At 49.9% G+C, this 136807-nt stretch overlaps 8 protein-coding genes and 1 pseudogene across 22 annotated transcripts in view; 4 read left to right on the top strand and 5 right to left on the bottom strand.

Moving 5' to 3' along the window:
• The window catches only part of LOC309648622 (stabilizer of axonemal microtubules 3-like), a 9369-nt gene extending 4550 nt beyond the window's left edge, over positions 1–4819 (bottom strand). For 2 of the 4 annotated variants that reach the window (XR_014256737.1, XM_082437446.1), the window contains exons 1-3: positions 4559–4819; positions 3435–3558; positions 2530–2778 (exon numbers count right to left, since the gene is read on the bottom strand). Coding sequence is in view for 3 of the 4 variants with exons in the window: in XM_082437446.1 (XP_082293572.1) it covers positions 2530–2766 (237 nt within the window). In the remaining variant the exon portion in view is untranslated. Of the gene's footprint in view, positions 1–4; positions 2134–2529; positions 2779–3434; positions 3559–4558 lie in introns of those variants that run through there. The other 2 variants (XM_082437448.1, XM_082437447.1) reach the window with 2 other exon arrangements.
• A 1763-nt stretch (positions 4820–6582) lies between these two features.
• KCNA7 (potassium voltage-gated channel subfamily A member 7) lies at positions 6583–11007 on the bottom strand. Its single transcript, XM_082437397.1, has 2 exons — positions 10377–11007; positions 6583–9376 (listed from the first exon to the last, which is right to left on the bottom strand). The coding sequence occupies exons 1-2, from the start codon at positions 10929–10931 to the stop codon at positions 8558–8560; spliced, it is 1374 nt and encodes a 457-aa protein (XP_082293523.1). The 5' UTR covers positions 10932–11007; the 3' UTR covers positions 6583–8557.
• Positions 11008–25816: 14809 nt separating this feature from the next.
• On the top strand, positions 25817–41750 carry SNRNP70 (small nuclear ribonucleoprotein U1 subunit 70). 2 transcript variants are annotated; one of them, XM_082437437.1, is made up of 10 exons: positions 25817–26046; positions 26801–26957; positions 28313–28375; positions 28489–28543; positions 33818–33882; positions 34027–34089; positions 34775–34856; positions 38074–38175; positions 40759–40846; positions 40955–41750. In XM_082437437.1, exons 2-10 carry the CDS (start codon positions 26811–26813, stop codon positions 41580–41582), a joined length of 1293 nt encoding a protein of 430 aa, XP_082293563.1. In that variant the 5' UTR covers positions 25817–26046; positions 26801–26810; the 3' UTR covers positions 41583–41750. The 2 variants fall into 2 exon arrangements, with proteins under 2 accessions (XP_082293563.1, XP_082293562.1); XM_082437436.1 differs by having other exon boundaries at positions 25820–26046; positions 40928–41750.
• A 7503-nt stretch (positions 41751–49253) lies between these two features.
• Positions 49254–52990, top strand: LIN7B (lin-7 homolog B, crumbs cell polarity complex component). The gene is made up of 6 exons (XM_082437479.1): positions 49254–49592; positions 50012–50130; positions 50406–50477; positions 51127–51336; positions 52379–52542; positions 52887–52990. The coding sequence occupies exons 1-6, from the start codon at positions 49556–49558 to the stop codon at positions 52906–52908; spliced, it is 624 nt and encodes a 207-aa protein (XP_082293605.1). The 5' UTR covers positions 49254–49555; the 3' UTR covers positions 52909–52990.
• A 90-nt stretch (positions 52991–53080) lies between these two features.
• On the bottom strand, positions 53081–58733 carry LOC309649642 (uncharacterized protein C19orf73 homolog; the record flags this gene model as incomplete). Its single annotated transcript, XM_082439796.1, is given in 6 exon segments — positions 53081–53227; positions 53231–53301; positions 53304–53445; positions 53447–53516; positions 54635–54840; positions 58677–58733. Coding segments are annotated over 6 exon segments (693 nt in total).
• On the top strand, positions 54060–74511 carry PPFIA3 (PTPRF interacting protein alpha 3). 4 transcript variants are annotated; one of them, XM_082435887.1, is made up of 30 exons: positions 54060–54233; positions 58890–59144; positions 59402–59503; positions 59877–60041; positions 60402–60476; positions 60950–61024; positions 61340–61561; positions 62583–62729; positions 62818–62952; positions 63365–63448; positions 63572–63703; positions 64151–64213; positions 64371–64450; positions 64741–64885; positions 65429–65616; positions 66633–66855; positions 67665–67828; positions 67950–68077; positions 68779–68872; positions 69217–69298; positions 69988–70188; positions 70834–70896; positions 71065–71091; positions 72165–72340; positions 72759–72856; positions 73078–73253; positions 73342–73410; positions 73635–73806; positions 74223–74294; positions 74379–74511. In XM_082435887.1, the coding sequence occupies exons 2-29, from the start codon at positions 58905–58907 to the stop codon at positions 74279–74281; spliced, it is 3585 nt and encodes a 1194-aa protein (XP_082292013.1). In that variant the 5' UTR covers positions 54060–54233; positions 58890–58904; the 3' UTR covers positions 74282–74294; positions 74379–74511. The 4 variants fall into 4 exon arrangements, 3 of the variants coding, with proteins under 3 accessions (XP_082292013.1, XP_082292012.1, XP_082292014.1); XM_082435886.1 differs by having other exon boundaries at positions 74223–74485; XM_082435888.1 differs by lacking the exon at positions 71065–71091 and having other exon boundaries at positions 74223–74485.
• A 790-nt stretch (positions 74512–75301) lies between these two features.
• HRC (histidine rich calcium binding protein) lies at positions 75302–79055 on the bottom strand. 2 transcript variants are annotated; one of them, XM_082435917.1, is made up of 6 exons: positions 77216–79054; positions 77067–77137; positions 76463–76531; positions 76147–76201; positions 75625–75661; positions 75302–75440 (listed from the first exon to the last, which is right to left on the bottom strand). In XM_082435917.1, exons 1-6 carry the CDS (start codon positions 78849–78851, stop codon positions 75404–75406), a joined length of 1905 nt encoding a protein of 634 aa, XP_082292043.1. In that variant the 5' UTR covers positions 78852–79054; the 3' UTR covers positions 75302–75403. The 2 variants fall into 2 exon arrangements, with proteins under 2 accessions (XP_082292043.1, XP_082292042.1); XM_082435916.1 differs by lacking the exon at positions 75625–75661 and having other exon boundaries at positions 77216–79055.
• Positions 79056–80152: 1097 nt separating this feature from the next.
• TRPM4 (transient receptor potential cation channel subfamily M member 4) lies at positions 80153–116392 on the top strand. Of its 6 annotated transcripts, none has more exons than XM_082435881.1 (25): positions 80153–80300; positions 80611–80678; positions 84531–84705; positions 85043–85223; positions 85423–85586; positions 85791–85974; positions 90313–90374; positions 90529–90711; positions 91052–91151; positions 93667–93779; positions 94150–94482; positions 94661–94795; positions 99643–99772; positions 99951–100096; positions 101200–101312; positions 101674–101751; positions 105010–105441; positions 110244–110376; positions 110556–110730; positions 110944–111121; positions 114691–114884; positions 115177–115309; positions 115520–115592; positions 115685–115790; positions 116030–116392. In XM_082435881.1, exons 1-25 carry the CDS (start codon positions 80277–80279, stop codon positions 116032–116034), a joined length of 3618 nt encoding a protein of 1205 aa, XP_082292007.1. In that variant the 5' UTR covers positions 80153–80276; the 3' UTR covers positions 116035–116392. The 6 variants fall into 6 exon arrangements, with proteins under 6 accessions (XP_082292007.1, XP_082292006.1, XP_082292009.1 ...); XM_082435880.1 differs by having other exon boundaries at positions 90526–90711; XM_082435882.1 differs by having other exon boundaries at positions 80159–80279; positions 90526–90711.
• A 7006-nt stretch (positions 116393–123398) lies between these two features.
• On the bottom strand, positions 123399–130183 carry LOC309649592 (sodium-dependent neutral amino acid transporter B(0)AT2-like; annotated as a pseudogene). Its single transcript has 4 exons — positions 127053–130183; positions 126770–126873; positions 126483–126702; positions 123399–126333 (listed from the first exon to the last, which is right to left on the bottom strand). The product of its transcript is annotated as a sodium-dependent neutral amino acid transporter B(0)AT2-like (transcript).
• Positions 130184–136807: the final 6624 nt, after the last annotated feature.

The raw sequence follows: 136807 nt of genomic DNA, 5'->3' as shown, positions 1-136807 counted from the left end.
TCACCTGCACAGTGGGCGGGGGAAAGGGCACGGGCGGGATACAGTGGTGGGCGACGCCACTGCTGGTGAGATGCCAGCTGGGCTGGGATCCAGGCACCTGTGTCCCAGAGATGGGGGACCGTGGGGGACCGGAGCGCCGAGCTAGGGTCCGACCCGCCATGGTCCCACCCCCGCCCCGTAGCCTAGCAGGAGCCGGCTTGTTGTTGCTGTTGCCCCGGGTGACAGAACCCGCCCACCCTAAACCCAGCCAATGGAGGGCCTGCAGGCGTGCAGATGGATGGAGTGAGAAAGACACCCAGGCAGGAGGGAGGAGGATTTTGAGAGAGGAGTACAGAGACCCCAAGAGGGGCACAAAAACTCAGAGAAATGCGGGGGTGGGGACGGAGACCCAGAGGGAGAGGAGGGCAGAAAGAGAGGGGGAGAGCAATGGAAGTCCAGAGTTCAGAGAGTTTGAGATCCAGAGACCCAGAGAGGGGGCAGCAGAGAGAGGGGGACAGAGACCTGGGGCGGGGGGTGGTCAGAGACCCAAAAATAGAGGAACAGAGGGAGAGGAGGGCAGAGCTACCCAGCGCATCAGGGCATCCATGAGAAACATCCCCCTTTCCTGTAGGGTCCCGGCCCTCTTGGCCACCTCCTCCCTCTGCCAGGACAGCCCACCTCGGCAGCAGAGGGCAGGGGTGAGGGACTGGGTAACGATTTCCAGACTTCCCCAGGGCTCTCCCTCCCTCCCCGTGTGTGCTGAAGGACTCAGCATCAGCTTCGGCTTCTTCTGTCCTGCCTGCCTTTGATTTGGTTGAAAACTTCCACCTGGGTATGGGGGTGGGTGAAGAGGGAGGGACCCACGGGGAAATACTTAGCAATAAAGAGGTGGGTGTGGAAAGAGCTTTGCTGAATGAGAAAGAAACACACACAGGAATGGGTGAGACAGTGAGTGAGAAACAGGGACAGAAAGAGAGCTAATGACCCAGAGATGATGGGACAGGAATTTAGACAGAGAGACAGCAAAGGAGGCGGCAGAAAAGAGAGCGGGAACCACAGACCCAGAACACAGAGATGTATAAACAAGGGCAAAAGTGTGGTCTGTGTCTGCATGCGGCTATGGAATGGTAATATATGAAGGGGTGTCCTGAGGGTGTGGGGTCTACCCCTGACTTCTCTTGTCACTTCCTCACTTTAAAGCCCTTTTGGTTGAAGCCTCTGCCTCCTCAGTCCCCATTATCTCATCCCACCAACCCATTCTTCAGACAGGGAAAACTGAGGCTGCCTTCTGCAGCCTGGCCCAGGGTCCCACTGACCGCCTCATTCAGGCTTCTGGGGCCACTTCTCCTGTTGGATTTTCCTGGCTCACTCTAGGCTGATCAGGGTCCAAATCACCCCTGATCCCAGCCAGGGGGCAGGCCAGTTGGTCAAAACCTCATGCTCTACTCAAGCTGGACAATGGTAAGGTCTATTTCTTCACTAGTATAGGGTAAAGGTTGGGACAGGGAAGAGGGGTAGAAACCTGATTCCAACTCCCCACCAAGGCCAAACTCTTAAGCATCCTGACATCCTGTCATTCAACCTTGCTTCTGCTCCTGCTGTGATAGGTAGCTCACTACCTCAAAACAGAATATCTAAGTCAACACTTGCCCTATCTGACTAAGTAAGATTTCTCATTCGAACCCCAGCTCCCAACTAGTTGCCTACATGTTCCAGTTTTTATGCTCCCACACACACTTCTTGACATATCCCCTCCTTGTCACTCTCTCCAGGGTGGGCAAGGTGATGTCCTCTGAGATTGCATGGTCAGCAGCTTAGAAGCTGAGGGCCTCCAATGGTCAAATCCACCAGAGCTGATCTGACAAGTTGTGTATTAGAGCTCATAAACAGTAGGCACTCAGAAAATATTGGCTATCATCATCATCATCATTATTACCCTCAAGTTCATCCAAGAGAACTCCTATTCATCCTTCAAAACCCCATTTGGTTTCACCATCTGTCTTTCTTGCCCAGATTGAACTCTCAAAATCAGAGAGCTGTTATTTTTGTGACGATTTGACGAGTTCCCAAACTGAGGCCTAGAGCAGCCAGGCCACCCCTGAGGTCTTTCAGCATCCAGCTCTCTTCTTCCTCTACCTGCCCAGTTCCTGGGCATGGGCCTCAGGCCCGGCCAGTCCGGCTGAGGAGTGTGCAGACACAGGCAGTGTCAATTCGAATCCATCGCCAGCCCACACGGCCCTGGGCATCAGTGGTCAATGCCCGCACGTAGGACTGCTTGGCCTTACACTCAGACACCCAGTGCCTCCGGTCCACACCCCGGCAGCCTCCTCCACCCCCACCGGGGCCACCTTCCCCAGCGCTGTCAGCCTTGCAGCGGGTTTCAAAGAAGTACTGGCGAAGGGGACTGCCGCCAGCCGCAGGCACCTCGCCCAGCACCTCCACCTCGCGCCCACGCAGGTCCACAGCAGTCCGGCGGTCTGTCACCCAGCCGCTGACTGCGTCACACACAGCCAGCTCTCCCCGGCGACTCGCTGGTGCTGTCTCACTCACCCCCCGCCGACTGCGGTTGGCCGGGCTGCCAGCTGGCTCCCCAAAGGCTCCAGCCTCCAGCAGGAAGAGCAGAGGGGGCCCAGCGGGGGTACCCCTGGACAGGGCTACTCGGGGGGACAAGAGGTCCCACTCGGGGACTGGAAATGGGGGCAGGGGTGAGGCGTGGGGCTCCATTGGGACACTGGGTAGGAGGAAAAGTAAGAGGATGGGGAGGGAGCCTGAGGGGTGGGGGAGCATCTCGCTGAGCACCTGAGGATAGAGAGAGGGAAGCTGGAATTAGAGAGAAGGATAATAACTTAGTGGTGGGGGCCGATGGGAACTCCAGGGGGCCCTGTGTGCCAGAACCACAGGGAGGCGGTTCTGGCACTTGTTCTAGAACTTCGGGGGACCCTATATTCTAGGACTTCGATAATGCCCAACTTCTAGATTAATCATAATTAGTCTACTATTATTACTATTAATAGCCAACAAATGGGGAAATACAGGCAAATGGGGAAATACAGGCTCAGAGAGGTTAATGACTTGCACCAGGTCACACAGCCAGCAAATGCCGGAAGTGGAACTTGAACCCTGTCCCAGCAACTCCACTCTGCCATCCTGTCTCTACAACCCCAAGGAACCCTAAGCCCTGCAGCCTGGAGGAGGTTTGAGTTTCCAAAATTCTGAGAAAGGTCATGTTCTGGAATCCTAGGGAGACCCACGTTCAGCTTAAAACTGCCACTGTGAAGACAAGACACTTCCTCTCAGGTGGGGCTTCAGTTTCCCTGTCCATGAAATTGGCCCAGGGCTGGAAGACACTGGCAGGGGTGTGGATATTGCAGTTTCTCTACAACATTCTGGAAGCCTGTGGATTCTGGGAAAGGATGGCCTGGAGAGGACTGAGAAGAAGTGGGTGGTTACCAGACCTGTCAGCACCTCCTCCGCCTCCGAGCTCCGGGGTTGGGGGCCCCCAGGCTCCGGGGGGCCCCTGTGGGGGACGCAGGTGGCCCCCTCCTTCCTGACATCTCAGGAGAGGGAGGAGGCAACCACCTGGCGGAGGAAGGGAACAGGTAGGTTATAGAGGCAGGTGGAGGAGGGGGCCTGAACACTCCCCTTCTCAGTGTTCCTCTCAAAGTGTAGGGGACCAAGAGCCAAGGCTGCATCCCCCTGCTAGAGGCCCCTGCCCTGCCCAGGTGATAGCTCCTGGATGGAAAGCAGATGGGGGGAGGAGAGGGGAGGGGAGACGCTGAGGATGGAGGCTGGAAAAGATTACATCCTCCTCAGCCCATTCATCTCTCAGACAGGGCAGGGGCGGGGCTGGCCTGGACACCCGGGTCCCTGAGGGCCCACACTTAAGAAGCCCCGGGTCCCCGAGGCTGCTTCCTGGAATGTTCTCTCCTCACAGGACAGGCCAGGGCCCGTCCAAGACTTCTACTGCACATACCTGGCGTGGCCGCCTGCCCTGGCTGGGAGATGGGGAAATGGGAAGGGGGAATTGTGAAGAGGGGCACATGCTGACCCAACCAGAACCCGGAGTGTAGGTTCCCAGCTGCCTCCTGCCTCAGATCTGGAGTCCTGGGCCCTAGCTGCCCCCTCCCTTAGGAGAACAGGCTCTCGCCCCCTCCTCACTCAGACCCAAGAGCCCCGGCCCCAGCTGCCTCCTCTTTCAGGAACTCAGGTCACCAGCTCCTTCCCTCAGATGCGGGAGTCCAGGCCCCCAAATCCCTCTTCCTTCAAACCCAGGAGTCCGGACCCCCAGTGCCCTCCTCCTTCAGACCCTGGAGTTCTGGAGTTCAAGCTCCTTCCCAGGTACTCAGATATACGGACTCCCCGGCCCCCCCTCCCCCAGAAGGTTTAGCCAGGGGGGTCCGGACTCCTGAGACCCCGCTGGGGGTCACGGGCTGTCCCTCTGGGACACTGCCCTCCTGCCTCAGTTTCCTCCGCCAAGCCCCGCCCCCGCCGGCCCCGCCCCCGCCCCCGCCCCTCCCTACCCGGGGGCAGGGCGACCCGGACGCCGGAATCCCGGGGGAGGAGGCGCGGAGGCTCTCACCTGGGGCGCACTCCTCGGCTCCCCCGGCTGCCCCTGGCGCGGCGGCGGCTCCTCCTCCTGCTCGCTGGCTGCAGGGACGCCCGCTCGCCCGCCGGCTCCTCGCGGCACAGGCTCCCGAGGGCCCGGGTCGGGGGCGGGGGCGGGGCGGCGCCCGACGGCGGAGGAGGGGCCGGGGGATCCCGCCTTCCACACGCGTGCCGAGACCTCGGAAGCCTGGCCTGGCTAGCTCAGCCCTCCGCCCGCCTCAGTCCCAGGAGGCCAGGCGCCAGCACCCCACTCCCTCCCTCAGGCCCCGGAGTCCGGGTCCCCAGCCCCCTCCTCCCCCGGATCCAGGAGTCCAGGTCCCCCAGACCCCTCCTCCCGCAGACTCCGGAGTCTGGGCCCGCGCAGCTCCCGCCTCCTTCAGACTCAGGAGTCTGGACCCCCAGCCCCTTTCTTCCTCAGCTCCAGCGCCCTCCTCCCTCAGACCCAGGAGTCTGGGCCTGAGATTCCTTTGCGTTCTTTTGCCAGTGAAGTGTCAATCCCCGGGCAGATTCCCACCCTCCGCTCTCATCCCCAACTCTCCCGGGAGCTCCAGGCCAGACATTAACCAGCTGGGCTCGGGGAGTGATAAGGCCCGAGGCCCCGGGGAGACGCTGCGTGAGGGGGGTCTCTCCCACATAAGTCCTCTCTGCTGGAATTTCCTGCGTGGGGACTGGGGAGAGGGTCTTGTCTTGAGTTCAGATAAGAGCAACTCAAGGTATTCTAGGACCCGGAGATAGACAAAGATATGATTTGGCAACTGAATGACCCGCTTAGAGAAAGAAAGTGAATAGTGACAGATGAAGGGAGGTGGGGGAAAAGCACAAAAATGGAGAGGAAAAGGGGACAGACTTCCAGAGAAAGAGGGAGACAGAAACCCAGAGAGAGAGAGAGAAGACACAGATGCAGAGAGAGGGGAGAGACATGCTGAGAAAAGGGGACAGAACCCCACAAGGGGGACAGAGACCCAGAGAAAGAGAGACCTTAAGACAGACGGAGATCGGACAGGAGTTGGAGTCCCGGGACAGACTTAACGCTTCACCCTTCCCCTGGAGCTATTTTCAGGAGGAAAGCCGACACCCGCCTTCGTGGAGGGGGGGGGGGTCATCCCGTACCCCTCACTCAGCCTAAATATAGCATGGCAAGGTGGCGGGAAGGGTGTCCCCGGATTAGGGTGTTCCCCTCACCTCTCCCCATCCGAGCCAAGGCCACATAGAAGGCTGCTGCGGTTGTTTATTGGGGTGGAGGAGGGGCGCTTCCCAGTCTTCGAGTGTCCACTCAGGTCACTTCCCTGACCTCGCCATGCTTCCCATACCCCTAAGCACCGAACATGCCCCACCCTCTACCAGAGGAACTTTATGCAACTTTCAGTCTCTGATGGGGTAGTAGGGGTGGGTTTTCAAAGAGTAATGGGAAACAGTTTCCGTCTCCCCCTCTCTCCTTGGGTCTCTGTCCCCCTCTCTCTGTATCCCTCTCCCCTCTGTCTGGGTCCCTGTCCCTCTCTCTTCTCTGGATCTCTGGCCCCTCCCAGACCGCTGCCCTCTTCTCTCCTGCTCTCCCTCCTCCCCTTGGGTATCTCTGTCCTCTCTGCACGTGTCTCTTCCTCTTTGGGTCCCTGTGCTGGGCTCTGTGCCTGCCTCCCAGACTCTGCCCTGTGTCTGTCACTGTGAGGGGGTCTGTCTCCATTTCTTTTCCAAATGTGCCTTTCTCTCCATTTCGGAGAGAAGTGTTATATTATTTAAAGGTTACATTTTTTTCGACCTTTATCAAACACTTCTCACAGTCTGTACCTTCTTCTATCTCTCTGTGTAAAAAGGTGGTTGGATTAAATCAGGGGTTTCCAAACGGAATTTGTTAGCCACATTCTGAGTTGTCAAGAGAGACTCCTCAAACCAGTTCACACCGTCTGATGCATCACACTGATGCTCCTAAGTAAGATTTCATTTGACCAAAAAAGAAAGGGGGGTGGTTTCCTAGCTAAAAATAACAACAACAACTCTCTGTAAACCACTGGATGGATTTTAATAAATTAATACAAGTACTTTGAAAGTTACGTGGCACATAGGCAGCCCTATATATGTGAGTGACGTAACCATCCTCCTCTTCTTCCTCCTCCAAATGCCCTTTTAGTACTGAAAGACCTCTGACCTTGGGTAACCCCCTCCCCTCTGAGCCTTAGTTTCCCCATTTGTGAGAAATGAGGCTGTTAGACTCGGGAAGTCCTGTGCAGACCAGCAGGCTGATGGGGACATGTAGGGTCAAGCAGCAGGCCACAAGTCCAGCCCCCCCATCCCTCCCCGGGGACAAGCCACGCGACCTTGGGAAGCCACGCCCATGCTCTGAGACACTGCTTTCTCCCCAGGAAGATAGAGTGGGCCCTGCAGTTTGTCTGACACACTTCTTGAGCTGCGGGAGGTTAGGGTGGTGCGTCCTGATTTGGGATCCCTTTGTGATTCCATGGCATACACTGTGCATCTCTCTCAGGTTCAGGGGCACTGACTTTTTCTGCCTTTTTCTTTTTTGGTTCTCTTTCTCTGGGGTGCTCTGGTCTCTTTCCAACTCTGGGTCTCTGTCCCTCTCTCTCTGGGTGCCTGATACCTGCCCCCTCTGGGTCTCTGTCTCCCCCTCTCTTTGGGTCTTTTTCCCCTCTTGGGGTTTCTTTCTCTTTCTTTCTCTGGGTCTCTATCCCTCCCCAGCTCTCTGTCCCCCTCCCTTGGGTTTCTATCCCCCCATCATGTCTGAACAGAGTACAGTTTCTCCCCCTTCCCCCTTCCCTTGTGGCTCTGATCTCCATGTCTGGAAGGAAAACTCCAAGGGAAGACAGATAGAGGAGGGGTTTGAATGGCAAAACAAAGCAGGTGTGGGGTAAATGTAAGGGGCATCTACATCTTCCAAGTTCACCCAGAAGCTTTCTGTGTGACCAACTGAATCTACAGATACAGAACCTAGCCCTGCCCCTTATAGGGATGACACGGGGCAAGCCAGTTCAGTTGGTCTCCTAGAGTCCACATAGCACATTCACTCCTTGACACATGATTCCTTCCCAGTGCTGTTATCCTTGGGTCCTGGCGCTACCATTAAATGCAAAACAAACCAGCATGGCCCTGTGGTGCTCATACATACAGTCCAACTCAACCCAACGTTCCTACAGGACTCAGGGACGCAACTTGACGTAACCCAAACCAAACAGTGGTATGACCCAACTGAACTGGTCCTACGAGGTTCACATGATTATACAACTCATTACGACTCAACTCATTGTAGCCCCGACAAACTTCTAGCCACATAACTCTACACAATTCAACACAACAGAACCCTGAAAGACTCCTATGCTCATACATTCCAACCCAACTTAACCTCATATAACCTAGAAAGCTCACATTCTATCACATGACTCTTCGTATTTCTACATGACTCACAAGTTCACAGAACTTAAAATAACATGGCCCTAGAAGAATCACAAAGCCATGCAGTTTCCAGTGTCTCAACCCAACTCTCCAGCACCATACATGAACACACAATCAGTCCCAACAGTGCCGTGGGTGACCACCTTACTTGATCCAACATGGCCCTAGGGGACTCATAAAACCACAGAATCCTGCATAATGCAGTTGGACAAGACTCACCTACACTCGTAACCCAACCCGATCCAACACAGAACTAAGAAACTCACAAAATTATGTGACAAAACCTATCTCAATACTACCCCAAGCTTTGCACAACCCAATGCAATACAAACCGATGGAGCCTCCCCCTCAAATCAGCATAACCCATTGCCATTCACTGTCACCTAAGGAGGTACCCACAGGGGCTACCAATCCACAACTCAAGACCCAATAAGACTTAGTGTTCCCCAACCCATTACCACTTAACTTAGTTCTTCCTAAACCCGACACCCTCCCCCCCAACTTTCCTTCCTCCCTTCCCTCCCTCCCTCCCTCCAAGGAAATGTGAGGTTCTGCAGACCTCAACTGTCCCTCACACTTCGGTGACCATGTGTTTCCCAGGGGGAGGCCAGAGGAGTGTAGGTGGGAGCTCAGGAACCTCTCGATCCACAAACCCCCCATTGACCTTGCCCTCCAGTGGGCAACAGGGCTGCGTGTCCACATGGCTGTACATCCCGGCCTCTTCGTCATCTGTCTCCCGGTGGTAAAAGTAGCTGAAGTTGGAGACAATGACTGGCACAGGTAGGGAAATGGTCAGCACGCCGGCAATGGCGCACAGAGAGCCCACTATCTTGCCGCCCACAGTGACGGGCGCCATGTCTCCATAGCCAACTGTGGTCATAGTGACCACCGCCCACCAGAAGGACTCAGGGATGCTGGTGAAATGGGACTCTGCCCGGTCGGCCTCGGCAAAGTAGACTGCGCTGGAGAAGAGGACCACACCAATGAAAAGGAAGAAGATGAGGAGGCCCAGCTCTCGCATGGAGGCTCTTAAGGTCTGGCCCAAGATCTGCAGGCCCTTTGAGTGCCGGGACAGCTTGAAGATGCGGAAGACGCGTACCAGTCGGATGACTCGCAGGATGGCCAGTGACATGGCTGGCTGGCCCACCCCCCGCTGCCGGGCCAGCTCGGTACCCAGTGCCACAAAGTAAGGCAGGATGGCCACGAAATCGATGAGGTTCATCACGTTCTTGAAGAAGGCTGTCTTGCTTGGGCAGGACGCCAGGCGCACCAGCAGCTCGAAGGAGAACCAACAGATGCACAGCGTCTCCACCACAAAGAACGGGTCATCGAAGGGCAAGCGAGGTGGGAGTCCAGGCACTGGGCTGGAGCCGTTCAGCCGAGCCGGAAACTGCAGAGAGGAAGGGGTTCAGGGAGGACCATGCCAGGGCTGGGACGCACTGGAATGGCCATATTTGCTGTTTAAATATTCAGCTACTTCTTTACAAATTGGTCAATTGCTGCTGCCCCCAGAACCCCGGTGACCTAGCTGTAGTACACTCCTTCTCGGGACCCGCAGGGAAGGCTGACTTTAGGGTCCCTGATCCTTCATTGGCAGGGCCTCCTGAAATAATGCTTGAGTAGGGCTCAATCTCTTCCCTCCCAAAATCCCGCCCCCGGAGTTGAATTTCCAGTTGGGGAGGGTCCCCATCCTAGCCCCACTCCCTTGTGCCCTGCCCTCCCCAAACCCAGCCTGGACCATAATGGTTAAAGACCTTATCTTTATGCCAAAACCCGGGCCCCTCCCCTCACGGCCCTCAGCTCAACTTTCTTTATGATGGATTCCTTTTGCCCCAATCCTCAGGCCCCACCCCTCGATCTGCAGCTCCCTCGGCGGCTTTCTTGAGGTCCCAGATCTCACTACCTCCAGCCCATCCTTCCCATTGGTTACTGCCAGCCGTATAGACCCCCGATTTTTCAGTCTCGCCTTATCCCTCAGTTTTGATTTCTTAATACACCTGTCCTCCTGTGCTCCTGCCCTCCAAAAGCCGGGTTTCTCACCTACCTCAGCGCACGCCTTCTGATAAGGCAGGTCCTCCTACTCAGATCCTCAGGCCCCGCCCCATTAAGCTATACCTTTCCCGCCCCCAGCCCAGTATTTAATGTAGAGTCCCCTGGTCTGGTGCCGTCCCTGGCTTGCCCACCTCTCACAGGCCTTTGCCCACCTTTGATTGGTCAGGTCTTCCAACCAGGCCCCCAATGCCTTGCCCATCCACAGCCAGGCCCCACCTTCCTGAGAGGCCCCACCTCCCATTGCCCCTTACCCCACCTTATGATTGGCCAGGACCCCGTGGACCTCGTCCAGCTCCTCCCAAACCCCGCCTCTCCACACGCAGGCCCCGCCCCCTCACCGGGCCAGCTGCAGCCACCGCGGCTAGCCCTGAGTTGTCGCGGTCGTCGCGGAAGTCGGGCAGCGTCTCGAGGCAGAAGACGACGATAGAGACGAGGATAACGAGCACTGAGACAACGGCGAGCACGCGCGCGGCCTGCGAGCTCTCGGGGAACTCGAAGAGCAGCCAGAGCTGGCGCGCGAAGGCGCGGCGGGGCAGGGGGCGCTCCGATGGCAAGGGGCAGCCCTCATCCTCGCGCAGGCGCGCTAGCGCCGCGGCGCCCAGCCCATAGAAGGCCACCTCCTCCAGGAAGACGTCGAGCGGCACGTGCGCCGGCCGCCGCAGGCGCCCGCCGGACTGGTAGTAATAGAGCACCGCGTCGAAGCTGGGCCGGTGCCGGTCGAAGAAGTACTCGCGGCGCGCGCCGTCGTAGAAACGGCTGCGGCGCACCGGGTCCCCGAGCAGCGTGTCCGGGAAGCGGCCCAGCGTGCGCGCCCGGGTCTCGAAGCGCAGCCCAGCTACGTTGAGCACCACTCGCTCGCAGCAGCCGCACGGCGGCGGGCACCCGGGTTCCATGGCGCGCGCAGCCCCGGCGACCCGCGGACGGACGTGTGGCCCCCGACGCCCGACCCGGCCCGGCCCCGCCTCGGCCGCCGCCGCCCCAGCCGCCCCAGCCGCCCCAGCCTGGTGTCCGGTGTCCACGCGTAAAAATAGCCCGGCCGTGCGGCCAGGGCGCGGGGGAGGGGTCGCCATGACCCCGGCGGGGCAGAGGGCGTTCGGGCGCCCTCTGCCGGGGCGCCCGCCCTTTACCCCCAGGCGACGCGGCGCTGCGCTTTCTCGGGGTCCACCTGGCCTTCCGGGTTCCTTTCCCTCTGTCTCTCCATCGCCTGAGATCTCTGTCCTCCGTCTCTCCGGGTTTCCGTGTATGTCTCTCGTCTATGTTTTTATGAGTATCTGAGCCGCTCTGTTGGAGTCACAAATTTCCATCTCTTTGTCTCTCTCTCTCGTTCTTTTGTATGTCTCTGTGTCTGGCTGTCTTCACTTTGGGTCTCTGTATCTCTGATCTCGGGGTTGTATCTCTGAGTGTCTCTATGGGTCATTTATCTCTGAGCTTTGCCGTTCTAGGGTCATCTGTGTCTGGGGATTCCCGTCAGTCTCTGTGTCTTGGTCTCTCCGAGTCTCCGTCTTCCTTTTGATTCTTGTATCTCTATCTCTGTTTATTTCTTGTCTCTCTTGGTCTCTGTCTTTCCCCTCTGTCTGGGTCTCTCTACTTCTTGTCTCTCTGGGTCTCTTCTCTCTCATTACCTCTCAGCCCGCTGTGTCTCTGTCCCTGGGATTCTCTGGGTCTCCCCTTTGGGTATCTTTCTTTCCCTGTTTCTCTGAATTACTGCAAGTCTCTGTCTCAGGGCCTCTGGAGGACCGAGCCTCTCCCGAGTCATATCTCTGAATCTCTCTCTGACATTCACCCTAGGTTGTCTCTGCCGTTGTCCTGGTGGTTTCCCCATCCTGGGGATGCTCCAGCAGCTGTAAACCCTGAGCATGTGTCCCCCACACGGGGTCCCCTCGCTCGGGTTGCCCCTACCCCCACCCCCCGGGTCTCCACCTGGATTCTCTGCCAGACTTTCTTAGACCCAGCAAGGCCTGAGCTGCAGCCCTGAATAGTGCAAAAGGAAGCCAGGCCTGCCAAGAACAGGTCAGGGGTGGGCTAGGGAAATGCCGCAGGGTCACTCGAAGGGACCAAAGGACAGACAGACGATGGCCTTCCAGCCACCGGTGTCCTATGACACGGGGTAAAAATAGCCCCATCCGATGTGCTTGGCGGGAAGTCGTGGGGATTGGACACCCGGACTCCAGGGAATGAGGCCCCGGGCGCCCTCTGCTGGGGGAGTAGAGAGAGACACTAAAGGTTTTAACCCCCTAGGAATTCTGGCACTCTTTCTCTTCCTGTCTACAATTTCTTTCTGGGATGCTATGTCACCATCCATCTGGATTTCTGTTTCCCTCTCTCTGTGTCTATGTCCCTTTTTTTCATGGTCTTTGGCCCTACCCGTGTCTGGGTCTCTGTCTCCCCATCTCTCTGGCCTTTTCCCTTCTTTCTGGTCTCCTTTCTTCTCTTTTTTTTCTCATTCTCAGAGCCCACAGAGATCCCTCTTTGTGGGTTTCTGAATGCTCTGTGTGCACCCATCTCGCCTCCTCCCTGCAGCCCTATCTCTTAACACCCTCCTACCACTGAGCCTGGAGGTGGGCACTCCTTCTTGCCACTTCCAGACAATTCTCCCTCCCTCAGCTCCTTTGAAGCTCAAGTTATCCATGGACACCTCTTCCCAGCCTTCCCTAAAGAACTCATCCCTTTCCCTTCTGCCCACTCCCACTCTTTCATGGAAGATTTTCAATCCTGGCTCTATATCCATCACTCTAAAACGACTGTCATAATTCTTAATAATTTCAATATCCGCATATAGATGATTCTGCTAAAACCTGGCCTGTACCCGGTTGTCTTTTCCAAAAAGGACCATATTTTTTGTCCGAGCCATGTCACACCCTATCTTGTGGAGTCCATTCTCCAGCTTTTGGTGAGACTCTCAACTAACAGACCACCTTGGAAGGGACGCAGTGTGATTTCCGAGGTTGGATCATAACAGGCAAACTTCCACCCCACTCTTTTCCTTGGGACACTTGTGCAGGCTAGATGACAAGGCCCATGTGGAGAGGACCCTAGGCTACTAAACTCACAGCTGATCCCCAGCACCAGCCTGCAGCCACGTGAGTGAGTCATCTTAGAAGTCCTCCTGCCCCAGCCAGGCTACCCCCTGGAGGAGAGATAAGCCTTCTCCCTGAGGCCCTGCCCAGCTTGCAGACTTGTGAGTGAGATAAATGATCTTTATTGTTTTCAGTCATACAGTCTTTGGGTGGTTCGTTAACACACACCATGATACTAGATAATCCACACGTGGCCTCTTGGTACTCTGAACCCATCATTTCCATCCATTTTGCCCTCTGATCTACCCCAGCCCCCTTCCTTCCTTTTTTACAGTTTTATTGAGCTACAATTCACATACCATACAATTCACTCGTTTAAAGTATACGACATGGGACTTCCCTGGTGGCGCAGTGGTTAAGAATCCACCTGCCGATGCAGGGGACACGGGTTCGATCCCTGGTCTGGGAAGATCTCACATGCCTCAGAGCGACTGAGCCCTCGAGCCACAACTACTGAGCCTGCGTGCCACAACTACTGAGCCTGCATGCTGCAACTACTGAAGCCCATGCGCTTAGACACCACTACAATGAGAAGCCCGTGCACCACAGGGAAGAGCAGCCCCCACTTGCCACAACTAGAGAAAGCCCACACGCAGCAATGAAGACCCAATGCAGCCCAAAATTTTTAAAAATAAATAAATGTAAAATAAAAATAATTTTAAAAAATAAAGTATATAGCCCAATGGTTCTTCCTATATTCATAAGAGTTTTGCATGCATCACTGCAATCAATTTTAGGCAATTTTTGTTTTCCCCCCAAAGAAACTCTACACCTGTATCTATCTGTCCCCCTTGATTGTGCCACCCATTTTATCGGTCATACCCTTGTCCTTGTCATTATCAGTAACTACACCCCCTTAAAACTTTTTTTTTTTTTTTTTTGTGGCCACACGGCGCAGCTTGCGGGATCTTAGTTCCCTGACTAAGGACTGAACCTGGGCCACAGCAGTGAAAGTGCCAAGTCCTAACCACTGGACCGCCAGGGAACTCCCCAAACTATTTTTTTCTTCCTCTTTTTTGTTTGTTTTTGTTTTTTATGGGAGTTTAGTTGATTTCCTCTTCTTTTTTAAAAAATTATTTTATTCAAGTATAGTTGATTTACAACGTCAATTTCTGCTGCACGGCACAGTGATTCAGTTATGCATAAATATACTTTTTCCTCTTCTTTTCCGTTATGGTTCAGCACAGGATCCTGAATATAGTTCCCTGTGCTACACAGTAGGCAAACTCTATTTCTATCACCCCGTTCTCTGTTCATGCGTTCCCTTTTCCCACCAACCAAATTAAAAAAAAAACTTTCAAGGGAGTTCCCTGGTGGCTTAGTGGTTAGGATTCTTGGCTTTCACTGCCATGGCCTAGGGTTCAATCCCTGGTCGGGGAACTGAGATTCTGCAAGCTGCGGGGGGTGCAGCAAAAAAATAAATAAATAAAAATAAAGCCAACTTTCAAGCCCACCAGCATGTACAATGCACGGACCCCATTAGATTCTCATTACCTTTGACTCCCCCCATCTTGTCCTCCCTTCCCTCTTCCCCCTGCTTCCACCGTTCCACGGTCCCCCATAAAGTCATTCTCCTTCGGATGTCTTTCCCTTCTTTGCCTATGATCCCCTCCAGGGCACTATTGGGGTGAAACCCTAACCTTAGTAAATCCTCTCACCCACTCTGTGCCTTCCCAGGGGGTTCTGAGGGGGGCTGGACCCCAAATCCCAGCCCTCCTGTGACCCTGCTCTGTGTCCTTCATCAAGGTACACTCAGCACCCCCCTACACGCACAAGATGGCGATTCCCCATCTTCATTCTCCTCAAATCCCCAGCGCACCCTGGTCCTCCTCACCAGGAGGAATCGCCTCCTGGAGGAATCTTCATTCTCCTCCTTCAGTCAGCTGATTCCCTCTCTCCTCATTCTTCTGAAAGCATAGAGGCTACCAGACACTTCATCTTCCCACAGCCCATTCTATCAGTTGCCCAGATGCTCTGCTTTTCATCTGTCCCTCCTGATCCAAGACCAACATCTTGCCTTGTGTCCTGGGTCCCATCTCTCTGTCCCACCTGCAGACTCAGCTCCTGTCATCACTCCTAATTCTCTTGTATCATTAATATGTGAGGCAGAATGATGTCCCCCCCACCCCCGGAAGATGTCCACATCCTAATTCCCAGAACCTTTGAATATGTTGGGTTAGCCAAAAAGTGCCTTTGGTTTTTAAAGACACATTTTTCATTTTCACCAAGAACTTTATTGAACAACGTATTCACCTTTTTGTTCCACGACCTTCTGCCATTTTTCAGGCAACTTCATAATTCCATATTCCCAAAATTTTTAACTTTTTTGAGCAAAGAACTGTTCCAGGTGCCTTTTACAGTCTTCCAGGGAACTGAAATTTTTTCCATTAAGAGAATTTTGTAAAGACCGAAATAAATGGAAATTCGAAGTTGCAATGACTGGTGAATATGAATATGGTGGATGAATCAGAACTTCCCAGCCAAGCTGTAACAGTTTTTGCCTGGTCATCAAAGAAACATTCAGTCTTGCGTTACCCTGATGGACGATTATGCGTTTTCTGTTGACTAATTCTGGAAGCTTTTCATCGAGTGCTGCTGCTTTCATTTGGTCTAATTGGGAGCAGTACTTGTTGGAATTAATCATTTGGTTTTCCAGAAGGAGGTCATAATAGAGGACTCCCTTCCAATCCCACCATATACACAACATCACCTTCTTTGGATGAAGACCAGCCCCTGGTGTGGTTGGCGGTGGTTCATTTCACTTGCTCCATGATCTCTTCCGTTCCCCATGATTGTACAGTATCCACTTTTCATTGCCCATCACAATTTGTTTTAAAAACGGAACGTTTTCATTACGTTTAAGTAGAGAATCACATGCAGAAATACAGTCAAGAAAGTTTTTTTCGCTTAACTTATGTGGAACCCAAACATCAAAGGGATGAACATAACCAAGCTGGTGCAAATGATTTTCAACGCTTGATTTGGATATTTTGAGTGTCAGCTATCTCCCGCGTGGTATAATGTTTTGTTTTGTTTTTTAAATTTTATTTATTTATTTGTTTGTTTGTTTTGGCGGCGTTGGGTCTTCGTTACTGTGCACAGGCTTTCTCTAGTTGTGGCGAGTGGGAGCTACTCTTCGTTGCGGTGCGTGGGCTTTTCACTGCGGTGGCTTCTCTTGTTGCAGAGCAGGGGCTCTAGGCACATGGGCTTCAGTAGTTGTGGCGCACGGGCTTAGTTGCTCCGCAGCATGTGGGATCTTCCTGAACCAGGGCTCAAACCCGTGTCCCCTGCATTGGCAGGTGGATTCTTAACCACTGTGCCACCAGGGAAGCCCTGCGTGGTATAATGTTGATTGTTCTCAATGAATTTCTCGATTTGATCGCTATCAACTTCTTCTGGTCTAACGGACCGTGGAGCATCGTCCAGCGAGAAATCTCCAGGACAAAACTTAACAAACCACTTTTGACATGTTCAGTCAGTCACAGCACCTTCTCCATACACTGTACAAATCTTTTTTTGCGTTTCAGTTGCGCTTTTACCTTTCTTGAAATAATAAAGCATAAAATGTCGAAAATGTTGCTTTTTTTCTTCCATCTTCAATATTAAAATTGCTATACAAAAATTCACCAGTTTTGATACGTCTTTTTTTAAATGCACGCTGATATGACAGCTGTCACATACAATCTAACAAAATTGTTTCAAATGAAGTTAAAGACAACTAAGTGCTACTAGAGCCATCTTACGGAAAAAAACGAATGACCCTTTTGGCCAACCCAATATTATATGGCAAAAGGAACTTTGTGGGTGTGATTAAATTAAGGCTCTTGAGTTGGGGAGATTATCCCAGATGACCTCGGTGGCACCAAGGTAATCACAAGGGTCTTTACAAGAAGGAGGTAGGAAGGTCAGATTCCTAGATGATGTGAGGCTAGACGTACAGGTAAGAAATTAAAATAAAATAGAAAATACTTAAAAATGGGGACTTCCCTGGTGGCCAGGTGGTTAAGACTCCACGCTTCCACTGCAGGGGGCACGAGTCTGATCCCTGGTCAGGGAACTAAGATCCTGCATGCTGTGCATGGTGCCACGGCGAAAAGAAGATAAAAGACAAAAAAAAAATAATAATTAAAAATGAAAAAACAAAAAAAGAAAAAATGAAAAATGAAAAAAAAAAAAGTAGAGGTCAGAGAGGAGAGAGATGTTACTTTGCTGACTGTGAAGATGGAGGGAAGGGCCATGAGCCAGGGAATATAGGTGGCCTGTAGAAGCTGGAGAAAGCAAACAAGGAAATGACTTCTGTCCTAGAGCCTCCAGAAGGAACACAGCCCTGTGGACCCATACTAGAATTCCAACCTCCAGAACTGTAGGGTAATAAATGTGTATTGTTTTAAGCCACTAAGTCTGTCGTAATTTTTTACAGCAGCCAACAGGAAACTAACACAGACGTGTTATGTCAATTTCAATGTCAGTTTCTCCTATTCCTCGGTATCATGTTGTCATTCCTGTGTTATAATACGATCTTTTTTGTTTGCTTTACTTTTAATTTTGAAATATTTTCAGACTTACAAAAGTGTGGCAAAGATAGCACAGAGAATTCGTGATATCTTTCACCCAGTTTCCCCTAATGTTAGCGTCTTACATTGCCAAGGTTCATTTGTTAAAACGGAGAAATTGACACTGGTACAATGCTGTTGACTAAATGACGTTCCAATTGCCTTCATTTCCCCACTAATTTCCTTTCTCTCGTCTAGGATCCAACCCAGGGTACCACGTTGCATTTAGCTGTCATGTCCCCTTAGTCTCCTGCAATTCTGCGAACGTTTCTTACTTTTTCCTTGTCTTTAATGACCTCAACACTTTTGAAGAATACTGGTCAGTTACTTTGCAGACTGTCCCTCAATTTGCATTTATCTGGTGTCTTGTCTTGATAAGATTGAGATTATAGTTTTTTGTGGGGAGGGAGGATGCCACACAGTTGAAGTTCCCTTCTCATCACATCATATTGGGGGCACATGATGTTGCTATATCTTGTCACCGGTGACATTAATTCTGATCACTTGGTTAGGCTAGTGTCTCCTGGGTTTCTCCATTATAAAGTTATTATTTTTTTCCCTTTGTCATTAATGAATTAATTTGGGGAAGCCAGTTTTTTTGTTTGGTCGAGTTTATTGAGATTTAATTCTCATACAATAAAAATGACCCTTTATAGTGTACACTTCTATGAATTTTGGCAAACGGATAGTTACGTAACTGCCACTCTAGTAAAAATATAGAACCTTCCATCCCTCCCCCCAAGTTCCCTCCTTCCCTTTGTAGTCAGCTGCCTCCCCCACTTCCAGCTCTTGGAAACAACTGCTCTGTTTTCTCTCCCTCTGCTCTTGTAGTTTTGCCTTTTCCAGAATGTCAAATATAGTTGACCCTTGAGCAATGCTCCAGGTCGGATACGGGTGTTGACGGTCCACGCAATTGAAAAATCTGAGTACTGTGGTTCCTCCATATCCACGGTTCTGCATCCAGGAATTCAACCAACCGGATCGTTTAGTGCTGCAGTATTGACTACTGAAAAAAATCCACGTATAAGTGGACCTGCGCAGTTCAAACCCGTGCTGTTCAAGGGTCAAGTGTAAATGAAATCACAGGGTATGTAGCTTTTTCAATACGGCTTCTTGCACTTAGCATAATGCATGGAAGATTCATTCCTGTTGTGTGTATCAGTAGCTCTATCCTTTACGGTTTTTTAAAAATTAATTAATTAATTAATTTTTTGGCTGCGTTGGGTCTTCGTTGCTGCGCGCGGGCTTTCTCTAGTTGTGGAGAGCGGGGTCTACTCTTCGTTGTGGTGCGCAGGCTTCTCATTGCAGTGGCTTCTCTTGTTGCAGAGCACGGGCTCTAGGTGTGCAGGCTCAGTAGTTGTGGCTCACGGGCTTAGTTGCTCCGCGGCATGTGGAATCTTCCCGGACCAGGGCTTGAACCCGTGTCCCCTGCACTGGCAGGCGGATTCTTAACCACTGTGCCACCAGGGAAGTCCCTACGTTTTATTTTTTATTGAAGTAGAGTCGACTCTTTTTCCTACTTAACATTCAGTACTATTCCAAGGCATGTGTGCCCATGTCTTTATCCATTCCCTATATGAAGGACGTTTGAGTTTCATTTAGTTTTTGGCAATTATGGAGAAAGCTGCTATAAAAATCATGTACATGTTTTTTTGTGAACGTAAGTTTTCAGGTCTCCTGAATAAGTAGCTAAGAGTGAGCTTGCTGGGTTATACAATAAGTATATGCTTAATTTTTTTTTTTTTTTGCCATCAGCAGACAATTCTGCTATAAGACCTTCTATCTTAACATCTTTTCTATCCTAAAGAAAAAAAAAAAAAAAAGGAATTCCCTGGAGGTCCAGTGGTTAGGACTCCGCGCTTCCAATGCAGGGGGCATGGGTTCGATCCCTGGTCAGGGAACCAAGATCCCACAAGCTGTGTGGCATGGCCAAAAAAACCCCAAAACCCAAAACCCAACTTTCCTTGACTCCACTTCCCTCTCCTGCTATTATCACCTCTCTTTGCTCCCTTTGTAGCAAAACTTCTCTAAAGATTTTTCCCTACCTGAGGTCTCTTCTTCATCTCCCATTGTTTAGTCAAGGTCATCTATGGTAGCCAAACCTCAGTCCTTATGTTTCTGCATTTCTCAGCAGCATTAGACACTCTGAACACTGCCTCTTCTTCCTCCTTTTTTTTTTCCTGTGTTCTTTTTTTAAAAAATTTTATTGGAGTATAGTTGATTTACAATGTGTTAGTTTCAGATATACGGCTTAGTGATTCAGTTATACATACACATATATTCATTCTTTTTCAGATTCTTTCCCCATATAGTTTATTACAGAATACTGAGTAGAGTTCCCTGTGCTATACAGTAGGTCCTTGTTGGTTATCTATTTTATATATAGTAGTGTGTGTATGTTAATCCCAAGCTCCTAATTTATCCCTCCCCTCCGTGTTTCCCCTTTGGTAACCATAAATTTGTTTTCGAAATCTGTGAGTCTGTTTCTGTTTTGTAAGTAAGTTCATTTGTATAATTTTTTAAAAATTCGATTCCGCATATGAGTGGTATCATATGATATTTGTCTTTCTCTGTCTGACTTGCTTCACTTAGTATTGATAATCTCTAGGTCCATCCTCCTCCTTCTTTCTTTTTTTTATTGAATGAAAGATTCTTTAAATTCTATAGTGCTTTACAATTTTCAAAAGTTTCACACAAGTGATTTCATATAGTCCCATAATAACCCTTTTTTCCCCCTACCCCTATCATGCCCCTGCCCCCTTCCCTCTCCCCACTGGTAGCCACTAGTTTGTTCTCTATATCTGTGAATCTGCTTCTTTTTTATTATATTCGCTAGTTTGTTGTATTTTTCAGACTCCACATATAAGTGATATCATACAATATTTGTCTTTGTCTGACTTATTTCACTTAGCATAATGCCCTCCAAGTCCATCCAGGTTGCAGCAAATGGCAAAATTTCATTCCTTTTTATGGCTGAGTAGTATTCTGTTGTATATATACACCACGTCTTCTTTATCCATTCATCTGTTGATGGACACATAGATTGCTTCCATATCTTGACACTGCCTCCTTCTTTCTTTTACTTTTTTTTTTTTATTTAATGATTTTTTTTTGGCTGCGTTGGGTCTTCGTTGCAGTGCGTGGGCTTCTTATTGCTGTGGCTTCTCTTGTTGCGGAGCACTGGCTCTAGGCGCGTGTGCTTCAGTAGTTGCAGCACGCGGGCTCAGTAGTTGTGGCTCACGGGCCCTAGAGCACAGGCTCAGTATCTGTGGCTCACGGGCTTAGTTGCTCCACGGCATGTGGGATCTTCCAGGACCAAGGATTGAACCCGTGTCCCCTGCATTGGCAGGGGGATTCTTAACCACTGCACCACCAGGGAAGCCCAACACTGCCTCCTTCTTGAAGCACTTTCCTTCTTGGCTTCCTGGACACCCAACTCTCCTGGTTTTTCTCCTATATTTGTGATCACTCCTACTCAGTCTCCTTTGCTGGGTCTTCTTGCTTTATCTGGATTCTGATGGAGGGCCTTGGGACTTGGTCCTCAGATGTCTTCCCTTCTCCATCTTCTCTCCTCTCCTAACTGAGTTCATTCAGTCACATGGCTTCAAATACTATGTCTATTCCAGTGACTCCCAAATCTAGGTTTCCAGGCCCAAACTCTTCCATGATTGCCATATCTTCCAACTTTCAACTCCACAGCTCCACTTGAGTGTCAAACAGACATCTTTGACGTGTCCAAACCCAGAAGTCCTCCTCAACAATCCCACTCTTCCCCACGTCTTCCCTCTGTAAATCAGTGGCACCACCAATTACCCAGTTGCTTAGTCTACAAATCTAGGAGTGAGGATTATTATTATTTTTTATTTAGGTATAGTTGACTTACAATCTTGTGTTAGTTTCAGTGTACAGCAAAGTGATTCAGTTATACATGTATACATATATAGAGAGATTCTTTTTCAGATTCTTTTTCCTTACAGGTTATTACAAAATATTGAGTATACTTCCCTATGCTATACAGTAGGTCCTTGCTGGTTATCTATTATATATAGTAGTGTGTATATGTTAATCCCAACTCCTAATTTAACCCTCCCCCCTTTCCCCTTCGGTAACTGTACATTTGTTTTCTATACCTGTGGGTCTATTCCTGTTTTGTAAATAGGTTCATTTGTATCATTTTTTTTAGATTCCACATATAAGTGATATCATATGATATTTGTCTTTCTCTGTCTGGCTTACTTCGCTTAGTATGAAAATCTAACCCCTTATTATTATTAAGGGAAGATTAGCTTCATTAAAATTTTTTCTTTAAACTTGTAATTTTAAAATCATTTCAGACTTACAGAAAAGGTGCAAAGAATAGTACAGAGTTCCCATATATCCTTCACCCAGTTTCACCAATGTCAACTTACATAACCATAGTACAATTATTTGTCAGGAAATTAACAAGGGTATAATACCATTAACCAATGGTACAGACCTCATTTGAATCTCAACAATTTTCCACTAATGTTCTTTTTCCAGTTTAGAATCTAATCCAGGATCCCACATTGCATTTAGCTGTCTCCTTAATTTCCTCTAGGAATTATTTTTAATGTCCCTCTTTCCCATACACTCTAATTCCACTTCTATAGTAACTGAGTGAGATCTACCTTCACAATAGATCCTGAATCTTACCACTCCTTTCCACCTCACTGTTACTGTAACGGGGCAGGACCCTATGGGTTCTTCCCAGAACAGACCCCCTCTCCATGTCCTCCGCCTGCCTCCTGTCTGTAAAAAACTTTAGCCAAAGAATAAATTTCATCAGAAAAATGAAAAAAAAATGCAGAAGCAAAGAAAAGCAGTCAAACAGGGCAAAATAATAATTGTTTAGTCATTAAACAAAGTTAAGGACCTTTAGTTCCTCCTCAAGGGCTCTTGATAATATTCTGAGTCATCTCCTTTGAGATGTTTTGCAGATACCAAAACCCCCACCAGGTGGAAGAAGTTAACTACATGATAGCCAGACTGTAGCCATGACGTAAGCTGCTTCATCCTCCACAGTTCTGAGAACTGGCCTCAAAGAAATGGGAACAAACTGATTCTGGAACTGAAGATTAACTGTACTTAAAACAATCAAGATGATGCTGGTCAGACCATTGCATGACCAATTTCAAGATAATTGTCAAAGCTGACTGTGGTGTTCTGCATGTAACCCCCTCCCTCTGCCTATACATCCCTGAAACTCCCCTTTAAAAGCTCTTGTGGGGCTTCCCTGGTGGCGCAGTGGTTAAGAATCTGCCTGCCAATGCAGGGGACACGGGTTCGAGCTCTGGTCCAGGAAGATCCCACATGCCGCGGAGCAACTAAGCCCATGCGCCACAACTGCTGAGCTTGCGCGCCTAGAGCCCGTGCTCCGCAACAAGAGAAGACACCGCAATGAGAAGCCTGCGCACCGCAATGAAGAGTAGCCCCCACTCTCCACAATTAAAGAAAGCCCGTACACAGCAATGAAGACCCAACACAGCCAAAAATAAATAAATTAATTTAAAAAAAAAAAAGCTCTTGTGGGACTACCCTTGTGGTCCAGTGGTTAAGGCTCTGCTCTTCCACTGCAGGGGGCATGGGTTCGATCCTTGGTCGGGAAACTAAGATCCTGCATGCCATGCAGTGCAGCTAAAATAAATAAAATAAAATAAAATAATAAAATAAAATAAAATAGAATAAAGTAAAATCTCTTGTGCCCTGATAGGCAGTGGTGAGTTGGTTCTTTGGGACATGAGTCCACCTTCTCCTCAGGTTGTTGGCCTCCCGAATAAAGCAACCTTTCCTTTCCTACCAACACTTGTCCCTGGGGTATTGACTTTCCAGCAGCAAGTAGCTGAACCTGAGTTTGGTAACACTACCATCTTAGTCCAAGCCATCATCTCTTCCCTGGGAATTGTAGCCTCCTAAACATCTGCCTGTTCCCCTTCAGCCTCTTCCCTTCAATTTTTCTGTCCCCAGCCATTGACGTGATCTTTTAAGAATGCAAATTATGTTCTATCCATCTCCTGATCAAAACCCTTTAGTGACTTCCTATTTCTTTTCAAAAAAAATCTGCCCTCTCCCCCATGTAACACTTTATTCAGTCAAAGATCAGCAATGGCTGCTACAACCATGAGGTGAGAGATGAGGTGGTTGGGGAACAGTGGCAAAGTCTCTCTGCTTAGATTACCAAGGAGAAAATGTACTTTTACAAGGAGAGATCTATCAGTTAGCCCCTTGATCAGGTGGTCAAACTCAGCATCATAATAGTGGGGCTCTCTGACATTATTATTATTATTATTATTTTTTTTAACCTTTGGGTTTATTTATTTTTGGCTGTGTTGGGTCTTCGTTTCTGTGCGAGGGCTCTCTCTAGTTGCGGCGAGTGGGGACCACTCTTCATCGCGGTGCGCGGTCCTCTCACTATCGCGGCCTCTCTTGTTGCGGAGCACAGGCTCCAGACGCGCAGGCTCAGTAGTTGTGGCTCACGGGCCCAGTTGCTCTGCGGCATGTGGGATCTTCCCAGACCAGGGCTCGAACCCGTGTCCCCTGCATTAGCAGGCAGATTCTCAACCACTGCGCCACCAGGGAAGCCCCTCTCTGACATTATTGCACCTCCAGAGGTGATGCAATATGAAGTCCGCAGTATCACCAGGGAAACATTCTTGCCAAAAATGCTCAACATTAGTCTGTTCAAACCTCAGACTCAATTTCCATTTTATAGGCAAAACAGAGGTTGTGGAACACACTAAACACCATGAGGAAACAATCAGACAAATCCAGAATGTGGGACATTCTACTGGAAACTGGTCTGAACTCTGGGGAAAAACCAACAAAATATGGGGAAAAAAGTGTGTGTGGGTGTGCATGTGTGTGTGTGTCTGTATTCTATATTAAAAGAGAATAAAGAGACATGACAACCAAATACAATGCATGAAACTTGATTGGCTCCTGGTTCAGATTAAAACAAAATACTAGTGGGTCAATTGGGAAAATCTGAATAGGGACTGGATAAACTTTCTAAGAGGTGAAACTAGTTCTGTGGTTATGTAGAAGAATGCCTTTTTCTTAGGAGATGCACGGTGAAGTATTTAGAGGTGCAGTGCCGCAGCAATTTACTTTCCAGTGGTACAGAAAAAAAAAAACATTATTAAGGCGGGTTTAGCTTTATTTTCTTTAGACTTTTTATTTTGAAATAATTTTAGAATTATGGAAAAGCTCCAAAAAAAAAAAATAGTTCAGAGTTCCCATATACATACATAAAGCAAATATGTCAAAATATTTTTAACATATTAGTCATTTAAATGTAATAATTTCTGTATTATTAAACAGCCAATTGCATCTATCAAAAAAACTTAAAATATTTACTTCTTACAGGTCTACAGGGCCCTAAATAACATGGCCACCAGTTCTCTGCTCTCTTGGCCAACCACCTGGGATTCCTGCCATCATTCCTAAGTCAGGGCCTTTGCACTTGCTGTTAATCCCGCCCCGATCTCATTTCCATCGGGCCTTTGTTCAAATGTCACCGCTTCAGAAGAGCCTGCCATTATCCTTTCTAACATAGCTCCTCTTTCACTGCCAACACCCTACTCTCCCCTATTTTTCTTTATTGTGCTGGCCACTATATGAAATTAAATTTATTTTTTAAAATGCCTTTATTGTCTCCCTCAGTACAATGCAAGCTCCAAAAAGGAAAAGACTTTGCTTTAGTCACGTGCTATATCCCAGAGTCCAAACAAGGCCGAGGACACATTGAGCGCTCGATGAATAGTTTACTGATTTAATAGGTTAGGCAATCACACCGTTCACAGAGGGATTCTTTGCCAAACGGCGGAAGGGTAAAGCGCCCTACATGACGATACACGCATGCGCGCAAGATCCGGGAAGTGTGTTAGGGAAAGGGGTGGAGCATAGAGAGGAGTCTCGCGGACAGAGGCGGTTGGATCCCAGAGCGAGAGGGGGAAGAAGACGGCTTGGGACGAAGCGCGCGTGCGCACTGTGACCACCAGCATGCCGCGGCAAAGGCGTTTAAGGTGCCGGAAGGCGGGGGTAGTGGTCTTGCGCGTGCGCAGTGCCCACGGCGGCCCCAAGCTCCCCGTGTGTGAGTTGTGATGGACTCGCGCAGCGCGTGCGCAGTGCAAACGGCGGAGGGATTTGATGCTGGTTCCACCCCTTGCCCTGTCGCGAGCCGAAGCCGCGCGGGCTCGTGAGCAGCGGCCTGGTACGCGCGGTAGGCGAGCGACAGAGACTGAGGGACGCGGACGCCGCCAGAGTCGAAGCCAGAGCAGGATTATCTGCTGCTGAGGGGCCGCCGCAGCCGCCGCGAGCCCCCGGACCGTCGCTAGGCCGAGGAGGGCGCCGCGCGGCGGGTGAGTGCGACTTAGTGGCCTTACCGGGTGTGGGGCCGCTACCCACAAGCCCCTGCGGTGTGCCCCAGTCCCTTCCCCGCGGTTGGGTCCCCTTCCCGCGCCACTGCCACAGCACCTTTTTGCACCCCTTATCCAGAGTTCTCTGGTCACTTAGGCCCTCTTCCCATAGTCCCCCTCCTCCTCAGCGGCCACTTACCCACAGGTCTTTGCGGTGTGTTGCCTTTTTTCTCGCCTCCACCGACCCTTACCCATAATTCATTTCGCCTGTGGGGCCCAGATCTGTTACCCACAACTCCCAGGCTTGAGGTTTGCTACTTTTGATCCCCTTCCTTGATCGGAGACTTTCTGCGACCCTCGCCCCATAACCTGTTATCCAAGGTATGAGACCACCAGCCGCCACTGCCTTGGACCTCCTTTCTCAGGATCCTTGATGCCCCCACAAGCCCCCAGGGACCCTCAGCCCCGCAGTTCCTTGCTCAGGACTTTGAGACTTCACTACTCAGAAACCCTTTTTCAGTCTTTGTTTCCCTTACCGGCTTCGCCCCACCTTCGCACAGCCTTCCCTCCAAAACCTGCTTTCTCATTCAGATTTATTCCTTTCCCCTGTGGCTTAGGAGCACTCTGTGCCCCTACAGAACTTGTTCTGATACTGAGATTTTGCCCCTATTTCTCTTTCCTTGGAAGTCAAGGGGTTATAGGGGCCTCATCTCTCCCAGCCCACCCTCATATAATGTGGTCCTGCTTCTGCTCTTAGACTTGGCAAGATGACCCAGTTCCTGCCACCCAACCTTCTGGCTCTCTTTGCTCCCCGTGACCCCATCCCGTACCTGCCACCCCTGGAGAAACTGCCACATGAAAAACACCACAATCAACCTTACTGTGGCATTGCGCCATACATCCGAGAGTTTGAGGTGAGTTCACTGAGCAGACTTGGACTGGGTTGGGTTCTGGAGGCTGTGGGGCTGGACTGGGGAGTCCAGTCCCTGGCCAGTTTTCCAGCTGGATGATTTAGGCAGGTGACTTTTATGCTCAGTTTCCCAGTCTTGCTTGGGGTTGATAATGCATCCCTTGTTGGTTTTTGTGGAAGTTCCGTAACTACCAGTTGAGGATTCAAGCTCTCGAGTTAGGTAGACCTTGGCACACCATTTATCAGCTGTGTGACCTTGGGCAAGTGGTTCATCCTCGTAGTAATGCTTTGATCGCTTCATCTACAGCAAGGGGATATTAGTATCTTTGCTGTAATATTGACGGAGAAATAACTGGAAGTTTTATGTCACGGGGCTTGATACTAAGCAGTCAGCAAATGTCAATATTTATTATTATATTTACCATTTTTGTCACTAACAGGGTGATATTTGTAAAGGGTTAGCACCAGGTGATGGGCTGCTTAAGACCGTGGGCTTGAGATTTTCAGGATAAACTTGAATAAATGACTTGGGCTCTTGGGCCTTAGTTTTTTCATTTGTGAAATTGAGATAACAACTTCCACCTCTTAAGGTGTATCAGAGAACACCTGAGAAATGCTGCCAGAAGTCAGAAGAAGAAAGTTCTGGCATCGAGTGGGAAAGGGGAGATGGAGGAAGTTGCAGAGCAGAAGTTAGTAGCTAGATGACAGAAGATTGGCTCTTTAGTGGGATTTGCCACCCTCATTGAACTGGTACTTGGAAAATGTTGTTCGCCAGTTACACTAATTTAATCGCTACAGGCCAGTGGCAGACGTGGGTTATGTGCCAGTTACTATTTGATGAGAGCTTGCTGAGGCCTTCAGGAACTGCTCTGGCCCTCAGAAGGTGTCCAGTTGTTTACCTCTGAGCACTGCGCTGTCAGCTCCTTTTGCTTCAGGCCTGGTCCCGATTCCTGTTTATGACAGAGGACAAATATGTTGCAGGTTGATGTTCTTGATAAATACAAGAGAGTTTCTTTCATTTTTCTAGTATTTTTAGAGAAAGACTACAAAGTAAAAACTCAAAATTTTTTTATTAAGTTCAATGGGCATAAAACTCCTCTGTCAGATTGCTGTAGAAGTTTCTGAATACCAATTCCTGGCTTCTCTACTTCTCTTGTCGCAGACCAGTAACAGTTCACAGATAGCATTGGTCCATGGACCGTGCTTTGATCTGCGCCTGGGAACTGTCCATGTTTGTTTGTGCGCGCGTGTGTGTAAACACGCAGGGGAGTGTGGCCAAGATATTTATTATTTCCTGGCTGGGTGTCTCATGCTGTTGTCCCCTGTCCCTCCCACCCTGTCACCTCTTATTGTTCCCAGGACCCTCGAGATGCCCCTCCTCCAACTCGAGCAGAAACTCGGGAGGAGCGCATGGAGAGGAAGGTACGTAGTGTCTGCCTTCTGGCCCCACACCCTTTTTTGCCTCTTTCTTCAGGATGTTCCCTGACATCAGGGCACTTCTGTCTGTAGTCAGTTGTCTACCTTTCTCCTGACAGAGACGGGAAAAGATTGAGCGGCGACAGCAGGAAGTCGAGACAGAGCTAAAAATGTGTAAGTCTCTCCTTCCTCGTTTCATCTCTCGTTCAAGCACTCCTGTGTTTCTCTCCGCCAGTCCACCCCAAGACTTTAATTTGGGAAAACTGGTTGTCAGTTCACTCTTTTAACCCCACCATTTGCCACGCACTGTATTTGGTTTAGGCATTTAAGCAGGGGAGTGTGGAGTAAGGGTGAGCAGGAAAGGAGCCCGGTACCTTGGGCTGCCTCCTGTAGGGGCCTGGACTTGGAGGGGCTCCCACAGCCCAGCCAGGTCTCACAGGGCGAGGCAGTGAGGTCCCGGCTAGTGAGGCAGTTCTGGCTCCACCTTAGCTCCCTGATCCTTGGACTGCGGATGTTTCATCTCTTCCAGGTACAGGAGGAATTAGAGTTTGGGATAGGGACCTTGTAGCCATTGACCAGACTTCACAAGAGGGTCGCATATCAACCTCCAATGGCCCTTTCTTGTTAGGGCGAGGCCTTTTTAGTTAGGGCTTGGGTTTTCCTCCTATACTTGTGCGTCTATGGTGAATCACTTCACTCAGAACCTATTCCCTGGAGTGGCCCATTCCTCAGGGAGCTTATGCAAATGCCTCACAACTGCAAGCTGGGCATCTAAATGAGAGCTGTCTGAGCCCTGACTCTCACTGCCTTCCTGTCTTTTCTTGGATGCCTCAAAGGCATCTCAAACTCAGTGTCCAAACCACAATCAGGATTTCCTCTCCCCAACAACCTGGTCTTTGGATGTTTCCTTTGCTGGAACATGGTCATCCAGCTTTGCAAATCATGACCTCAGTCATGGCCACTCAGTTTGCTTTTAACAACTTTTTCTTGCTATTTCCCCAGCTTGTCACCAAAACGTATCCCTGTCACAAATCTGAGCCTTCTCTCTGTGTCCACCACCCAGGGCCCCTCTAGCCTGGACACGCAGTCTAATGTCGAACGGGGTTTACCTGCATCTCTGTCCCCGCCAGGTTCTGGAGGGCTTTTTTTTTTTTTTTTTTTTTTTAATCTGTGCTGCACAGCCTGTGGGATCTTAGTTCCCTGACCAGGGATCGAACTCTCACCCTCTGCATTGGAAGTGCAAAGTCTTAACCACTGGACTGCCAGGGAAGTTCCCTCTGTGGGGCTTTTTAAAATACAACTCTGATTGTACCTTTCTCTGCTAACACCCTTTTGGCGGGGGAGGGCGCGCCGCACGGCCTGCAGAATCCTAGTTCCCTAACCAGGGATTGAACCCGGGCCCTCGGCAGTGAAAGCGCAGAGTCCTAACCACTGGACCGCCAGGGAATTCCCACACAGCCTCCTTTTGCTTTCAGCAAAAAGACCAGAGTCCCTTCCCTGCCCACTGAGGATGCACTCTGCCCATGCTCCCCTCCCCTCCTGCTCCAGCCAACACTGCCCTCTTCTCATGCCTCTTCCTTCCCAGATGGTCTCCTGTCACTGGGTCTTTGCCTGGGCTGTTCCCTTGGTCTCACATGATATTTGGTTTATATGGAGCTGCCCTTCGTATCTCTGTCAGCGTCTCTCCTCAAGGAAGCCTTTCGTGACTTGCTTGCTCTGGTCCGAGTCCCCATGTACATTGAAAGCCCTGAGTCCTGCTGTAGGTTGGTCACTTCAGTCTGCAGGAAGGGTTCATTGGTGAATATCTATCTTACATTGGTTCATAGTTGCTCCAGGAAGGCAGGGTTTGGATGGAATTTGCTCACCATTGTGGCCCCAGCTCCTGTAGGACCTGGCTCACAGAACTGTTGGCAGCAGGTAACTTGGGAAACCTTTCAGCTCTGCTGCTGGGGCACAGACCCTGTAGTCTGTCCCACATGAGTTGTTTGTTTTAATCTTATTGGAGTATAATTGCTTTACAATGTTGTGTTAGTTTCTGTTGTAGAACAAGGTGAATCAATTATAAGTATACATATATCCCCATATCCTCTCCCTCTTGAGCCTCCCTCCCATCCTCCCTGTCCCACCCTTCTAGGTGGTCACAGAGCATCGAGCTGATCTCCCTGTGCTATGCGGCTGCTTCCCACTAGCCATCCATTTTACATTTGGTAGTGTATATATGTCAGTGCTACTCTCTCACTTTGTTCCAGCTGCCCCTTCCCCGCCCCCCCGGCCCGTGTCCTCAAGTCCGTTCTCTACGTCTGCATCTTTATTCCTGCCCTGCCGCTAGGTTCATCAGTACCAGTTTTTTTTAGATTCCATATATGTGCGTTAGCATACGCTGTTTGTTTTTGTCTTTCTGACTTACTTCACTTTGTATGACAGGCTCTAGGTCCATCCACCTCATTACAAATAACTCAATTTTGTTCCTTTTTATGGCTGAGTGATATTCCATTGTATATATGTGCCACATCTTCTTTATCCATTCATCTCTGACCCACCTGAGTTTTAACCCCACCTCTGCCACTTACAGCTGTGTGGCCTTGGATAAGTCACTTCTCCTGTTGGAAATTGTTTTCCACACTTTAAAAATGGGATCCTGGCATGTTAAACAATACTGAGGATGCAGTCAATCAAATTTAGAATGTGGGAAATCGTATAGGACAAACATGTGATCCAGTTTCTTTAACAAATGTTAAAAGGGTGGCAGGGGGCCGGGAGTGAACCAAATGGATTAAACAGTCAAAAGGCACCTCAGCCAAACGGTAAGTGTGGAGCTTGTTTGGATCCTGATTTAAATGAGCCAGCTGTAAAAATCTAGTTTTGAAACAGTCAAGGACATTTGAACACTGGGTCTTAGTGAAGTTAAGGAATTAATGTTAACTTTTTAAGTCGTAATAGCAGTACTGTTACTTTTTTTTTTTTTTTTTTTTAGTCTTTATTAGCAACTACAGTGGTATATCTGGGATTTGACTTAAAATCCTGGTGGGGTTAGAGATGTAACAAGTGTAGCCATGTGGTGATAGTTGAAGCTGGTTCCGAGGGGTTCGTTACACTGTTCTCTGTTTCCTTAAGTGTTTGAACTTCCCTGTGAAAGAAAAGGAAAAGAAAAGGATGGGTCAAGTATAGTAGGGTTTCTCTGCCCCTGAGAGCCTCCATCCCCAAGTACAGAAACTTGCTGTGCCTTGTCACAGTTAACAGCTACCATTCAAGGGGACCTTGCTCCTTGCTGAACACTTGATGTATTGAATACGTCATGATTTTGACTTACAGCTTCCAAGTGCAGCAGGGGTTATTGCTCCCGCTTTTAAGACAGAAGATGGAGGTTTGTGGAGGCTGGGTATGTTTAGCAAGAGCAAGAGTTCTGAGATACTTTCTTCGCCATCTAAAAGCCTAATGAGTTTTCTCAGCTCCCCAGTCCAGTCCTTTGAGCCCCTGCTCTGGGCTGCTACCTACATAATCCCTTTAACCAAGGATTTCCCAAGGGCAGAGTTGCCAGCGGAGCGGAGTGGAGTGAGGGTGTGTGCATGGTGACTGGTGAGCTCCTCTTCAACTTCAGTTCATTGTCACCTTCTTGTAGCTCAGATACGTGCGTCCTGTTGGCTCAGCTGCACGAGCTTTTACCTGTGGTCACACTCCTGAGCCTCTTGGTTAAGCAAAAACTATAGAGACTCGTGTGGTGTGCCTGGGGTGGTTTCCCCTTTTGTCTGCCGGGCACCTCCGGGCTGCCCATCAGGAAGCTCAGCTCTGCTGTCTGGCCTCCGTCCACTCCGCCAGGCAGTGATCAGGGTCCCACTCTACTGCTCCTGCTGTACCTGTTAGACCACCTGCTGCCTGGTGGTGTGAGGTTTATTTCCTGTTAAATACAACTTCAGGTCAAATGTTATCTCAGTGAGGCCTTTCCTGACCTTCCCATTAAAATTCTTCTCCCCATCTCTCTGCTATTACCGGATAGAACTAGATGGTTGCCTTATTTATCTTGTTTACCTTCAGCCTCCCTCCAGTAACAGATGAGCTCCAAGAAGGCAGGCATCTTTTTTGTCTTTGTTGAATCCCCAGCACCTGTGGGAGTTTCAGGCACAAAGTGCTTAATATCTGTTGGGTGAATGGATGCAGATTGAGACATTTGGGCACAGAAAATTACAACCCAAAGGGATGAGGTTTGGTGAGGAAGTGAGGGGCAGGCACAAAGATGGAGTTGTTTTCAAAGGCTACCATCAGTTTCCAGGTAGTCATTCCCTTAAATTTGGGTTCAGTCTTCTGTTTTCCAAGAAATTCTCTAAAGTCGTCCTGAACTTAGTTTATGTCTGCAACCATCCTCTCTCATGGGAAATAGATCTGTGACCTTTAATTCTCTGGCTTCTCTGAGAAGCTAACACGCGGGGGTTCAGCCTGGGGCCTGGGCTGTGAGGTCAAGCTGGGATGTAAAGCTGAGCTTGGCCTCTCTGCTGCCTGACACTTCTCCTCTTCCATGCCTCAGGGGTTGTTTGTATTTCCATTTGCAAAATGATGGTAAATAAGTCTCAGTCTCCAGCAGTGTCTGAGCCTAATTATGTGTTCAGTAAATTATTAATGTTATTCTTTTTCTCACATTCTCATAGAATATGGCAAGTTCTTCAGAAAGTAGCACTGTATTGTAGAAGAACCGCCTCCACTGGCAATGGGCAGGGTGTCTTTGGGGCCCTGGCAGGAGTCAAGAGCCATTGTGTGTGCTGGGGCCACCATACTTGGTGAAAAAGACTTCTTTCTTCCCAGGCCTGACCCATCAGAATCACCTATGGAGTTGGTTTTGTAATAAGAGTCTGGTTTCTGTCTGTGGAGATGATTATTCCTCAGTGGTCTGGCGGTAGTAAGGCTGGGAGTAAGAATCTGACCCGCCTCTTGTGGGCTCCAGCGCCAGCCGTGGGTTCCTCCCTGAGGCCACAGGGCATAGGGCAGAAAGCAGGGCTTGGCCTCTGCTAGGCTTCCACTCCCAGTCTTAGGGTTGCCTGATCTCAGGTTTCCCCTGGGGCTGCAGTTGCAGGCCCTGCCTGTGGGTGGCACTGTGGCCGTGCAGGTGAGAGAGGAAGCTCAGCGCCTGGAGGGATCAGGCTGCTTCTCCAGAGATGCCCCTTTGCGCTTAGTTACACCTGCGAGGGACCTGGGCCTCAGGATACATACGTCTGAAACGGCAGTTCGGCTGGCCCCCGTCCTGTCAGCTTGAAGTCAGTCTTACGCCCTCCTTTCGTCAGCCTAAATCAGCCACTTAGATGAAGGCTGCTGTGCTTCGGGGAAACCAGGGCTCGGAGGGGCATGCCCAAGGTGGCCAGGTGACCAAAAGTTCTGGGTCTCTGCCCGTTGGTCTGTTTCTGTCTCGCTCTACGATACTGTTGGCACCTTCTACTTAGAAATTCTTTTTTTCCTGCACAGGGGACCCTCACAATGACCCCAATGCTCAGGGTGACGCCTTCAAGACTCTCTTCGTGGCTAGAGTGGTGAGTCCCCAGCTCCCAGTCCCTGGAGCCCCAGAGGAGTCTTGGAACCCTCGACTGCTGAGAGCTTGGGTGTGGGCAGTAGACTAGGTCCCGGGGATGTTCTGAGGGCTTCTCCCACTTAACTTCATTTCTGTTTCCTTGTAGAACTATGACACGACAGAATCCAAGCTCCGGAGAGAGTTTGAGGTGTACGGACCCATCAAAAGAGTGAGTGGACTGGGGCACGGGGAGTTTGAGTTGGACGTGTGTGGAGGGAGGGAGGAGGCTGGCTCCCAGCCCTGAGGATGCATTGCCTCGTTTCTGGCTTCGGAGTCCATGGCCTGGGTTGCTATCCTGACTGCACTTCCATGCGGTAGACTTGGGACAGTAGAAGGACAGCAAAGAGGTAGTGACTACTTGCTGCTGATTTAGAGCACAGGTCGGCAAACTACAAAGTTGGTTTTTGTAAATAAAGTTTTGTTGGTATCCAGCCAGGCCCATTTGTTTACTGTTGTTTGCGGCTGCTATTGCCGTAAGGCAGAGTCGGTCGGGGCAGTTGCGAAAGAGACTGTATGGCCCTCAGAGCTGGAAATATCTGCTCTCTTCGCTATACCTTTATAGAAAATGTATGTTGATTCTTGTTTTAGAGCAAGGCTTCATGTTTAACTGACATTTCTTCATTTAATTTAAAAGTCACTTAAATGCTCTGGGCTGTAGCAAGGGCTTGAGGTCATCGTGCACATAAACTGCAAAGCCCAGGGCCATTAGAGCAGCAGTCACTCTGGGTCCTTGAAGGGACGGAGAGAGGGTCTGAGGTGTCTGTCGCTGGCATCACCCAGCCCAGGGCCTGGCATACGGGCTGTGTGATTGACACTGGGATTTCCCTGTGTCAGAGCTGACCTCTGCCCCCCAGATACACATGGTCTACAGTAAGCGGTCAGGAAAGCCCCGGGGCTATGCCTTCATCGAGTATGAACACGAGCGAGACATGCATTGTGAGTACCTCCCGCCTGCACCCTGCCCTCTGACCCTCTCTCTTCTCTGCTGCCCCAGCCCCTTCCCGTCGTCTGTCCCCACCCCCCTCCCTGCCAAACCTGACATTAGCAATGTCTCTCTCCTCCTCCCTCTGTTTCTGATATATCTTTTTTTTTTTTATATACGTGTTTTTTTAAAAACAAAAACCAAAATCCCCCACAACGTGTGTGTGTGTGTGAACCCGGGGAGGTAAGTGTCACACGTTGAACCTCAGGGGCAAGGAGGGAGCCGGGCGGCGGCTGGGGCTAGCGGGAGGTGGGGGGAGGGGTCGGAGTTTCGGGGAGCCTCTCCCCGTCCCCCCCTCCCCCCGGAGTTGGGGGCGGCCAGGTTAGAATGAGGACTGGCCTTTGAACCTGCCCTCTCTTCCCCCAGCTGAACTGGGGCTGGGCCACCTGACCCTCCGCCTCCCCACCCCGGCCCCCGCCCTGCTCCTCAGCGGGCAGTGGGCCGGTTGGCGTGTTCAGCGCCTGCCCCCACGTCTCCAGAGCCCCCTTTGAGGCCGCGGCGGCATCCACGTGGGCAGGGATGGGTGGGTGGGGGCGGGCAGGGCTGCGGCGTGTCCAGGGGCCGCCGTATTAATTGACTGTTCTTATTGTCACTGCAGCCACCACGCAGCTGGCTTGCAGCTGATGCTTACGCTCCCCTTACAACACCTCAGTGTATGGTTGGTATAAGGGTTTGTATCATGGGTAAGATCATTCAGCACCGCACACCAGCCCAGCTTAGCCAGGCAGCTCAGGAGCAGCGAGGCACCCCTCCTCCCATCCCCAGCCGCCCCCTCAGCCTCCCCGCACCCAGAGCCCTTTCCTCGTTTGGGTGCCCTTGGTCCCATCTGCCCCCCATCCATCTGCTCTCCAGTAATCCTGCTGATCCCAGGAGGGGAAAGATGAACCCCGACGGGAAAGGCAGCCGACCTCTCCAGCTGGGCTCGACCCAGCCCCCTGACTTACCTGGCCTCATGACGTCAGTGGCAAGGTGGCGGGAATACTGAAGACGGGGTGCACGGGGACCAGGGCTCCATATGGAACCCTTCAGCCCTCCGCTCCCTGCCCCTGCGCCTTCGCGGGGCTGTCACTGTGGTGGCCCTGGAGGATCGTTTTGCTTGCTAGATTTGGGGTGCTCTGCCCCCTTCCTGTCTGCCTTATCATGGTTGAGGCCTCCCGAGAGGCCGTGGAGCCCAGCGGCCCAGCTGCTCTCCAGAGTGCATGGGATTGGGGACTGGGGTGCGGGAGGGTTCGAGTGACAGGCCGTAAACAGCAGAAGGTGGTGTAGATTTTCCTGAAGACCCTTCCACTGTCTAGAGACCTAAGAGAGGGAGAGAGAGTGAAGCCTAGAAATACACACGTCACATGTTTTCTCTGCTGTTACTCCTGGGTTGGGCCTCTTCTGGGGTTTGGGACACAACCAGAGCAGGGTTCCTTTGCTTGATGGTGTTCCCAGTCCTTAACTTCCTTTCCCTACCACCCTCCTCTGGGTTCAGGGGCCAAGCGGCCCCTCCGCCTCAGATCATGGGCAGCACTCCATCTCCTGGACCCCCAAGGCTGTCCCCTTGGGTGCCAGCCTTTGGGCTGAAGCAGGTGGTGGGAGGGAGTGTGGAGTTCGAGGTGGAGAAGTCATTCCACGTGCTGAGAGGGGGTGGGCGTGTGCCTAGTTCAGCATGGACTTTATTGGGGAAAGGTGAAGGTGGACAGGTTTGCTAAGGCCTCCCTAGCCTTCTTTTTAAAATCAAACTAGATAGTCCCACGGCTTTCCAGCTCCCAGACTTGATGTTAACCCTTGTCTCCCCCTCTTTCAAGGCCTCCGTAAGGTTTCTTTGGGGTCCACCACTTCCTCTGCCTGTCTCCAGGTGGTGCAGGAGATGTGGTTCCTCTCCCCTTCCGTGGCTCCCTAGAATCCCTTCCCTGTAGCTTTAGCTGACCCCGTGGTGGTGGGTGTGGGGTCTGTGCGCGTGCTCAGGTAAGCTTGGGGGCTCCAGGTAAGCGGTCCCGTGTCCCCCCCCGGGAAGCCCGCCTCCTCGCCAGGCCCCCAGGAGTTGCCGAGCCCCCCCCATCCCGCTCGGTTTGGACACCCGCAAGGCCGGCATCGGTAAATGGCACCTTTTTCTCTTCCTCTGGTTGTTATTTGGGGGGGAGAGGGCTGGGGCGGGGCCGGGTATTGTGGCTGGTTGAGGACAACCCCCTAGGCCAGGGCTGGGGGTGGGAAATAGGGACTTTTTTGGCCTTCCCGACAGCCCCACGTGAGACAGGCCGGGGATCAGGCCTGTCCTTTGCTGTGCCCTGCCCAAGAGCAGGACGTGCCTCTCCCCGCATCTCCCCCTCTACTCCTCACCCTTCCCGAGAGGCTCAGGCTGGGCTTGGCCTCCCGGCGTGCGTTGAGCTGGGGGTGTGGAGTGAGATGGGACAGGGGCCGGGGTTGGGTGGCAGTCATCTCAGGTAAGGCAGGAATGTTCAGTAGCACCACACATCTCCCGTGCCTCCCTCCACTTGCCCTCTCCCCCGCCTGCTGTAGGGGGCCCCTCCAGGCCCCCGGGAGCATCATAACCCGCCCTTCTGCTCCCTGCCATCTCCTAAAGATTTCTCCCACCCCCTTCTGGTTCATTTTCTGTTCTGATGTCTGTTCCCCCCACGCTCACCCTCCCCCCAAAAAAAACCACAGAAAAAGGAAACCGGTGTGAACTGGGGTGCAGAGCGGCCCGGCCGGGCCTCCTCCCCCAGCATGATGTTTTAGGGTGCATGCCTGGGGTTGTGGAGGAACCCTCCCCCACAGCAGAGTCCAGCCTTGAGTTAACCTCCAGTTTCTTTGCAGCGACTTTGGCCACCTTGGCGGGAGGGGGCTGCTCTGTCGAGTGGGACTAGGAGTGGCCTGGGAGCCCAGGGGGGTGGTTAGGGTCAGGATGGTGCCTGGGAGTGGTCTCGCCCCCCAATAGTGATTGGGGGTTGGTAAGGAAGCAGGTGCTGAGACGGAGCAGGCCCCTCCTGGTTTGGGAGAGGGTTGGTCTGGCTGTCAGTTGCCTGGCTGGCTGGTGGGCGTGTGTGTCTGTGTGTGCGCGTGTGTAAGTGTGTGGATGGGGACACGGCCGGGGGGTGGGGATGCCACAGAGCTGGGCCTTAGCCTGACTAGAGGACCCTCTGGGGACTCCTCCCCCCCTCCCCCTCCCCCTCCCCACATCTGTTGCAGCCGCTTACAAGCACGCAGACGGCAAGAAGATTGATGGCAGGAGAGTCCTCGTGGACGTGGAGAGGGGCCGCACCGTGAAGGGCTGGAGGCCCCGGCGGCTAGGTGAGCACATCCTGCTCAGGCTGGGCTCGGGGTCCTGCCGGCTGCTTTCTCACCTCTCTTTTCTGTACCCTCTGCTGCTTTCTGTCTTCTCTTCCTCTCCTAGCTGCTCACATGCTCTCTCTCTGTCTAGCTCAGCCTTTCTTGTCACCATCTTTCTCCTGGTCTAGTTTCTTACTCTGGGTTACTACTTAGGAGCAAGAGTACTGACGTTGAGAAGCCAGTCTGGGGTCGGATTCCAGCTTACGTAATTCCTGGCTGGTGGATTTTCCCTTCTTCCTGCCTCATTTTCCTCATCCTGGAAAGTGGGAATAACGGCAAGAGTTCAGTGAGCTCAGCATCTCAGTTAGCCAGCTTGGCAAGTGGCCTACGGTCGGGCTTGTGAAAGTCACTCTCTCATCCACTTACACTTTGCTCCTGCTCATTTGTTCATTCATTCATTGATTCAGCAAACGCCAGTTTGATCACCAGCTGTGTACCAGGCTTCTAGTCAAGAGCAAGACATACATAGATAGCCTCTGCCCTCAGAGACTCCTGCATTCAGCCCCCCCACTCTCTGTCTCTAATTTGTAAGTAGCCATCTCAGTCAAGGTCAGTTTGGTAGCAAGCACCAGAAATACATTTGAGCTTCTTAAAGCATAAAGGGGCCTTGTTGATACAGAATCCCAGTGTCTTGGAGCCCAGAGACAGGCGATGCCTGTGGGCCTCAAGAGGACCTGGTAGCCAAACCTGAACGGTCAAGAGCCACCTTTGGCATTTCTGCAGCTTGCTTCTGCCTTGTTTGCTGTTCGTGTGGACTGGTCTCTACTGTGTCTCTCCGCACTGGCCCAGTGTGGCATTCCACAGCCCAGTCCTGGATGAGTCTCTCTACGTTACGGGGCGGGTGTATCTAAGTGGCTCAGCATTGGACGTGGACCTGGGGCTGAGGTCCTGCCATCCAAACATGGCTATTGAGGACCAACTCCTATGAGGGTGAGTGACACAGTTGTCAGAGAAAATGATCTTCCCTGTGCAGACACCCCAGGTGGGTCCAGTACCCTCTGCTCTTATTTCTGCCTCCCAGCCCGCTGTTGTGATGCTTGACTTGCCTTTGCTGAGTAGACCACACACTCAGTCTGCTGAGTCTCTGAACTTAACACACGGGTTCTTATCTCACTCTGGTTTCTCTGGGTTGGAGCGAGTCCTTCAGAGTCTGCTGTTTCCAGCTTTCTGATGCTGATACCTGGTGCATCTTGACCCAGTGCATTGCTACATGCAAAAAAATACATTTAACCCAAACAGAAGTTTTATGAAACATTAATTATCTTTTCTACAGGCAGTATGTACTAGTATTTTATATTCTGTTGCTTTTTTATTATTATTATTTTTAATATATTGGTTGCAACCAATCACATTTAATGATATGATCCATTGCTGGGTTGTGACCTGAAAATTGAAAACACTAGTCTCTTCTGCCCTATACCTGTGATATTCCAGAAGCCTGGTCGGTTGCTTGTCCCTATTTGAATGTCTTTGATATCCAGGCCGCCTCTTTTCCTTTTTCACCCTCGTTGCTGAAAGTCATTCCTTATATGGAACCCCAGCCCACCTCGCCGAAGCTTCCTTCCAGGCAGTGTGGGGCAGAAGCGTGCGTGAGAGGGCAGCTTCCTGGGTCTCAGCTCTGCCCTTCCTTGCAGAGTCACCCCGGACAGGTGGCTTTATCTGAGAATGTTTCCCCATCTGAAGAAGGAGACCATCCGCTACTCCTTATAGTTGTTCAGTCATTTGACTGCTTGCTGCACATACGATTTTATATCCTGGATGCTGTACCACGTACAGTTACAGCGAGCAGAGCCAGACATCGTCCTGACTTTGATGGTGCGTTACAGGCTGGTGGGAGAGGCAGCTGTTAACTCACACATGTACATGTAAAATCGGAAACTCCACGTGAAGTTCTGAGAAGGAAATGTATGTGAGTCGTGGAGAACGGCTTCATCTGGTAGGTCAGGGCAGGCTTACTGAGGAAGCATTGTTTGGGTTAATGTGTGAAGGGTAAGTAGCAGTTAACTAGACAAGGGAAATGAGATTCTAGGGAAAGAGGTGAATGATCCCAAAAACTGGGGCAGGAAGGAAATGGAGACCATGAGGAGATTGGGAAATGCCTAGGACATGAAGAGCCAGGGCGCCTTGCTCTAGAGACGGGAAGGAACCAGCCATCTGCCTGACGTTGCCTTTAGGCTGTGGGGAGCCATTGTGGCTTTGGAGCAGATCACGTTTTCTGTTAGGCCATTGCCGTGCCTTCGGGTGAGGGTGAGGATGGCTGGAAGAGAGGATTTGCCAGGAGGCTGTGTGGCGTCTGTAGTGGTGAAGATGGTGGGCTTTGGAGTCGATTACAGGTGCTCCCAGCTCGCGCTGCGGAAGTCCTCTGATCTCTGCAGAGCGTGCGTGTCATGTTAGAGAAGTGCGGCAGAAGGTCCTCACAGCACCTGGCCCCGTAGGCGCCGGCAGAGGTGCTTGGTGGCCTTCGCCGCGCTCTTTGCCGCCCCTCGCTCGCCCTGCTGTGGGCCCCGTCCGCACTGACCCGCTGTGGTCTGCCCCCGCCCCCAGGAGGTGGCCTAGGCGGAACCCGGAGAGGAGGCGCTGACGTCAACATCCGGCACTCCGGCCGGGACGACACCTCCCGCTATGATGAGAGGTGAGATTGGGCAGCCGGTGTCCTTGGACGGGGGCGGTCAGCGGGGGAGCCCTGCCGCAAACCTCTGCCCACCTTCTCCAGGCCCGGCCCCTCCCCGCTTCCCCACAGGGACCGGGACCGGGACCGCGAGCGGGAGCGCAGGGAGCGGAGCCGCGAGCGAGACAAGGAGCGAGAACGACGACGCTCCCGCTCTCGGGACCGGCGGCGGCGCTCGCGGAGTCGTGACAAGGAGGAGCGGCGGCGCTCCAGGGAGCGGAGCAAGGACAAGGACCGGGATCGGAAGCGGCGAAGCAGCCGGAGCCGTGAGCGGGCGCGGCGGGAGCGGGAACGCAAGGAGGAGCTGCGAGGCGGCGGCGGTGGCGGCGACATGGCAGAGCCCTCCGAGGCCGGCGACGCACCCCCTGATGATGGGCCTCCCGGGGAGCTGGGTCCTGACGGCCCCGACGGCCCGGAGGAGAAGGGCCGGGATCGGGATCGGGAGCGGCGTCGGAGCCACCGGAGCGAGCGGGAGCGGCGCCGGGACCGCGATCGCGAGCGCGATCGGGAGCACAAGCGGGGGGAGCGGGGTGGTGAACGGGGCAGGGATGAGGCCCGAGGTGGGGCGGGTGGCGGTGGCCAGGACAATGGGCTGGAGGGCCTGGGCAGCGACGGCCGAGACATGTACATGGAGTCCGAGGGAGGTGACGGGTACCTGGCTCCAGAGAACGGGTATTTGATGGAGGCTGCGCCAGAGTGAAGAGGGCCTCCCACCGGTGGCTTGGACGTGTTCCTACCCTCCCAGTTGCTGTCATCCTCTCCCCAAACCTTCTTGGTCACCACCTAAGTTTGCCAGCCAAGGGTAGGAGTCTCCTTATTCTGTTCTGGTCTCTTGGATTTAAAAATAAAGTTAATTTCTTGTTGATAATGGGCATTTGGTTTTTTCACTGCCCTTCCTTCCCTATAAGAGTGTCACCTTCTGCCTTTTGATAGCCCTACTTTGGTTGGTTTTCACTTCAGCTTTATGACCTAAGGCTGGGGCTAGCCCCAGTACGCCAGAGCTGTTTCAGATGGGATAAGGAAGCCCTCCCTAAGGGTCCTTGATCCCTTTGTATCTTTCTTTCCTTTTTTACATCTCTCCCACACATCCCTTATGCGTCTGTTCATACCCCTATCTTGGTGTGGGGATGGGGCTTAGGCATTAGAATACTCAGTGGAAGCTACAGCTTTGTGTGAAAGGGAAGCTGTTATTCTAAGTTGGAGAGCAGGAAGAAGGGTGAGGAAATGAAACATGAGAGCAACATATAAAAGACAAAACATTCTCTAACACCATAGACAGAAATAAACTCAATGGCGTAAAGACCTAAAGGTAAGACCGGATACTAAAAAACTAGAGGAAAACATAGGCAGAACACACTTTGCCATAAATCGCATTGAAATTTTTTTGGTTCTGACTCCTAGAGTAGTAGAAACAAAAGCAAAAATAAACAATTGGAACCTAATTAAAAGCTTTTACACAGCAAAGGAAAGAAACAAAATGAAAAGACAACCTATGGAATGGGAGAAAATATTTGCAAATGATGTGACCGACAAGGGATTAATTTCCAAAATATACAAACAGCTCATACAGCTCAATATAACAAATACAAACAACCCAGTCAAAAATAGGCAGAAGATCAAAATAGACATTTCTCCAAAGAAGACAGAGATGTCCAACAGGCACAGGTAAAGATGCTCAACATCACATTGCTAATTTAGAGAAATGCAAATCAACCACCATGAGAGATCACCTCACACCAGTCAGAATGGCCATCACCAAAAGTCTACAAATAAATGCTGGAGAGGGTGTGGAGCAAGGGGAACCCTCCCACACTGTTGGTGGGAATGTAAATTGGTGAAGCCACTATGGAGAACAGTATGGAGGTTCCTTAAAAAACTAAAAATAGAGTCACCACATGATCCAGCAATCCCTGGGCATATATCTGGAGAAAACTCTAACTTGAAAAGACACATGTACCCCAATGTTCATAGCAGGACTATTTACAATAGCTGAGGGAATTCCTTGGCGGTCCAGTGGTTAGGACTCTGCGCTTCCACTGCAGGGAGCATGGGTTTGATCCCTGGCTGGGGAGATCCTGCTTGCTGCGTGGTGGGGAGCTAAGATCACACAAGCCTTGGGGCCAAAAAACCAGTAAAGACTTTTAAAATGGTCCATGTCAAAAAAAAAAAAAAAAAGATGTGGTCTATATATTCCATGGAATATTACTCAGCCATAAAAAAAGAATGAAATAATGTCGTTTGCAGCAACATGGATGGACCTAGAGATTATCATACTAAGTGAAGTAAATCAGAAAGAGGAAGATAGATAGCATTATGATAATGCTTATATGTGGGATTTTTAAAAATGATACAAATGAACTTATGTACAAAACAGAAATAGACTCACAGACATAGAGGACAAACTTACAGTTATCAACGGGGAAAGGGGGAGGGATAAATTAGGAATTTGGGATTAACAGATACTCCTATACAGAAAATAAACAACAAGGACCTACTGCATAACTCAGGGAACTATACTCAGTATCTTGTAATAACCTATAATGGAGGGACTTCCCCGGTGGCGCAGTGGTTAAGAATCCGCCTGCCAATGCAGAGGACACGGGTTCGAGCCCTGGTCCGGGAAGATCCCACATGCCGCGGAGCAACTAAGCCTGTGCACCACAACTACTGAGCCTGTGCTCTAGAGCCCGCCAGCCACAACTACTGAGCCGGCGTGCCACAACTACCGAAGCCCGCGTGCCTAGAGCCTGTGCTCCGCAGCAAGAGAGGCCACCGCAACGAGAAGCCCACGCACCACAACGAAGAGTAGCCCCTGCTCGCCACAACTAGAGAAAGCCCACGCGCAGCAACAAAGACCCAACGCAGCCAAAAAAAGAAAAAAGCCTATAATGGAAAAGAATCTGAAAAAGAATACATATATATGTACAACTGAATCACTTTGCTGCACATCTGAAACATTGTAATCAACTATACTTCAATTTAAAGAAAAGATGCAAGAAGATTTGGGTAGAGCAGAAAGTCCTCGCAGGGTCAGGACAGAAAACAGCATACGGCTCATGATGGCAGGTTCACCGTCTGCGTTTTTACTCCATGCTTCGTAATGATAGTAGAGGAGTAACAAAACGAGAGATTCCATGAGCAGTGGAGATGTCAACACACTTCTGGACTACAGATGAAACAGGACGATGGTGAGAACACTTCAGTCTGCTGACCACTTGAGAAGGAAGCCATCCATCAGCCTTGCAGAACCCTACAGATGCTCAAGATTACGACTCCAGGTATAACAAGGGTAGACGACTCGAGTAGGATTTGTACACAGAAAAATCGCCCTCTGTTTCAGCAGTCAGGATGCCTAGGAGCCGGGCATTTGCTGCCTAGGCAAATATAAGACTTACTTTTTTGTCTTTTATAAGTTTCTCAGCCTCAAGGCAAACTTGGTCTGATAAACCAGAGGCAGTCTGTCATGTGATCTGACTGACATACAACAAGATTCTAGCACGCTTTAAAAAAATTTTTTTTTTAATTTATTTTTGGCTGCGTTGCTTCTTCGTTGCTGCACGCGGGCTTTCTCAAGTTGCGGAGAGCGGGGGCCACTCTTCGCTGCGGTGCGCAGGCTTCTCATTGCGGTGGCTTCTCTTGCTGCGGAGCACGGGCTCTAGCTGTGCGGGTTTCAGCAACCATGGCTCGCGGGCTCTAGAGCGCAGGCTCAGTAGTTGTGGCCCACGGGCCCAATTGTTCCGCGGCATGTGGGATCCTCCCGGACTAGGGCTCGAACCCGTGTCCCCCACATTGGCAGGTGGATTCTTAACCACTGTGCCACCAGGGAAGTCCTCTAGCATGCTTTTTAACTGCCTCAGTTTTTATAAGCATATAACCAAAGATCCCAGACATTTGAAAAAATTCTGCCAAAACGGACCACAGGATAAATAGAGAAACTGGTCTGAGAGGAAACAATTTAGGGAATAAAAGAACTTAATACTTCTAGTGTATTTTCATAGATATCCCAGATGTTGAAGCCAGACTTCTGGGCTTGGCTATGCAGAACAACCCATTTTGGACTAGCCTGGCACAGGCCAGTTATATAAAGACTGGACAAAACACATACAAGTAACTTGTGAAAGGCTTTGGGGAACAACGAATGTAGGCCAGACTTGAGGGGAAAGGAAAGCATACAGAGGTGAACTTCATGTTTACTCTTGCTTTTTCTTTCAGGACATTTGCCAGTTTAGTGTGGCAGAATAGACTCAGAAAGTGGTGGAAAACTCTCAGTGGTGGAGTAAACTCAGAAAGTGGCAGTCTTCGACTGGGCTGAGTTCACGGAGGTTGGACCAGACACTTGGGACTTGAGGGTGAAATTCCCAGGTGGGGCATTGAGCCCCAGAATGCATATGCAAACTTCCCTCTAGGCATCTGCCAACTCCTAAGCTGCTCGTTGTGGCGAGACCCCCAAGGGTCTCATCGGAAAGCAATAATGGAGGCTAAGTTACTGAGGAGAGAGCTGAGCAGCCACACGGTCCTAGGGGAGACAGGCTGAGGTTCAAAGCCTCTATGGTTTTTAGTACCAATGCTTATTAGCATCTATTCAAAGAGAAAAACAGTAGACAACAGAAACAGACCCAGGGCTTCCCTGGTGGCGCAGTGGTTAAGAAGCCACCTGCCAATGCAGGGGACACGGGTTCGAGCCCTGGTCCGGGAAGATCCCACATGCCGCGGAGCAACTAAGCCCGTGCGCCACAACTACTGAGCCTGCGCTCTAGAGCCCGCGAGCCACAACTACTGAGCCCATGTGCCACAACTACTGAAGCCCGTGCGCCTAGAACCTGAGCTCTGGCAACAAGAGAAGCCACCGCAGTGAGAAGCCCGCGCACCACAAGGAAGAGCAGCCCCGGCTCGCCGCAACTAGAGAAAGCCCGCGCGCAGCAATGAAGACCCAACGCAGCCAAAAATAAATAAATTAATTAATTAATTTTAAAAAAAAAAGAAACAGACCTAGACTTGATTCCAATGTTGGAATTATCAGAGACTGAAATAACTATGTTCCCAAAGGAAAAGATGGAGAATTTGAAGAGATCTTTAGGGGACCTCCTTGGTGGTCCACTGGGTAAGACTCCACACTCCCAGTGCAGGGGGCCCAGGTTCGATCCCTGGTCAGGGAACTGAAACCCGCGTGCCGCTACTAAGAGTCCGCATGCCACAACTAAGAAGTCAACAAAGATCCCACGTGCTGCAACTAAGACCTGGCAAAGCCAGAATCAATCAATCAATCAACAGTTTCAAAAAAAATGTTAAAAGAGATCTTTAAATTAAAAATTTTAAAGTTTAACAGGAATCTTTAAAAAAATAATCGAATGGAAATTTTAGAACTGGAAAACAGCAGCTGAAATTAACTAGTAGATGCATTTGGTAGTTGATTAGATACTAGAAGTGCTAAGGGAAAAAAAGAGGAACTTTCTTGAAGGAGAAATCTCACAATATTGTTTCTTTCTTTGCCTGCACCGCACGGCTTGTGGGATGTCAGTTCCCTGACCAGGGATTGAACCCGTGCCACCTGCAATGGAAGCATGGAGCCCTAACCACTGGATGGCCAGGGAATTCCCTCCACAATCTTTTTAGGAAGTTAACGGAGGATATACTTTACCAAAATGAGAGACTTAAAAGAGAGGTTCCAGTTCAGCAGAGCAGTGGAGGGAAATCCCAGGATGGCAGTTTCTAGAGAGCATTTGGTCCAGATTGGGGTCAGAGGATTGAAGTTTCCAAGGAGCTTCAGGACAAAAAGATTCAGTAATATATCTTGTGACGGAGAGTTTGAAAGAAATTAAGAATGTGATGAAGGCGCTTCCCTGGTGGCACAGTGGTTAAGAATCTGCCTGCCAATGCAGGGGACACGGGTTCGAGCCCTGGTCCGGGAAGATCCCACATGCCGCGGAGCAACTAAGCCCGTGTGCCACAACTACTGAGCTTGCGCTCTAGAGCCCGTGCTCCGCAACAAGAGAAGCCACTGCAATGAGAAGCCTGCGCACCTCAACGAAGAGTAGCTCCCGCTCGCGGCAACTAGAGAAAGCCTGCGCGCAGCAACAAGACTCAACACAGCCAAAAATAAATAAATTAAATAAATTAATTAAAAAAAAAGAATGTGATGAAGGAAGCAAAAGTAGATAGACATTACAGAAAAAAACAGAAGCTGTTCAAGAAAGGAAATGTAATCACAGGATAACATTTGAGCTCTACAGCAAACAGTAAGTACTTAGACATAAGGTGAGCGCTTTATTGATTGACCTAAAAACTGCTACCATAAAGCTACCATGGGAAGAGAGGGGAAAGGTTGTAAGAGCAGAAAATCAATGTGTAATATATTGCTAACATCTAAAATTGAAAAATTGAGAAACGGTATGTTACTTAGCTGCAGAAGCAACTAGCTGATGAAACATCTACACCTTGTTGCCTCTTGCAGTGGGGAGAGTTAGGACAGGGACAGGGGCTGGTGCTTTTCATTATTCGTCCTTCTGTATTATTTGATTTTGTTTTTTTTTTTTTTAAATAAATTTATTTATTTTTGGCTGCATTGGGTCTTTGTTGCTGCATGTGGGCTTTCTCTAGTTGCGGCGAGCGGGGGCTACTCTTCCTTGCGGTGCGCCATCTTCTCATTGCGGTGGCTTCTCTTGTTGCGGAGCATGGGCTCTAGGCGCGCGGGCTTCAGTAGTTGTGGCACGTGGGCTCTAGAGCGCAGGGTCAGTAGTTGTGGCGCATGGGCTTAGTTGCTCTGCGGCATGTGGGATCTTCCCGGACCAGGGCTCGAACCCATGTCCCCTGCATTGGCAGGCGGATTCTTAACCACTGCACCACCAGGGAAGCCCTGATTTTGTTTTTAACTCTGTAACTACGTTATTTTTTTTTGTTAAAATAAGAGAAATATACTAGGAAGGAGAGGGACAGACAAACCTACTCTAGTCCTCTCACTTTGCAAAAGCCCTTTTCTGGACTCCATCCCACTAATGGTGAAGTTAACTGAGGATATACTTTACCCATCCAGCTGATGGTAAAGCAACAACCAGACTTCTCCAGCCTTGTCTACATCTACATTTCTTTAGAGCATCTGATACCACTGCCTACTTCTTTTTTCAGAAACACTCTCTTCTCAGGACTTCCCTGGTGGTCCAGTGGTAAAGAATCCACCTTCCAGTGCAGGGGACGTGGGTTCGATCCCTGGTCAGGGAACTAAGATCCCCCATGCCACGGGGCAACTAAGCCCACATGCGTCAACTACTGAGCTCGTGCACCTCAACTAGAGAGCTTGTGCGCCCCAAACTACAGAGCCCACGCACTCTGGAGCCCCCACGCCACAAATAGAGAGAGAAAACCCGCACGCCACAACTAGAGAGAAGCCTGCGCACCGCAACGAAGGGCCCGCGTGCAGCAACTAAGACCCGAGGCAGCCAAAAATGAATAAATAAATAAAATAAATAAAATATTTTTTAAAATTCTTATGGTTTCTCCCACCTGGGGTTTCCTCCTACATTTCTGGCCATTCTTTGTCTTCTTCCTGAATTTTAAATGTTACGAGTTTTGAGGACTCAGTTCTAGGTCCTCTTCATTCTATATTCTCTTGCCTCCAGCTTTCTTGTCCATGCTTATGGCTTTATTTACCACCTTCGCCCAAATTCTCAAAACTGCTTGCAGGCCTTGGATACTGCACAGGCTCTTCAAAGTCAAAATATCCACTATCCCTCCACCAGCATAGACCATCATAGCAAAAGGCCTCACAAGCACCTTAATATCCCCTTCTCCTCCACCTCCCAGTCCTCATATGCAGTTAAGACACGTCCAAACATTTCCAAATCTGTCCACTTATCCTCCATGCCTCTGCCCTGGTCTCAGCCATCACGGGATTACTGGGATAGCCTCCTGCTCTGTCCCCCTGCTTCCACTCTTGCTCGCATCCAATCCAGTCTCCACACAGTGTCCACAGTAATCTTAAAATACACATTTGAATATCACATTTTACTCTTAGGAGTTACCATGGAGTCCAAAATCCTCAGCGTGAGTATGCCAACACACAAGGCTGTGCATCAGCTGTATCCTGCCAACTTTTCACCTTCATCATAAACCACTCCAGTCCTTACGCTGTTATCCAGCCACGTGGGCTCCTTCTGCCTGGAAAGTGACCCACGCCCCACCTCTTGATGATCTTACCTCCAAGGGCTCTATGTCAGTGTCCTTCGTAGATCATCACCTCCCCACTCCCAGTTCTGATCACAGCCATAGTTGGTTGTCTACCCTGCCCCCCCGCCCACCCATAGACTAAGCTCCGGGAGGGCAGTGGGCTTATCTGCCCTGCTCACCATCGTGTCCATGATCTTGGGCCCAGATGTTTAACATAAGTTTGTCCAATGAATGTGGGAAAAAGGGACAGGAGACAGGTGTGGCGGGCAGTACAGATGAGATGGCAGGCGGTGCAGACAGACAGAGGCTGCAGTAGGAGGGGTCACAAACCCAACCAACAGACCGATGGGGTCTGAGGGCAGGGCAGCGAGACCCGAGCGGTAGCAGGTGGGACGGTGCGCTCACTGGGCCTCGCCTCCGCAGGGGGCGCTCGTCTCCGGGGCGTGGCCTCGCGCAGCCCCGCCCTCCTCGCCGGCGACCGCCAGGCGGGTGCCTCGCAGCGGCGGCGCTGACATGGCTGCGCTGGTGGAGCCGCTGGGGCTGGAGCGGGGTAAGCGCGCCAGGGGCCCCTGCCCACCCCGCCCCGGCCTGCGTCCCGGAGCCCGGTCCCCTGCCCCTCCCCCGGCAAGGCCCGGGCGGGTGGGCGGGCCCGGCGGGGGTGGGCGGGGCGGGGCGCCGAGAGTCGAGCAGTCGGTGGGTGTGGGAGGGTCCGTGGGCGAGCCGGCCAGAGAGGGGGCGCCCGCTGCACACCCCTGCCTGGGTGAGTATGGGCATCCTGGGGACGCAGGGCGCCCGATTGGCCGCAGTCTCTGCCACGGGCGACTCTGCGGGTGTCCGACTGGGACTCTGCTGTCCTTCCCGGGGTCTGCGCTCGCCCTTACTTGGTCTCTGGCCGCATCTCTCCGTCTTTCTCTGCGTCTTCACGCCTCTGACTCTTGTGTGTCTGTGTGCCCCGCCCCCGCCCCGCAGACGTGTCCCGGGCGGTGGAGCTCCTCGAGCGGCTCCAGCGCAGTGGGGAGCTGCCCCCGCAGAAGTTGCAGGCCCTCCAGCGAGTCCTGCAGAGCCGCTTCTGCTCTGCCATCCGGGAGGTGAGAGCAACGCGGCGCCGAGCACAAGCGGGCGGCCGTGGTCCTCCTCCTGGTCGCCCCGAGCCCGGGGACTACGCCTCCCAGCAGCTACCGGGGCGGCCCTCCTTGGGGTGCCCGCGCTTCAGCTCAGGGGTTCTTTGGGAGCTGTAGTTTCCGCGGCCTCCGGGTTGCGGGGGCGGGGCGGATCCTTGGGTGGGAGGGTCTGGGGGCCTGGACTCCTGAGTTGAAGGGAGGAGGGGTCTGGCGGCTCCCTGATGCTGCTGCGTCCTCGCCAGGTGTATGAGCAACTCTATGACACGCTGGACATCACCGGCAGTGCTGAGATCCGGGCCCACGCCACAGCCAAGGTAGGCGCCCCCCCACCCCATTGCCCATGGTATCCACTGAATCACATGGTCTAGCTCAATATCTACCTAATGTCAGTCATTCATTCCTGTTTCCTCCTTCATGATTTTTGCCATATCTATGTACCACCCTTGCTATGATTTATTTATAATGTATTTTAAATAATCTCACATTTTTAGTTTGTGTCGTATAAAGACATCTTTAGCAAAAAAGACATTTTTAGCAACTACAAATGGAAACTAGTACCGAATGCCTGACTAGAAGATAACCAATGAAAACAGTGAACTAGCGTTAAACACTGTAATCTTATTAAACTACAGTTAGATGTTATTTCTTGCTGCTTGCTGGAGGCTCTTAGCTCTGTCCAGGCCTTGTTTCTCTCTGTTAAAAAGTGATATTGACAAGTGTTGAGTATTCAAGACGCATGCACACCAAATGGAGACTTTCTCTTTGACAGTCTGAAGTGTCCAAAGTGACTAAAAGGGATGTACTGTCACTACGGAGTGATCTTGTGTTGAGTTGTGTGGCAGACGCCCTGTGCTTGAGGGAAGCTCTCTGGCCTAAATCCCTCTCCCTGGCGCAGATCCTCCACCCTAGTCCGCATACACATCGTGGAGGGGCCCTCACCTCCTGAGGCTTTCTCTCTCCCAGGCCACCGTGGCCGCCTTCACAGCCAGTGAGGGCCACGCACATCCCAGGGTAGTGGAACTGCCCAAGACGGATGAGGGCCTGGGCTTCAACATCATGGGGGGCAAGGAGCAGAATTCGCCCATCTACATCTCCCGTGTCATCCCTGGAGGTGTGGCTGACCGCCACGGAGGCCTCAAGCGTGGGGACCAGCTGCTGTCAGTGAATGGTGTGGTGAGTGGGGAGCTGAGGCAGGGCTGGCTGGGGTCACAGCCTGCCCAAGGTAGCACAGTCGCTGTTTTTCACATTCAGTCAACACACACTGAGCACTGCCTCTGTGTCTGGCCCTGTGCTGGGCTTTGCTGCAGACCCTGAGAGTAATTGGCCACTGCTTCTACATTCGAGGAGTCCCTCTCTGGTGAGGGAGATAGACCCTGACTGAAACAGTCCTAAACCAAGGAGATAATGAGGAAGCACAAAGCACTGTGGGAGCCCAGATGTGGCACCAGACCAGTGTAGATGAGGGGAGTTTTTGCAGATGAAGGAATATTTGAGTTGGGTTTTGAAGGATGAGTAGGAGCTGGTGGAGAAGGGTGTTACTGGCGGAGGGTGTTGTGGGTAGGGGCTGTGACTCTGCACTCCTACAAGGTGAAGAGAAAGGGCTTGGTTCTGATGAAGGACTGGGGCGTGCCGGTGATTAAAATCACTGTGCTTAGAGTAGATGGAGGCACGAATAGGTAGGTGGTTGGGGCCAGTCATGCAGGGACTAAGTGCCAGCCTGAGAAGCTGGGACTTTGTCTCAAGCCTCCTGGGGATCAATGGGAGGGCTGTGAGTAGGGGAAGGATAGGCTCAGCCTGGAGGCATAGAAAGACCCCTTTGGGACTCTGTGGGGGATAGACTGAGGGAAGAGACTGGAGGCCAGAAGGCCAAGGAGGAGGCTAGGGTGAGGTCCGGTGGGGAGAGGATAAGGTCTGAGCTGGGGCCTGGTGGTGGGGACAAAGAAGAGAGAGTCAGGGCAGGAGGGATGGGGCTGGGGATCATCGGGCTGCCAGGAGGGAGGGGATAAAGACGAGTCTGGAGGTCTAGCTCGGTGACTGAGGGCATATGGGGCTTGTCCCTGACATGGGGAACTTGGAAGGTTTGGGGGGAGGACTCTGAGCCAAGAGTGACTCTCTCGTGAGGACATGAGGCCTTGGCATCTTGGGGTTGGTACCAGGGTGGGGGCGGGGTGAGGGTGGTGGGCCCCAGGCCCAGCTGTCTGCACCGCCCCTGCAGAGCGTTGAGGGTGAGCAGCATGAGAAGGCAGTGGAGTTGCTGAAGGCTGCCCAGGGCTCGGTGAAGCTGGTGGTGCGCTATACACCTCGAGTGCTGGAGGAGATGGAGGCCCGCTTTGAGAAGATGCGCTCTGCCCGGCGGCGCCAGCAACATCAGAGCTACTCGTGAGCCCCTTGCCACCACACCCCTGGGACCTCCACTGCCTCCGGTGTCCCCAGACTCCCAAACCAGGCCAATGATTTCTGAGGCCCTGATTGCCACCTCCAGCCCTGGCTCCTTTCGCTGGGATTCTGACCCTTGACCCAGGCTCTCACTCCAAGCCGTTCTGACTAAATACCTTGGGGACTCCTAGCTCACTCCCATCCCAAGATCGGGAACCTACTCCCTCTGGAACCCTCAGCCCACTTCCCTGGGCTCTTGGCTCTGGAACCCCAGTCCTGGCTCTCTCCCATGCCTCCCCCGGTCCCCTCCCCTGAGCTTGGCTCCCCTCTCTTCACCCTCCTTTTAGGTCCTTGGAGTCTCGAGGCTGAAACCACAGATCTGGACCCTCACCCCCTCCCCTGTACAGTATTTATTGTCACCAGCTCCTTATTGAAAGATCTTTGACCCTCATTGAGTGTCTGTGTCTGTTCTGTATCCGGGGGTTAGAATGTCTGGAGATGTGGGGGAAGGAGAGAAGCTGAGGTCACGACCAGACCCTTTTCAGAGTCTGAGAGCAGAGCTTGAGACTTTTCCCCAGGTCCGAAGGCAGAGGCTGGCCGGCTTCCTAGCGGCAAGTCCAGGTTGGAGGGTGGGACCCGGTCTTGGTCTGAGCGCTGGGTCAGAACTGAAGACAACTCCCCCTACCCTTCAGAGATTCTGAGGGCGGAGGCCGAGCCCCCTTCCTCTGTATCTGGTCTCACAGAGGAGGCCTGAAACGCGCAAAAGTCAGTGGGCGGCCTCTGTGTGGGCGGGGCGGAGCGAACCATTAGCCTAGCCCGCCGGGGGAGCCCTCCCGGCCGCGTAATCGTCTGAGTGGGAGGCGGGGGTGGAGGTGCCACGTGCAGTTCCCGAGGCGGGCGCAAGGGGTGCAGAATAAGGTGCGCTAGCCGACCCGGCATTCACCCCACCTTCCAACCCGAGCGCGTGTCTCCGGGAACTGCCCCCGCCTTAAAATCCATCCTTTACTCCCACCCTCCTGTCCCGTGCGGCGCGAGGGCCGGCGCGCGCCACCGCCGGAATCCGAGGTCGCGACTCGCGTTCCACGCCGCGCGCCACTCGCTCCAGGTGACATCATCCCCCTACCGGGCTCCGCCTCCCGCCCCAGCCGCCGCACGCCGCTTGCCTATTGGCAGTCCCACCTTGAGCCCCGCCTCCCGCTCTCCGCCCGCGAGACCCCTCCCAGGCAGTGCGGAGGCGGGGTTTAGCCGCCGGCCGGCGCAGACACCGCCTCCCATTGGCCACGCGGCCCCGTCTGTCAGTCTTCTGTTAAAGGGGCCACGACCGCCCCGGAGCTGGTTTGCGGGGGGTGGGGGGAGGAGGGAGGAGGAATTTTTTGGCGGGGGAAGATGGGATTTGGGGGGCGCTGGTGAGCACCCCTGGATCTGACGGCTGCGGCCTCGCGGGGGGAGGCTGAACGGTGAAAGGGGCAGGGGGCTATTTTAGGGGGTAGAGGGCTGTGAGACCGTCAAGGGGAGGGGGGGGTCCCCAGCGACCAAGCCGGAGCAAGAGACGCGGAGCCCGCGCGAGCGGCGGAGACAGGGCTCCGGAGCCACAGATCCGGGCCCCGGCCGCCGCCAGGGGCCCCGCCCGGTCCCCCCACCCCACCCCACGTCCCTCCTGCAGCCCAGCTCCGCCCGCAGCCGCCGCGGACCAGGTAGGTAAGAGCCCAGCCCGGCCCGCCTGGCAGCGCCCATCCCGGGGACCCGTCGCCGAGCTTCCCCCGCCTCCCTGAGATCCTGGATTCCCTTCTTCATCCCCTGGGACCTCAGAGCCCAGATTTCACAGCCAGACCCCAGAGACTCAGGCGTGCCCCTCCCGGCTCTGAGTCCCCAACCGAACCCTGGAATCCCAGGCGTACTGCCGCCTGCGCCTCCTCCGGGGCCCAGGAGGCTGGATTTCCCAGGTCAGCCCCAGGAAGCCCCTCTGGACCTAGATCCTCCTCCTCGGCCCAGTCCTGGGAGCTCCAGACACGGGTCGCGGCTGTGTCAGACTCCCCCAGCTAGGGCCGGCCGCCCCCCCACCCCGTCGCGTCCGCATAGTCCCCCATTCGCGCACCCAGTCTGCCCATCTCTGGTCCTCCGGCTTGAACAGCCGGCCGAGTCCCTCAGTCCCGGCCGGCTCAGCGGCCGCCCTGGACACAGGCCCGCTCTGGAGCTGTCCATGGTCACCGTTCTCGGCAGCCTCGCGTCCCCCATCTCCTGCTTCTGCCGCCGGGGAGGCGGCGCCGGCGGCGCGGGGATCTCCCCCGCCGCGCCTTTGACCTGGGGATACCCAGGCCCTCCCCGACCTGGGCGCCCGGGCCTCAGGGTTCCGCTGGTCAGGCTCTCAGCTCCACCCTCAACAACCCAGGTTTCGGAGACCCCAGCTTCTACTTGAGGAGTCAGGGCTTCTGAATGTTCCTGCCTGGTGCACCTTAGGGATCTTGGCATCTGAGGACTCAGATCCCACCGGGCTCTGGGAGCCCTGTCAGTCCTCACTTCCTCTGGCTAAAGGCCCCAGCTGGTAGCCCTCACCCCCTCAGGATCTAGGAATCCAGTTTTCCAGCTTTTGCTCCCTTCAGAGGCAGTTCAACAGCCCCTGTGCCCCTCAGACAAATATACCCATCCACCTGGCACCCCAGCATCTGCCCCCTTAGGGATTCAGGCGCCATGACTCTCTCCCTTTCAGGGACTCAGAATGCAATTCTTAATGCAATTCTCTGGCTTCTACCCACGCTGCCCCCTGGAGACCTAGATGCCTTGTCCCTGATCCTGCCTCCCCTCAGGGACCCAGGAGTTCAGACCCCACCTTCTATTCTGCCCACCAAAGCCATCTACCCCTGCCCTCCATCCAACAAGGACTCAGGCGCCAAACTTCCATCTCCTGGCTTTGGCCTCCACAACGACTCAGGAGTCCAGTTCCCCAGCTCTGCCACCCGCCACCCCAAGTATCTAGCCACTCAGCTGTTACTCTTTTGAACCCAAGTCCCTACAGCCTCACAATTTCCCATCAATTTGACATCTCTGGTGGCCTTGAAATACCCTGCTTCATCTCCATATCATCTCAGTTTCTGGGCTCCCTGGGGTTTCCAACGTTCTCCCCTGAGACCCAGCTTCTTGAGATGTTTCCAGCACTCCATCACGATTTTTTCATATCGTGATGTCACATCCTTCGAGTACACTGTCAGACTGGTGAGCCAAACATACATCCCTTCCTCCAGATGTGTTCTATGGCCTAGGTTCATTCTGTGATCTAGAATTGTCTTCCACATTTCCACCTAAACATAAGCCCTGGCAATGCTTCGTGTTCTAGATTCTTCCTAAATCCTAGAACACTCCCAGTCAACATCTTTGTTCCTTTTTCACCAAAGGTACTGTTCTAAAGTCTAGGCTAGATGCTAAATTCAAGGCACGACTTTCCCCAGGTAAATTCAAATATCTAGCTAATGCTCCCAAGCCAAATTCTGATCTCACCCTCCTCCCCTTTGACAAGTTCCTCTTTTTTTTTTTTTTTTTTTGCTGCACCATGCTGCTTGCTGGATCCCTGACCTGGGATTGAACCCGGGCCCTCAGCAGTGAAAGCACGGAGTCCTAATCCCTGGACCACCAGAGAATTCCCTACATGTTCCAATTTTTAAGAAGCCAGTCCTTGCTTATTTTCTTCTAAAATTTCATTTTGGGTGTGTTCTAGGTTCTAGCCACATCCTTGGCATTGTTCTAGATTCCATTCCCTTCCCAGGGGCATTCTAAGTGCTAGAATATGTGTGTTCCATTTATGTGCTCTAGCCTTTCTTCAAACTGTGCTATCCATTCTAGAATGCACTTCCTATTTTATTTTATTATATTTTAAATTTTTATTTATTTATTTTGGCTGCACTGTGTGGCATGCAGGATCTTAGTTCCGTGATCAGGGATCGAACCCACATCCCCTCAGTGGAAGCGCCAAGTCTTAACCACTGGACTGCCAGGGAAGTCCCTGCACTTCCTTGTTTTAGATTCCATCCAATTCTACAGTCTTAAATCTCGAGGATTCCCACTGAAGTGTTGTACATTGCATCTTCCTTCCTCAGGTTCTATGTTCTCGGCTCATCCATTCCCACCTTCTCTGTCCATCTTTTCCCTGGTGTGACCTTGGCTTAGAACTTGTCCCCTGGTGGATTGGGGGCTTCCTCCATCTGCCACTTCAGCATTCTAAACATGCTCTAGGCTCTCTCCTCTTTTGGAGTCTTCAGCCTAGAAATGTCCTCATTTCTAGAACACACCACCCCCATCCCCACCCCCTTTGCCAGCTCAGTCCTTATGCCAGGAAATTCTCAATTGCCAGAATGCATCTTTCTGCATCTTCCCCCAGGCGATTCTAAGTTCCAGGCAAACTCCTTGCTATTTTCTAGGTTTTCCTTTGCCTCCAGGGCATGTTCTGAATTCTAGAGCATACATTCTGCCCTCTGAGTTCTAACATTATCTAGATGCATGAAAAAACCAAGCATGCGATCTCTGCTTTATTCTGTAAAGATAAAATATACCTTTATACCTTCATCCCTGGTAGGTTCTGAGTTCTAGGTTATGTCTAGATTATGTCTTCTGACTTAGGTTTGTTATGTACTGCATTAGGTCTGTTCTTAGATATCATTATCCTCCCCTCTGTGTTTGGGGTTCTGGGGTGACCCAGACACTCTTTTAAGTTATTGGATTGCTCTTGGCTTGTTCAAAGTTCCAGACCTGGGTTCTAGAATATGCCTTTCTATTTGGCCCCATGTGTGGATCCTACCCCAAGCACATTGTAAATGTGGAAGTGTATGTCCTCTCTGCACTCTGTACTGTGTCTTCTTGCACGTGGCCTTCTAGATTCTACACCCAGCCTAGCTGAATTTTGTTTCCTTCTCAGGGAATTTGAAGTTCTAGAGCAGCCTCCCTAAAACATCCTTAGTTGCATCTCATGAGAAGATTCTGGGTTTTAGATACCATGTTGGGTTTTGGTCTAAGTCTGGCCTGCCCTCTTATAAACATTTTCTTGAATCTGATCTCTGAGTGTTGGGATTCAGGTGTCTAGATTCCCAGACGCACCTCTTCAAAGACCGAAGGTTACAGGCACCCAGCTGCCTCCTCTCCCAGGTCCCAGGGCCCTCAGTCCCCTCCTGTACTCCCAGGAGTCCAAGGCCCCAGTCCCAGGCTTCAGACATAGTCCGAATATTGGGTGGAGCTGGAAATTATCTACTCTGAGAACCGGTTATGCGTCTGCCTGAAGGGAGAGAAAGAAAGGAGGGAAAGAGTGAAGGTCCCTCCTGCTTTCGGCTCAGCTAGATGGACCCGTCTGACCTGATGTGTGTGGAGGGAGTGGCTCAGGAGACCTCCCTTCATCTCCACCCGCGGCTCATGCACCTGGACTCCTGGGTCCTGGGGGCCTTGACTTCTGAGTTCTGAGGGGGGAGAAGTCTGAAGGCTGAGATTTCTAGGTCTACGGTTGGAGGTTGAAAGCCCAGACTCTTGTGTCCTGGGAGGAAGGGGATGTGGTCTCTGACTCCTGGGACTGGGGAGGAGAAGGCTGGAGGCTCAGACTCCTCAGTCTGGGGGAAGGGAGGGATAGTGGACCTAGATTCCTGTGACCTGAGAGAAGAGGTAGCTGGATCTTGGACTCCTGCGTAGTGGGAGATGGCTAGCATTGTCCCCACCATTTTTGTTTTTCCCGACTGTAGTGGGTCTTTAGATTCTCCTGGAGCTAGATATCTAGATATCTGGGAAGTTGAAGGAGGCAGGAATTGGGCTGAATAGCAGGTGAGGACCATCCCTGTGACATTATACAGGTGACTACGTACCAGTGACCTAATTCTGTGACCCCAGTTTTGTGGCCTCCTGAAGACATGGTCTCCCTCGCCTGGGCCTGAGTTTTCTAGCTCATGCAGTAGGTTGAAGGGGATTCTCAGCAGGGCCAGAATAGATAGTGATGGGCGGGGCCTGAGTTGCTTGAAGGGGCGGGACTTGGACCAGAGGGGAGGGGCCTGCAAACTTTCCACATTCACTCAAGCAATGGGGCACCCGGCTTCGGCTTCTCTGACTAGGCTGGGCCTAGATTTGCTGCCAGTGTCTGATGGAGTCTGACCTGTTTCTCCAAATGCTCTCACCCAGGTAGCCAGGCCTGGTTTCCTGGGAGCAATGGGTTTCCGTTTATCTTGTGCCATGATCGGAATGGATGGGCCTCAGTTTCTTCTGTGCAGCGCTTGGGTTGTCCTGCCTCAGTTTTCACTATGTAGTATCCCAGTGACCGTGCCTCAAGTTTCGCTGGTGTGCTTTGACGAAGCCCCTCTCGGTTCCCTGCCCCCTCCCCGTACCCGCAGGCCAGCACCGCCGCCATGATGTGCGAGGTGATGCCCACCATCAGCGAGGATGGCCGGCGGGGTTCGGCGCTGGGCCCGGACGAGGCGGGCGGCGAACTGGAGCGCCTCATGGTCACGATGCTCACGGAGCGCGAGCGCCTGCTCGAGACGCTACGCGAGGCGCAGGACGGACTGGCTACGGCGCAGCTGCGGCTGCGCGAGCTGGGCCACGAAAAGGACTCGCTGCAGCGCCAGCTCAGCATCGCGCTGCCCCAGGTCTGGGCGGGGCCTGGGCGGGGCCTGAGGGAGGCGGGGCCTGGACTCGCGAAGGCACAGGGAGGGCGGTCCGGAAGGGGCGGAACTTGGCACTTGGAAGGGGGAGTGGCTTGCCGGTGGTGGGCGGGGCCTGGGCCGCTTGAAGGGGCGGGAGTTGCCAGAGAGGGGAGGGGTCTCCAAACCTCCCAGTCCTATGGAATGAGGGAGATGGGGAAAAGGATTGATCTGATTGTCCGATCCTGCCCACACCTGGACAGGAGTTTGCGGCTCTCACGAAGGAGCTGAACTTGTGTCGGGAGCAGCTACTGGAACGGGAGGAAGAAATTGCGGAGCTGAAGGCAGAGCGGAACAATACTCGGGTGAGAGGTCTTGGGGCGGGACCTAAGTGCGGTGGGCGGGGCCTTGGGTGTTGCAGCCTGACCCATTGTTTTTCCTATATCTCGCCTTCCTTTCTTCTCCCTGCTCCTACAACTTGGCGGGTCTCCTCTGGTCCCCTCCTTCCTTCATGTCCCCTCCCCTATCTCCATAACTGTTCTCATTTCCTGTACCACTCCTTCCTTGACCTGCCCCCCACCTCTGTTATCCCTCTCTTTTCCTGACCTGTCTCTCTCCATACCACTTTGCTTGGCTCCACCTCTACCATGTGTCCGCCCCACCTGTCTGAATCCTCTTCCTTCACTCTGCCTCTCTTCCCTTGACACTTTTCCTTGGCCCGGTGCCCTATCTCTGTAGCTTCTCCTAGAACACCTGGAGTGCCTGGTGTCCAGGCACGAGAGGTCACTGCGTATGACTGTGGTAAAGCGCCAGGCCCAGTCCCCGGGAGGGGTCTCTTCCGAGGTGGAGGTACTCAAGGCTCTAAAATCCCTCTTCGAGCACCACAAGGCCCTGGATGAGAAGGTATGAGAATTGAAAGAGCCTGGTTACAGAACAGAAACTCGTGGTTGGCTGGGGCTATGTTGAATGGCAGAAATTCTGGCCGTGATTGGTTGGGGATGGCCCAAGTGGGAGGAATGTTGACTGTAATTGACTGAGACAAGTTATGGCGACTGGGACCTGAGTGGCTGATAATAGAAAAATATAATAGGATGGGGGATACCAGCGGGTGAGGCTGACTTAGTAGCTAGTTGGAGATGCACACATACTATAAATAGAGGAATGCTAATGTCGCCCTATCAGGTCCATCCCAAAGGTGTTCTGCATCAACTGTCCTTGATCGGGTCTGATCTCCATCTCACACTGTCTTGCCCCCACCCCCAGGTGCGGGAGCGGCTGCGAATGGCGCTGGAGCGGGTGGCAGTGCTAGAGGAAGAGTTGGAGCTGAGCAATCAGGAGGTGGGGGCGTGACCAAGAAGGAGGAGGGACTTATGAACTACCAATGGGGTGGAACTGATTGGGTGGGTCCTAGAATCTGTTGGGAGCAGGACTAGGGCAGAAGACGAGTGGGGTAGGACTATGGAGAAAACCAGTGAGGTTCCTAAGGAGGAACTCATTGGGCAGGACTAAGGGGAGTACTGCCCTGTGACAGTGAGACTAAGGTGAGAACCAGGGCTTGGGCTAAGGGAAAGAACTGACTATGGAGGAAATGGTTGGGTGGGGAAAGTCAGGACACCTCCACAGGTAGGCTAAGGTTAAGAATAAGGGTGGACTTCCTCTCTGGTGGGGGGCTAAGGAGACATATAATGACGGCACAGGGTCTAAGGGTAGACTGTGGGATAAGGGTGGCCCCAGCAGGACCAGTGCCAGTGGGAAGTACAAACGGGGTTTCTAGGGCCTCTTTTGCCCTGATCTCCCTTTCCCATTGCCAGACTCTGAGCCTTCGAGAGCAGCTATCTAGGCGCCGGTCAGGGCTAGAGGAGCCCGGCAAGGATGGGGATGGGCAGGTAAGAGGTGGAAGTCTTTCCTTCCCCTTGCTCTTCATTGGTCCTCCTCACTGTGATCCCACTCAGCCCCCTGACTTTGTGATGGTCCTTTTAATGTTTGGTACGATTCTCACTGACCCTAGGACATCTGAACGCCTCAGACCCTTACTGGCCTTTGACCTCTGATTCAAGTCAGCTAGCTAACTTTTGTCACCTCCATGGCTCTTACTGATCTTCGATCGCCCCTCACCCCCATCAGTTTTCTCCTTGCATTCTCTATCTCTGTGTTCCCCACTCTGAGTTCTGTCCCTTCCTCCCTCACTGTCCCCATTCCAGACTCTTGCCAATGGCCTGGGTCCTGGCGGGGATTCGAACCGGCGCACGGCAGAGCTGGAGGAGGCCCTGGAGCGGCAGCGGGCGGAGGTGTGCCAGCTGCGGGAGCGCCTGGCGGTGTTGTGCCGCCAGATGAGCCAGCTGGAGGAGGAGCTGGGCACGGCCCACCGCGAGCTGGGTAAAGCCGAGGAAGCTAACGCCAAGCTCCAGCGCGACCTCAAGGAGGTGAGGCCGGAGCCCCTGGTGGGCTGCCCTCTGTCCCTTCCCTCCCCTCAACCCTTCCTGTCCCCCTTTGCCCATAGTCCCAGAATTCACGAATCTGGATTCAGTCCACAAGCTGTGTGGACTCTTCTCCTCTCTGAGTCTCAGTTTCCTCACCTAATGGGATGTATGACCCTTGTCAGAGAGTTGGCACATGGCACATACTTGGTAGTCACCCAGTATCTTGTTGTAGTTATTATGTTATCATTGGGAAATTCTCTTGCACCTCTTAACTGAACTCCTTTGTCTGCATTTCACCCCATCCTGGCTGAGGTTCCTTGACCTTAACTCCCACGCTGCGGGGACTGCTGTGAAATGTAGGGCATGGATTCTTGAAAGCACTGAATGAGAAAGAAGAGAGAGCACTTTAGTTTTCATCATCCGCTGGGGCTTTTACCTCGGATTTCAAGTGTGGATGGCCCCAGAGCTTATTGGGAAATGTGGTCCCACCACACCGGCTCCCAGGCAGGAGTCCTTCCCCCATGAGACCCTGGAGCACCTTCTCTGGTTTTCTAAGCATGCGCTACCCTGGGGGCTCTTGGGAGATGTTGCCTCCCAGGTGGAAGAGACCCTTGTTTCCTCTGAGACCCTAGGGCACTTGCTCTGTGATTCTAAACCTGAGCTGTGCCAGAAGTTGCTGAAAAATCTAAGGCCTGGATTTTTGAGGCAAGTGGGCTAAGAAGAGTGGAGACATTCCATCTCATGGGTCTTAGGTCATCCATATGAGGAGGGTCTAAGTCAGTACTGCCCCAGAAGTTTATGGGAGGTGCTGTACCACCATTTTAACTATCAGGTGGCAGGGGATCTAATGTTGGCTATGCCTGGGAGCTCTCGGCAGGTGTGGTTCCATCATTCTGACACCCTGAGGGCAGGGGACTTCATTTCCCAGGATACCCTGGGGTGCCTGAACTGGGGTTCTAAGCCTAGGCTACCCCCACGGCCTTCTGGGAGCTGTAGTCCACAAGGCCCTCTGTCACCTCTGCAGGCGCTGGCACAGCGGGAGGATATGGAGGAGCGGATCACAACGCTAGAGAAGCGCTACCTGAGTGCCCAGCGAGAGGCCACGTCTCTGCACGACGCCAACGACAAGCTGGAAAACGAGCTGGCCAGCAAGGAGTCGCTGTACCGGCAGGTGGGAGGACGGCCGAGGAGGGGCGGTGGGGGCGAGGCCGTGGCTAGTTTGACCTAGCTCCTCCCTTCCCCCTGTCTGTATCCCCCAGAGTGAAGAGAAGAGCCGTCAGCTGGCCGAGTGGCTGGACGACGCTAAGCAGAAGCTGCAGCAGACGCTGCAGAAGGCGGAGACCTTGCCGGAGATAGAGGCCCAGCTGGCCCAGCGAGTGGCGGCGCTCAACAAGGTGAAGGGAGGCCTGGGGCGGCGCCTTGAGTCTCTGGGGCAAAGGGGCGGGGCTTGGAGGAGGCAGGGCCTGAGTCTGGAGGGGTAGGAGACCCACAGCCCGAATTCTGCTGAAAAGGGCAGGGCCTGGGGTCTAGGGAAGGGACGTGACTTGGGATGGTTGAAGCGCCTAGAGGTTTGGTGGGGGGTGGTGCTCTCTAGTTTGGACTGAACAGATGGGGAGAACATGAACTGAGAAGGGGACAGGGCCTGTAGACTAGAGGAGAGGGCAGGGCTTGAATCACAAGTGCAGGGTCTGGAGTCCTGTGGGGGAGGAGCCTGGGGCCTGGAAGCCAGCCTTGGAGGAGGTGGGGCCTGGAGGCTGACTGCGTCCTAGTGGGACAAAGTCAGATGCCATGGGTTCCATCCTCTAGGCTGAGGAACGTCATGGGAATTTTGAGGAGAGGCTTCGGCAGCTGGAGGCCCAGTTGGAGGAGAAGAACCAGGAGCTGCAGCGGGTGAGGAGGCTTTGAGGCTTGGGGGATGCGCCTAGATGAGGGGGCTGTGCCGGGGGGGCGGGAGCTCGGAGCAGGGACAGCGCTCGGGGCTTGAGCACCTCTGCTCTGTTCTCCTCTGGGCAGGCCCGGCAGCGGGAGAAGATGAACGATGACCACAATAAGCGGCTGTCCGAGACAGTGGACAAGCTGCTGAGTGAGTCCAACGAACGGTTGCAGCTTCACCTCAAGGAGCGCATGGGGGCACTGGAGGAGAAGGTGTGCCCCAGCCTAGGACTCCAATAAGCTGGAATCTTGGGGCCCCAGACCTTTCCCCAAACAGTTATCTGAGATCTCCCCAAATCTGGGCATCCTGAATTTGAAATTAATAGACTGCTCTATTGCTGGGACCACCACACTTTCACCTAGTTTAAACACCCTAGAGCTGAATTCTGGGGCACCTACAGCCTGAATTCTTGGCTTTTGCCCAAGCCTCTCACCCTGTGGACCCTCAAACTCTGAATCCGTGGAAATTTCACAGGACGCTGAATCTTGGGCTCCCAGGGACTCCCTGCCTTAGCGGCATCTTCGGCTCCACAACCCTCTCCCCATCCAGCTCACCATTCAAGCCCACCTCATTTCCCCTGGGGTCCCCTCAGGCCAGTCTCTGCGCACTGGAGGCTGCTTGCAGATTCCGACCCCTCACTGCCCCCCTGCCCCCCACAGAACTCACTAAGCGAGGAGATCGCCAGCATGAAGAAGCTTCAGGATGAGCTGCTGCTCAACAAGGTAGGGAGGGGGCTGGGGGGGGGGCGCTTGGGGGTGAGGGCCAGGGAAATGGAGCAGGCATTGCTGGGGTTGGAATCAGCCTGGCTGGGAGGGGCTGACACTCAGTGGGGGGGAGGGGGCAGATTCTGACCTGACATCTCCAACCTCCTCCCCCCAGGAGCAGCTCTTGGCGGAGATGGAGCGCATGCAGATGGAGATTGACCAGCTGCGGGGGAGGCCACCGTCCTCCTACTCCAGGTGACAGTAATCTTCCTGTCCCACCTCTGCCCATGGAGCCCCCTTGGCCAAGCACATCACTTCTGATACGAAGTCTCCCCCACCCCACTCCCTGTCCTCCTGAGACTTCCACTGGTCCCTTTTATTTTTGACCCCTGACTTCATGACCTCTGACCCCAGACCCTTTTTCCTGACCTTTGGCTTCAGATCCCTCTCCCAATCCTCTGACTCCAAGCCCTTCCCCATGACCACTCACCTCTGTTTCCTTTTCCTGACCCCTTGGTCTCTGACTGCCCTCTCTATGCCCACAGATCTCTCCCTGGCAGTGCCCTGGAGCTCCGTTACTCCCAGGCACCCACATTACCTTCTGGCGCCCACCTGGACCCCTATGGGGCTGGCAGTGGCCGGGCAAGCAAGAGGGGTCGCTGGTCAGGGGTCAAAGATGAGCCCTCTAAGGTCAGCAGCCACTTCTGGGGCCTGGACTGAGCAGGGCTTGGGAGGGCAGCAGTAGGAGGTGGAGCCCAACATGCAGGGCTCTGGGAGGGGACTGAGTTGAGAAGCAAGGTCTCCTGGACCCACACTGTCTTCTCTTCTTCTTCCGTCATCCCCACTTGCCTCGATGGCTCTTCACGTGGATGTCCTGCTGCCTGGTGAGAACTTTAGAGGAACGATGGGGTGGGAAGAGGGGTGGGTTTGGGGGGATGGTATGCAGGGTGTAGAATCCTAGAATGGATGGGGCCAAGTGAAGAAAGGAAGTGGGCTGGGTCAAAGGAAACAGTGGAATCAGGGGAGAGGGCAGAGTCATGGGTGGTCAAGAAGAAGGACCCACCAAGAGAGAAAGCTGGGCTGGGGGGCTGGGTCACATGGTGAGGGCAGTCAGTGTCAGGGGACATGGGCAGGGTTATAGAGGGTGCGCAAGGTCAGGATAGGTGAGGGAAGACCCAGCACCTACCTCGGCCCTTGTCCACCTGGCATCTCTCTGTCTCCACACAGAGATAGGAGTGGGAGCGGTCTGCCCCTGCGGGGTCCATGCCACCTCCATTCCCTGGGGAGCTGGATGGCTCAGATGAGGAGGAGGCGGAGGGGATGTTTGGAGCTGAGTTGCTGTCTCCCAGTGGGCAGGCTGATGTGCAGACACTGGCCATCATGCTTCAGGAGCAGCTGGAGGCCATCAACAAAGAGATCAAGTGAGCACTGGCCCAGTTCTTCCCCACCCTGCCTGAGCTTAGCCCAAGGCCCCTCTGGCTCTGGAGACTAATCTGCACACCTAAGCCCAACTCCTTTCCTCAACATCCTCAAGGAATTCTCCCAGCCCAACACTATCCAGGAATCCCTGAGGAAATACCAAGAAGTCTCCTATGTGCTATATATACATTACACACCCCCCGGCCGGTACTCACAATTTCCCAATATACCCAAGACTGCATCCCCAAATGCCAAAATTCACAATCCAATCCATCAAGAATCCTCCATTACATCATGGCTTTCATGGCTTCACGCAACAGTTACCCAGAGACTCCCAGTACCCTATGAATCTCAACACAACACAAGGTCCCCCAGTCCAAAACACCTTGAGAACCTCAACTCTAGATAACAAGAATTTCTGCCTAATATAACAACAATCCTCAATTTATTAAGAAACCCCCATCACATAAAGTCTACCCTGATTCCCCAGAAATTGCCCTATTTAACAATTCTCTAATAAAACACTTTCCATGGGCCCCAGCAAACGTATCAACATGACCATCATCTTCCATTCAAACTTGTTGTGACTTGAGACAGTGACTCTCACCAAATGTCTCTATGACCTTCCCAGATCCTAGGTTGACCTCAGAGTCCCTGATCTCACTCTGCTCTTAGGAGCTTGCTCTTGCTGTCCTCCTTGGAACTTGACCTCTTGCCCATAGTAATCCACTTGTGCTTTTCCATAACCACTTGTTTACTATCAGCGTCATCCTGATGCAGATCCTGATCATCCTGTCATCCCTAATCTCTCCACGACCTCCTGAGCCTATCATGATCCCTTGACTCCCCTTGAACCTGTGAGGCCGTCAGGGATCCACCAAGACCCTCTAACCTCATTGTCCCTTCCTCAGAATTATTTTTGCTCCGCCAAGCCTTCCTGGCACATTGGGATCCCCCAACTCCCTCTCCTATTGTCTGCCTGAGTCCTCTCACCCCATCTCCCCCTTTTCCTTCTCAGGTTAATCCAAGAGGAGAAGGAGACAACAGAACAGAGGGCAGAAGAGCTGGAGAGCCGGGTGTCTGGCTCGGGCCTGGACTCACTGGGCCGCTACCGCAGTAGCTGCTCACTGCCCCCCTCCCTCACCACCTCTACCCTTGCCAGCCCCTCCCCTCCCAGCTCTGGCCACTCAACACCCCGTCTGGCACCCCCTAGCCCTGCCCGTGAGGGCACCGACAAAGCTGTGAGTATTCTTAAGTCTCCTCAGCTTGGTGGTGGTGGTGGGAGGTCATAAACAGGGCTCCCTAACAAAAAGCAACAATGACCAACACACCAGTGATTTTCAAAAGCAGCCTTAGCTTTCCCTAAAAGTTCCAACTCAAAGGGCAAATGGGAGGCTGAGCCACTGGGTTCCTGAACCCTAACTTGTACTTTAGTCAGATCTGATCTACTTTTACCTGTTTTATGAATTAAGTTTCTGCATAGGATTTTTATTTTTATTTTTTTACTTTTTTTTTAATTTTTTTGGCCATGCCATGCAGCTTGAGGGATTTTAGTTCCCCCACCAGGGATCGAACCCTGGGCCCTGTCAGTGAGAGCACCAAGTCCTAACTACTGGATGGCCAGGGAATTCCCACTGCATAGGATATTTAGAAAAATGTCTCTGTGACCAAATATACATTTGAGAACTACCATTAGATCCTCAGAATTGACCTTTGAGGGAGGCACAATATCTATCTGCCCTATTTTATTGCCTTAAACTCAGATTTCCTACTTTCAGAACCTGTAACTCATTAGCTTTCCTTGAGGCTGAGCAGATCCCACTCCTGACACCAGAAGCTAAGACAGTATAAATATGGGCTTATCAAGCTCCAGAGGGACTGCAGTTATTGCCTTTATATTTATGCAACTCACCCGCACTTAATCTAGGCTATCTTTAGAAGTGGTTCCCCAAATCAGGGGTATCGCAGACACCTCGTAGACATCCCAACTAATGAGCCCCCAACATGATCCCTCCGATTCAATATAGCATCTCTGCCTCTCTGTCTCCAGAATCATGCCCCCAAGGAGGAAGCTGGGGCTCCACGAATGGAGGGACCAGCAATCCCAGGAGACACCCCACCTCCCACTCCTCGTTCTGCCCGCCTTGAGAGAATGACCCAGGCCTTGGCACTGCAGGCGGGATCCCTGGAAGATGGAGGACCCTCACGGGGAAGGTCAGTAAGAATAAGGGATGGGACAGGGAGGGACTTGCTTGGGAGGAGGCGGTGGGAGTGGACAAAGACTTGGGATGAGAGGAGGCATCCCAGATGGCATCTATCTGTCCTGCTCACCCAGTGAGGGCACCCCAGATTCCCTGCACAAAGCTCCCAAGAAGAAGAGCATCAAGTCATCCATAGGCCGTCTCTTTGGCAAGAAGGAGAAGGGGCGAATGGGACCACCAGGTCGGGACAGCTCTTCTCTGGGTGAGTCCCCTGATTCCCTCTCTCCCTTCCTTTCTTCCTTCCTTCTTCTTCTTTACATATTCATTTGACATACTATCCTGTCTTCATTCATTTGGTAATTCATTTAGAACACTGGAACCTTGGCAGAGGTAGAGGGGAGGAGAAGGGACAAGGAAAGGGCACTCTGAGGCCTGCCTGAGTGACTGGTGGGCAAATGAATTTGTTATGTTATTTACCTATTTTTTAAATAGAGAAAGAGGGAGGAGCATCCTAAAGGCAGGGCATCTGATGGGCTGGAGCCTGCTTGTCTGGTTTGTGAAATCCAAGTTAGTTAAATTTTCAGGAATTTTATAAGCTGCTTTGACATCACATTGGTAGCTTGAAATTGGTGGGATTATTTACACCATGGAAATTGGCATATGCTACAAATCAGGAAATACCTTCTCCTTCCCCAGGGAGCCAGTTGTTAAATATTTACCAGCACACCACTGCCAGCTTACCAAGGCCAGCCCAGTGAATCCAGCCCTATTTTGGGGATTTCTCCAATTCCTTGCCTAGGAGGTGACATTGGTCCCTGTCTGGTTTTATCACTCCCTCTGTGTGGCCGCATTTACTAATCCCTCTGGGCCTCTGCTTTCCTGGCATCCTTCTCAACCCCCCAGCATCAAAGATTCTGCCTCCCCTTTGAGACTCTCCAAATTTTGGCCCCTCCCTGCCTCCAGCTGGAACACCCTCAGACGAGACATTGGCCACTGACCCTCTGGGGCTAGCCAAGCTGACAGGCCCAGGAGACAAGGACCGAAGGAACAAGAGGAAGTGAGTGTGGGTGTGTGGTGTGGAGGTGGGGAGGGTTGGTCATAAGTGAGAAGAAAATTCTGGGAGGGGGTGTCCAAGATCCTGAACTTGCTTGCCTGGGAACTTGGGAACCCTTAGAGTTTTTCTTTTCTTTTATTCCCCCTTTTCTCTTGATTAGTGTGGGTGTGTTGGGGGGAGGGAAGGTGGATTACAAAGATTCACATGTATTTTTTTTAGCCTCCTGCCATGTTTTTTATATTCATAAAAATTGCTTTGGTGGGGGGATGCAGTTGGTGAAGGGGGCCATCCAAGAGGGCTAGGTGTCTCTGCCCCTGAGATCTCCTGCCCTGGCCCCTTCTCCCCAGGCATGAACTTCTGGAAGAGGCCTGCCGTCAGGGCCTGCCTTTTGCTGCCTGGGATGGGCCCACTGTGGTCTCCTGGCTAGAGGTACTGGGGCCCAGAAACGTCCTGACTCTTTATCCCCAGTTGGTCTGAGAACCCCACCCTTAGGGCTGGCCGGGTCCACCTAGTACCATCCTCCTAACTCAGAGGTGGCGGTGGAGAGGAGTTGGTGGGGGGGAGGCCCTGGGAGGGGTCAGGCTTCTTGTAGATCTTCCTGTTGCTCTTTTTCCTCCTCCCCTCACCCCTGTCCTTCTGGCCATGCCCACCTTGGTCCTGTTGTCTCTATCTTTTTGTGTCTTCCCATGTCTCTCTCTCTCTGTGTGTCTCTATTTTCCTGCCTCTCTCCCCATCTCTGTGTTTTTGTCATTCCCCGTATTTCTTCCCATGTCTCTCTATGTCTTTTGCTCCTTTCTCTCCCCATCTCTGCCTCTCATCTCTGTGTGTCTCTCCTCATCTCTGTCTCTCCCCATCTCTCTCTTTCCCCTCTGACTCTGGTATTACCCTTCTCTGACTCTCCTCCTTTGTTTTCCTGTGTCTCCCTCTGACTCTCACATCTCTTTGCCTTGCCCTCCTCTCACTGCTTTTTCATGTCTTTCTGTTTCTCTCCCATTTGCCTTTCCCCATCTCTCTGTCTCCCTCTCTCCCTTTCTTTCTGTCCCTCTCCCACTTCTCCTCCTGTATGTCTCTGTCTCTCTTATTTTTTCCCCATTTCTCCCTTCCTCCCTCTGGTCCAGCTGTGGGTAGGCATGCCTGCGTGGTATGTGGCCGCCTGCCGGGCCAATGTCAAGAGTGGTGCCATCATGGCCAACTTGTCAGACACGGAGATCCAGCGCGAGATCGGCATCAGCAACCCACTGCACCGGCTCAAGCTGCGCCTCGCTATCCAGGAGATGGTCTCACTCACCTCACCCTCTGCTCCTGCCTCCTCCCGCACTGTGAGTGTCCAGGGGCCAATCCCAGCCCCTGCTGTCTTGCTGTCTCAAGGCCCCGCCTACTGTCCTCAGAGTAGCCAATCCTGGGTCCGCTCACTCCAGCTCTGTCTGATACACCCTGCTCCCCACAGTTTCTCACCGGGATTATCTCTTGAGAATGGGGTCTCCCTTCAGGTCCCTCTGCCTCCCCTCAGGCTGTTTTACACACTGAAGCCAGAGGGATCCCATCCCGGAGAAAAAGCCAAATTCATATGGTTCTCTACAGGGCCCTTGATGAGGGGCCCCTACCCCCCCCCCTTTTCTACTCTGCTTCTTGGCCCTTGCTGCTCCCTTTCCTAGGAGCACCCCTCCCTCTTTCTCCCCCAAGGCTGGCTCCTGCTCATCCTTGAAGTCTCAGCTCAAATGTCACCACCTCCAAGAAGCCTCCCTAACTCAACGGCTAAACTAGTACCGGCCCCATCACCCCAACACATGAACACCTATTTTTTTTCCCATAGCACATACTGACTTATAAAATTTTATCATTTTGTTCCATACAGAAAATTATGTGTTCCCATGCCTAATTCGTCTCCTCCAGGAGCACGACCTCCTTCCCCTCCCCTGTTCAGAAGCCCTCTCTCAACCTCTGTAACACCCCTCGCCCCTCAGTCCACAGGAAACGTGTGGATGACACATGAAGAGATGGAGTCCCTTACCGCGACGACCAAGCCTGTGAGTGCCCCCTGCCGGTGGCCTTGGGGGTGGCACTAACTTTCCCTCGGGAGGAGCAGGGGGGGCGGATGAATCTGTGGCTGTCTGTCCGTCTCTTCGTCCCTCCCGCCCTCCTCCGCCTGCCCCTTAACCCACCCCTTCTCTCCCCTCTTCCCACTAACTGGTCAGGAGACCAAGGAGATCAGCTGGGAGCAGGTAGGGGGCGCGGGGCGGGCCGTGGGCGCATGAACAGGCTGTGCACGCTGCATGGACGCCCCTCCTTCTCCGAGCCCCGCCCCGCCCCTCGCCGGAGCATTCCATCCTCACCGCGGGAGGGGGCGCTGCGCGGAGCTCTGCTCTTGTCTGTGGCTTGGTGGGGGTCGGCGTAGAAGCCCGGCTATTCCACTGTTAGTGGTGCACGGGTCATTCCATTATGCTGGGTTGCGGGAGCTCCACAGGCTGTTTCATTGCTCTAACTAGAGGGAGGTGCTGAGCAGCTCTTTTCCCTAGAAAAGAGGGAAGTGGGATTGTTCCACTGTACTGGGGTGAAAAGGGAAAGCATTTGGGGCGAGGGGGCGGCAGGTCAGGGTGAGAAGTTGGGGAGAAGGAGCTACATTTTGTTCTCAAGAGGGGAGAGGGATGACCTCACCTGAGACAGAGGAGCTGTGTTGGGTCTTTGTTTCCCAGCAGGGGGGAAGGTATGGATTATTTCCTTATGCTAAGAGGAGTGAAGGATTTGGGGTTGATCCAGAATATTGTCCTGGGCCAGATATAGCTAGACTAGTATTTTGGGGACAGTGCAAGAGTGGTGGATAGATCCATTATCCTTTGTTGGGGAGAGAGCTACATTGGAAGAATCCGTTGTGCTGACTTGGGGGAGTAGTGATGTTGGACTGATCCATTGTTCTGAGTTGGGACAACTTTAGACTAGAGCTTCTTAAACTTTAATGTACAGTTCAGATAACCTGAGAATCTTGTGAGAATAAAATTTTGATTCAGTAGGCTAGGGTCTGAGATTCTACAACTCCAGCAAGTTCACAAGTGATGATAATGCTGTGGGTCCAAGGACCACACTTTGAGTAGACAAGGGTCTATGCTGTCATAATGAAGGAAAGGGAGACAATTTTGGATTGTCCATTGTCGTGAGCAGAGATTGGCCATTGTCCTGCTATGGGATGGAGAAAGAACAACCTCGGATCTGGGGGACGGGGGTTGGACTATACCCTTTCATACATACATGGGAAGGGGTCAGAGGGCCTGACTCCTCCCCCACCTGCCCATGGCCCCAGATCCTGGCATATGGCGACATGAACCATGAATGGGTGGGGAACGACTGGCTGCCCAGCCTGGGGCTGCCCCAGTACCGCAGCTACTTCATGGAGTCGCTGGTGGATGCCCGAATGTTAGATCATCTTAACAAGAAGGAGCTCCGGGGCCAACTCAAGATGGTGGACAGCTTCCACAGGTGGGGGTTGCCTGGCCCATGGTGACAGTCCAAGGGGGGAAGCCCCACTTCTAGAGAGTCTTTGGCAAATAGGACCAGTGATGGGGAATTCCGTGGACTATCTTTGGTCCTCTAGCCCTGATTGTCAGGCAGTCCAGACTCCTGTGCCCCTTCCACCCATAAGAAGGCCCACTAGGAAAAGCCCAAGTCCTGAGACAGCTTAGCTAGTTGACCCCATACCCCTTAGAGGTTGGCTAATAGGAACTGCTTTTTGAAAATACTGCAATTCCTGGGAAGGTCAGCAATCAGTAGAACAGATCCAATGGAGCAATTCCCCAACCTCTGCCAGAAGACCACAGACAACGGGGAGAGCCCAATAGGAGTAGCAGTCATTGGGGTATGAGGGCTCATCTGTAACTCCACTATCTCTGCTACTCAGGGTGAGTCTGCATTACGGGATCATGTGCCTGAAACGGCTCAACTATGACCGGAAGGACTTGGAGCGGAGGCGGGAAGAGAGTCAGACCCAGATCCGAGGTGAGTAGAAAAGTGTAAACGTCCAGCTGGGAGCCACGTTGGAGGGGTTTGGAGCAGTGCTGGAGGAGGCATAAATAGGGGAGGGGAGGGAGGCCAGGGAAGAGGGGATGGAGCCACCATAGGGGCGTGGCCAGGAAGAGGAAGTGGGGGTGGAGATATGGGATAAATTGGAAGGGCCTGGCCCCAGGAGGGGAGCAGCTGAGGGTCCCTTCTGTCCCCAGACGTGATGGTGTGGTCCAATGAGCGGGTCATGGGTTGGGTGTCCGGGCTGGGCCTGAAGGAATTCGCCACGAACCTCACGGAGAGCGGGGTGCACGGGGCGCTGCTCGCCCTGGACGAGACCTTCGACTACTCTGACCTGGCCTTGCTCCTGCAGATTCCCACACAGAATGCACAGGTGAGCTGCCGCTAGGCCCTGGGCATACTGGGCATCCCCACCTCACAGACTGCACGCTGCTAACCCCTCTCCCACCTCTCCTCCCCAGGCCCGGCAGCTCTTGGAGAAGGAATTCAGCAACCTCATCTCCTTGGGCACAGACAGGCGGCTGGATGAGGTGGGCGCAGCAGCAGCATAGGAGACTCCACTCCCAGCGGCACCGCTAGGCTGGGAGCTGAAGGGGTGGGGCTTGACTTTGCCAGCGAGTCGTGGTCGGAGGAGGTGCCAGAAAAGGGGCGGGGTTAAAGGAGGGAAGGACCCGGAGAAGGGTGGGGTCAAATGAAGGGGCGGAGTCGGAACGCTGCCCTAGTCCCTCACCGGCTGCCGGGCCCCTATACCTAGGACAGTGCCAAGTCCTTCAGCCGCTCCCCATCCTGGCGGAAGATGTTCCGGGAGAAGGACCTCCGAGGCGTAACTCCTGACTCAGCTGAGATGTTGCCCCCCAACTTTCGTTCGGCCGCAGCAGGGGCCCTGGGCTCGCCGGGGCTTCCTCTCCGCAAGCTGCAGCCGGAAGGTGGGCGGATCCCAAACTCGACAGCCTCTCCTCCCCTCCCTTTCCTCGGGGGTGGGAACCTCCCTCTTCAGGTTCTGAAATGGCCTAGTCCTTTCTCCCCCAACCATGACAAATGGACCGCTCCTATAAGCCAACCTCCTCAACCCCACCACACCCCCTTTCCAGGGTGGGAAATGAGCTCTTCTAGTGTCACCTGGGATACTTTGAAGGAATCCAAGGCTATGGGAAAGGGTGGGACACCGGCTTGGAGCTAGGCGGTCGTTGTCATGTCGGGAGGGGAAATCCAAGGGAGGACGCTTGGGGTTGAGGATCGGAGAAATACTGGGGGAGGAAGTGGGCGTGTGTGTGTGTGTGTGTGTGTATGTGTGTGTGCGTGCGCGCTTTCCAGGCTGAACCGCTGCTCACTCTCCCTCCAGGCCAGACTTCTGGGAGTTCCCGGGCAGACGGCGTTTCTGTCCGGACCTATTCCTGCTAGTGTACGCCTCCAGGTGAGGACTGCACTGGGCGCTCTTGGGGTTCTGGGCGGCACAATGGATCTTCACAGCTGCACGCACTGCCTGGCGTCAATGCAGGTGACCTCACTCGGACGGAAGAACCTTTCAGAGGCTGGGCTGTTTCCCCTCCTGCCCAGAGTATGGTCTCGCCGGGGAGAGCTTGCTGGGGAGCTCACGCCGCGGACTGGACCATCTCTACAGACAAACGGGGAATGCTGGTCCCTGCCTCACAAATGGACTGGGCCTGGACCAAACCACATGCACTGGACTGAGAGGGGGGAAGAAGGCGGCAGGAAGAAATCCCGCCCCAAACTTCCGCCTCCCTTTCCTCTACTTTGTAATTTATTGATCAGTTTCCGGTGGGAGATGGGTGCCCTTTCCCCGCGGGAAGGGGGCGGGGCTTCCCTCCCGGGCCGCATGCGGGGAGAGGCTGCCCCCTCCCCTTTCTTCCCAGTCGCGGGGCCCAAGTCGTCCTTCTTCGTCCGACAGGAGGGGAGGGGGGACTCGCTGCTAAAAGCCTCGCCCTTTGTGCCACTCAGCCCTGCCCCGCGGCGTCCGGTCGCCGGTGCCTGGGGTCAGCCGCGGGCGGGGTTTCCTCTCTCTCCCCAGTGTCTCGTGTCCCCGAGGCCCCTCCGCCCCCCGTGCTGTGGCCGTGTCCGTGCCCCGGGGTGGGTAGGGGGTGCAGAACTGCGCTCCCCGTTCCGCTCCAGCTCCGGGGTTTGCATGGGAGAATCCTCTTTCCACGATGCCGCTGGGCGACGTGGCGTGGGGAGAGGAAAGACGGTGGGGGAGCCCTCGCCCCCGACTCTTGGTCGGCCTCCCTGCCCTAGGCGTCACTCAGTGATCACGGGTAAAGAGAACTGTTTCAAAAAGCTCCCGTGTTGACTGATTTATTTATCAGGACCTAGCAACCACCCACCTCGAGGAGTCCAGGCCCCTTCTCCCTCAGACCCCACCCGCGTTCCCCGGTGCCCAGAGGATCCAGATCCCAGGCCTGACAATGAGGTTTCGGGGAGCACGTTTATTCAGAGAAATAAATATGGCCCGTGGAAAGGGGTTGGAGGGCCAGGGAGATGTATCTGCGCCGCAGCCGTGTGTCTGGGTTAGAGTTCCGGAGTTTCCAGCATGTCTGCCAGGGCTCTGGAGAGAAGGACGCAGAGGTTGGACAGCCGAAGTGTCCAAAGCTCACACCAGGGCGCTTAGAGATCGTTAACCTGCCCATTTCACCAAGGGGGGACTAGAGGCTCAGGGTTGTCCAATAATTCATAGCGGGACAACACCTTTCTAAACGGGGCCCTTAAACATCCCTCCTCCATACACTTACTGGTACAGGGACGAGGAGAAATAGTCGACGTAGCTTCCTGTGGGAGAGAAGAGGCTTGAGGGGTACACCACGGGTGAAATTGGGGGACACTTTTCACTCAGTCCAGGATCAGGACTAGCTCCGCCCCCTTTTCTGGATTCCTTCCCCCAAACTAATTCCTTCTACAGGGACTCCTTCCTTCCTCCTGGCTCTAAGTGTTCTAAGTGTTCCCATTCTCCAATAGCCCCACCCCCCGCCGCGTCCTTCGAATTCCACTTGCTTTGGCCCCAACCTCTTGGTTGTTCTAGGCTCACCCCTCAATCCGAACCTCTTAGGTTTTGGCACCTATCCCCAACCTTCCCTCTGCCCGGCCCCGCCCCTCCGTGCTCCTCCCGCTCGTCACAGAGTCCCAGCCTTAGCCACGCCTCCCCACATAGCCACGCCCCACAACCTTCCAGCCTGCTCCTCAGGTTGGCTCCACCCACTAGGCCCCGCGGCCTAGAAACCTTCATCAGGTTTCTTCTGGGCCCCACCCATGCTCACCCGGAGTGCAGACAGTTTCGCAGACCAGCGGGCAGAGGTAGCAGAACTGGCAGTGCTGGGGGCGGGGATGGGGAGAGAGAATGAGCGGTAGGAGGTGGTCAGGGGCGGAGTTAGGATGGGGCGTGGGCCGTACTTGGGTAGGAGGCTAGCTAGGTGGAGGTTAAGGTCAGAGGCAGGATCGGGTTTGGAGTCAAGGCTGCATCAGGGGTAAGGGGTTAGGTCAGTTTGAGGGCAGAGGATTTGGGGCTGGGTGTGCTCAGATGGTCCTGGGCCATCCGGAAACCTGGTGGATACTTGAGTCTGGGGGAAGTCTCACCTGGCACTGGTCGCAGTGCTCTCCCATGTTCTCCTCGTCACAGTGACAGTTCTCACATTCAGTGCATCGCTGGGGACCAGAGGAGCCTGGTTAGGCAGAGACGTTTGGGAGCCACCCGCCAGTCCTCCACCCTGCCCGCTGGACATATCCCCAACTTCTCAGCCTCATTACTTCTGACACTGAGCTCAGTATCTTCCTCCAACCTGCTTAACCTGCTTCCCACCCCCTCATTTCCCTATTGCAAGGTGCCCCGAAGTCCCCTTGTCACTGTGGGCTGGACCTTTGGGTACTCTCTTCACCCCCTCTCTTCCTATTCTCCCCATAGCCTGTCAGTCTCCAGTCCTGTCCCACCTCCCTCGGCTCTGCCTTGAACCCTCCTCCCTGTCCCCACATCTGCAAGTGCAGCTTAGGCCTCACCCTCTCTTTCCTGGACCACTGTCCCAGGCTCCTCCCCAGCCTCCTGGCCTCCAGTCTGTCCCCTACTTGGCCCCAGAAGTGTCTCTGTTTACTCAGGCCCGTTGCTCAGGGCCCTCCCAAGGCACACCAGAGCCCTGGCACAAACTCTAGGAACAGCTTGGTGGATGGAGCTGGGTTGCAGACATACATTGCAGAAGGAGCAGTAGCCGCAAAGGGACCCTGGCTGGTAGTTCCCGTACTCCTGGGCGTCCTGCTGATCTGTGGGGACAAGAGGGCAGCGGTGACCCAGGCTGACTCCGCTCCTCCCCACCCCCATCATCCAGTCAGATCACTTACCCATGTCCTCACTACTCTCCTCTTCACTGGAGGCACCTCCAGACACCTCCCTCCTGGCCAGTGGGTTGGGGATGATGGTGAAGGGGAGCTCATCCTCCTCCAGCCCCTCCTCCTCATCTTCTTCCTTCTGGTGGTCTTGGCTCAGTGGGACCCAAACCTCAGCCCTCTCTTCCCTCCTCTCCTCCTTCTCTTCTTCCTCTTCCTCCTCTTCTTCCTCCTCCTCCTGGCTCAGGCTGAGGCCATGACCTTCCTCCTTGTCTTCCTCATCCTCCTGGTCCAGGCTGCCATGGTGGGTGCCTTCTCCTCCCTCCTCTGAACCTTCATCATCTTCTTCATGGGAGCTGTGATCCTCTTCCTTCTCTTCCTCTTCCTCCTCAGAATCACTCTCCTTTAAATGGCTTCTATCCTTTACCCCCATGTGTTCTGGGGGCTGGTGGCTAGTCTCCTCTTTGATGGACCCTCTGTGGCCAGTCCCTTTATCTCTGTGGCTTTGCTGCCTGTGGCTGGGAGCCTGGTGGCCAAGCTTGGCAGAGATGTCCTCATCTTCCTCCTTGGGGACTCCACGGTGGTGATGGCCAGGGACTGCTCTTTCATATTCCTCTGGGAAGTCCTCCTCCTCAGCGCTCTTGTGGCCTTGGCGTTGGTGGCTTGCAACATGGTGGCTGAACTTGACTGTGATCTCCTCCTCGTCCTCCTCCTCGTCGTCTCCAAGGCCATGGTGGGTATGTCTGGGAACCTGGTGCCAGTGTTCAGTGGACACATCCTCATCCTCATCTTCCTTGTCTCTGTGGCCTTGATGTCTGTGGCTAGGGATATGATGGTGGTGTTCATCTGAGACATCTTCATTGTCTTCCTTCCCATGGCCTTGACTCCTGTGGGTCTGGTATACGTACTCAGTGGAGACATCATCGTCATCATCTTCTTCTTCTTCTTCTTCTTCATGGCCTCGGTGTCTGTGGCTGGGGCCATGTTGGTGGTGTTTATCTGAGACATCTTCATCCTTTTCCTTCCCATGGTCTCGGTGTTTGTGGACCTGGTGTCCATACTCAGTGGAGACATCCTCCTCTTCCTCTTCTTCATCCTCCTCTTCTCCATGGCCTCGGTGTACATGCCTGACGATATGATGGTGATGCTCACTGGACACAACTTCGTCTTCGTCCTCATCTTCATGGCCGTGGCTCCCGTGGCTGGGGAAGTGGTGCCCGTGCTCAGCTGAATCACCCGCGTCTTCGTTCCCATGGCTTCTGTGCCCACGGGCCTGCTGAGCATGCTCTGTATATTCCTCCTCATCAGAGATGTTCTCATCTCCCACCTTGGGGCCTTGGTACCTATGGTCTTGGGATTCTCTGGAGACATCTTCGTCCTCTTCTCTGTGGTCTCCGTGGCCCCAGAAATGATGCCCACTCTCTGTGGAAACATCCTTGTTCTCATCTCCGTGGCCTCTATGGCTGTGCGTGGGGTGGCCAAACTTGCCCGACGCGTCCTCTGAGAGCCCCGAAGCTCCTGCATTGTTGTTCCAGTTGCTGGGCCCCGGCCCAGCCCCTCTCAGCTGCTGGGTCACGGCAGTGGGGAGAAGCAGGCTGGCCACTGCAGCCCAGAGGAGAGAAGTGTGCAGCCATGGCCCACAGTGGCCCATGGGGACAGACAGGAAGCAGAGCTTCTCCCAGGGCTGGCTCCCACTGTGGCTATGGCTATGTGGATGAATATTGGGGTCCTTGTCCCTTTTGGGCTCCTTCTCTTTCTTTCTCCCTGTGTTGTTCCTTTGCTGTGTCTCTCTCGGCCTCTGCTCTCTGGCCCTCACAGCCAGGCCCTCTGAGGCAGTCTCCAGAGCCCCTTACCCTCCTCTCCGGCCCTCCCTCCCACTTCCCAGCCAATAGGGTCTCTCCCCTCCCCTCTCTGTGGCTAAATTTACTCTCAGCCCTGAGTTATTCTGGGTCAGTCCCCACCTGCCCCTCCCCTCCTGCTCCTCCTCCTCCCAGCTGGGGAGGGGGTGGATGAAGGGGTCTCTCCTTGGCCAGGAGAGAGGAGCCAAGGGATTTGACTTTGGGTTGCCAACAAGTTCATGTTTGGCAGCTGCAAAGACAATGGCTAGATTTTTAGTAGGCCAATTTGGGGGGAGCCTGGGCCATGGGGGAGGGTAGCAGGAGGGATGTATCTGAGGGGAGAAACCCCTGCCAAAGAAGGACTGGGGGTTAGATTATGGGGAGTTTCTGGCCAGAATGGGCTACTTTGCTGAGAAGGTGGATGCCAATATGGAAGCCCTGGAATGGCGCGAAAGGAATTTTGCTCCAGCACACGTACCCATGACCTCCTGTCCCTGGAACTCAGATCTGGGGGCAGGGGATGGTGCCAGGCCAGGGCTATAAATACAGCGAGGGGGGGCAAGGGGCTCAGGTTACCCAGGAGGCCGCAGCTGTCCCTGTCAGAGAGCTGTCAGGAGACATGTGGCCCTGCCTGTCCGCATATCAATACCTCCCACTCCTCATCCTGTCACCGTCGCCCTCGCTCTTTGGGTTCCCATCCTTCTTTATGGGTCTCCCTCTCTCTGTCATTGTTTCTTCACCAGCTCTCTCTCAGGGTCCCTGTTGCCCACCTCCTGAGGATTCTGTCCCCTTCTCCCTCTCACTCTGAGTGTCTGCCACCCATCCAAACCTTTCTCTCTCTCTCCGTGTTTGGGTCAATGTAGCGCCCCGCCAATCTCTGTTCCCCCTTTCTGATTCTCTGCCCCCACCTAAGTCTTTGTGTTTCCCGCCCCCCATCCCCCGACCTGGGTCAGTGTGCCCTCTCTCTCATCGCTGGCATTTCCTCTTTGGGTCTCTGTCCCCTCTCCCTGGGTTCCTGTCCCCCTCTCCCTGCGTCCCTGCCCGCCTCTCTCTGGGTCCTGTCCGACCCTTTGCCCCGCCTCCCGCTCTACGCTTCTCCGAGACTCCCCGCCCCCCAGACCTGGCCCCGCCTCAGGCTGGGCTGGGAAGTGGCGGATCCGGTTTGTCCAGGGCGCATCTAGAACCCGGTTGGTGGAGGGAATGCAGGGAGTCGGATAGATTGCGGTGGCTGCGGCAGCATGGTGGGTGCGGAGAAGGAGCAGGTACAGCGGCCGGACCCGGGCCTGAGGGAACAGGGAGCTAGGGCCTGGCCTCCTGGTTTCCAGAGAGGAGGGTGCTTGAGACCCAGATTCTTGGGTCAGACGAAGGAAGGGGCTGCTGGGGACCCGGACTCCAGGGTCCTTGGGGACGGATTGGTGAGGGGGTTGGGGGGGTCGAGTTTCCTGAGTCTGGGAGAGGAGGGCACTGGGGTCCCGGACTCCTGGCTCTCCGGCTAGGGCGCGGGTGGGTCACTCCGTGACCCATAGGACCGAACTGGATCAACACCCCCCCACTCCTTGTTCCTGTCTCCAGAGCTGGATCCCCAAGATCTTCAAGAAGAAGACGTGCACGACTTTCATCGTTGACCCCACAGATGCGGGGTGAGGAGTTCGCCCCGGGGACGGACCCCAGAGTGTCCCGGGTCCGCTGACCCCACCCACCGCAGACCCCGCCCTTCGGTTCCTTCCCTTCCCCAGTCTTGTCAGAGCCGATACTCCCTAGGGCGTTTCCTAGTGGCTCTCTACCTCGGGGAGGGCTTGGGTCAGTCTGCAAACACTTCCAATTTCCCATCCTCCCGCTCAGGGTCAGTGTTCAAGCCCCAGGGCTGGGTTATGGTTTTTTCCTTCCCCGTGTGTCTTCTGTGTGTCTCTGCCTCCTGGTGTCACTTTCTCTGTCTTTCTTTCTTGGCTCTCTCTGTTTCATTCATTCACTCATTCGTTCATTCCTCCAAGAAACTCTCACTCAGCACTTCCAAGGGGGCATTATTTTCAAGAGCACAGGCCCTGCCAGGGTTCAGATTTCAGCTGGGACACGTGCTGTGTGGCTTCGGGCAAGTCATTTCACTTCTCTGGGCCTCATCTATCATCTGGGCATAAAAACAGCCTCTGTTTCCTGCGGATATTGTGAGAATTAAACAAGTTACTGCTTGTGATATTTCTGAAACAGTGCCCAGCACATAGTAAGCACTGGAAAATATGTCCATAGGAACCACCGGAAGGTAGCAATTACTAGCATGTGTAGGGCCTGTGCTTGTGCTGGGTGGCTGGGGGGTGGGGAGTGGCCACCCTTAGGAGCTCCTGGCCTTCAGTGATGGTCTCTCAAGTGGGTTTTGGCTTTCTAGTGTCCTCAAGGCAATCTTTGGGGTATGGGAAATGTCAACGTTCCTAATTTAGTGTGTGTTTTATTATGACTATATTAGTGCAGGATGGCTTGAATTATGTATAAATAAACATATATATTATTTGGGGGTGAGTGCTCAAAAACTTTTACTGATGGAAAGGGCGGTCAAGGAAGTTTAGGAACCTCTGGTCTGGTGGGAGGAAGATGATTCTAAGGCAAGGAGATGGGAGCTGCAAAGGACAAGCCACTGGGCCCAGTGGGAGCCAAGAGGAGGCATCTGGTTAAGTCCGGGGAGGGGACACAGGGTGTCACCAATGGCTTCTGGAGGAGGAGGGGCTAATGAGGTGACACTGGAAGGTGATAAAGTTGGAGTTTGACAGTTGAAGGTGGGTTGGATTCCAGGAGTGGGAACAACAAGTATAAATTGCCCCCTATTGATGATGTGGCTTGCAAATGGGGCAGAGTTCAAGGTGCAAGGAGCATCTGAAAGAGGATATCAAGCAGGAGGGCAGGGCCAGAAGTCACACAGCCTTAGATGTCACCCCGAGGGGTTGGGACCGTGTCTTGGTGTTCCCGGGAGCCATGGGAGGGGCAGGGTCAGCTCTGGGTGTGGAAAGATGCTTTGAGGGCCACGTAAGGATGAATAGTTCAGGAAGCTGGGGAAGAGGCTGGGCAAGGGGCAGGTGGGAGGAGAACAGGCCTGAGGCAGGCCAGGGGCAGGAGCTTGGGGACCCATGGATTTGCAGAGTGAGAGGGGAGAGGGGAGGATGGGCCCAGACATCTGGTCTGGGGCCTGGGAAACAGTGAGCTTGTCCCCGAGATGGGAATCCAGGTGCATGAGTAGGTTTGGGAAATGTCACCCAGCTCAGAGTGGGACTTCGTGTGTGGGAGGGGCCTGGGGGAGCCAGGGGCGTTGCAAACCTGGCTCAGGGACTCAGGAAAGGTCTGTGACTTCCATCCAAGACTTGAGAAGTCCTAGCTGTAGGTGGTAATGGAAACTGTGGAAGTAGGATGGGGGGAAGAAAGTGTAAAATCAGAGGAGGTTGCAAACTGGCAATTCTATGGCCAATGTTTTTTTTTTTTTCTTCCACGGAAGAGGATTGCTAAACACTTGTCTCTGAATGCTTCAAGACAGACATGCTGCCTCAAGTCAGCACAGCCTCCGGCACATCCACTTATAATTTTCCACCTGATGCTTCTTTCTCTTATGTTACCTGCCTGGCCCTTGGGGGCACTGAGTTTGAGACCCATGTAGGGAAGGCATGTGGTCCTGGCTCTGGGGAACACCTACTCTCAAGGGAGGCACAGAGCAAGAGAAAGCCACAGATGAGTCAGAGACAGAGCAGCCAGGGGAACAGGTGTGCTTTGCCAAGGAGAAGTTTTTCTAGAATCAGCCTTTTAGCTATGACCAGTGCTACTTTGTCTGAGTCAGATGAGACCTGAATAGAAGCCACTGTATTCAGGGACGTGCAGGTAATTGCTGATTTTATCGGGAACAATTTTGGTTTCAGTGGCCACACAGAGAAAGGGGGGGTAGGAGGTGAGACGGACAGAGGGGGAGTCTGCCAGTGCTGTCTACCAGAATTTTCTGCAATGGTGAAAATGTTCTATATCCACATCCAATATGGCAGCCATCGGCCACATGTGGCTCCTAATCACTTGAAATGTGGCCAGAGCAACTGAGGAACTGAATTTTTAATTGTATTTAATTTTAATTTATTTGAATATAAGGAGCACGGTGTGGCTAGAGGCTACTGTACTGGACAGTTCAGGTTCTGGAACATTCCATGAAGAAATTTTGCCCAGAAGGGCTCGTGAGAAGTAGATGGACAGGAATGAGGGGGGGTCCAGGGACGGGGTTGAGATGGGTGAAAGGATCAAGTGGGTAAACTGAGGCATGCCAGGACCCTGGAGGTAGACTCAGGAAGACGGAGGGGTGTATCCTATATTCCTTACTGTGTCAGGAGCTGGTGTATTCTGTTTGGATTTGTTGGCCATTCTTTTAGTGACTTTACAACTCTTGTCAAATCCATGGACCACCTGTGCTATTCTTTCCATAAAATTAGTCCTTAAATCATGGCTCACTCTGTTTACATAAATGCAGGTCTCCCCTGATATTTGAATCCCTTCTGGAATCAGGGACCAAAGAGATTTAGATACATTTTCAAATAAATCCCTCATCTCCCAAACCCGTGTTGCTTCCTGTTTTTAAACTCAGGTGCCAATCCCATTAGGTGACAAGGGATACTTGTGTATTTATTTAGGGGGAAAAAAGTTTCATATGTGATCACCATAAATGCAAAATCTGTTCCATTTGCCACAAAGAGAAAGAAACAAGGCATAAAAGACAATCACAATGAAAACCAAATAAAAAGTATTTACCGTCTAAATGGTTGCTGTTGCCAGCCCAGTTTTCTGAGCATGAGGCCAGCTTTTCTCTGTTAAAAAGAAAAAGTAAAGAGTTAGGCATTAGAAATATTCTAGCACCCGCTGAGCCTCTCTCCTTGACAGTAATCAGGAGAGCTCAAAAAGGAATGACTTTCTCACTGTGTTGTTCAAGGTTATTTAAAGCTCTGTGTGGAGTTCACGGAGACTGGATCTGGTATGCGGCCCCCATTTTAGGAAATGTTGTGTTATTTCATTGGCTCCTCATAGTTCTATGACGTAGGCTGTGCTATCATTGTCTTTGCATTTGAGGTGGAAATTTAGGCTCAGAGAGATGAAGCTACTTGCTCAAAGTCACACAGCTGCCTTGGCCTCTAGTGCATGCGTGCTCTGTGAATCACTCTCTTGATTTTCCTTTTCATGTGAATATCATCTGTTTGAAATGGGGGCAGCAAGGACATCCCCGATGGCCCCCTGCACTTTTCCACCTCAGGCCCTGAAGGCAACAGTGAGCGTGGGGCCTGGTATGTAGACGTCCCTGCTCAGGGAGACCTCCCTGCCAGTCTCTCCCTCAGGCTGGTCAGAACCGTGGAGGGCCAGCGCCAGGGTCAGTATGGACTGTGAGCTCCTCTGGAGGCAGGTGCAGAAATATGGACATTTCTACAGGATGCTTGGGGTCGGTGCGGACACCTCTGGGCTTCATTCTCCTCCTTCCCCTCCCCCCTCAGGGGGACCTTGTGCCAGTGTGGGCAACCCCGGTGTGCCCACCCATCGGTGGCTGTGGAGGATGCGTTCGGGGCAGCCGTGGTGACCATATGGGACAGTGACCTGCACACCACGGAGAAGCCCACAGACGCCTTCGGAGACCTGGACTTCTTGGGTGCCGGCCGCAAGGCCAGCAATGTGAGGCCTGCATGTCTGGGCAGGGCCAGGGTTGACCAGTGGGGCTGCATGCCTCAGGGGCTCCCGGAGCCAGGGCCTGGGGGTGTCCCAGCTGAACGCTGTGTCTCCTCATTTGCCCATCCCTATCTTCACCTCTCCTGGATCCCTGTCCCCTCCACCACTGTCTGTCTTTTCTGAGCCTGTCCCCCCTCTCTCTCTCTGGGTCTCCATCCCTCCCCTCTGGGTCTCTGTCCCCATCTCCCCTCCCCCCATCTCTGTGCTCCTCTCTCTGCGTCCCTGTCCCTTTCTCTCTGTCTCTGTCCCCCTCCCCGTGTCCCTTCCTCTTGTGTGTCCACAGTTCCTCCGGCTCTCTGACCGCACGGATCCAGCTACAGTTTATAATCTGGTCACGAACATATGGGGCTTCCAGGCCCCGAACCTGGTGGTGTCAGTGCTGGGGGGGTCGGGGGACCCCACCCTGCAGACTTGGCTGCAGGACCTGCTGCGGCGCGGGCTGGTGCGGGCTGCCCAGAACACAGGTGACTGAGGGTGGGCAGGGGCTCTGCTTCCCGGGCCGGGGCCAACTGCTCCCCCATCTCCCCCACTTCCCTGGAATTCTGTTTTCCCCCCATCCCGTCTTTGTGTGGGGGGTTTTGTCTCACTCTCTAGTCTCTCTCTCTCTGTCTCTGCACTCCTGTGTGTCTCTGGACCTCACCACCAGTCTGTGTCGCTGTGTAGGGGCCTGGATTGTCACCGGAGGGCTGCACAAGGGCATTGGACGGCATGTGGGTGTGGCTGTGCGGGACCACCAGACGGCCAGGACTGGGGGCAACAAGGTGGTGGCCATGGGCGTGGCCCCCTGGGGTGTGGTTCGGAATAGACACACCCTCATCAACCCCAAGGTGGGACCCAGGGTCTTGGACAAGGAGGGGGCTGGGGGCCTGGACTCCTGGGTCTGAGGGAGGAGGGGCTGGGGACCTGTAGTCACGGGTCTGAGGGAGGACGGGGCTGGGTGTCTGGTCTCCTGGGTCTGAAGGACGAACGACTGGTGTCTGTCCTCTTGGCCCTGATGGAAAGACTCCCTGGTCTTGCCACTTGTCCCCCAGGGCTCATTTCCTGCGAGGTACCGGTGGCACGGTGACCCTGAGGATGGGGTCCAGTTCCCTCTCGACTACAACTATTCGGCCTTCCTCCTGGTGGACGACGGCACCCACAGCCGCCCGGGCGGCGAGAACCGCTTCCGCTTGGGCTTCGAGTCCTACCTTGCCCAACAGAAGACGGGCGTGGGAGGTGAGTGGCTCCTTCCACTGGGGATTCACAGCCCAAGGCTCAGGATCCCAGTGGTCAGATCTGGTCGGAATTTGGGGGTTGCGGCCAGGGGGAGTTTCCTGTAGTCAAGTGCCTTCTCCCATCATTTGCTGTGTTTGAAAAAAATCATTATCTTGAAATCTACAATACCGAAAGGTGGACAGCTTGATGAATTTTTAACAAACTGAACCCACTTATGCAACCAGCACCCAGATCAAGAAACAGAATAATACCAGCCCCCAGAAGCCTTCTGCCCACACCCAAGAGCCACCCTATTCTGCTTGTCACAGCATAGAGTAGTTCTGACCGTGTTTCATATGAATACAACCCCATGTTTTAAATTCTGCCTTCTCATATTCGACATTATTTCTGTGAGATTCATCCATATCATTGCATGAACTGTAGTTTGTAAATAACCCACAGATCAAAGAAGGAAAAAAAAAAAAAGAAGCTAGAAAATATTTTGAACTGAATAATAATGATGTTATGACATACCAACACTTTGCGGATGCAACTAATGCAGTACTTAGAGGGAAATCTGTAGACTTAAATGCTTATCTAAAATGAAAAGAAAAGAAAGGTTGAAAATCAATGATTTAAGTCTCCAATTTAAAAAAATCCTAGAAACAGAAGAGCAAATCAAATCTAGAGAAAGTAGAAGCAAGGACATAATAAAGACAGGGCAGAAATCACTAAAACAGAAAGAAATGCCCAATGTAGAAAGTCAACTAAACAGAAATCTGCTTCTTTATGAACATTTCCTGTATTTTAAAAAGTGTTCATTTAATTCTTTTTTTTTAAAAGTATTTATTTATTTTTGGCCGCGTTGGGTCTTCGTTGCTGTGCGCGGGCTTTCTCTAGCTGTGGCGAACGGGGGCTACTCTTCGTTGCAGTGCACGGGCTTCTCATCGCAGTGGCTTCTCTTGTTGCGGAGCACGGGCTCTAGGCACGTGGGCTTCAGTAGTTGTGGCACGAGGGTTCAGTAGTTGTGGCTCGTGGGCTCTAGAGCACAGGCTCAGTAGTGTGGCGCACCGGCTTAGTTGCTCCACGGCATGTGGGATCTTCCCGGACCAGGGACTGAACCCGTTTCCCCTGCATTGGCAGGCGGATTCTTAACCACTGCACCACCAGGGAAGTCCCTCATTTAATTCTTAAACTTTACTTAGCTTTTTGGCAACTTTAATCTTATTTTTAAAATTATCTTTTTGGGGTGTAAACTGACTTTTTTGGGGTGTATAATTCTGTGAGTTTAGGCATATGTAGAGATTCGTGTCCACAGTCAGGACATAGTTCTGTTACCATGAAGGCATTCCTTTTGTGCCCAGCCCCTGGCAGCTACTGATCTGTTTTCCATCACTCTAGTCTTCTCTTTTCCAGAAGATAAATAAATGGAATAATATAATACATGACCTTTTGAGATTGGCTTCTTTCACTCAACATAATATTTTATGGCAGCTTTAATATGTGTTTATTGGAACTAATCAAACCATGCGAAGGTATATAAGGAAATTCATATCATTGCCTGAATTGTAGTTTGTAAATAACCCACTGGTCAAAGAAGAAAAAAAAAGACGTTAGAAAATTCCCTTCCCAGCTCCAATCCCTTCTATTGGGGTAATCTGTGTTATATGGTTTGGAGTTAATCCTTTTATATCTTTGTCTATGCTTATAAAATCCTATGCTCAGTGGTGTTCCTTTCTCTCTTTTATACTATACATATACATATCACTCTCTTACAACCATCCCTTTTAGATACAAACTACTCTATCTTGTATCTCCTTTTTTTTTTTTTTTAATTTTTATTTATTTATTTATGGCTGTGTTGGGTCTTCGTTTCTGTGCGAGGGCTTTCTCTAGTTGCGGCAAGTGAGGGCCACTCTTCATCGCGGTGCGCGGGCCTCTCACTGTCGCGGCCTATCTTGTTGCGGAGCCCAGGCTCCAGACGCGCAGGCTCAGTAATTGTGGCTCACGGGCCTAGTTGCTCCGCGGCATGTGGGATCTTCCCAGACCAGGGCTCAAACCTGTGTTCCCTGCATTGACAGGCAGATTCTCAACCACTGTGCCACCAGGGAAGCCCTGTATCTCCTTTTAATAGTTGCATGATATTCCTTGGTAATGGTTGTACCATCTGTTATTTAAATTTTTCTCAATTGGTGGATACTTAAAGTGCTATCAGTGTTTGGCACTACAAACAATGCTGAATAAATATCTTTGTATGAACATCCATAATTGCATCCAGGTGTTTTAAATTCTATACAGTAGATCCCCCAAGTGAGATTGCCCTGTGTGTATACTAATAGATAGTACTAGATAACTTTCTAAAAGTGTGTAGCAGTTTTCACTCTCATCGAGAATGTGTGAGAGTTTCCTTTTCTGTCCAGTCTTAACCGGCTCTGGATACTCTTGGTTTAAAAATTTTTTTTTGGCAAATTTGATGGATAAAAAGTGACATGCCACTTTTCATTTGATTTTTTAATTTATCTAACCACTATTAAAAGATATAAACATATTTTGTTGGCCAATCAGATTTCCTCAATTATGAACTGTCTATTCATATTCTTTGCACATTTTTGAATTGGGTTATTTCTTTCTTGTCTTTTTGTAAGAATTCTTTGTATCCTGTCCTTAGTAACGCTTTGACTGTTAGATGTAAAATTTTTAAAAGATACTTTAATTATGGTGTCTACTTCCATAAAAATTCTATCATTTTTATGTGGTTAGATATATTTGTTGTTCCTTTTATAGCCCCTTGGTTTCCCTTGGTTTTTTAGGAAGGTTCATTTCACTCCAATGCTATACAAATATGTTAAGTCTTCTTTTTTAATATCTTATATTTTTATGTTTAAACTTTTAATACATCTGGAAATGATTTTTAGGTGTCTTGAGATAGGGAGTCTACATTTTTTTCTTACAAATGGGAAGCCACGTTTTCTTCATGTCCATTTAATAAATAAACCATCTTTTCCCAGCTAAATTGAAATGCCACTTAAGTTGTATATTCAGTTCCTTTATATGTTGAAGTATTTCTAAACCTTTTCCTCTTCTACCTCTCTATTTATTCCTGTGCCAAAAATATATTTTGTTTGGGACTTCCCTGGTGGTCCAGTGGTTAAGACTCTGCGTGTCCAATGCAAGGGGTGCAGGTTCAATCCCTGGTCAGGGAACTAAGACCCAACATGCTGTGCAGCGCGGCCAAAAAAAAAAAAAAAAAAAAATATATATATATATATATATATATATATATTTGTTCTTGTTGTTTACAGCAGTTTAAAGACGTTTGAATGTATATTAGGGAAAGTTTCTCCCCACTGTCATTTCTCAAAAATTTCTTAACTCTTCTGATATTAATTCTTTCATATGAATTTAAAAATTATTTTGTTCCATTAAGAAAAAAAAAGGAAAACATTGCCAACCTCCTCCTACCTCCCTCTTTCTCCAAACTGCATTGAATTTATGTGTTACATTGTGACAGGTTAACATGGTATTTGTTTTACCATTTATTCAGGCCTTGTCCTTATATAAGGTTTATCAATCTCCATATAAAAATATTATACCTTTCTGTATGAATTAATTCCCAGGTAGTTTATCATTTTTGTGAAAACATGGATAAGATACATATTATAATAGTTGGAGAAAAGTTTTATTTTTGTGTATTTTTCTTGTATTAATCCTCTTAACCAAATTCTCTTATTAATATTTAGTTATTCTGAGTGGAGTCTCTCCAATTTTCTGAGAATATAAATCATCTTTCCTTCAAATAGATACCTTTGTCTCTTCCAGCTTAAAATATATATATATATACAAGTTTTCATTCCAACTATTTCATTTTCTTGCATTGTTACGTTAGCTCAAAACTCCCAGATAAGTGTGAATAGTAGTAATGTTGTTTCAGTTCTTATTTTATTTGGAATAGAGTTCGTAAAAAACTTATATGAGTTTGCTATTGGGCTTTGATAAATATCTTTATTGTATTTGGATAGTCCTTTCTATTCCTTATTTCCTTTATTTTCAATTTGCACTTTCATCCTCTCCTGGCTCCTGGATGGTTAATCAGTTATAGGATTGACTCATGCCTCATTCGGGAACCCAGGAGTCCAGGCTCCCAGCCCTCTCCTCCCTTGAGAAGTTGAACATTACTGTCTTCAAGATCTGGCCCCTCCCAACATCCTCAAAGGCGTGACAGTTCTCATGAGCCTCAGGACAGAGGATTAGGCAGAAGCCAGCATTTGCCCTGGGGACTCCTGGGAAATGTGTTTCTCTCCCATCGCTGACAGAGGCTGATGGGAGGTGACCAAGCCCTGTGCTCTCTTCTCTCCTCAGGGACTGGAATTGACATCCCTGTCCTCCTTCTCTTGATTGATGGTGATGAAAAGATGTTGAAGGTATAAGGGCCCAGGTGCCTGGGTCTAAGGGCGGGGGCAGTAGCCGGGGGCTGTACTCCTGGGTCCTAGGGGAGGAGGGGGCTGGGAATCTAGACTCTAGGAGGTGTGAATACTTTCCTTCCCTAACCTGACTCCCCCTTTTGTCCTGTAGCGGATAGAGAATGCCACCCAGGCTCAGCTCCCCTGCCTCCTGGTGGCCGGGTCTGGGGGAGCTGCAGACTGCCTGGCAGAGATCCACACTCTGGCTCCAGGGAGTGGAGGAGGCAAGCGATGTGAAGCCCAAGATCTGATTAAACGTTTCTTCCCCAAAGGGGACCCTGAGATTCTACAGGCCCAGGTATGACATTGGGGGCCCAACTCGGGAACCTGAGATGGGAGGGAGCTGGGAACCTGGGTTCCTGGGTCTTGAGAGGTGAGGATGCTGAGGATTTGGAGTCCTGGATCCAAGGGAAGGGGAATGGGGGCCCAGCCTCATGGATATGAGGGAGGAAAGGCTGGGAGCCTGGACTCCTGGGTCTAAGGGAGGAGAGGCCTGGGGGCCTGGATCCCCGCTAAGTTCTGGGAGTAGAGGGTGCTAGGCACCTAGACTACTGGGTCCTGCAGGGGAATGTTCTCCTATATCTCTGTGGACAGGGCCAGGGAGTTGGGTGTGGGTTGCAAAATTCGGTATTCTGCAGGTGGAGAGGATCATGACTCGGAAGGAGCTGCTGACAGTCTATTCAGCTAATGATGGCCCTGAGGAATTTGAGACCATCGTTTTGAAGGCCCTTGTCAAGGGTAAGGCTTGGAGTCCCAAAACTTCCCCCACTGTCAGCTCAACTTTGGACACCTCTCTTGGCCTCGGCACTTTATCCATCCTCTCTAAATTGCGCCCCTTTTTATCTTTTTCCTTTTATCATTACCTTTTGGGGCTTTGCATGGAGTTATTTGGACAGTTTTCCCAAGATACTTTCATTATGTTCCAACGTTGCTTTCCTTCTGTTGTATCCATCCACCCATCCTTTCATCCTTCATCCATCCAGCCAGCCATATGTACATTGATCTTTCCATCTACCCATTATTCCATTCATCCTTCATTCTTCCATCCATCGAATCATCCATCCATCTTGCCATCCACCCATCCTTCTACCAGTTTATTCACACATCTAGTAACAATTCCATCCACTCATCATTCTTCCATCCATCCATCTTTCATCTATCCATCCATCTTTTCATCCATCCGTCCATTCTTCCATCTATCCACCCACTCACCCTTTCTACTTTTCCTATATGCCTCCAATATGTTTTAAGCCCTGAGGGGTGGTGGAGTCAGAGAAAAACCAGAGTGCTATCTCCCAGCAAGGAGCTCCTGATATTTCACTAGAGGAATGCATGATGAAAACCAAGGTAGGGAGCATAATGGCTGCTTGGTAGAGGCTGAGGATGGAGCTCATTATTCATTCAACAAAGATTAGGCTCAGAGATAAAAGCAGTTCCTACCAGGGTTGTTTGGACACAACCTTAAGTAAAATTCAAGACAAAAGCATGGGAGAGGAACTGCTGTCAGAAAAACGGGGAGGTGGTATTTAAACTGGGCGGCCTTGAAGAGCCAGTAGAATTTGGAGTTGGTAAGATGTGGAGGTGGGATAAATAAGTGGTAAGGGGGTTCCCCAGGGCTCTGTGGGGATGTGGGTGGGGAGGGTCGTTTTTGGTGTCAGAAGAGTTTTACAGGGAAAACACCCACTTAGATAAAAACTCTCAAGAGGCATAGTGTCAATTTGTAATGCGTTCTGAGTTCCAGGTCCCCACCCCAATTGCATCTACCATGTTCTGTGGTGTGGTAGTTATTTTTGACTTTGGAATCAGATAAAACTAAAATTTGAGTATCAGCTTGGCCCCCCTCTCTGTTGTGTGACTTTGAGAAAGAGACTTTCCCTCTCTGAGCCTTCGTTTCTCTCTCTGAAAAACTGAGATAATACCTGGCGGGAGGGTTGTGGGCCTCAGAGGCAAATTATGGGCAGTGCCTGGTCCCCAGGGGGAGCCTAATAAATGGGAACTCTTCTTAATATGATTCCATTTCTTGTGGGGACACATCCTTTAATAGAGGATGACAGTCAGTGGGCAAATCTGATTTACTTTACAGAAGTTAACTCATCAGCCTCCTGGGGGAAAACACAGCGGCTCTCTAAGATGTGGTTTGAGGGGGTGGTGTTTTAAGTCTGTTGCCTGCAGAAGTACAAGTGATCACACTCTGCTGGGGAAACTGGAGATGGCTGGACAGTCTCAGTGTTGGCAGAGTTGAAGGGATGGGGTTTCAGCAGGTGAGGAAGGAAGAGGGAAGGGGATGAATGCTTCATGAGAGTCTAGGAACAGCCAGGCACTGTGCTGAGCAGCTGGCACACATTATTGCCCCTGATCCTCTAACCCTTCCTATAAGGACCGTCTCCCCAGTTTGCAGATGAAGAAACTGAGGCTCAGAGAGGGGGAAAGTGACTTGCCCAAGGTCACACAAGGTTGACTGCACACTTTTGGATCCATTAAATTATCCGATCAAATTTTTAAAGGCCACTTGTTCTTCCTTGTTCTATTTAATGACCTCCAAGTTCTTCCGAAGTCCGGCTAATGTTTACATTTTTTCTGCTACTTTTCGTCTCACAAATACTCCCAAGTTGCAGGAAACCAGAGTGACTCACATTTGCCATCATAGCCTGTGCTTTCCTGCACCGAGGCTTTTGCTCAAGCTCCTCCTGCTGCCTTGATGATTCTTTTCTCACCTTAGATGCACACTTCCAAATCCTACTAGTCTTTCAAAAGCCCTACCTCAATGTGCATCCCCTAGGAGGCTCCCTTGGATCTCTCCATACCTCTGTGATTGTAGCCTCCCCTGGGTCCTAATCACATTCTATGCCCTCCTCCAAGGGCACCGATCACTCTAAGGGCAGTTATGTGGTTCTGGGACATATTTCCCGGGAATGAGCTCCTTCAGGGCAGGGACTGTATCCAATCTCTCTCCATCCCTCTTACTGCCTGGCCCGTAGCCTACCTCAGTAAATGTTAAATGAATAAATGATTCCCTTTCCTTTTCTTGGGGCCTCTCAACCACTGGTCTGAAGAGATTTACATTCAACTCTGCCCCTGTGTTGACCTTATGCTTGTAATAGCCTGACTTCTTAAGACCCCAGACTCTGCCCAACAACATTGCCTTTATACAGAGTTTAAATGTCAGGCATCTCAAGTAGAAGCAATACAGACATTCATCAGATCTTCCCAACCTCCCCTGACTTCTTGCCCCCTCTCCTTCTCACCCTTTCAGCCTGTGGGAGCTCTGAAGCCTCAGCTTACCTGGATGAGTTGCGTTTGGCTGTGGCTTGGAACCGTGTGGACATTGCCCAGAGTGAACTCTTCCGGGGGGATATCCGATGGCGGGTGAGGGGGTGGGGCCTGGCGACTGGGGATCCTGACAAAAGGGATGCATTTCCCCCACTCCCTGACTCCTTTGACATCTGGCTCTATCTTCCTTTATGGCCTGTCCAGCCTTCTCTTAATCGTCCATCCATCTCTGGTTGTCCATCTGTCCCCATCTTGTTCCCTCTCTCCCCATCCATCCATCCATCTACTTGCCCACCCATCCATCCTCTCATCCACCCCTCCACCCATCCATCAATCCAACCATCCATCCATCCATCTGTCACTCATAGCTCTGTACCCCCATCTCTTGTCCTTAATCTCTGACCTCACCTGGCCTTCTGCCTGTTTCTGTGCTCAACTCTTCCCCCATTCATTCCGCCCCCACCAGTCTTTCCATCTGGAAGCCTCCCTCATGGACGCCCTTCTGAATGACCGGCCAGAGTTCGTGCGCTTGCTCATCTCCCATGGCCTCAGCCTGGACCGCTTCCTGACCCCTACGCGCCTGGCCCAGCTCTACAACGCAGCGCCCCCCAACTCACTTATCCACAGCCTTTTGGACCAGGCGTCCCATGGCACAGGCAACAAAGGCCCAGTCTCTAAACCCTCTTCGGAGCCACAACCCCCTAAGGTGGGGCAGGTGCTGCGGATGCTGCTGGGGAAGACGTGTGCGCCGACGTTCCCCGCCGGGGGCACCCAGCAGGGCAATGGCAGCAAGGAGGATGTAAGGAATGGGCTGGGTGGGGGAAGCACAAAAGGGTCTGGGGGCGGGGCTATGCCAGGAGGGGGCGTGGTCAGAGCACGGGGTGTGTGACTGAACGGGGTGTGGGGCTGATGGTTGGGGCGGAGTCAGGAAAGGTCTGGGGCGGAGACAACGCTCACCTTGCCTTCCTCGCCTCCAGTCGTATCTGCTGTGGGACAAGGCTACCTCAGAACTTGTGCTGGAAGCCGTGCCCGGGCAGGCACCCTGGATTGACCTGCTCCTCTGGGCACTGCTGCTCAACAGGGCTCAGATGGCCGTGTACTTCTGGGAGATGGTGAGTGCTGACTTGATCTCTGATTCTACTCTCTCCTACATTCCTGTCCTTTATTTCTACCTAACTCCAATGCTTGTGCAGTAAGATTCCCTGACCTAGGATATCACCCGTCCCCACCCCACTCCATTCTTGATATATGACCCCGAGTGCTGTTTCTTCCTCCCCACCCCCCCATATCATGCATTTCTTGTAACTTGCTTTTTCCATTAACAGTATATATTGGGCATTTACCCTTGTTCATACATATGCATCAATCTCATCCTTTCAAAGTGGTTGCTTGTATGAGGAAGTTAGACGTTATCTGTAACTGATGGGGATTCATTTCATCATAATTGTGCTTGCAATTTAAATGCATTGTTGTAGTTGCAATGCAGAAGGGGACAAGACTAGAGGCAAGGATGCCAGGTAGGAAGGTAAAGCTTCAGGCAGCCAAGATGGGGGCCTGGATTAAAGCTGGTGAGACATAGGTGTTGGGACACATTTGAGAAGTTTAAAAAAAAGTCATGGTATTTGAATAGGGTCAAAGACAGACCCTATCTTTATGTCAAAGAAATATCTTGACAGGAGTTCTTCAGCCCTGGGTTATTTTCAGCCCATCCGGTCATTGGTTAAAAATAAATAGATTTTTTTTTAAATTGAGATAAATGTTTATCAATGTTGTAGCATGTATTAGAACATCCTTCCTTTTTAAGGTTGAATTATATTCCATTGTATGGATATACTACATTTTCTTTATCCATTCATCTGTTGATGGACATGTGGATTGTTTTGACCTTTTGGCTATCGTGGATAATACTGCTATGATTAGTGTACAAATATCTGTTTGAGTCCCTGCTTTCAATTGTTTTGAGTACATATCTAAGAGTGGAATTGCTGGACCATATGGTAATTCTAGGTTTAATTTTTTGAGGAACTGCCATACTATTTTCCACAGTGGTGGTACCATTTAAATTTCCACCAGCAATGCACAAGTGTTCCAATTTCTCCACATCTTCACCAGCACTTGTTGTTTTCTTTTCTCTTTTCTCTTCCTTCTTCTCTCTCTCTCTCTCTGTCTCTCTCTTTCTTTTTTATAATTGCCATCCTAATGGGTGTGATCTCACCTTGGTTTTTTTTTTTTAATATTTATTTATTTATTTACTTGGCTGCGCCGGGTCTTAGTTGCGGCACGTGGGATCTTCGTTGCGGCATGCAGGCTCTTGGTTGTGGCATTCAGGATCTAGTTCCCTGACCAGGGATCGAACCCCCTGCATTGGGAGCTTGGAGTCTTAACCACTGGACCACCAGGGAAGTCCCTCTCACTTGGTTTTTTTTTTTTAAGTTTTATTTTTATTTATTTATTTTATTTGTTTATTATTTTTGGCTGCGTTGGGTCTTCGTTGCTGTGCGTGGGCTTTCTCTAGTTGTGGCGAGCGGGGGCTACTCTTCGTTGCAGTGCGTGCACTTCTCATTGCGGTGGCTTCTCTTGTTGCAGAGCACGGGCTTCGGTAGTTGTGGCGCGTGAGCTCAGTAGTTGTGGCTCGCAGGCTGTAGAGCGCAGGCTCTGTAGTTGTGGCGCACGGGCTTAGTTGCTCCACGGCATGTGGGATCTTCCCAGACCAGGGCTCGAACCCGTGTCCCCTGCATTGGCAGGCGGATTCTTAACCATTGCGCCACCAGGGAAGCCCTCTCACTTGGTTTTGATTTGCATTTTCTTAATGATTAGTGAGGTTGAGAATCTTTTCATGTGCTTATCGGCCATCTATCTTTCTTAAGAGAAATGTCTATTCAAGTCTTTGCCCATTTTTTAATTGACTCTTTGGTCTTTTTTGTTGATGAGTTTAAAGAATTCTTTATATGTTCTGGGTATTAATCCCTTATTAGGTAGATGATTTGCAAATACATTCTCTCTCTCTGTGGGCTGTCTTTTCCTTTTGTTGATAATGTCCTTTGATGCACAAAAGTATTACATTTTGATGAAGTCCCATTTGTCTTTTTTTTTCCTTTGTTTTCTTGTGCTTTTGGTGTCATATCTAAGTAACCATTGCCAAATCCAAGATCATGAAGTTTTATCCCTATGTTTCCTTCTAAGAGTTTTATAGTTTTATAACTATTATATATATAATTATTTAACCCTACATATTAATCTTATTGAGATTCCTTACATATGATGAGTCACTTCTGTCTTGCTGATTTTAAAATTCTTTCTTTGTTTTTGGCTTTCAGTAATTTGATTATAATGTTTTGTAGTGTGGATCTCTTTGAATTTATCCTACTTGGAGTTTCTTCATCTTTTTGGATGTACAGAATCATGTATTTCATCAGATTGGGGAAGTTTTAGTATGTTATATCCTCAAATATTCTTTCTGTCCCTTTCTCTCTGTCCTCTCCTTTTGGGACTCCCATTATGCATATGTTGGTATGGTTGATGGTGTCCCACAGATCTCTTAGGGTCTGTTTATTTTTCTTCATTCTTTTTCCTTTCTGCACCTCAAACTGGATAATCGCAATTGACCTATCTTCAAGTTTACAAATTCTTTCTTCTGTCTCCTCAAAGCTGCTCTTAGGCCCTTTAAATGAATTTTTCATTTCAGTTATTGCACTTTTCAGCTCCAGAATTTCTATTTGGTTCCTTCTTATTTTTTAAAAATTTATTTATTTAATTATTTATTTTTGGCTGCGTTGGGTCTTCGTTGCTGCGTGAAGGCTTTCTCTAGTGGTGAGCGGGGGCTACTCTTCATTGCAATGCACGGGCTTCTCAATGTGGTAGCTTCTCTTGTTGCGGAGCACAGGCTCTAGGGGTGCGGGCTTCAGTAGTTGTGGCACGTGGGCTCAGTAGTTGTGACTCGTGGGCTCTAGAGCACAGGCTCAGTAGTTGTGGCACACGGGCTTAGTTGCTTTGTGGCATGTGGGATCTTCCTGGACCAGGGTTCGAACCCATGTCCCTTGCATTGGAAGGCGGATTCTTAACCACTGCGCCACCAGGGAAGTCCCTGGTTCCTTTTTATAATTTCTATATCTTTATTTCTATTCTCTATTTGCTGACACATCATTCTCCTGGCTTCCTTTAGCTCTTTGTTCATAATTTCCTTTAGCTTTTTGAGCATATTTAAGACAGTTGATTTAAAGTCTTTCTCTAGTAAATCCAGTGGCTAAGTTTCCTAATTTATTTTGTCCTGTGAATGGGTCATACTTTTTTGTTTCTTTGCATGCCTCATAATTTTTGTTGTTGTTGTTGGAAACAGGACATTTTGAATATTATAATATGGCAACTTTGGAAATCAGCTTAACTCCTGCCTTCAGGGGTTGTTGTTGCTGCTTGTTGTGGGTGGTTGTTGTTTGTTTAGTGACTTTCCTAAGCTATTTTTGTAAAGTCTGTATTCTTTGTCATGTATGGCCACTGAAATCCCATTCTGTTAGCTTAGTGGTCAGCTAGTGACTTGACAGAGATTCCCTTAAATGCACAGGGGTGGGGGAATAAAGCTCTTCCACTTTGCAGGTTGGCTCTTTGTGGAGCTGTCTTTCAACACTTAGGCAGGCTGTTTACAATTTGACGTTAGCCTTCACTTCCTGCTTTTGCTGAGCCTAAAGGTCAGCCAGAGGTGAAAGCTTAGGGCTTTCCATAGTCTTTCCTGAGCATGCATCCAGTCTTGGTCATGTTTGTAGCCTTCTAGATTTCCTGGTACATGTAGGAGCTTTTTATTTTTTTGTTTTATTTTTACTTCTTTATTTATTTGGCTGTGCTGCGTGGCATGCGGGATGTTAGTTCCCCCAACAGCGATCTAACCCGTGCTTCCTGCAGTGGAAGTTCAGAGTCCTAACCACTGGACCACCAGGGAATTCCCCATAGGAGCTTTTAAAACCCCTTACTCCCCCAAGCATCTCCTTCCCCAGCTGCTTCCCTCTTCCCTCCCAAGCTGTTCAGAGTATCTATTGCTTGCCTCAGCTACTTGAGGCAAAGAATCTGTTATTCTTTGCCTCAGTTAGCTGAGGCTGATACATTTGTGTTTAATGTTTTCAAACACCACCTGGGAAGACACTTCTGCTCTGGGGAAGCACCAAAAACAGTGAAACAAAGGCCAACCCTTGAGCTGTCCCTTCAGAGAGCCACCAGCTAGGTTTATACACACAACCACAATTATTTAAGAGTAAGATCTGAATTGCTCCTTCTGATACCAACAACCTGAAGCAGGACTATGGGCTGTTGCCTTCAAGGCAACCACTGAGCTGGGGAATTGGCAATGGTAAGTGGATTAGTTAAAATGTCACAGTGCTCTTTTACTGAGATCTTTCATTAAGCATTCTCCTGTTTGCTGTAAATTTTATGTTAGAGTCCAGAATTCCGAAAAAGTTGATCCTGACAGTTTTTTGCCAGCTTCTTTGTTGCTTTTGTGGAGGGACAGTGTTTTGAAGTTCTCTACTCTGCCATTTTAGGTGACATCTCCATTGCTTCTTGGCCTGTCTGTAACCTCTGATGTCATTTTAATTCCAGCCCAGCCCCTGGTCTCTGAACCACCTGACTTCTGACATTTTCCCTTGATGTCCAGTTTCTTCCAGATCCATCTACAAATATTACTTCATCCTTGGTCTCTGATGACCTTGGTTAAATTCTTTTTTTTTTTTTTGGCCATGCCACGCAGCTTGCGGGATCTTTGTTCCCCGACCAGGGATCAAACCCGTGTCCCCTGCAATGGAAGCATGGAGTCCTAACCACTGGACCACCAGGAAATTCCCGACCTTAGTTAATTCCTAACCTCTGGCTCTGTCCCTTCCCTTGATCACAAGCTTTCCTCTCACCTTCTTCACCCCTCTGTGACTCTCATTCCAAACTCTGACCCTAATTGTGACCCCCGTCTCTGTCTCTCCAGGGTTCCAATTCTGTGGCCTCAGCTCTTGGGGCCTGTCTGTTGCTGCGAGTGTTGGGGCGCCTGGAGACTGAGGCTGAGGAGGCAGCACGGAGGAAGGACCTGGCAGCCAAGTTTGAGGGGCTGGGTGTTGGTGCGTGGGGCATGGGTGCCTGGCGGGGCAGGGACAGGGAGCTGCCATGAAGGGGGTTGTAAACCTACCCATTCCTCCTCTTGTCACTCTGCCTCTTCCCCTTCAATCCCCTCATCTCTTCGCTCACACCGTCTTCCTACTACTTTTCCTCCCTCTCACATAAATCTTCTGCACCCAGACCTCTTTGGAGAATGCTACCGCAGCAGCGAGGAACGGGCTGCTCACCTGCTCCTTTGGCGCTGCCCACTCTGGGGGGATGCCACCTGCCTCCACCTTGCCATGCAGGCTGATGCCCGTTCCTTCTTTGCCCAGGATGGGGTACAGGTGAGCATCTGATATACCAACATCCCAAACAGTTCTCAGCTGGACTGTGGGAAGTCTGGAGGATAAGCCCCTGCCATGGTGGGCAGTCCATGGTCTTGACCAGCCTCTCCCCCTGGAGATAACCCCTCTCCAGAAAGTCTCAGCCTTCTCCTGGAAGGGTTGGTCTTCCCAAAAGAAGCCTCACACCCTGCCACAGTAAAGCCAACCTTCCCACAGCAAAGCGCACCCTCCTAAAAAGTTCTATTCCAGGGAATCCCCTGGCAGTCCAGTGCTTAGGATGCGGCGCTTTCACTTCCGTGGCCCAGGTTCAGTCCCTGGTCAGGGAATTAAAAAAAGTTCTATTCCAGATATAGGAATACCTGGGACTTTAGTAAGAAGTGTCACCTCTCACACAAGAAGTCCTTCCCACTTCCTTAAGAGGTGCCCACTGCCAGGCTTCAACAATTAAAATGGTGTCACTGGACAATTACTTAGTGTTTTGGATATAGACAAACTCTGGTTTAGGAAATCCTACCCTTCCTTTGGGAAGACCTGTGTGCCCCCATAGTTGCTCCCATCCTGCTAATCCTGACATTTTGAAAACACTCTCGGTCTCCTTAATCTAAATCTGACAGGGGCAAAGAGAGTCCCATCCTCAGTACAAGAAGTTTTGCCTACCCAGCAGGAAGTCCCATTTCACTTCTTGGAATGATTTGTTGGCACTTCAAATACTTTCCCTGAGTCCTTTGCTTTGAATGGTGGTTAAACTCATGGATTGCAGCTTTTGCCTCTTCTGTAACCTCCCTGTGCTCCACCTGTGAAAAAGGAGAAAATATTAGTACCTGTCCTCCTGGAGGTGTGGTGAGGGTTAAGTGAGCTAATCTATGTAAAGTGCTTAGCCCAGTATCTGGTATATCATGTTAACAAATGTTGGCTGTTTAACTCTTTTAAAATCTGGGACAGATGTTCCTTGCCTTTGACTCCTTTCCCCCAACCCCCAGTAGTTATGGCCCCCACAGTGAGCATTTGCTCTGTGCTCTGGAGTGTGGCTTGATCCTTGTCTGGGGTCTTTGGGAGAGGGCTGTGGGGAGATTCAGGCTCCTAATCCTCCCCACACCCCACAGTCTCTGCTGACACAGAAGTGGTGGGGGGAGATGGACAGCACCACACCCATCTGGGCCCTGGTTCTCACCTTCTTTTGCCCCCCACTCATCTACACCAACCTCATCACCTTCAGGTCAGTCCCCTGGGGTTAGATTGGCAGGAGGAGGGGGAGAGGGGAGATCAGTCTCTACTTCCTGCTGAATTCTGGCTGCCTTTCTACTTGGTCTGTCCAGTGCTTCCCCCACCCTTGTTCATTCTCTTTCCCTCCCCCCAGACTGGGAGCATGTTGTGGGAAGCGAGCTTTGGGGGTGGGTCTCTGCAGTATCTCTAGGGGCAATTCCTCTGCCCTCTGGCCATGGCTCTGGGGGGAAGGTCACTTTGGGATGATACCTCTCATTCCCTGCAATGTCTCTGGGTGACTGAGTTTGGTTTGGAGAATTCCTCTCCCACCTACCCTCCCCCTATTTCTCACTCTGTGTGTCCCTCCGTGCCAGGAAGCCAGATGAGGAGCCCACGCAGAAGGACCTGGCATTGGACATGGACAGGGACGTCAGTGGGGAAGGGCCTGGCGAGTACGTGAGGCACCAGCACTGTGCGGGGGTAGGGGGCACCCTAGGCGGCTCCAGGAGCACCAGGTAATGGGAGCAAAACCAGAGGGGAGAAGTGGGGCTTCGGGAGATGGTGGTTTCATGAAGCCACTGAAAATACTGAGGAAGTTTCCCAAATGCCAGGCTCAAGGCTTGGTTCAACTTTGGTTCTGCCACCAAGGAGTTCCTCACTGAAAATCAATTTGCTTCATGATACATGTATTTCTGTCTTGATAAAGCAAGTGGAATTGGGTGGATTTGGTTCATTTAGGGATCTTTTGCCAATTTTTTTTTTTCTGACTCCAGGGCCTTTGCTCTTAATCTCTGTGCTGTGGTACCCATGAAGGTGTTTTCAAAATCAGTCCTAAGCAAATGAAATTGAATATTTATCAATCTTCTGTTAATTCTGCAGAGCAGAGGTGCTGGGGGACTTGGCTCTGAGTCAAGCAGAGCGGGGTTCAAATCCCGACTTTGCCTTTGTAAGTGGCCTCACCCCTGAGCCTCAGCTTTCTTTGCTGTAAAGAGAAGGTTGTACGTGTGTTAGTCAGGTTAGGTTGAGTAATGCTGCAGTGACAAAGCATCCCAAACTCTCAGTGGGCTGGCAACAGTGAGGATTTAATTGTCATTCATGCTCCATTTTTGGGTTGTCTGCGGCTCTGCTCCACGTGGTCTCCACTTTGGGATAAGCAAACACCTCCTAGCTGAGATGTTGCTGGTATCATGGTAGAGGGAAAAGAGACATGGCAAACCAGGTTCTGGACCTTAAAGCCTCCACTTGGAAGTGACACGTGTCACTTTTGCCCACATTTCATTGCCAAAAACTAGTCATATGATAATTCCTTAGCTCTTAATTCTCCCACTGGGAGGGAACCAAAATGTTTGGTCCACAGTAATACAATATACCACAACGCCTGATGGAACAGTTGGGAGGATTCATGGAGATAATGTGTATTAAATGTGCATGTTGTAGTGCCTGGCACAAAGTAAGTGCTCAGCTCATGGGGACTAGCATTACTACTGCTATTACTGATACACTTATTTGTTTTGTTGAATGGTGTGTGTGTGTGTGTGTGTGTGTGTGTGTGTGTGTAGGTATAAGGGTCTAAATCTATGGTAATAGAGAAACAGAGGAAGAGGCCCCATCTTTGCACCCTCCATCTCTACTTTAATCATCTGAATGGGAACAGGGAGGAAACTCAGCCCCAGTATTCCAGAAGAAAGAGTGTTTCTGGTAACTGTTAGAAACATAATCATACAGCCAGAAGTCTGTAAAACCTACCACCTGCTGTGAAACAAGTCAAATTTAAATGTATTATGTATATACATATTTTTTCTGAGACAATGCACAAAGAATACAAAATATTTGTCAAGGTAGAAGAGACTACTAAGAAAAAAATTTGGACCACTGAAAAAAATTAGACAGAGGGTCCCAGTGTCACGATCCATAGTGGTATCCTTGTCTGGTGAGTTTCCAACATTTGTACCATATGATGATGACAATAGCTGAGGTTATAGAACACTTACAGTGGGCAGCCAGTGCGCTAAATTGTTTTGAAAATCAGTTCATTTAATTCTCTCAACAACCCTATGCCATAGGGTCCATTATTATCCCCATTTTACAGATGACATAACTGAGGCATTAAGTCACCCACCTCAGATCATGTGATTGGTCAGTGGTGGAGCTGGGATTTGAGCCCAGATCTTCTTGTTCCTGAATCTGTGCTTTTAGTCACTGTAGAAAGCCACCTCCCTGGAGAGCTTTGTAAAAGGACAGATTCCTGGATGCTTCTCCTCCAGGGAAGCATCCAGGAATCTGTGTGTCTCCTGCCTGGAGGTGATTCAAGATGGCAGACTTTGGGGAGCATTCTGACCCACCGCATATTTTTGTTACCAGGTCTGTTTTGTCTTATTATTGGGGAGCTAGTTCTCCTCTCTGCATCTCACTTTCTTTAGCTTTTACTGTTCTTTCTGCTTATTTTCTTTAGAACAGCCTGAAAAAAACAAAAAAAGAACAGCCCTATTGAGATATAGTTCACATACCATTCAGTTCACCCATTTAAGGTGTACAATTTTCAGTCATTTTCAGTATATTCACAGAGTTGTGAAATCATCACAAAATTAATTTGAAAACATTTTCATCACTGCAGCAAGAAATCTTGTACCCATTAACAGTCTCACTCCCCGCTCCTCCCTTCTCCCAGTCCCAGGCAACCGCTAATTTACTTTCTGTCCCTACAGATTTGCCTGTTCTGGACATTCCATATAAACGGAGTCACACACCAGGTGGTCTTTTATGACTGGCCTCGTTAACTTAACATCATGTTTTCAAGATTGATCCACTTTGTAGCATATGTCAGTGCTTCAATCCTTTCTATTGTTGAATAATATTCCATTGTTTGAATCTACCACATTTTATTTATCTATTCATCAGCTGATGGACATTTGGGTTGTTTCCACTTTGGGGTTTTCTTTCCACTTGGTTTATAAAGAGAGGATGCCTTTCCAAGCCAGTTTATTTTTCCTGTTAGCTTTCTGAATTTATTATTATTTGTATTATTCATTTTTCTGTTTCTGATTTGAGGTCAGAATTAAGAGTTAGGATGAAACTGGGACAGAGGATCAGAACTCAGGTGAGAAGGGTCAGAGATATGAGTAGACCTAGAAGCTTAGAATTCAGATATGGCTGTACAGTCAGAGATCAGATATAGAGAAGGAAGAGTTATCTGAGAAAACTGTGCTGGATAATCTGATATCAGAATTTATGGGTTAGAAGTTAATATTCAGGGATGGAGTTGTCAAACCTGGGGAACCAAGGCCATGAAAGTGAGGGGGTCAGAGGTCATATTTGAGGGCCAGAGGTCAGATAGATGGTCCAAGGTCAGACAGAGAGTCAGAGGTTGTGAAGGTGAAAGAAGAGGGACTTGGAGACAAAAGCCAGACAAGAGTCAGAGGTCAGCCCAGAGGCCAGAGGTCAGAAAGGTGGAAAAAGTCAGAGGTGCAAGCTCAGCAGTCTTGATGGTAGGAGATTTCAGAGGTCAGAAATTAGATACAGGGGTCAAAAGTCAAGGTGATGGCGGACATCAGACTTAGTTTCAGGTCAGGCAGGGTCAGAAGTCGTGAAGGTGGGGAATGTCTGGAAAGGAGGATGAGGAGGATATGAAAGTTTAGAGGTCCTGATAATGGTGACAGTCAGGTGCAGAGGTCAGACTGAGCCCTTCTCCCTTCTCTCCCTGTCTCCCCCAGGACCACAGACCCTCCTGAGAAGACGCCCTTGGGGGTGTTGAGGCCGCCCAGCCGCAGGAGCTGCTGTGGGGGGTGCCCCCAGCGCCTGCGCCGCTGGCCCCAGTTCTGGGGAGCGCCGGTGACTTCCTTCATGGGCAACGTGGTCAGCTACCTCCTCTTCCTGTTGCTCTTCGCCCACGTGCTGCTCATTGACTTCCAGCCCGAGACGCCCAGCGCCCTGGAGCTGCTGCTCTACTTCTGGGCCTTCACCCTGCTCTGCGAGGAGTTCCGCCAGGGGCTGGGTGGCGGCTTGGGCAGCCTGGCCATGGGGGCCCCCAGGACAGACTCCCACCAGGCCCCACTGCGCCGCCGCCTGCACCTCTACCTCTCAGACGCCTGGAACCAGTGCGACCTGGTGGCCCTCACCTGCTTCCTCCTGGGCGTGGGCTGCCGGTGAGTGCCCTGTGACCTTACACTCACAGCCCATGGCGACCTCTGACCCTTCCTTCCTGGGGGTGGGGGGGTGGGAGTGGGGATGGGGGTGAGGGGTGGGGTTGGGGGTCTCAACTCTTGGCTTCCCTGCGGCAGGCAGAGGCTAAATCCAACTCCACTTATTCTTTTCTTTTTTTCATTGAGGTATAGTTGATGTACAATATTATATAAGTTGCAGGTATACATATAGTGATTCACAGTTTTAAAATAACTTTGCTTATTCTTTTTTTTAAAAAATTAATTAATTAATTAATTTGGCTGCATTGGGTCTTCGTTGCGGTGCGCAGGCTTCTCATTGTGGCGGCTTCTCTTGTTGCGGAGCACGGGCTCTAGGCGCGCAGACTTCAGTAGTTGTGGCTCGCGGGCTCCAGAGCGCAGGCTCAGTAGTCGTGGCGCACGGGCTTAGTTGCTCTGCGGCATGTGGGATCTTCCCAGACCAGTGCTTGAATCCGTGTCCCCTGCATTGGCAAGCGGATTCTTAACCACTCCGCCACCAGGGAAGCCCCTGCTTATTCGTAAAAAAAAAAAAAAAAAAAAAAAATCCCATCTTGATTGAAAGTACTGCCTAAAGATGTTCCGTAAGCCATTTGCTCACATGTGGATATCTGGCTTTAGGGCTGATAGGATAGAATGAGGACCCCACTGCTCTTCATTCTAGATCTGGACTTTACAGAATGTTTCTCTAGTCCTCAACATGGCCCTGCAGCTGCACCCCTGTCCTGGACCCCGGACATCAGGCCACACACCGAGTGCCACCCTCACCTCCTCCCTCCTCTTCCTCTACAGCCCTGGGTCCCAGGCCCCGTCCTCCTGGCCCCTGACTTTCTCTGTCTCATCCCCCTATTTACCTCCACGCCTGCCTCTCCCACCTGGACCCTTGCCCCAGCCTCTCTTCCCTCCAATCCATCCCCCACAGGGCCCGCAAGGGTCTTTCTACACCCAGAGCTGGCCTGTCTCTTCCTGCTTCTTGGGGCTCTCCAGCGCCCATGCACAGAGTCTCAGCCCCTGCCCTTCTCTGCCAGGGCTGCCTCCCTGATTTCTTTCTCTTTTCTTCATTTACACTCTGGCTTGTCTGAGAGCGACTTGCAGTTCCTTCTTCACAAGGCCAGTGGTTTTGACCGTGATCCTTGGTATTTTGAATCTGCGTAATTATAAAATTGCAATCAGAATTTTACCAGTACTGACGGATTCTTACCAAGGAACTATTTTCTAGTTACTTTAAACTGCCTTGATTGATTTTACATTGCAGGGCAGTGAAAGTAGCTTCAATTATTTTCTTTTTCAGTTTCTGAAATTATTTCAACTTGATTAATTATTATTTGGGTTAAGTTTTACAACAAATATTTGGTTCAACGTTTGTGTTTTTGTCCGTATCAAATTTTGCCAAAATCTAGGGTCTGTGTTTGTGAATTTTACTTTGTGGCTTTTATTTCTTGCATGTGCGGTTTTCCTGGGTCAAATTGCATAATTTTAAATTTCATCAGGGAGGCCTCAATGCTTTGTCAACTTTTTACTCCATAAAAATCTTGACTGTTTCTGCTTATTTCTTAGCTAATTTACAAAAAACTAACTGTGAGGAATTACCCTCAACTATTTTCTGTTGCCCAGACTGGGCTATATAATGTTAGCTCATTTCTTCCATAGTTTCTAGATTGTATTGTGTGGTGCCAGAGAGAGGGCAAAGGGCAAATCAAAATGTCCTCGGGAATAAATTGTGTTGTCTTTGGGTCTTGGCACATGCTGTTTCCCCTTCCTGAAACACTTTTCCCTCCTCTCCTTGGCCAAGCCAACTCCTACACTTCCTCTCAGCCTCAGCTTTGCTGTCTCTGCCTCTGGAGGTCTTCCTTTCTCCTACCCAGACTCTGGGTCTCTTCTTTGTGTTCCTCTAACATCCTGAGAGTCCCCCCAATAGTGCTTTGACCATGGCTTTTGCTGTCTCTCTCCTCATACAAGATTATAAACGCCTCAAGCCACATCTATCTTGTCTCCCAGCAACTTAAAACATCTTTGAACATAGTCTGTGCCCAAAGAAATGCAGAAGTGCGTCCTTATTGAACAAGATTATATTCAAATGAAGACGAGCATAGAACAGAAACGGATTATCTTCCTCAGCCATTTCAAGCTTCCTCCTTTTCTCAGCAGTTACCTCCATCAACAGTTTGGTGCACATCCTGCCTGTTCTTTTTCTATGCATTTACCTACTTCTTTTATACACAGATATTATACACAGATGATACTATATTTTATTATTCTTTTGCAACCTCTTCTTTTCCTCTGTAATATGTCCTGACATTCTTTCCATGTCAGTATTTGCAAATATTCCTTATTCTTTAACAATGTTGCATCAGATTCCTGAAGAAGGGGTTTTAGTCTTCGCCGGCTAAGGCAGACAAGACGGACTTCTTCTTGCCAGATTTAATAAATGAATGAATTCCTTTCACGAGGCAGTGGGACAAAAATTCTGAACTTCAAGAGATAGAATTAGGCCAAAAATTTCTCTACAAAGCGTCTTTCATTTTCTACTTGAGATAACATGAAGTTATAATCAGATATTAGCTGCTCTGTGTCCAGTCCTCTGATGGTGAGTTGTTTTTTTTGTTTTTTGTTTTTAAATAAAGTCCTAGCTGTTAGGACACCACTGCTTTTGAAGAGAGCAGACAAAGAACTTTGTGGTCACAACCTAGTGACTATTTACAGGGGATGAAGTGTCCTGACACCCCCTTTTATAATCCGGATGGTTGACAGCAATGACCCCCTACTCTTTTCTCAGTTGACACACTGAGAGGTATGCTTCCTCTGTGCTGTGTTAAAAATGGTACAAAGTAATTCGACATGAATAATTTATTCAAACAGCAGGATAAGAAAGTTTTGTAGAACACTGTGCTTCTGTTTATTCCTTGTATTTTGTATAAAGTATCTTCTGAGAGGAAAGGGCTAGGACCATGTGCTACCACCCTTTAGGAATACCAGTGATAGACATTTTTGTCAAGCTCATCGTTTTTTAGGTGGGGGAAGAATTATCGGACAGGAAAAAAAAAAGCCAAAAATCTCATTTTACACGGGAGAAATTTCCCATGTTCTCCAGAATTGAATGGATGAATCGTTTTATTTTGCCAATCCCTTCCGGATGGACATTTCAGTTGTTTCTAATTTTTTATTATTCCAAAGTAATAACAGTTTACATCTGAGATGTCAAAGGGTATGTGTATTCTTGATGTGGATTGCTTTCCTTGTAAAATAGCTTCTTCCGGCTACACACCCACCATCTGGGTAAGACACTGCCCCCTTGAGGACATGCTTGATGATACCTGATATTTTCAATCTTTAAAATTTTGTAGCTCTCAATTTAACCTTTACATGTTTTGCCAATCTGATGGGAAAAATGACCTCTCCTTGTTTTAATTTATGCATCCCTGACTCCTAGTTGGGTAAGTTGGGCATCTTTCATATCTAATGGCACATGTACTCTGTCAACTGTCTTTTCATATCCTTTGCCCCAGTTTTTAATTTATTGTGTTCATCGATCTCTTGCATGTATATATTTTTTGGTAGGTGCTCTCCTTATACTCTGGATCCCAATCCTTGGTGGTTTTGTTCTAAGTGTCTTCTTACAGTCTGCAGCTTGTCTTTTCACTTTTGTATGTTCTTTAAACATTCTTTTATTCTTTAACTTTTCATTTCGAAAAACCCCGAGACATAAAAAAATGTTGCAAAAACCGCACAGAGAATTCATCCAGATCCCCCAAATGTTAACATCTTATATTATCAGAACCAGGAAATTTTATTTAAATTTCATCAGTTGTCCACTGATGTTCTTTTTCTGGATCAGGAGCCAATCCAGGATTCCATGTTGCCTTTAGTTGTCATGTCTCCTTAATTGTCTCTAATCTGGGACAGTTTTTCAATCCATCTTTGGCTTTTATGATCTTAACACTTTTGAACAGTCCAGACCAGTTATTTTGTAGAATTTGCCTCTGTTTAAATTTGTCTGGTATTCCCTCCTGATCAAATTTAGGCTATGTATTTTTGGCAGAAAATTTCGCCTTTCTCTGTCCATCGTATTTATGTTATCTTTTAATACACATAAGTTTTATATTTCAAAGTAGTTAAATATTCAGTCTTTTCCTTTATTATGATTTTGTGTCTTGTATATAAGACTCTTTTTCTTATATGACACTTATCTTATGTCAAGCTTATGAAGAAATTCTTCTATATTTTCTTACTGAGATTTTGATGTTTTCCCTTTTACTCTAGGTTTTTAATCCCTTCAAAGTTAAAGTACATGATGCAAAATAGAGATATAATTTTTATTTTCCCCATAGGGATTGCTGATGTTATTCACCATTTGACCTTCCTCTGTGAATTGTGTGTTATCCTTTATCCGATTTCCTGTTAGGTCGTTTGTCTTCTGCTTATTGGTTTGCTGGAACTCTCTATATTTTGCCTTTTATAGGTTGGACAAATATTCCTGCAGTTTTCACAACTTGATTGCTACAGGGACCTCCCAGCTTTTTGCTAAGGCCATTGTTCATGCAGCCATTATTTAATGGGTACCAGCGCCCTGCGTGGCCCAGCTTGGCACTGTCATGGGTGCCAAATTTTAAATCTGAGTAAACCCCGGGTGAATCGGAGGTGGGGGGGGTCCCAGTTCTGGCCCTGGGGAGGCCACATCCTCACCTTCAGCCTGGTGTTGGGAAGACTCGGGGTTTTCCTTTGCACCCTGTAACCCTTGAGTGACCCCTGCCACGTCACCCATACCCCAGGCTGACCGCAGGACTGTATGACCTGGGCCGTACTGTCCTCTGCCTCGACTTCATGATCTTCACGGTGAGGCTGCTGCACATCTTCACAGTCAACAAACAGCTGGGGCCCAAGATCGTCATGGTGAACAAGATGGTGAGGGGTGCGGCAGGGCTTGTGTGGGCGGGGCCAGAGGAGGAAAGGGGCGGAGCCAGGGAAGGTGTCGTGGACTCTGGAACGCAATGTCAGGGAAGGAGGCGGGGCTTTGGATGCAGGGGCGGGGCCAGAGTAGGGAAGGGCAGAGCCCGGATTGGTCTCATCTTCCTCTTCTGCAGATGAAGGATGTGTTCTTCTTCCTCTTCTTCCTTGGCGTGTGGCTGATTGCCTACGGGGTGGCCACGGAGGGACTCCTTAGGCCCCAGGACCGTAACCTCGAGAATATCCTGCGCCGGGTCTTCTACCGGCCCTACCTGCAGATCTTTGGGCAGATCCCCCAGGAGGACATAGACGGTGAGGAGGGATGAGAGGGCGTAACACCCTCCCTCTGAGTCCCACCTCTCTCTCCACTATCTCTGGGTCTCTGGCCCCTCCTCTTTCTCTTTGCGTCTCTGTTCCCCCCTCTTTCTGGGATTCTGTCTCCCTCTCTGCTCTCCCATGCCCGTCTGGATTTCTGTCTTCCTTAGGGCTCTGTCTCTCTGGCTCCATCTCTGTCTCCCTTTACAGCGGGCCTCATGAAGCCCGACAACTGTTCATCGGAGAAGGGCTTATGGGCGCGCCCCTCAAGGACCCAGGCAGGCTCCTGCGTCTCGCTTTATGCCAACTGGCTGGTGTTGGTCCTCCTCGTCATCTTCCTGCTCGTGGCCAACATCCTGCTGGTCAATTTGCTCATCGCGATGTTCAGGTGAGTCCCCACTGCTCTCTGATGATCAGACCTCATCTGGGTGACCTCACCCAGCATGACCCTTGACCCCAGCGTGATTCTTGATCCCAGCTTGACCTTTGACCCCGGCATGATTTTTTTTAATTAATTAATTTATTTTTTTCTGTGTTGGGTCTTCGTTTCTGTGTGTGGGCTTTCTCTAGTTGCGGCAAGCGGGGGCCACTGTTCATCGCGGTGCGTGGGCCTCTCACTGCTGCGGCCTCTCTTGTTGCGGAGCACAAACTCCAGACGCACAGGCTCAGTAGTTGTGGCTCACGGGCCTAGTTGCTCCGTGGCATGTGGGATCTTCCCAGACCAGGGCTCGAACCCATGTCCCCTGCATTGGCAGGCAGATTCTCAACCACTGTGCCACCAGGGAAGCCCCCCCAGCATGATTCTTGATCCCAGTCTAAGCAATTCTAGTTTTAGTCTCTGAACTCTGATTCAAATCTAATGCTGGCTTTTCCCAAACCCAGTTAGAGTCTGCTCCTGACCTGGCCTTTGGAATCCGATCTGCTCTCTGAGCCCAGGCTGAAGATTAAAAATTTTTTTTATTGTGGCAAAATATTTATAACAAAATTTGCCATCGTCACCATTTTTAAGTGTACAATGCAGTGACATTAATTACATTTATAATGTTGTACAACCATCACCACTATCTATTTCCAAAACATTTTCATCACGCCAAACAGAAAGTGTGTACCCATTAAGCAAGGGTAACGCCTCATTTTCCCCTCCCCCACCCAGTTCCTGGTAACCTCTAATTTACTTTCTGTGTCTATGAATCTGCCTCTTGGAGGTGATTCATGTAAGTGAAATCATACAATATTTGTCCTGTTGTGTCTGGCATAATGTTTTCATTGTGCAATCATGTTGTAGCATGTACCGCCACTCCATTCCTTTTTATGGCTGAATAATACTGATGTATTGTTATAAGGCATTTTGTTGATCCATTCATCTGATGATGGAAACTTGGGTTGGTTCCATCTTTTGGTTATTGTGGATGGCTGCAATGAACATTGCTGTTCACAAATCTGTTTGAGTCTCCGTTTTTTATTTCTTTTGGGTATATTTCTAGAGTAGAATGCTGGGTCATATGGTAATTCTATGTTTAGCCTTTCCTTACTAACAGTTGTTATTTACCTTATTAAGAGGTTCTAGCCATTCTAGTGGGCATGAACTGGTTATTTCATTGTGGTTTTGATTTGTATTTTCCTAATGACTGGTGACACTGAGCATCTTTCCATGGACTTATTGCCCATTCGCACATCTTTAAAGAAATGTCTGTTCAAATCCTTTGCCCATTTTTAAAAATAAATTTATTTATTTTATTTATTTTTATTTTTGGCTGTGTTGGGTCTTCATTGCTGCGCGCAGGCTTTCTCTAGTTGCAGCGAGCAGGGGCTACTCTTTGTTGCGGTGCGCGGGCTCCTCATTGCGGTGGCTTCTCTTGTTGTGGAGCATGGGCTCTAGGCGTGCGGGCTTCAGTAGTTGTAGCACGTGGGCTCAGTAGTTGTGGCTCGCGGGCTCAGTAGTTGTGGCTCGCGGGCTCTAGAGCACAGGCTCAGTAGTTGTGGCGCACAGGCTTAGTTGCTCCGTGGCATGTGGGATCTTCCTGGACCAGGGCTCGAACCCGTGTCCCCTGCATTGGCAGGCGGATTCTTAACCACTGCACCACCAGGGAAGCCCCCTTTGCCCGTTTTTTAAATTGAGTTGTTTGTATTTTAGTGTTGAGTTGTAGCAGTTCTTTATTCTGGATATTAAACTCCTATCACATATATAATTTGCAAATATTTTCTCCCATTCTGTTGGTTGTCTTTTCCTTTTCTTGATAATATCCTTTGATTCTTAAAAGTTTATTTATTTTTTTTTTTTTTGGCTGTGCCACACAGCTTGCGGGATCTTAGCTCCCTGACCAGGGATTGAACCAGCATCCCCTGCATTGCAAGATGGATTCTTAACCACTGGACCACCAGGGAAGTCCCTGGGATTTTCTATTTCTATATGTAGGCTATATCATCTGTCAATGGAGACAGTTTTACTTCTTCCTTTCCAGTTTGGATGCCTTTTAGTTCTTTTTCTTGCTTGCTGTGGCTAGAACTTCCAGTATAATGAATAGAAGTGGTGAAAGTGGGCATTCTTTTTTTTTTTTTTTTTAACATTTCTTTATTTTTTTGCCTGCGTAGGGTCTTAGTTGCGGCATGCGGGCTCTTTGTTGTGGCATGCGGGTTTTTCTCTCTCTAGTTGTGGTGCGCGGGTTCCAAAGCGTGTGGGCTCTGTAGTTTGCGGCACGAGGGATCTCTCGATGAGGTGCAGGAGCTCAGTAGTTGTGGTGTGCGAGCTTAGTTGCCCTGCGGCATGTGGGATCTTAGTTTCCCGACCAGGGATCAAACCCACGTCCCCTGCATTGGAAGGCAGATTCTTTACCACTGGGCAACTAGGGAAGTCCCGAAAGTGGGCATTCTTGTCTTGTTCTTGATCTTTGGGGAACGTTTTCAGTCTTTTTTCATTGAGTATGATGTTAGCTGTGGGTTTTTCGTAAGTACCTTTTATCGTGTTGAAGAAGTTTCCTTCTATTTCTACTTTTCTGAGTTTTTGTTTTGTTTTGTTTGTTTGTTTGTAACCATGAAAGGGTGTTGGATTTTGTCAAATGCCTTTTCTGTGTCTCCATGTCAATTGAGATGATCACATGGTTTTTTTTCCTATGTTCTATTAAGGTGGTATATTACATTGATTGATTTTTGTATGTTGAACCACCCTTGCATTCCTTGCATATATCCCACTTACAGTCCTTTCAATATGTTGTTAAATTAGGTTTCTAGTATTTTGTTGAGGATTTTTGCATGTATATTCATAAAGGATATTGGTCTGTAGTTTTCTCGTGATATCTTTATCTGACTTTGATATCATCATGGTAATGCTGGCCTCATAGAATGAATTGGGAAGTGTTCTCTCCTCTTCAATTTTTTGGAAGAGTTTGCGAAGGATTGGTGTTAAATCTCTTTAAAATGTTTGGTAGAATTCACCAGTCAAACCATCTGGTCCTGGGCTTTTTTTGTTGGGACATTTTAAATTAGTGATTCAATCTCTTTACTTGTTATAGGTCTTTTGAGATTGTCCTGTTTCTTCTTGAGTCAGTTTAGGTAATTTGTGTGTTTCTAGCAATTTGTCCATTTCATCTAGGTTATCTAATTTGTTGGTGTACAATTACTAATAGCATTCTCTTATAATCCTTTTTATTTCTATAAGGTTGATAGTAGTGTCCCCATTTTCATTTCCTATTTTATTATTTGTGTCCAGGCTGACTTTTGAACCTGACTCCAATCTCTACTTAATTCATGATAGCTTTCCCAACTTGACCTATGACATCTGACCCTGGACACTCCTAACCCAGCTACTAATTGCGTCCTGTAATAACCTCCAACTTTATTGATCTTGACATCTGCCTGCTGCCTTGGGCTTCAAACAGATATTGCCTGACAGCTAATCTTCATCCTCTCTTCCTGAAGGGGCGTTGACCTCCAGTGACCCTTGATCTCTGGTCCCCACAGCTATACCTTCGGCAAAGTACAGGGCAACAGCGACCTCTACTGGAAGGCGCAGCGCTACAGCCTCATCCGGGAATTTCACTCTCGGCCCGCACTGGCTCCGCCTCTCATCGTCATCTCGCACGTGCTCTCCCTCATCCGTCGATTGCGCAGGCGCCGGGCCAGCTTGCCACCTTCAGCAGTCGTCGAGCATTTTCGTGAGAGGCCGGCTTGGCCCAAAAGAGAGAAACCTAGGGGGCGGAACCTGGAGAGAAAGACGAGCATGTATAGGCTGGAGGAGGACGCCCAGGAGCACTAGTGGGCAGGGCTTAGTCTGTCAGGGAGCTGGGCGTGGGACATTAGTGGGAGGCCTAGAACGGCGAAGGGGCGTGGTCTGGGAGATCACCAAAGCTCATGGTTTTGGGTGGGGAAGCTGGGTCTAGGAGCGGGCGAGCCCTTTGACTCGAGGATGGGCGAGCCCTTTGACTCTCTCCTGACCCCACTGTCCAGGGGTCCACCTCTCGAAGGAAGCAGAGCGGAGGCTGTTGACGTGGGAGTCAGTGCAAAAGGAGAATTTCCTGCTGGAGCGAGCTCGGGACAAGCGGGAGAGCGACTCTGAAAGTCTGAAGCGCACATCGCAGAAGTGAGGGCGGGGCCTGGCTCTGGGCGGGGCTTTTGGCTTCAGGAATCGATCCCATGATTTAGATCCTGCAAAGACCCAGGCTAGAGGCGGAGCCTGCGGGGACAGGGTCCTAGAATGCTAAGGAGGAAAGCTGAACTACAGAGGGCGGGTCTTCGAAGGTGGGCGGGGCTGGTAGGCTGCAGGCACTGACCTGAAACCCTGGATCCCCAGGGTGGACACAGCATTGCAGCAGCTGAGACAGATCCGCGAGTACGAGCAGCGTCTGAAAGGACTGGAACAGGAGGTGAGGACCCCGGGCCAGGCTGGGGGAGTATGGCTGGGATGAGGGGCAGTAGGGTTCCAGTCTGGTGCCCTGATGTCCTCCCTGCTCCCCAGGTCCAGTACTGTAGCCGTGTCCTGGGCTGGGTAGCTGAGGCCCTGAGCCGCTCTGCATTACTTCCCCCAGGGGGGCCGCTGCCCCCAGCCTCACCTGGGCCTAAAGGTCAGTGTGTGTGGTGTACCTGTGTGTATCTCTGGCGTCTATCACTACCTACGTCTGTGTCCCTGCTTTCCGGGTCTCTCTTCCCCTATCTCTGAGTGTTTTTCTCTTTAACTGGCTTTCCTTAGTCCCTGGGTCACTCTCGGTCTCCTTTCAGCTTTTTGTACATGTTTGTTTTTACCAGTCTCTTTATTTCTTCTGTCTTCGCCTCTATGCCCACCACCTCTTCTCTCTTCCCCCAGACTGAGCCCTGCTGGTGGACTTCAAAGAGTAGCTGCCATAGGGAGTTTTGCTCCCAGAGTAAGGCCTAGCAGGTCCTTGACCCCTGCACCTGGCGACCTTGTCCTTGAGGTGAACCTCATGCCCATGGACTACCACCTCGGCGCTGTCACGATCACTGCAGGGAGCGTCAGCCATACAAACCACAGCAGGCTTGGATCCTCCCAGAACCAGCCCTACTCTGGAAGCATGAGCCTCTGGAGCCCAGGCATTGCCTCTCAAGGCTGTACCACAGCCTGCTGGGCTGGAGAAGGCTGCAGGGTCCTTGAGGTACCAGAGCCCACTCACAGCTCCCCACACTGGGGAAATAAAGCCATTTGAGAGGAGTAGTGTCTGGATGCTTGATTCTTGGGGAACTGGTGGGTGTCTAGATCCTTTGGGGATGGGGGCTGAAGCTGGGGGTGTGTTTGGGGTCCTTGGTTCGTTTGCTGCTTTCTTTCAGGTATCCCCTGGCTGTTTTTTCCTCTCAGCCCCACTATTCCTGTGTGACTCAGGCCCAGCACCTCTTGTCTGCACTATTTTGATGACTCTCACTTCAGTGGGATAAGAACCCCAACCATCTGTACCCCCCCCCATTCCTGCCTACCAATGAAAGAAGAACTCAGAGATAAAAAGTAAGAGTATTTCCTGGAGTGGGGGTGGGTGGGTGCTGTGTACATCTGCTTTGGCAATAGGGGAACAGATGATGCAAATTTGAGTAGATAACTGCCTATGTGTCTTTAAAAAGTCTAATTAGTGGAAAATTGCAGGCCACGCACGCACGGAATTGAGGCAAATATGCATCATTATACATGCCGTTTAACTAAACAACCCATAACAAACTAAACTGGTAATGACAAGGTTGAACTGACAGCAATTATTAGTAAAATAGCAAAAAAGCCACCAACAACCAACACATCCAAAAATGCAAACCAAAACATCCTTTTTCCAAATTGGAGGAATTCCAACTGTCTGCCACTTTGGATGCAGAGTAGCTTTGAAATATTGCCAAGTGTTTTGTGGCAACCAGATTTCTCTGGAAGATGCTGAATCAATTCTCACTAACCCAAGTAGTAATAATAACAGTAATGACGATGGTGGCAACAACAACAACAGCAGCTAACACGAGTGCTATGTGTCTGGCATTGTGTTTAAGTTCTTCCCAGGTGCTAAGTCAAGGAATTCTCATGGCAACCATATATTAGGTAGGTACTAATGTCTCCATTTGCAGATAAGAAAACTGAGGCACAGATAAAAGTTAAGTGACTCACACAAGGTCTCGCAGCTAGAAAGTGGCTGAGTTTGAATAGGAATCTGGGCCATCTGGATCCAGAGCCTTTGTAAGGCACTAATTTATATTTAGAAATGTTAAATGCTACAAAGCCCTAGGAATTCACTCAGTGGGCATGCTGCTTTATTAAGCTGTTGTCTCTCAGCTCCAAATCTGCCCTTCTATATACTCAGCTCTGTGATGCTGGGGCTGGGACTCCGCAAGCCACATATGTTTTGCCAGCTGGGTTCCTATTAGACTCTGCCTAGAGGGGGCGCTAGAGGGAGAACGGTGACTGGAGGAGGAAGAGGGGATTTGCTGCTTCCCGTTCCTGAGCGTAGCCCCAGAGCATTGCTTTATCTGGTTGCAGCTTTCAGCTTCCCCCGCCCCAGCACTCCCACAAGTTCCGTTTATGCCCTCAGTCACACCTGCTCCATCCAAGCAGCCCCTTTTTCTAGCCTGAGTTTCAGCTCCCAGGGGCGCGTCTCCAAGAGTTTAGGTTCTGATAACTCTGTTCTCTTCCATTTGTCTCTCCAGTCCTGGGGGTGATATTTGCTTCGTGCAGTTTACTATTTCTGTGCTAACTCTGCTTCTTTCTATTTCTTTCCCAGTTTTCTGAGACCCGTTTAATATATCTGAGACCCCTGTATTAATTTATTTCTGTTGAAATATCTGTATAACAGGAAAACGCCAGGTCTGGCAGGTAGAAATCTGACATGAGTCATCATAATGGAGAGATACAACCTCCACTTCATTTCCACACATAAATCAGTTTGGAAACCAAAAGTCCTGTAATTGAAGAGGAGGCTAGGCGCTCGAGGAATTACAAAATACTGCTAAAATTTATATTTAAATCTTTCTTACTTGTATGTTTTCCCGCAGTGAACCTATTTCACTTCTCTGTTGCACAGCCCTAGTGCAGTGGGAATCCTGGCCCCTTAAAATGACAATTGGTGACCACAAATGTCCCCACTTGTCTTGATGCTGTGTTTTTGGAAGCCACACAGAGTTTAACTGGGCCATTACAAAGGTGGAAGATATTTCCTTTTAGGAGTGAGGAGGACCTCTTGCAGGTCACCAGCAAGGCCAGTAAGTGACTGGGTGTCCATTAACCAAGAGTGAGCAGCATAGCCATGATCTGCTACTCTAGGGTCCTCTGGAGGGGTTGCTGAGGGCACGGGACAGCTGTGGCATTCACTAGCCTGTGGTCCAAAAGAACCTGTAAGATATCTGCTCCAGTCTCAGATGTGGGAAGGGAGTGACTGTCAGTAGAATATGTAAGCCACTAAAATCTTAAACAAATAGGTCATTTGAAAGAGAGGTGTATTTTATACAGAAACGAAAACTCCAGATAAGAAGCTGCAGGTCGTCAGAGAAACGGAGGCAGCAGGGTGGAGTTGGAGGACTCAAGAATGCATGTGAAAAAAAAAAAAAAAGAATGCATGAGCTTTGGGAAGGCTGAGGACCTGCTACATTAAAGGGACAAGTGGGGCTAGAGAAGACAGCTGTAAAGGCTGCTCAAAGCTGCCGCCAAAAACTGGAATGGATTTGGTAGCTCCTGTGAAGCCTACTTAGACAAGCCAAGGGGCTGATATGCAAACCTAGATTGAATTAGAGAAAACTGGGTATCGGATATGTTTCTGTTTCTCTCGGGTAGATACCTAAGATTGGGGTGTCTGGGTTGTATAATAAGCGGGATCTTAGTTCCCCAACCAGGGATTGAACCCGGGTCCCAGCAGTGAAAGCGCCGAGTCCTAACCACTGGACTGCCAGGGAATTCCCCTGTATAACTTTATCTGAGGCTGCTTAACTCTTTTCCTAAGTGGTTGCACATTTTACATTTCCATCAGCAATGTTATGAGAGAATTTCAGTTGCTCTGCAACCTCACTAGCACTTGCTATTATCAGTATTTTTAATTAGCCATTCTAAGAGGTTTGTAGTGGTGTCTCACTGTGTTTTTCTAAATTTTTAAAAAATTTTAAAAGATATTTTATTTATTTATTTATAAATTTATTTTATTTACTTTTGGCTGTGTTGGGTCTTCACTGCTGTGCATGGGCTTTCTCTAGGTGCGGTGAGCGGTGGCTACTCTTCGTTGCAGTGCGCGGGCTTCTCATTGTGGTGGCTTCTCTTATTGCAGAGCATGGGCTCTAGGAGTGCGGGCTTCAGTAGTTGTGGCATGCAGGCTCAGTAGTTGTGGCTCGTGGGCTCTATAGCGTAGGCTCAGTAGTTGTGGTACACGGACTTAGTTGCTTTGCGGCATGTGGGATCTTCCCACACCAGGGCTCAAACCCGTGTCCCCTGCATTGGCAGGCGGATTCTTCCCTGTGCCACCAGGGAAGCCCTGTATAGCTTTTTTGGTGAAGTGTCAGTTCAAATCTTTTACCCACTTAAAAAATGGGTTTTGTATCACTGAATTGTAAAATTTAATGTATTCTGCATACTCCTATATCAGATATGTATTTTGCAAATATTTTCCCTCAGTATGTATTGAGCTTTTTCATTTTTTTTAAGTTTTTTTTTTTTGATGTGGACCATTTTTAGTCTTTTATTGAATTTGTTACAATATTGCTTCTGTTTTATGTTTTGGTTTTTTGTCCGTGAAGCATTTGGGATCTTAGCTCCCCGACCAGGGATCAAACCCGCACCCCCTGCACTGGAAGGCGAAGTCTTAACTACTGGACCACCAGGGAAGTGCCCTTCACTTTCTTAATGGTGTCTCTTGGAGGGAAGAATTTTATCAACATTTTCTTTTATGTTTGATGCTTTTTTGTCCTATCTGAGAAATCTTTGACTAACCCAAGTCACAAAGATTTTCTCTTCAAAGTTTTATAGTTTTAGGCTTTGCATTTAGGTCTGTAATCTTTTTTTCTTTTTTTTTTTTTGGCCTGGCCACGTAGCTTGTGGGATCTTAGTTCCCTGGCCAGGGACTGAACCCATGCCCTCGGGGTCCTAACAACTGGACACTAGGGAACTCCCTGCAATCTATTTTGAGTTCATTTTTATACATAGGGTAATTTTGTAGTCAAGGTTATTTATTTTTGCAGATGTGTAATTTAATTGCTCAGCATCATTGGTTGAAAAGACTCCTTTTTTCTCCATTGAATTATCGTGGCACCTTTGTTGAAAATCAATTGACCATATATGTGTGGGTCTATTTCTGAGCTCTCTCTTCTGATCAGTACATCTATATGTCAATCTTTTCACCAGTACCATACTGTTTCAATTACTGTAGCTTTGTACTGAATCTTGAAATCAGGTAGTGTGAGTCCTCTAACTTTGCCTTCCCTTTTCAAAATTGTTTTGGTTGTCCTAATTCCTTTGATTTTTGATATAAACTTTGGAACCTGGTTGTCAATTTCTCTAAACAACCTGTTGGGATTTTGTTTGGGATTGTGTTGAATCTACAGGTCAGTTCAAGGTGATTGACATCTTAATGGTACTGTAGTTTCTGATCCATGAACACTGTATGTCTCTTAATTTGGTTAGGTCTTCTTTGATTTCTATCATGAGTGTTTGTGATTTTCAGCATACAAATCTTCCACATATTTTGTTAGATGTATTCTTATACAATGTGATATTGTATATGATACTGTTCAAATTTTTTAGAATTTCGAATTGCTTATTGCTAGTATACAGAAATACTGCTAATTTTTTGTATATTAACCTTGTATTCTATGACTCTGATGAACTCACTTTACTAGTTCTAGTATTATTTTTGCAGATTGTTTAGGATTTTCTATGTCATACTGTCTGTAAATAGAGGCAATTTTATTTCATTCTTTTCAATTTGTATTTTTGTTGTTGTGGTGGTGGTGGTAAAATACACATAATATAAAATTTACCATTTTAACCCTTTTTAAGTGTACGCTTCAGTGGCATTTAGAATAGTCACAATGTTGTACAATCATTACTACTGTCTAGTTCCAGAAGTTTTCATCACCCCACACAGTAACCTTGTATCCATTAAGAACTCACTTCTTATTCTCCTCTGTTCCCAGCCCCTGGCAACCAACAATCTGCTCTCTATCTATATGGATTTGCCTATTCTGGATATTTCATATAAGTGGAATAATAACATATGTGGTCTTCTGTGCCTGACCTCTTTCACTTAGCACAATGGTTCATTGATGTTATATTATAACTTCATTCCTTTCCATAGCTGAATAATAACCATAGTATGGATATATAACTTTTTAAAATCCATTCATCCATTGATGGACATTTGGGTTGTTTCTACTTTTTAGCTATCGTGACTGATGCTGCTGCTATGAATGTTCAGGTACAAGGTTTTGTTTGAACACCTGTTTTCAGTTTTTTTGGTATATAACTAGGAGTGGAATTGCTGGTGATTCTACGTTTAACTTTTTGAGGACCTGACAAACTGATTTTCACAGTGGTCACACCATTTCACATTCCCACCAGCTGTGTATGAGGTTCCAAATTCTTCAAATACACACCAACACTTGTTATTTTCCTTTTTTTTTTTTTCTTTTGGTTATAGATATCCTGGTGGGTATGAAGTGGTGTCTCATGGTGAGTTTGATTTGCATTTCCCTAATGACTAACGACATTGAACTTCTTTTCGTGTGCTTTTGGCCATTTGTACATCTTTGGAAAGAATGGCTTTTTAGTAATGACCTTCACTGCTTGTATTGCATTACCTGCCACCCAATCACAGTTAACTGAGGATGGATGGGTCTTGAATGAAGACAAAAACGAAGACCCTGGGACTTCCCTGGTGGTCCAGTGGGTAAGACTCCATGCTCCCAATGCAGGGTGCCTGGGTTCGATCCCTGGTGGGAACTAGATCCCATATGCATGCCTCAACTAAGAAGTCCATGTGCCACAACTAAAAGATCCCACATGCTGCAGTGAAGATCCTGTGTGCTGCAACTAAGACCCAGCGCAGCCAAAATAAATAAATATTAAACAAACAAATGAACAAACGAAAGAGAAGACCCTGCTATCCAAGTCATCATCTTGAGGACTATCTAGGCTCAGATAAACATTTCATAGCTTAGAAAAGACAAACTGTTGGTCCTGCTACAAAGGATGTTCAACAAGGATCAGCCTTTGTGGATTTTGGAGACAGTATATCCCCCAGGTAGAAATTTCACTAAAGCTGATGCTGTAGTCCCTGACGCATGCGTGTTCCTCGAGGAGGAAAAAGCACCTGAATTCAACTGATAAGGCTCATTATGGGGGCAGGGAAGCTGAAGTGACCTTGCAGGGTATGGGCATTTGGGCCAATTCAGTGTGCTGTCATGGCTTCCCCTATTGAATATATAATTGGTATTGATGTTTTATGTGTTCATACTGTGATTGTCCCATAAGTGTCCGGGGATTCTCCCATCCAGGGACTGTAGCATGTGTGGTCCTCTCCACAGCCGACTACAGAAACTACGTAGAACCCCAGGAGAAAGGGAAATCATAGCTTTAATGACCTAATGGCTGTGGAGGTACTCAGAAGTCATTTCCCGGTACAACAGCGCCACCTGCCGACGCAGCCACCACATACACCCCTTTTAGGAAAGGCCTCTATTAATTGCTATTAAGCGCTGTTGAAAGGGACCCACCAACCCACCGAGGCCTTGTGACTTCCTGGCTTGACTCCTCCATTTTGGGGTAGGTCAACTTGAACTTGACAACTAGTAAGGTCTGAAATGGTTAACTGTAAATGGTATGTTCAAGGGCACAGCTGGGCTGGTCCTTGGGTCATCTCAGTTTTGCAGTGGAGAAGTAGCAGCTTCCCCTTTGGAGAAAACTTTATCCCTCCCTCTACCGCCTGAAGCAAAGCTGCTGGCTCAGTGGGGCCCGCGATTTATACAAGTCCTTGTAAGTGACTGGGCCTGATTCACTTGCTGGTTGGGCTGAGTTAAAAGCTGGTGGTGTCCATCCATCCAACCCCAGAGCCCACCTTGGAAGACAGACTGCAGTCAAGGTTAAGGTATTGGGTGGGACTATTTTCCCTCCCATCCACATGTATCTGGTATTAATGGTTGTTGGACCCATCTCCTAAAAATTCAGCTCAAAAAGATTTCTGACTTTACCTTCTTCCTCTCCTCCTGGTCCACATAGCTTAGTCGGGCAGTTTGGTCACTGAATGTGGGTGTCCCCAGAGAGGCTTCGTCTCTTCTTGGCTGCCTCCTGGATGATCAATCTCTTGAGATCTAAGGGGTGGGGGAGTTACATAGACCATTTTGAAAATTTAGGATTCTGCCCCCCTGACCATTCTTGGGTCACCTTTCTTTCTGCTGGACAGCCTGATGGTTATACCCTCTGGGTGGCTGCCTGGCACAAAGTGGGCCAACTAGGGAGTTCAAAGTAAATTCTGGTTTAGTCACCAGCATTCTCTTGTAGGTATCACATGGCCCTAGATCAGGGATTGGCAAACTACGGGCGTTGTGTGTGGGATAAATCTGGCCTGTGAGCTAAGAATGATTTTTACATTTTTAAAGAGTTGTAAAAATCAAACAACAAAGAGAATACAGTCAGCCCCCTTTGTTTTTGTTTTTAGTAAATCAAAATTTATTTGTAAAACAGGACCTGTTATATAAAATGGCGATCAAGTTACACAAAAGTACAAAAGTTCTTTCTGATTACAGTTCTAGTTGCACAGTCGGCCCCCTTTGTAGGCACATGTTCCACATCCATGGATTCAACCAAATGTGGATCGAAAATATTCGAAAAAAAATTTCAGGAAGCAAAACTTGAATTTGCCACACTGGCTGTTATTTACATAGCATTTACATTGTATTAAGTAATCTAGAGATGATTTAAAGTATACGGGAGGATGTGTGTAGGTTATATGCAAATACTACATAATTTTATATAAGGAGCTTGAGGATCTGAAGATTTTGGTATCTGTGGGGGGTCCTGGAAGCAATCCTGAGGGACAACTGTATGCCAGAGAGACCACGTCCTGAAAAGCCAAAAACACCATCTGGCCCTTTGTAGGAAAAGTTTGCAGACTCCTGTCTTAGCTGCAACTACTTGCTAAAGCTCCTCATGTGGCTTCCCCCAGCCAATGTCATGGTCATCCAAATCACAAAAGGATCCCAGACTAGGAGCCAGAAAACCTTGATTCTCTCTCCACCTGTCACTGACTGGGTGTTTGACTGCAGGGCTGTCCTATCTCTTCTCTGAGCCTCCTGCAATATCCACTTCATGAAAGGAGAGGTGGAGAGGGAGACCAGCCAAGGGCCTGTCCGTTAATACATTGTCCAGGTATTAACAAGGGCGAGGGGCTTCTCATAGCACCTGGGAAGGTGTCCTCCATGCCAGGACTTCTCACCCCCCAACCTCACAAAAAGCAACCTTACAACTACCACTCCAAGTGCAGGACTCATCGTCTACACTGGCCTTTCTCTTACCCCACCAGACACTTGGTAATACTGGTTCATGGTGGCCCACCCTGACTCTGAGAGGGGAGGAGAGACACAGAGGTGAGGGTGAGGGTGGAAGGGGGACCAGGCCCACTCCACTCACCTCCAGCTCCCGGAGCTGGGTTATCCCAGACCCAGGGTGCATGGAGAGCAAGGGAGGAGGCAGGAGGCCCCAAGGTGAATCTCAGGGGCTGGAAGGGCCTGGGGCCTCTGCCCCTGCCCTTTTCAGGGCTCTCCAAATTGGGAAGGAGAAGCCATTACATTGGGAATGCAGGAAGAAAAATTTAGGATTTCTACTTACACCTATTTTTTTAAAAATCAATAAGCAAAACAAATGAAACTTTACTGATATCAAGTATGTATTGATAGAATGACAGGAATTCACACGTAAATTTTCTACGTAGGTTGGGGATATTTTTTCAAAAAGCTGTCACTGATAGGGGAGTGTGATAAAAGATGTTCAGAGACATTTGCGGTAACTAAAAGGTGTGAAAGAGCAGGCGAAGATTTGAGAAGTGATTGGGAACCAGAGTGGGTGGTAATGGAAGCTGGCATTGATTCTCAAGGTCATGACCTTCGGGAGTAGGCAATGGGAGAGAAGGGTTTTTGCCCAGGAAGTCACTAAGGGGTGTGGCTTCTAGAAGGGGCCTCTGTTCTCCATCCCCTGAGTTCCCTTAACTCCATTTGACAGGCAGGGCGGTGTTACCTATTCCCACAGACAACCCTAATAAGGTCCAAGTCCTCCACGATTCCCTGGTCCTGAGCCCACAGAAACCAGGTGACCTACTTCCCAGGGCCCAAGTGGGTGAGGGACCTTATCCCAAGTAAGAACGAAGCATAACAGCCAGCTAGTGAGGACCTAAATGTTCTAGGCGAGCTACCCTCTTGGTAGGAGTAGTGAGATGAGTTATGGGATAGATTTAGTATGGTCACCAATTACCAAGTTAGCTTTAGGGATTAACACACTTTCTAGATTGCATGATACTGATTGCTGCAAAGTTCCCCCGCAGTTTGGCTCAGCTCCAGGAGATGGAGGGGTCTCAAAGGCAGGGGGAAACTGGGGTCACCAGATTGGATACTCAGTTTGCCAGGGGTGTTGGCAATTTGGAGGGTGTATGTGCAGGAGGAGGCTGACATCTGGGCTGCTCACTGAAAGCACACTATGCCCATGGCCTGTGCAGGGCGTCCCAGTGGACCCATTTATTAACTCACAGCACTGTCGTCTCAGCTTCATTCTGAGAGGGCAGCCCCGGAGAAGTTAGCCACCCCACTGATCCAGTTTGGTGGTGGAGGTGAGGGGTTGGAGAGAACACTGTCTATCTCCATGATAACTGGGAAGTTGGGTCCTGGAAAGGAGGGAGGAGGAGGATGGTGCGGGGGCAGGGAGCCTGAGGATCTTTGGATTTGCAAAGGTGAAGTGGTAGTGGGATCAGTGATCAAGGTGGCTTACCTGCACTGAAATCTTTAGCCCTGTGCTCATGATTAGGAAGAGGAGGCACCAGACTGCGAAGATGCCCAGGCTGAGATTCAGGACGAGGGCCTCGACCCCTTCTTCAATGTGGTTTGAGGCATTCAGAGTGGTGTGTTACCAGAAGTACTGGTGGGACACAGTCCGAAGGCAAGTGAGGTCTGGGGGGACCCAGGCGCTTAGGTACCACCTCACCTGGTGGCTGCCCCTGCTAGTCACTTCCTTCCCTTTGGCTCTCACTCCCTGTCTCTTGCCCCCTGGTGCCCCTGCCTCCCTTGGCTCTGCTGGCCTTCTCTCTCCCTCTCCTCACTGGTGACATTGATGTTCTTCACCAGTGGGCACTTGTCCCAGGGCAGGGGATGACCAAAGGAGTTGCCCAGGTAGGAGAGGCTCCAGGTGATGATGACGCTGTTATACAAGCTCACCAAGATGCATACCTGGGGGTGGACATAGTGGGCCTGAGGGGTGGGATGGGTGGAGACAGGGAACCTGGAGACCACAAGGGGTGAACTGGGATGCCTCTTGGCTGGGCCCCACATTCACCAGTATGCTGGCGTAGCCTATGCTGCCCAGCCAGGAGACAAGCTGCTTTCAGACCCGGATGTTGTCCACATGCAGACATTTCCCCATGATCATCTCCATGTACAAGAGGGGAATCCTGAACAAGAGGAGCATGAAGAAGTACATCAGGATAAAGCTGCCTGAAGAAGAGAGCCAGGAGCTGTGCTCAGGCAGCCAGGAGTCCTGGCCCCTCTCCTCTTTATCCTCTAGGAGTCTGGGTGCCTCCCCTCCAGTTATCTCCTCCCCCAGCACCTAGCAGTCTAGGCTCCCAGCCTTAAAACTCCTTCCTTAAACTCAGGATCCAGGTCCCTGACCTTACCTCCTCCATTCAGATGACAAAGGTAAGGGAAACGCCATATGCTGTTTAGCCCAACGGAGAAGGCAACCTGGATCAAGATGTTCTCAGTTCTTTTAGTCTGAGCAAAGTAGTTTTGGGTCTTGGTGGCCAGAATCTCCTTGGCCATGAGCTTCCAGGATGGGGTTGAGGAAGAGTGGTGTTCTTTGGGGGCCTCTTCCTCTGATATTTCCTCAAGGGACTCCATGAGTTTCTTCTTACAGGCCCACTAACTCCTAAGGGAATCCTGGGATCACCAAGAATAGCAGACTTTAAGGGACATGTCTCAGATACCAGACTGTAAAACTCCATGACAACAAAGGTTTTAGAGCAATGAGGGCCAGAGTTTAAATCTTGGCCCTTCTCCTCATGAGTTATTGACTTTGGGAAAATAATTTCATCTCTCTGACACTCCCTTTTTTTCTCATCTTATAAGCATAGATCAATTTCAAAATATTTAATAACTGTTATAGCAAGTGGGCAGTGGAATTAAATCTTTAAAGTCCTGGAAGAAAATAACTGTGAATTTGGAATTCCATTTCTCGAAAACATATTCCTCAAGAATGAAGATGAAGTAAATACATTTTTGGACTAACAAAACCACAGAGTTTTGTTGCCAGAAGTCTGGCACTACTAAAAATACTACAGTGGATTCTTCTGGAAGAGGAAAACTTATCTCAGAAGAAAGGTCAAACATGCAGAAAGGAATTGAGAGTAATTAAAATGGAAATATGTGGATAAAATTGAGGCTGCAAAAAAACAGTTACAGTAACATCTTATTTGGTTTTAATTAAGTAAAGAATTAAATATATAACAACAGAGATTAGGAGGGTGGTAAATAGAGTTTAATTATTATAAGTACTTTTCATTGTCTAGGAAGGGGATAAAAGTACAAATAAATATTACTTGATAAAATGTATGCATATTTAATATGTAGGGGAACCATTAAAATAATAGTATAAGTGTATAATTTCTAAGCTATCAGAGAAAAAATGGACTAATGAAAACAATTAATGTACAAAGAATGCAAGAAAGGAGAGAAAAAGGAATATAGAGTAGATAGGACAAGTACAAAACACCTAATCAGATGGTAGATTTAAACCTAAACCTGTCTCCAATAACATACACAAAAATAAACCCAAAATGGATTAAAGACCTAAATATAAGACCAGATACTATAAAACTCCTAGAGGAAAACATAGGCAGAATACTCTCTGACATAAATCGTAGCAAGATCTTTTTTGAACCACCTCCTAGAGTAATGAAAATAAAACAAAAATAAACAAATGGGACCTAATTAAACTTAAAAGCTGTTGCACAGCAAAGGAAACCTTAAACAAAATGAAAAGGCAACCCACAGAATGGGAGAAGATATTTGCAAACGAAGCAACCGACAAGGGATTAATCTCCAAAATATATTACAAACAGCTCATGCAGCTCAATATCAAAAAAACAAACAGCCCAATAAAAAACGGGTGAAAGATCTAAATAGATATTTCTCCAAAGAAGACATACAAATGGCAAAAAGCACACAAAAAGATGCTCAACATCACTAATTATTAGAGAAATGCAAATCAAAACTACAATGAGGTATCACCTTACACTGGTCAGAATGGCCATCATCAAAAAATCTACAAACAGTAAATGCTAGAGAGGGTGTGGAGAAAAGGGAACCCTCCTACACTGTTGGTGGGAATGTAAATTGGTGCAGCCACTATGGAGAACAGTATGGAGGTTCCTTAAAAAACTAAAAATAGACCTACAATATGACCCAGCAATCCCACTCTTGGGCATATATCTGGAGAAAACCATAATTAGAAAAGATACATGTCCTATAACTTTTAAATAAATTGCTTCTTAATTAGTAATATTCCTCCATAGAAAACTTCCAACCTGGATGATTTTACTGGTGAATTGTACTAAACATTTAAGAAATGAATACTACTAATCTTGCATAAAATCTTCCAGAATAGAAACAGTGGTGAGACCAGCCTAACCTTAATACCAAAACCTGGCAAGGGAATTATGAAAAAGAAAATCGTATGCCAATGTCACTCATGAACGTTGATGCAAACGTCCCAAACAAAATACTAGCAAATCAAATCCATCAATACATAAAAACGACATTACATTACAACCGAGGTGAATTTATTCCAGGATTGCAGGGAAGTTTAAAAGTAAAAAAAAAAAAAGAAAAAAGAAAATCAATCAATGATAACATAACAAAGGATACAAATCATATGATCATCTTAATATTTGTGGAAATATTTTATAAAACCCAATAACTACTCATTTTAAAAAAACACTTTTAGGAAACTAGGACTAAAAAGGAACATCCTTAATTTCACAGAGGTTATTTACAAAAAAGCTTACAGCAAATATCAAACTTAGTGATAAAATGTTGAAGGCTTTCCCTTGGAGCTCAGTAATAAGACAAGGGTGCCCACTACCATTCTAGTCAAATTGAATTTAAAATTTGGGTAGGTTAATAGCATCAGTGGTCCTAAGTCTTCAGTTTTTTCCTTTATTTACTCCCTTTACAATGTAATTCTTCAGATCCTCTCACTAACTGGAATCTGGGCTGGTATGCCAATTCAGAGCCTAGGCTGCAAAAGACCTTCCTTGTTATTGCTTACTCTCTTACTCTTTTGCTATCACCATGAGGACACATCTAAGCTAATCTGCTGGAAGTGAGACATGTAAACCAGAGCTGAATCATTCCAGTGGCCCTAGCTCAAGCTAACTTAGATCAGTCAATAGCCAGTCAATCCCCTTACATATTTGCTGACCCCAGTCTAATGACTCATGAGATACAATAATAAAATCTTGTTGCTTTTTTTTTTTTTTTTAATTTATTTATGGCTGTGTTGGGTCTTTGTTTCTGTGTGACGGTTTTCTCTAGTTACGGCAAGCGGGGGCCACTCTTCATCGCGGTGCGCAGGCCTCTCACTATCGCGGCCTCTCTTGCTGCGGAGCACAGGCTCCAGACGCACAGGCTCAGTAATTGTGGCTCACGGGCCTAGTTGCTCCGCGGCATGTGGGATCTTCCCAGACCAGGGCTTGAACCCGTGTCCCCTGCATTGGCAGGCGGATTCTCAACCACTGCGCCACCAGGGAACCCCATCTTGTTGCTTTAAATCACTGAATTTTGAGGTGGTATGTTATACAGCATTTTGGTGGCAATAGATAATTGATACAAGGTCCTAGAAAGTGCAGTAAGATATTTTTAGAGTATAAAGTTTGGAAAAAGAAGTAAAACTGTCATTGTTTATGGATATGATTGTGCATGTGAAAAATAAAAAAGAATCTGTAAATACATAATTAGGATTAATAAGTGAGTTTAACAACATTGCTGGATACAGGGTTAGTGGAATACCATTAATAGCATTTCTAATACCAGCAGGAAATAAATAGGTAATGAAAAAATTAAAGGAAATGTTTATAATAACATGAAGATATTTCAAGTGCTTAGGAATAACTCTAACAAAAGAAAGATAAGACCTTTATACCAAAACCTAAAAATGATTACTAAGAGAAGTAAAAGTTTTAAATAAATGGAGAGGTATTCCATGTCAACTCAGAGGATCATGGAAATGACAGAATTAAATAATTATGATGGGAAAATGTATATTCATTTGGAAAAAACAAAATTTGACTATTATCCCACAACATACAAAAATTAATCCATGAAGCTTCTAAAGAAGTTAATATGGGAGAATATCTTCACGATCTGGAGATTAAGAAAGAGTCCTTTAACAGGACTTAGGGCTCACCGTAAGGGAAACAATAGGTAAATGTGAGTTCATTAGAATTAAGTACATCTGTTCATCAAGAGACACCATTAAAAGACTAAAAGGTTACAGAGTAGAAAAAAGTTGCCACACATATAGCTGACAGAGGGCTTTTATCTGGAATCTATAAAAAGCTCCTACAAAGCAATAAGAAAAATATAAATAACCCAATAGAAAAATATTCAGGAAACTTGAGATCTTTCACCGAAGTGGTCTTCCAAATGGCCAGTGAACATATGAAAATGTTCTCAAGCTGTTCAGACAGTGGGAAAACGGTAGTTTAAGCCACGATGAAGTGACACTACACACCAGGCTGGCTTGAATGAGAAGACTTGCCAAATATTAGCAAGAATGAGGAGCCATGGTAAAGCTTACCCACTGCTGCTGAATGGAAACTGACAAAAATATTTTAAGAGATGGGTTGGCCATTATCTATTAAGATTGAAGTATACATATCCCATGAACAGCAATTTCACTCCTAGGTATAACTGCAACAAAATATGTGTGTACATGTGCACCAAAGGACACATTTTTCTTAACAGCATTGTTTGCGACAACCCCCAAAGGAAACAATCCAGAAATCCATCACAGTAGCATTAATATAGAGTGATATAGCCAGTACAAAGGAATACTACACAGCAAAGAAGTGAACTACAATTATGCTTAATGACATGGATGAATCTCAAAAACTTAACATTGAGTGAAAGAAGCTGTATCCTAAAGAACACATATCATATGACTCTGTTTATATCAAAGTCCAAAAAAACAAGCAAAACTAAAGTATTTAGGTATACACACTGAGGTGGTAAAATCAGAAGTAACATCAAAGAAGTGATGACCATAAGTGTCAGGATAGTGATTCTCTCTTGGGGGGCATGAGGGATTGGTGGTTGGGACAGGCTCAAGGAAGTGTTTCTAGGGTATAGGCAGTGTTCTCCTTTTTTGACTAGGATGGTCAAACCCATTCAAGAGTCCACGGCACAGACTCCAGCCAAAGAGGCGGTCACCCTGACCTGCAAACTCCTTTCAACCTCCTCTGTGGACAGTGCTAGCACCAGCATCAGCTTTTGTACCAAGCCAGCACACATCTGAGCTCGGTTCAATCTGGATTTGGGAAGATGGCTCAGGGAGAATGCTATTCGCAAGATGGAGCCACTGGGCCTCCTCTTGGTTTAAGTCTGAGATTTTAGTTTAATTGGGTGCCTACACAATCTTAAAAGATACCATAATTTAAATGTTTGCTCGGGACTTCCCTGGTGGCACAGCGGTTAAGAATCCACCTGCCAATGCAGGGGACACAGCTTTGATCCCTGGTCCGGGAAGATCCCACATGCCACAGAGCAACTAAGCCTGTACGCCACAACTACTGAAGCCTGCACACCTAGAGTTCATGCTTCACAACAAGAGAAGCCACCGCAAATGAGAAGCCCACACACCACAGTGAAGAGTAGCCCCCGCTTGCAGCAGCTAGAGACAGTCTGCGTGCAGCAACGAAGACCCAACACAGCCATAAATAAATAAATAAATAAATAAATAAATAAATAAATAAATGTTTGCTCCCTTTAGGTTTTGGAAGGAGACACAGCCAATCTTATAAATTGGACATTATCATATCATATGTCTATATGAATACTTTATACATGTATATTTCTTACAAACTAGATATTATTATTAACACATATGTGTTTGTATATTTGTTACAAATTGGATATGATTATAGAACATATATATTTGATAATCTGTTAAATGTAACATAGAGTATATAAATATATATTAATATATATTCTATGAACATGTGTATGTATTTCTTACAGATTGGAGATATATTGGATATATATAATATATATATATGTTTCCATTATATCATGAGTATATAATGAGTATTTTCCTATGTAATAAAGCATTCTTTAAAAATATGATTTTTAATGGCTACTTAATATTCCAGAGTCATTATATAAACCTGACCAAATCTATGGTTTGCTTAAATCTTCCCACGGATGCCTCACAACCCGTTTAGTTTAGCACCCAGGGCCCTTCCTGAACAGCCCACTGCTTCCTGCTCCTGCTCCCGCCTCCCACCCTTCCTCCAGCAGCAGCCACCGCCTTGTCACCCTTTCAAGCCTCGTTACCTGCAATTCACTCTGCTGCCGATGCTCCCTCTGCTTTCACCCCCGGGAAGTGTCAACCCAGGTAGCACCCACCTGGGATAATTGTCTCTGTCACGAGTCCGGCCCTACCAGGATCTGTGCACCCGGTCTTTCTCTGCCTCCGTGCCCTCTACTCTGTCTACTCTCCGCCGGGCTCTCTGAGAATCAAAGGAGCGACAACCTGTTTGAAGGCCAGCTAAGAAATTCTTTGATCCAGACGGGAAAATACCAGGAGTCCACCTCGGAGCGAGTCAGTGAAGGACGCGCCTACAACATCCCAACCCCACCGGCCTCAGCCCCAATCACCCGCTGGAGGAAGTCGGTGTCTCCAGGGCGGGCCCATCCGAGACCTGGTTGAGGAAAGAGAAAGGCGGAGGAGAGGGGAGGCAAGCTGACGAGCAGAAAGGCGGCGAGATGGGCCACCAGACTTCCGCTCTACCCGCTGGCATTTACTACCCCGCCCCTCCGCGCCCGGGGTCCGCCCCTCCGCTCCCAGATTCAGGGCATGCTGGACCCCTAAATTCCTGGGAAAAACGGAGATGAAAGGGGAAGTTCCGAGGTCTGTGTCCAGAGGCGGAGGGGTGGGGGCCGGGGGAACAGACACCTGGCTCCCGGAGAGGTCGGCAACAGCGGGCCAGGACTACTGCGCCCCCCCTTTACCCGCCACTGACGCGCGCGTCTGGAGAAGACCGGTCGCTTCTGCGGGCGCTTGGGGGTGGGGGTGGGAGGGTCGGCATGGGCGTGCGACGAGGGGACGATGGTACGAGGATCCGTGGGAGCCATCGCCATTGGGGTCGGAGGAGATTTTAATATTTCGCTGTAGCCGAAAGGTGATTTAGGCAGTTTACCTTGAAGATGCTCACATTTGGGGTGCCCTCTTGAGACCCCCAGCCCAGCCCCTGTTGGTTCACTCTTCTAGGCTTCGGACCCGCCGTCCGCAGGCCGCTGCCGGCGTCCTGGACTTATCTCTCTGAAGGGAGCCGCCTTCCCCACGGTTCCCAAAGCTTTGAAACCTGATGATCTGCGCCTTAGGTGTGAAGCATAGTTCAGTTCTTCCCACTCCTTTTCACCCCATCATCCCTGCCTCCTTGGAGCATCTTCTCTCCAAGTTTATTCCTTGAGGAGGATCCCTAGGGACACCAGTTACTAGGCCAATTCAGCCTTGCGGCGGCTGGAGTGAAGTCACCGGTTGCCAGGCATATTTACTGTGGCTAGTAGCTTAGTGGTTAACACACTTTGTGGATTGAGGTAAGGGGAGAGCTAAAATAGGAACCCAGGAGACCTGTTTCAGAGTTCACACTCTTAACCACTGTGCTATAAAGACTCAACATAGTGTACAGCTTCAATATCTATCAATAAAACAGGGTGGTTCTGGAGTAGATTTACATAAACTGCTTGATAGCACAGAATACGAAGTCTAGAAGAGGACCTGGGTACTGATGGAAATCAGGACGTGATAAAGTGGCGTTTCAAATCAGTGGACAAAACATGAAGTATTCAGTAATTGGGTTGGAACAATTGGCAAGCCACCTGGGAGAAAATTATGCTCCTTACAAGAAAATATATTTCAGATGGGTCAAGATTACAATGAAGAAAATGAAAACAGGGACTTCCCTGGTGGCGCAGTGGTTAAGAGTCCGCCTGCCAATGCAGGGGACACGGGTTCGAGCCCTGGTCCGGGAAGATCCCACATGCCGCGGAGCAACTAAGCCCGTGCGCCACTACTACTGAGCCTGCGCTCTAGAGCCAGCATGCCGCAACTACTGAGCCTGTGCACCACAACTACTGAAGCCTGCGCGCCTAGAGCCCGTGCTCCGCAACAAGAGAAGCCACCACAATGAGAAGCCCACGCACCGCAACGAAGAGTAGCCCCCACTCGCCACAATTAGAGAAAGTCCGCATGCAGCAACGAAGACCCAGCGCAGTCAAAAAAAAAAAAAAAAAGTTAAACATACACTTTCCATATAACCCAGCAAAACCACTCCTAGGTATCTTTCCAAGAAATTTTGTTTATAAAAACCAGTGTTTATAGAAGCTTTATTCATGATTGCCCAAACTGGAAAATCCAAATGCCCTTAAACTAGTGAATAGATAAACTGTGGTACATCCATGGAATGCAATACTAGTCAGCAGTAAAAAGGAATGAACTATTGATAAACTCAAGAACATATACAAATCTCATATATATTACACAAAATGAAAGAAACCAGCCTCAAAAGGTTACATTTAAATAACATTCTGGAAAAGGCAGAACCATAGTGATGGAGAACTGATTACCAGGGGTTAGCGGTGGAGATAGGGTTAGACTATACTGGGGCAGCTCAAAGGAGTGTTTGGGGGATGATGGAACTATTCTGTATCTTGACTATGTTGATAGTTACATGACTCCACATGTATTTGTCAAAATTCATAGAACTCTACAGCTAGAGTGAATTTTACTGTTTATAACTTTAAATTAAAAAAAGAATAATGAAGATATTTTTGAAGAATAAGATATCATGACATAGTAAAGTGGTATATATAAATATGTATATTGATTGCACTCTATATAATTATATATATATATATATCTTCTCAAAAGGTATTCTTCTATATATTGTCTGAAAGTTTAAAAATTTTGCTTTTTAACATCTAAACCTTGGGACTTCCCTGGTGGTCCAGTGGTTAGGAATCCGCCTTCCAATGCAAGGCACACGGGTTCGATCCCTGGTCGGGGAACTTCGATCCCACCTGCTGCAGGGGAACTAAGCCCACGTGCCACAACTACAGAGCCCACATGCTCTGGAGCCTGGGCACCACAACTAGAGAGCCCTCATGCTGCAGCAGAGGATCCCACATGCCGCAACGAAGATCCCGCGTGCTGCAACTAAGACCTGATACAGCCAAAAATAAAATTAAAAAATATTTAAAAACCCATCTAAGCCTTTTTTTGGGGGGGTGGGGGAGCTGCATTGGGTCTCCGTTGCTGCACGCGGGCTTTCTCTAGTTGAGGTGAGTGAGGGCTACTCTTCATTGCAGTGCGCGGGCTTCTCACTGCGGTGACTTCTCTTGCTGCGGAGCACAGGTTCTAGGCACGTGGGCTTCAGTAGTTGCAGCACGCAGGCCCTAGAGCGCACAGGCTTCAGTAGTTGTGGATGGGCTCAGAAGTTGCGGCAGGCGGGCTCTAGGGTGTGCGGGCATCAGCAGTTGTGGCTTGTGGGCTCTAGAGCACAGGCTCAGTAGCTGTGGTGCACAGGCTTAGTTACTCTGCGGCATGTGGGACCTTCCTGGACCAGGGATCAAACCCATGTCCCCTGCATGGGCAAGTGGATTCTTAACCACTGTGCCACCAGGGAAGTCCCCCCATCTAAGCCTTTAATCTATCTTGACCTGATTTTTTTTTTTTGTATAAGGTATAAGGTGTGAATCCAAATTTGTTTTTTAAAATATGGATATCTAATTGTATCAGCATATTTATGAAACAATTTTCTTTCCAACTTATATGTAGTGCCAACTCTGTTGTTTATTAAAGTTCCATACATGTGTGGATCTGTTTTGGGGCTCTTTATTCTGCTTCACTGGTCATTTTGTATATCCTTGCACATTTACTTCACCTAGTTACTGTAGCTTTATATAGATGATAGAGATGATAGATAGAGAGAGAGATAAAGAGATATCCCCAAAACAACTAAAGCAAAACTATATAGGGATACATACATAGGTTGTAAAACTACAAAGAAGCAAGGAAATGATTACCTTAAAAGACAGGATAGTGATTACCTCTAGAGGGGAGGGAAGTAGTGGTGACGGGGAGTGGGCACAT

The sequence above is a fragment of the Balaenoptera physalus genome (genome assembly GCF_965194825.1).
Source record: "Balaenoptera physalus genome assembly, chromosome: 19".
NCBI lineage: Eukaryota > Metazoa > Chordata > Mammalia > Artiodactyla > Balaenopteridae > Balaenoptera > Balaenoptera physalus.
The sequence above is the reverse complement of the archived record's forward strand: the minus strand, read 5'-3'. Positions and strand labels throughout refer to the sequence as shown.

Coding starts and splice junctions, on each gene's coding strand:
- KCNA7 (XM_082437397.1), bottom strand. CDS start 10,931: ATGGAACCCGGGTGCCCGCCGCCGTGCGGCTGCTGCGAGCGAGTGGTG. Junction 9,377..10,376: donor CGGTGGCTGCAGCTGGCCCG/GTGAGGGGGCGG, acceptor TCCTCTCTGCAG/TTTCCGGCTCGGCTGAACGG.
- SNRNP70 (XM_082437436.1), top strand. CDS start 26,811: ATGACCCAGTTCCTGCCACCCAACCTTCTGGCTCTCTTTGCTCCCCGT. Junction 28,376..28,488: donor AGGAGCGCATGGAGAGGAAG/GTACGTAGTGTC, acceptor TTCTCCTGACAG/AGACGGGAAAAGATTGAGCG. Junction 34,857..38,073: donor ACACGAGCGAGACATGCATT/GTGAGTACCTCC, acceptor CATCTGTTGCAG/CCGCTTACAAGCACGCAGAC.
- LIN7B (XM_082437479.1), top strand. CDS start 49,556: ATGGCTGCGCTGGTGGAGCCGCTGGGGCTGGAGCGGG. Junction 49,593..50,011: donor GCCGCTGGGGCTGGAGCGGG/GTAAGCGCGCCA, acceptor CCCGCCCCGCAG/ACGTGTCCCGGGCGGTGGAG. Junction 50,131..50,405: donor TCTGCTCTGCCATCCGGGAG/GTGAGAGCAACG, acceptor CGTCCTCGCCAG/GTGTATGAGCAACTCTATGA.
- PPFIA3 (XM_082435887.1), top strand. CDS start 58,905: ATGATGTGCGAGGTGATGCCCACCATCAGCGAGGATGGCCGGCGGGGT. Junction 64,886..65,428: donor TCAAAGATGAGCCCTCTAAG/GTCAGCAGCCAC, acceptor ACACAGAGATAG/GAGTGGGAGCGGTCTGCCCC. Junction 65,617..66,632: donor GCCATCAACAAAGAGATCAA/GTGAGCACTGGC, acceptor TTTCCTTCTCAG/GTTAATCCAAGAGGAGAAGG.
- HRC (XM_082435916.1), bottom strand. CDS start 78,851: ATGGGCCACTGTGGGCCATGGCTGCACACTTCTCTCCTCTGGGCTGCA. Junction 77,138..77,215: donor GGAGAGTAGTGAGGACATGG/GTAAGTGATCTG, acceptor TTGTCCCCACAG/ATCAGCAGGACGCCCAGGAG. Junction 76,532..77,066: donor GCTACTGCTCCTTCTGCAAT/GTATGTCTGCAA, acceptor TCTGGTCCCCAG/CGATGCACTGAATGTGAGAA.
- TRPM4 (XM_082435880.1), top strand. CDS start 80,277: ATGGTGGGTGCGGAGAAGGAGCAG. Junction 80,679..84,530: donor GTTGACCCCACAGATGCGGG/GTGAGGAGTTCG, acceptor CTCCCCCCTCAG/GGGGACCTTGTGCCAGTGTG. Junction 94,483..94,660: donor GCAATGGCAGCAAGGAGGAT/GTAAGGAATGGG, acceptor CCTCGCCTCCAG/TCGTATCTGCTGTGGGACAA.